This window comes from Corvus kubaryi, unplaced genomic scaffold, assembly GCF_017639235.1.
Source record: "Corvus kubaryi isolate FWS band 111438036 unplaced genomic scaffold, C.kubaryi_AGA036_p1.0 37396, whole genome shotgun sequence".
Classification (NCBI taxonomy): Eukaryota; Metazoa; Chordata; class Aves; order Passeriformes; family Corvidae; genus Corvus; species Corvus kubaryi.
In genome coordinates, this window is record NW_024581135.1 from 20,311,466 (window position 1) to 20,427,040 (window position 115,575).

Genomic DNA, 115,575 nt, shown 5'->3' on the forward strand with positions numbered 1-115,575 from the left:
ATTTTTTACATGGTATGCTAGTGATATTGCTTGATCTTCCTTGCTTACCCATTCTCTCAGTCTACACTAGAAGTAATTTTGTCTCTTATGGCTAACTAGTACTGATGTAGACAAGGCACTGCGGTTTTTCACGAAGCTTGCTATTCATGTTTAGGTCAACAAAGTGGAAAAATTCATGTAATTCTGAACATTAATTACTCTCATTATTGTTATGACTATTGAATCTGGTAGAAATACTAGTTTAAAATACCCTAGCAATTCAGCTTGAGTGCTTGATCTTTTTGTTAAAAACAGCAATTGCTGTTGCAGTTAAGGAATAGCTCGTACATCACTGCAGCAATGGGAGCACTAATACTGTCTGGCTCCTGTTTCTGATCAGATGTAGAGAGTGGGATTAAAAATACAAGAAAATTTACATGACTGTTCATTGCTGTGATTACTGTATCTGTAATGAGGAATTTGGAAAAAAGTTCAGTATGGTACAGCCTCTCTAATCATTTTAGTCTGTTCCAAATGCAAGACTGCCAATGGATAATAATGACCCTGAACACAGTAACAGATAGCCTTTAATGGCCCTGACCAGCCTCACCTGGGAGCTTCAAACCCCATACTCCTGCTCCTGAGTCCAAGGGCTCTAATCCAGATCCACCTGGCTGTTCTCAGTGCTTGCCTGCATCCTCTTGGACCTGACTTCCTAGCCTCATTTCTGCCTGACCCCATCACCCTGGACCTGCCTAGTGACCACAAGACTCTGGCCCTCAGTAGGTCAGGTTAAGACCTGTGGAATGACTTTCCAGCCTATCTGTCAACCTGCCTCAGCAGCTGAACCTGGTTGCCATTTCCTGCAATTTGTGCCTGCCCTGCTCCCGGCCATTCTTCATTGCACCCTGACAGCAATCTTCTTGCCTGTACTCTGAACTGGATAGATCAGTCTTCATGAAGTATTTGCTGTAGACAGACAGTGGCTTCTCCATTTATAACTATTTCTTCTGTTCATATTGTTTTATGGAAATACCTTGCTTAAAAAGCCTAAAAATTACATTTTAGTTATAATCTACAAATAACAGATGAGGTGCCTGGAGTGAACAATGATATTTGCCAGACAGTTACTCAACAACAATAAAGCACTTTTTTTTTCTGCATTTACAATTATACTGAATGATACCATCATTTCACAAGTCTCCATACCTAGTAAGACTAGCAGCAGGAAATAGCCATTTCCATGTAGAAAGGTATGCTTTTTTTAAAATCTGCAGCAATGTAAAATCAGAGATAAATTTTGTCCTCACTTTATTGCATACTGTAAGCAGAAGTTGCAAGGGCCTAGCAAACCAGAACTGCAGCAGATTTTAAAATGCTGCAGTAGAAGTTTTCCTAGCTCTTTGGTCTGTACTGACAATTATGCAGCTGGTGGCTGGCGTAAAAGACTGCAGCTCTGAAAAGAAGGCACTGTTATAGATGGATTTGGATGAACTCTTCCCTGCCACCAAGCAGCGGAACCCTGATGATGGCACTGCAAAAGCCTAGGACCAATTTGTCTATTCATGGGACTGTAACTGTATAACCACAAGTACTATTTGAGTGAAAAAGTTTGCATATGGACCTAAGCACTGCTCTCCTCAAATAAATGAAAGAAAATTCACAGGCAATACAGGTGGTCAGCAACTCCCACATTCAACAACTGTTCAAATCCCCTCCACAGTTACTTCACTTGGAAAAAAAAGTATCTTTAAGTAAGAATTGCTTCGAGAGCTTTTAGTTGACTTCAGGGACAGGAGAGTTCTCTGTTACTGCAGTTTCTGACTGTATCTGTACTCCATTTGCACCTGCTTTTAATATGAAGTCAAATATTCTGGCACAGAATCACACGGAGTGCTTCTTTTGATTTCTTCCTTTGTAAGCCTATGTCAGTCATCATGGAGTCTTGTGTACTATGTTTGATCCTCTTTTTTTATTTTCAATTGTTATTCAGGTACTAACTATAGGAAACTCTATCAAGGAACCTACACATGGTCTGAGCTTGCCACAGCACTGCCTTGGTCTTCTTCCTAAGTGAAGAAGTGACTACAATCCTATGACAAAGTGAAGCGGTGACTACAATCCTGTGACAGTTCAGACATTTCTCCACATTTTCCTACAAACTGTATTAATTTGCACTTACTAACATTATTCTTTCCAAGCCACTGAGTTACATGTGCTCCATTCACTAATTAACATTTCCTTCTTATCCCAAACTCCTTTCTCCAGTTCTTCTGAGGACATTTTACTCCTATCTTCATATTCCCTGAATCTCTGCTCTAGCAACAAAATCTTTATATTTCTGGGTATGTTTCCTCTGGTTTAAAACCTGGGTAATCAATGTCTCATCTTGGGGAGGGTAACTCAGTTTAGTCTGAGTAAGACAATTCCTCCTAATGCCTTAAAGGACTAATTCACTCTAAAGTAAACTCTTGTGGAATGTAATAACTGGATACAAAGACATCTTGTACATCAGTACAATATGTACAAATGCAATTTATATCACAAACCCTACTTTTAGCCTTATTATGTTGTCACCATGTTTATGATAGTTATTTGTATTTTAATTAGTCTTCCTTTGCCTATCTCTAAACACCTGAAACATCCCTAATCAAATAATAATAATAAAGAATACCTTGGGGTTTTGATCTAACATTTTGAATTTTCAATTAAATATATTTTATGGCTTTAGAGCCAGTCTGTATGTAAAATACATAAAATTAATTCCACCAGCTACATCCAACAATTTTTGGTTACTTTGTAATTTCAGGTCTGACTCATTTTGAGAGAAGACAGCTTGTGTAGTCTCTATGTAAAACACTAGGAAAAACTTCAATTTGTTCTCTTTATAGATTTGTTTATTCAGAAAGAAGCTTTGAAAGAAAAGGCATTGAAAGGCTGGCTGAATAATGAATTGTTATTCTTTGAAGGCATATTATCTTCAAAAATACAAGAAAACCTGAGGGTTTCTAATGAGTAGAACTCTTATTTTTGAAAGAAAATAAATGGAAGAGTTTGAAAAGATTTTTTTTCTTGTAGGTTTTTTTATTTTCTCCTGGAGCTGCCTGTTGCTCTCATGTGGAAGCTTCCTGCTGATTTGACTTTCTATTCTGCTGTGAGACTGATGCCAAGATTTACATGATTGCTGTGGATAGGAACTGGATTTAGCATAAGGAAGAAAACTGCTTTCCCCTAGGGAGAGACAGAAAAGGGAAAGACAGAGTGGGGCACATAGACAATAATATCGGAAGCTATATTCTTGGTCAATTATTTTATTCATCCTCTATTTTAGATTATGCTGCAACTAATAAAAGGCAAGAAAACTACTGGTCTCAAGCCAGGAACAAAGATAAGCAAGGAAACTATTTGTGGTTTAATGCAAATGTCCAACTATAATGGAAGCAATGTACTGTTTTTATGCAGAACTGACATAGTGCACCTTGTGACGTAAGTGTAATTATCAAAAACTCTTATCAGAATCTGTCAGGCAGAGATTTGCCTTCTACACAGGGTCCTTCAGCAGAGAGAAAAGGGTGACTGTAGAACTGTGCATCATTACAATTATTTTAGCAATTCATTGTCTGTATAGTCTTTTGCACATTCTTCAGTTTTTAATTACATTCTCTGAACATTTAAATAGGTAAAGATTTTTGCTTATAAGGCAGACTTGTGCAACTTGAAATAATTTACAGCCAGTTGGCCAACAACTGACTTCTGTTAACCTACAGTGCTGATGGAAAATGCAATTTTTTGAGATACTGCAAAAAGTTTGCATCAAAATGTAGGGAACTTCACAAGCCAGGCAAGACTCCACAGTAAGCACACAATAAATCCTGAAGGCAGAAGGCAATTAATGGGACTTTGGCACTGAGAGGGTGTAGGTTTTCAAATGTAATTATTAACAGGTGATTTAATTTATTTTAGTATTTTTTCTAATACTAGATACCTAATAAATAAAATTAAATACCATAATTGAACAAAATATAAATATTATCTACTTGGTATAAAAGTTTAAATTCAATAACTGGAAGATAGCAAAATATTATTGAGGTAAATATTCTGGAGTTCCTGAACTAGATGTATCTAACAGAAAAAAGGGTAAGACTTAATTTTATTCCCTTTTCATTTGATCAGTTACACAAGCAACATTTATTCTGACATTTAAATCAGATTTTCTAACTACAATGACAGATTTTATGGTTTTGCATTTTGTTGATTATACATTTATGATTATCTCATGAAATTCAATTATTAAGAATAACTGATCCTTTAAATTAAGTCATGCCTCTTGCAGTGCTGGTTTTGCTGCTAGAAAATATTTGAGATATTCAATTATCATCTGCAAATCCTCAAATGGCATTTCTTGAAAAAAAGTGTCATCTTAGGGCCACTGATAATAATTGCTCAGTATGTTCTCATTTGCTAAAGATTACCTCTAATATCAGTGTTACTTGAATAGGAGTTCTAGCAAAGCCTTAAATTTGGAGTATATGGACAAGCTTCCTGGAGTTTAGAAGTTTATTTGAGCACCCAAAGTCTCAGTGAATCCACCATTCTATTGCAACTCCCCTGAACACAGAATTAATTTGAAGATAAACCTAATAACCTGATTCATAACTCCAATATTACCATGAGGGCTATGGTGTACTCATTATCTACCTTCGAGAAGAATTTATTTCCTTTGCAAATCATGGCAAATTGAGACTTGGTTTAGGGTTTTACATTTTGCTCCCCTGCTTTTAGAGTGGAGTGTTGACATAGAGTTTCCTTGTTTCAAAACCTCTAATTTTTTTACTATCTCCTGCTATGTTGCATTTGACTTTAATTTCTCTTACATGGGGAGGAGAGCATGTGGGGAACAAGAAGTTATTGTTATTTCTCCCCTCTCTATTTCCTACAGTTGGCTAATGAGATTTCTAATGATGAAATTCAGGGCAAGAAGTCTTACCAGGAAGATCAGAGAGTGTAAAGTCCAGCCTCTGTGAACTATTCTGATCTCCTACAAATAAAAAGTTGTAGGTCTCAGTCAGTAACTCCCATAGCAGTTCAGAAATTGTGCATAAGCATACAGAAAATATGACAATTAAAGAATTTAGGTAGAATAGATAGAATATTCCTCTTACCCTAGATACACTGTTCCAAACTATAATTAATAAATTTTTTGAAGTACATAATTAATATATTAAATTTCTCTACCTTCGACTTTTGATCATTGGATTTTATGCTTTTATCTAGTAACTAAAGGATCCTCTACTACTAGATGTTTTCCTTCTGTATAGATATTCATAATTATGACTCGTTATCTTTTCTATGAAGCTAAATGTGGAGTCTGCATATCAAGCAGGTAGACTGTTCATCCTTCCACCCAAAATGAAAGAACCTACCCCACAAACTTGACTAGATAGAGCATCACTTTACACCCTTACACGGAGCTATAATCAACTTTAATAGCCCAACCTTGGGCTTGTCACTGCTAGCTCAAACTGTTACTATGTTCATTGTGTTCCAACAGGGTCAGCAGGCTCAATGCAGAGACAGAGCAAGTTCACATTTATTCCTACAGAATACAATATAAAACTCCCCAATACATGATAAAGGTGGCTTTAGGACTTCTTTGGAATATATGTGCTCAGATAAATTTCCATCATTTCATCTGAAGAATAAAGTATTTCTAGTTTTGTAAAGATTTGGAATAAAACTGACTATCCCAACAGAGTAACAGGTCACCTTCTTTCCAGAAGTTCTTTTGGTCATTTCATTCATTTGTACGGTTAAGCACAGGAGTGGGACAAAACTACCAGCAGCTAACAGCACTTCTTTACCTCAATTCTTTTCCACACTTGTACCACAAGTCAGGGAGGTGACATTATGAACATGGTTCATCAGATTGATTAGAAAGACAAAACATCATATCCTATTTTGACCCAACACAGAAACCTGTCCAATAAGATTTTTTAAAAGCAACCAACTGGCCATGATTAACAGCAATATAACCAGAAGAGACCTTCTGAGAGGAAAGGAGAAAGTGCCAAAGAAAAGGCAACAGTGTATGCAACTATACATACACCCTATCAGTGAAAACTAGCTACAAACATAGTGCTTTTCTATAAAATCTGGAAAAAAATATATGTGCAAACTGGATTTCATGCAGAAAAACAGAAGTCTTCTTAGCTGTCTAAGCTATTAGGATCCAGTCTTGCCAGCTCTCCAGAGCTGTTCCCTTAAAACTGTCTTGTTCTATGATGCATGCTTACCAAAACCTGACAGTGCTTCACTGATACACTGAATTCACTGTCTATCATACCAGCCAATACCATCTTGGATTTTTTAAATACTAAGCTTGAGACTAAGCTGTCTACCTCTGTCCAACCTATTTTATACTTGGATTATAGGATGTGCCAGCGAAGAACAATCTTTTTTTTCTTTTTTATTTGTATAGTTCATTGTACAGCAAATTCCTTGTTCCTTACTAGAGCCCCTATTTATGTCAGTAATACAAACATAATGAGAAGAGAGGACAGCAGAAAACATCCAAAGTATTGACTTCAGCTGAGCTCTATCACTGAAGGTCTAAGAGGAAAGCCTACATTTCTGCAGTAGAAGTATTTGTAAATCCACCAAAAGATAAAATTATGAATACTTCTTCTTTGCTTGAAATAATGAAAAATCTTACCTACAAAGTGTGCTTAACATTCCACAAGTCAATGCTGTTTATTAGTGTTATTACATACCTGCAGCCATTCATTACAGAATAAACAAAATTAAAAATCTCTTATGTTTCGCTGGGTCAAGAAGCACTGGCAGAGCTGTGCTTCAATTTGTTACAATGTCCCTTGAAATCTAGTTTTCATAAACATGAAGCTTCCTTTCCAGATATACAACCAAACCACACTGGATTTGATGTCAGAGAGCTCATCCAATTAGTTTTCATTGACTTCAATATATGCTTATGTTTCTTAGCTGTCGTTGTCAGTTTTACAACAGTATTTTTTATTCAAGGGTAGCAAAAGGTATTTAACCATTTCTTAACTGGACTTGGCTGCACAGTTCTGGTTGCTGGCATATTTTGCTAAAATCTCTTGATTCTTCAGAATAGTTTTGTGTATGATAAACCCTAATCCACTGTCTTTATGCAGCTGTACACAGGATCAAATCAAAATCGAGTTAAGAAAGCTTGCAGAATGAATCAGCGAACAGTGTTTCTTTAAGAGAGAACAGAGTCACTGTGTTTCTAAAATAAAAAAAAAAAATTGTATCACGGGTTTCCTTACGATATGAGAAGTCTAACACACTGTAGTAAGCCCTCCATCTGAATGCATGGCAGGAAAAATACAAAACACAAAGTTTAAAAAATCCAGTAAAATTGTGAAGTCTTTTGTAGTATTGATTCTACAGATCGCATTACCTCTCGAGGTCGGAGACAGAGTCTCATAATGTAATCCTTTTCCAAGCAAAACAGGCATCCAAGTAAAAGACAGTCGTGTGGTCTAGCACAGTGTTCTGGAAGTTGTTTGAGATATATGCAATATATGTAGGATGTTCCTGCATCAGTATATTCTAGCATCATCATTTTGGCAGATCCGTCAGTAGAAAACCAGTTCTAATTCATACCTAACATCTTTATTCAGCAGCCTCAGAAGTTTCATCCTGCACACTTCTCCAGTCTCCTGTCACCTAGTTCTGCACATCTGGTTGTCTTTGTGTTATTTGCTTGGCACAGTCTCTTTCCACTTCAAGCTAAATATGAATAAAATATTTCTCTTTAAATGCTTATCCTTTCTCTTTTTCTGTGGTTAGCCTGCACATCTGGTAGCATTCTATTTACCTTTCAAGCTATTTTAGAAGGTAACAACATTTTTGCTCCAATTTTAGAACCTTAATGAGAACTTTCTTGCATTCACATGCAAAACAACAGCAAACAGAACCTTGCTGTGCCTTTAAAAACTCAGAACACCAAGGTTTGATTTGTATTCTGAAAGAAGTCCCTTAAAAATGGAAATCTGGGGAACACTTACCTTTGTGCACTACAGTACAGTGCAGATCTTTGGCATACTGATGACAGAACCTGCAGAGTCCCTTTTAGCTCTCTAGGGAGTCCTACAAATTTCAGATGCAGCAGCCCATGGTTCAATTTCTTGCTGGAATGGATTCTCCACAAGTAGGGATAATCCTTCATTTGATGCTTACTCACTTGCATACATTTCTGTATTCCATACTGGCCATACCAGGCTTTGCAATGCTTATTCTTTCTTCCCAGAATGTGTTTCTGCATTAGCTGATATTATTACACTTATTTGGTTGAAATGGCAATTTTCTTTTATGACCTTCTTCTCATTAGGTTAAATGAAATTTTCAAAGCCATTATCTCTAGGCCAATGCTTATCATGCTTGTTGTCAGGCTAACAAGTCACATTTTTTCCATTTTTAGTTTGAAGAGAACCACTCAGCAGTTTGTGGGGATCAGACTTTCAAGTATATACAGATACAGTTGGTTTTACTAAATACTTACCAAACACAGTAACACCTTATTTTCATTCTTTTTTTTTTTTAATTTTTCCCTCCTAATTATAAGTACATAAGATATAATAGCACCTCAAACACCACTTTCAATTTTTTTTTTTGTTTTGAATATCTTCTCTCTGGTTTTATAACAGCTATAAGGTATTTGGAGCATCTTTTGACTTGACTCGCTACCTGGATTTATTAAATAAAATTAATAATAACCTCAATACCCTTACTATAAGAACTACGCATAAGTTAACACACATACTACATGCATGTATTGATATATTACCTACATTACATAGTTTTAGTTTATGTAATAATTATAATAATAAATATATTGTCTAATATCTCAAGTAAAATACAGCTAAGTTACAACTTACAAAACACAAAACAGATGTTAATGTTGTAATTTTGAATCTATAAAAGCAGTCTAACTAGCTAAGATTCAAAAGAATATGCTGTTCTCCAGGTAAATAGAGCACAGTGAAGCACACAACATTTTATGACCTCATGGTCATATAGATACATATACATATAACAATAATGCAGTTAAGGAAACAGGTTATTGCATCTGAAAGACAGCAGAGGAAGATGGTAGAAAAGTTAGCTTTATGCAAACCTTATGCTGTACCACCTGCCACCTTGTGTCATGCACTGTTCAGCCATCACTGGAGCTCCTGTGAACAATTAAAGATTCAAAATAAATGCAAATCAGAACAAGCCACAGTCTTCTTATACTAAATACTGCTTAATCTTCCTTAATAATTATATTTTTGGTATCTACTATTACTGAACTTTAGTTGGTTAAGAAAATTCTAAAAGCATTTCCAACATTTTCTTAGCAGATACTGAATCAGAATTTTCAATTGCTACAGTATCACACAAAAAGTCTGTTTAAAATGAATTTTAGTCAAAGCCCTGAGCAATTTCTCATTGCTCAACTTCCTAGTACCAGCACTGTTCTTCACAGTGCAGAAACAATTCAAAATACACAGAGTCACATTAGCATTCTGCTGAGTTCTACATGTTCTAGCAAATAAAACAAGGTGGTTTGACAATCAGAGATACTACTTAATCTTTCTGGATAAATAAAAAGCCAGTAAATTTAAGCATTTCCTTTCATTTTACAAAATATTGTGGGATTTATTTTAATAAAATGAACTCTAAGACCTAATTGATTGGTTTCCATCTGTAATTTAGAGAAAGATTTTCAAAGGCATGAAACGCATCTAATTGATTTTCAGAAAGAGCTGAGGTCTTGATGCAGCCTTTACTGCAGTCAGCAGTGACATTTCCATTGATTTAAATAAGAACAGGTTCATATCTGCAGAGACCTAGCTGCTATTTATGCATTTTACATTATTCCTTCCATAGCTAGAGATTTCTTCCCTTTGTTTTTGTACAAATAATCTACACACTTTTGTACCTACACTCAGTACCATTTCTTTTATATTAAAAAAGGTCACATTTCCAAAGGTAATGAAAGTTTTAACACTGAAGAGTGAACACAGTGCAACTGCCATTCAGTTTTATGGTGCCTCTCTTCACTGAAGTCAATGGCATTATTTATGAGTAAAACAACCACAATGTTGAATACGTAGTTCAGTTACTCGATACTAAGATTACTCAAACTTGAGTAATTATACATAGAACTATTGTTTTACTGCTGCAAAAGTGAGGAAAATGTTATGAAATAGTCAATTCTATCAATAAATGAAACACTGTGATTTTATTCTGGTTTATTTAGCAAAGAAACGCAACTGAATATTTTCAAAGTATTCCTGTCTAAGGAATAAGGCTTTTCAGAGAATTGTCTCACTGATACGTGCAAAGATCAAAAAGGGGTGGTAGTGTTAGCATCCCAAATTCATTTAGATGAAACAATAAGATAACTAGGTGTAAAAAATGCACAGTCTTATGTTCAATGAAGTAAAGGATCAATTTCATCTAAAGGCAAGCGGAGTGTACACTATATCATCTGATCCAAAGGAGTGACCTTCTTGATTCAAATGCAAAATGCCTGTGCCTAGTGCAGATGGAATTTACCAGGACAAAATGTTCAATAGAAAGATTACATTTCCACTGGGGCAGAAAGGTATTTGTCAGTGTCTCATTACAGCTTTGATACAAACATCTTGGATTTCAATTAGCTTTGAGATAGAACAGTAATCCAGCATTGTAACTACAGACAAATCTTTATTTCATTTTTGTGGATTTTTGTTTCATTTGCAGTAAGATATTGCAAGATTTCCAAAAGAAATAAATAGAAGTAAATAACATTCCAGCCATTTTAATGTCACTTAGTGATTGTCTGTCTGATAACTTTGCACTAGGAGGCGAGGGTGACATAATTTACATTTTTTCCAGCATAAATGAAAAGTGCTGAATTCTTTGAACCATAAGTGTCCCATCAGTTCTTCTACCCTCACTGTCCTACCTCCTATTATTAACATACCATATCCACTCTGATGCTTTTGATCCTTTTCTATGAAAAGTAATTTGCTTTCCCAATGGAAATAAATATGAAATTTGCTTTAGTACATATCAGGAGTTCAAACAATGGCCCATAAAAATTTCCACTCTATGGAGGTCATGTTTTAACTTCACAAATTTAGTTTGCAGTCGTTTAAAATGCTTACTTCTACATACTGTTTGATATTTAAGAAAACTTGTATATTCTTCTGAATCAATCAGAGATGGACTAAGAGATGGAAGGGCAATTTTTAACCAGCAATTGAATATCTGTGACTGATTTTGGGTTAACTCCTGTAAAACTCTGCATAGAATTTGCCACCTTTACTTTATACCTATGTCAGAAGGGTAACTCTGTCAGCTTCTGAAATGTGGCAGGAAGAAGAGCCCAGAAATCACAATTTGGTATGATTCAGATGTTGATTTCCTTTCTGGGAAGGAAGTTATGAACTATTTCACGCAGCTATGATTTTAATAACACTCCAAATTATATATGGTGCCTTCCATTCAAAAGGCTTCCTTTCAAATATCAAATCACATAGCTTTAGCAGTAAGGAATATTGCTGTTGAAATCAGGATGGTTAATTTGACACATTAAGCAACTGAGACTAAGAAAAAATAAAGATATGTTTGTAACCTAGTAACCAGAGACACAAACTACCCAGGGCAAAACACCACTTTTCCTCCGATGACAACAAGGTGAAAAAGATATGACTTAAGTCACTTGACCCCACAATTCAGAGCAAGGACAAGGGGTGAAGAAACAGTCCTTTTAAGATGAATTGTTTTATGTACTAGCCACAAGCTTTTTTCTCTCAGAGAAAAAAATGCTACAAAATGCAAGATTTATTACTAAATATAAAAATGAAAACCAGAAAACTATAAAATCGCATTGATCCGCATTTTTTACTTCCTCTTGGACTCTTAATTGTTGACATAAATATATCACAACAGCTGAGCAGTAATTGTCTGTGGACACATACAATGAATTAAGCATATAGAATGGATGTTTTACCTCATTCCTGAATTGCAACCATCTTTACTAGAATGAATAGCAAGAAAAGATACAATTCTATATAACTATATGAAATTAAAAATAATTTTCCTGATTAATGACAGTATTCCTTAAATATAACATACTTCCACTGACTTTAAAACCAACTGTAAATACATTTTGCTCCTACAAACAGATCTGTGAATGTGTTGGAGCTTGCAAGCATTAACAGCATACACAATACTAACAAAAATAATGCCGTTTATTTCTTGCAATATTGCTGTAAAAAAATTAAATTTAACAGATTAGACTGTGCTTTGTATATGTAATGCAGAGCAAAAACTACCAAATTGTATGTGTAGATTTGTTCCAGAAGAATATCTGAACATGTTCTATTTACTGTAAAATAAATGCAAGTCCCAACTATAAAACTATAGTTAATATTCTAATGAAATTAAATTTAAATTTTATGAGTTTTTCCTGGAAGAAGGATTGAATTTTTTTGAAATTATTTTTTGCAGAGTGTCAAACTTCAATTATAAAATACTAGAGCTGTCTAAGAGTCCAGATTGCTATTCAACAAGGTGTTCCATGAGAAGATTTACATCTGTTGGTCAAAGCACTCTAGGAACAGACTTGGGAAGGATATCAGAGATCTAGTCCAATCTGCTTTCTATCTAATCTCTGGCTAAAAATACCCAGATAGAAGAGATTCCAGTAGCAAATCTAACTAAACAAAACCACAAACTGTTGTCTCTAAGACAAGTAGGCTCATACCTCGTAAAACTTTTTTTGACAGAAATGACAGATTTGACTCAATGGAAAGGTGAACACTAACAGCCATCAAGACCTGTGGTGATGACACCTATGGTTAAAAGCATTTATTGAAGAAAAGTTTGGATTTCTTGATTCTCAAAACCATGCGTCATGGCAAACATGTACACTTACTTAGGTCTATACAAATTCACACACACACACATACATATATTCCATTTACAAGGCCTTTTGCAGTTTTGTCTCTTTTTCTGTTTCAACACATATGCACTAATGTAGTCGAGGGCATTGAATTATGTACCATGAATGTACCATTCAAACCTAAACAGATTACTTTTGTTCAAAATGTGTTATTTTTAAAAATAAACTACTTGCATAGGTCAAACTATTTCACAAGAAAACATAAACACTTGTCAAATGGGATATTAATGTGGCCAAATTTAGTTCAAGCAAAGCAGAAAGAAAAAAATTAATCCTGTTTTAAAAAACAATCAACAAACAGGTTAACACCATATAATGTGTTTGCCTAGAAAACCTATCCATAAATAAGTAAGAGGAGATATTGTTTGTTTGGAGTATAAAGCATTAAACTAGTCTTAAATTAACAAGTACATGAGTTTAGCTATTCAAATCATGTTTATTTACATGGTTTGAATTTAAAACTTTTTCTGTTATTTTTTTTCATAGCAATGCACAGTAATTTTGCAGGTTCTCATTGATTGATTTTAACATTTTTGAAATGGAACAAAAATCTGAATCAAATTCAAATACAGTTTAGTTGCAACAGTCTTCACTGACAGACAACCAGACTTTCAAAATATAAGTTTGCTTGCATAAAAGGTATTGCAAGATGCACCGAACTACCCCTTACAAACATTCCAAATTATGTAAAGTTTAAACATCACTGTTACTGTAACAGTTATTGCTACAGGTGATTCACTTTGCCATCTCCTTTCTGCTCAAGTGTTTCGTAAATATGGTGTAAATACAGAGCTTGGCTTCTGCTAGTAATAAATGCATTTTCAACTATCTACTGCCTTGCAACTCATGTTAAAAGTAAAGATTTAAGCTAAGAAGTAGGAGGTATACGGAGAAAATTTTTATATGAAAAATTGATGCTTATGTGTTTGCTTTATAGTTTAACTGCGCTCTGAATGCATGTAATTTTTCAGAGCTTCTTCCATCATATCAGCAAGTTTCTTATTAAGGAACCAGAAAAGAAACAAATTCTATCCATTTCTGTTTTCAGTAAAATGACTCCATGGCACCAGTCTTTATGAAATAGATCTGACTGATGCTGTGATTCAGTGACTCTACTAATCTCATAACAATGTGAAAACATTAAAATTTAACTGTTAGAGCTAACAGTTGCAGCAGGAAAAAAGTGCACACTTTCTGTCTCCTTATTTACCCTATGATATTTTTGGCTAGTAATGCTAACATAATCCATACAAAAGGAATCCATTATGATCTTAACCAATATTCAAATGTATTCTCCTCTTTTGATGAGTACACAGACTTCCATAAAGGTCAATGGGAAACAGGTGCACACACTGAGGGCAGAATATAGCCTAGTGTACAACACATCTGAAAATAGTTCCTTTGAGCTGATCTCTTTGGTAGTTCTCATACTCCGTCATAAAACCACTAGAACTAGTGCAGGTTTTTGTGCCCTACAGTATACCTTAAGAAGCTCTCATTACTTCCTGTCTTAACCACACAATAGAAAAAATTCGAGAGTACCGTATGCAGACTACACTGAGGAAGAACTTGGAAATTTTCAGCTGGTAAACCTATTTTCTATAGTTCTTGGCAGGGAATCACTCTCAAGTGCTGCACCATTCACTAGTGTATGTTTTGTGCCAAAGGTTACCAGACTGCAAAAGGGTTCTCATCTCAGAAAGGACCCGTCATTCACCATCACCTTATTTGGACACAACAGAAAAAAAATGTCCATGTCCATCTCGCAGGAAAGAGGGGAGAAACTCTTACAAAATGTATGGAGGTTATTAAATGGTCAGAAGTCATCTAGACAACAGACAGGTTTTTTTAAGGTATAGTACGAACCCTGACTCACATGGAAGACTACAGCAAAGTAAATAATCAACACTGATTCCTGGAGCAATTGAAGTTTTCCTAGCAGCTATCCCAACGAAGTACCAACCAACCTGCTCAGTTTATGATACCTAACAAAAGATTGCAACAAAGCCGGACTGCAAATACAGCCTTTTTCCACTGCTTGTCAGGACAAGTTTCAAAAATACACTCACCAGGCATAACTATTTGTAGATCCAGTCATTGCAAATAAATTATTCCAATTCTGTAATAGTAGAAAATTTAACCTGCTCTGGATTTGATAGTTACTACCTCCAAAAAGCTTCATTTCATAGGGTGTTGTGAACATATACTCCGCTTGAACTACAGCAATCTTCCACGTAATTCTGCTTTGGTAAGCACAGTTCTGGCAGACCACCAGGCTGGGGGACCTGAGATAGTAGTCAGTAGCACTAGCCCAGCAGTTACCAAAACAGGTAAAGGATTTTGATACAGGTTTCCACAGGATACAAGTGACAATGTACTTATTACTTTAGGACGAGTGGGGAACAGCAAAGTCACTTGCTACCGGTTTGGAACTGTATCAAAATGAGCTGTGTAACCACTCCTGGACAAATCTCATGATGGGAACGCCGTGTGGCCAGGGCAGTCCAACGCCACCGGCTGACACGCACAGAGCGCAATTTCCAGCGGCCACTTTGTCACTCGCCTGACGCTCACATCGAATCAGGCTTTTATACTCCTTATTCCCAGGTCACTGGAGGGATTATGGCTACGGGCCGCACGAGGGCCCCGCGGTTAAAACCATACAGTTCCTTCAGTGTCCGCACCGAAACGACTCGTTTTCACGCTCGGCTGCGGGAGGGGGCTAACGCGAATCCTCCCTCACCGCCCGGAAGCCAAAGCAGAGGCGAAAGCGCTGTCCCGCCCATGGATCCCGCCTCAGCCCGCTCTGCCCTGCCCGGGACCGCTGCCGAGGCCTCCGTGAGGCGAGGTCGCCCCGCGCCCCCACCACCACCGAAGCAGGGCACGGCGCGCATGCGCGCGCACACTCCACGGCAGGCGGTGGCGCTCGTTGCCCGGACCTCGCGGGCGCTGAGCCCGAACTGCCGGTGGGTTCCCACACCGGAAGACTACAGTTCCCATCATGCAACGCGCGGGCGCTCCGCACTCACGCCCGGGGAGCGCCTGCGACGAGACCGACACAGCGGCGCGCGCTGCATACTGGTCGTCGTTGTTCTGCAAGCGGCTTCCCCAGCCAGCGCCCCGCGGGAGGGGTGTGGCACCGGGCCTCGGGAAGCGCCCCATCCCCGCGTCGCTTTGCGCTCTTTCCCCGTGTTAATTCCTTTCCGATCTCCGGCCCTGACGGTGCGGACGAGTGGGGAATTGGGTGCTTTACTGCGCAGATCTCCGTGCCCTTCCGCAGTTCCCGTAAATATCTGCGCATCCCGCAACGCCTTGGGAGCTGGTTTGACCCTCGTTGTCTGCCGTAGGGAGCCGCCTGCCAGCTGTCGGCGCCTTTGTGCGGCGGCGGAAGGGGCGCGGGGCTGAGGGCGGCGGGCGCAGGGCAGGAACCGCGGGCAGGAGCCGCGTACAGGTGCGCAGGGAGCCGGGCCGTGCCTGGCGCTGCTGCGGCCCGGTGGGAACGCGCCTTCCTTCGGCCTCGCCCTATGCAGCGAGGCCGCGGCAGCAGGGTGGGGCCAGGGGTGGCCCGCGCCGGGGCGCACTTAGTGGGGAGTGCTGCTTTCTCCCGGGCCGCGGGGCGTGGTGCGACCCTGTCAGGGCTGCCGGGCGCTCTCCCCGGGACGGCCCTTGTAGGATTTGGGTGGGGACTTTGGTTCTGATGGCACCAGGTTGGTAGCGCGGTCAGCTCCAGGCGGGGCGGGACCCCGCTCTCCTCGAGTTCGCTCGGTTTGTGCTGCTTCGCTTCCCCGGGCCGGCTCTGGACGGGCGGCAATCCATGGTGTGACAACCCGTTTTCCTAGTGTTCTTCTAAAGGGACACGGGAATGCCATTTGAAAATACCGACCGTATTTATTTATATAAAAGGTTGTTTATTTATTAGCACTTTAATGTTTAAAGATGACATGAAGGAATACATACATTTACTCCTATATACGTATTACTAAGATATGGGATTAGACGTATGAGGCTTGCAACATTTTGCATCCCTTTCTGTGCTTAGCTGTGCTGTGCAAACACTTGAAAGTATTCTTAATTTTGCATTAGCACATAGTCATATTACTAACGCTTCATCTTGTATCCTCATTGTCAAGCTTAGTGTAAAAGCATTTATAGTTCCCTCATTTGTTGTAGGAGCACTTGTGCATTTTCTTTGCTGACTTGACTTTCCTTAAAAACGGTAAAAGTGAAATCTTCACCTAGCCCATTCACAGAGTTTTTCATACCTGTGTTCTAATTTTTTGTGAAGTTCTAAAGTTACAGGGTTTCCACCTTTTGTTGTTGACTGTCTTGTTTGTATTTGAGTTAGTTATATAAAAAAACTTTTTGTATCATTTTTGTCTCTAAACGATCCACCAGTTTATTAGCAGTGTAGTAGTTTTGCGGGAAAAAAATTATAATGCATGTATTTTACAGTTTTCTTTGACCACTACACTTGTACTTACATTGCCTTGTAATTTATAGTGATCCTACTAAATGTTTTAATAAATCTTTATTTTGAGTCCTATATGGGTTTGTAGAAGGATACATAGCTCACATACTGTTAAGTTGTAGCATGCCAATATTTAGCTGTTGAAGTGAAAAGTGAAAGAAATATTGCATTGCTGCTTTCCTTGCTGTTTTCAGTCTCACAGTCTTTGTAGCTGCAGAAATCCTGTGGCAAAATCAAATACTCACATCTTCAGTGCCGAAGGTTTCTTTCACAGTAGTTCCTTCAAAGAGCATCAGACCTACCTTGGAAGTGGATGCCATCACCATGTCATAGTTCTGTCTGTTTGTTTTAAATCAATTACTTAAGTATTGAAAATGTGTTAGGTGAAAGAAAAACAGAAATAGGAATGTGGTTTTTTTCAATTATTGTTGACTTCTCAGGCTTCTGGTAAGCTGTTTTTGGTAAGCTAGTGTAATTTCTTTGAGGATACCTTCTGGAAAGAAAAGCTGCTGTCTTTAAAAAAACCCAACAACAACAAAACAAAAAACCAAACAAAAGCCAAGCAGTGACATGATTGCTGTTGATCAGTGTTTCAGCCATGTCTGACAAAAGTGAACTGAAGGCGGAGTTGGAGCGCAAGAAGCAGCGATTAGCTCAAATCAGAGAGGAGAAGAAGAGAAAGGAGGAAGAAAGAAAGAAAAAAGAAGTAAGAAATAATTTTCACTTTGAAAATTGACTTTGCATATGTAACTTGCCCAAAATTTAAGGGTAGGTTCACATAATCATTTTCTGTGTCCTATTCAGGGAGTGTCTTTTTAGTGGTGGGTGCTAATACAAATGCAGCACTTTCATTTTCTGATAATATGAACACCTACTGTTTTCTTTACAACTGTCCGTATGATAAGTTGGGTTTTAAAAAAGCCCACAAAAATTAGTATCTTACACTAGCATAAAGTTCAGAACTACTTGTGTGCATGTGACGTCATTAATCAAATCACTCTGATCTATCGCATGAAAGCTCTGCTTAATGAGTTGTGATTGCTGTTATTTAAAGAACTCATTTCTGAAGTAGGGTTCTGAGCATACCCATAGGAATTGTCTGACTGTCAGTATTATCATTGTACAAACAATGTGCTATGTTATTCTGCTCTTTGACCTATCTATAGGCTGAACTTTAAAACCAGAGTAACACTCAGGATGTATACGGTACTTGTGTTTTGGATTTAGTATGTTAACAGTCTTGTGGCTTTCTTGCTGCTCAAGTATGTGACAATCAGTGACATATTGCTGTTTCTCCTGAATGCAAATTATACCTCATAAAAGAAACTTTTGCTGGAATGTTTTGGGGTACTTTTTCATTACTTCTCTGTGTTTTGGTTATGATGTAGTTGGTGTTCTAAATCAGCATATAACTGAAGACTGGGCAGTTGCCAACTACATGATTCAGACAAAAAGGAGAAGGAAATAGCTCAAATTATTTCCTAATGATCTTTTAACAATGTATTGCCAGAATTGCTTTTTAAAAAGCAGTTAACTAAGGGTAGAAAGATATGGAGTATTCAGCATCTTTTGCAATAGAGCTTGCATTATTTCTAAATGAAAGGGGGTGGGGGTTTACTTTTTTCTATGTAGCAGATAACACAACTTAAAACTACTTTCTTTTGATACAGTTATTGTAATTTTAAAATATTTATCATATGACTGTCTCTAAAATAATTTTATGCACAGGTACAGGATGTTTTTTTCACCGTTTGCATTTTACAGTGTTTAGGATTAGTGTAAAAAAGGTACTCTTAATTTTATGAAGTGTTAGTCATTTTGGCAAATAAGCAGACACTTTTTGCATGTTTATATATGTCCTTCAAAGACAGTACCAAAGCTTCAGGATGTTGTCATTCCTGTCTTTTTACTTTATCTACTAAAAAGAACCATCAGATTTATTGAAATTGAATATCTAACCTACTTGATGATAGGTTTCAGTATTACAAAAAACACTGTGGGGTCTCAAAATAAATGAAAGATTAAATGATGTTAAATGCTATAACTTAATTATTGAATCATTTTTAGACTGACCAAAAGAAAGAAGTTCTTCCAGTACAGGAAGAATCTGATCTTGAAAAGAAGAGAAGAGAAGCTGAAGCGTTGCTTCAGAGCATGGGGTTGACACCTGAGTCTCCTGTTGGTAGGAATGTTACTATTTGTTTGAAATAAATGTTTGGGAGTTTTTTGTTTAGTTTTTTGGGGGTGAAGTGTTTTTCAGGGCTTTGTGTTGGGGTTTTTTTTTTGTGGTGGTGGTTTGTTTGCTTTTGTTAGGATTTGAGGTATTTATATAACTAACATAAGAATTCTCTGGCCACTTTTTGTGGGGTATTACATGTCTGGGTTTTATACTGTTTGGTCCTGCATTATTTGTTACAAATATCAAATTATGTGCTTCAGTACACGTTACATAACATTATTTTATAAAATAACACCATTTACACTCAGTGGATTATTTGAAGTATATTAGTTAACATATGTAAGTATCATGTATGCATTTTCTTTTCCCCCCCTTTTTTTTCCTGCTCATTATTTTCCTCAATTTTTTTTTCCTTACTCTCTTCCATAATGCCAAATTTTAGTGCTGATATTCTTGTATGGAGTTGGCTTGTTTCTTTTCCACATCTTTTACACTCTAGTTTTTCTTACCTCAAATACCTGACTGATTTTGATGAAGCAGTAGCAACACTAAATACAAAAATTAGCTTCCCAAGGTGCAAATTTGTATCTGTGCAGCTCTTGGATGTGTTAGCATATTGGCTGTTGCTTTCTGCCTTTACATAGGCACATCTCTATGGAAGAGGAAAGCAAGGAGCACGATAATGCAACTCTACTTTTTCTCTCTAACTTTGAAATCAAAGGGGTTTAAAGCTTATCAGTTTGGCTTCTTGGTGAGGCTCTATTCAACTGGGTTTGTAAATAAAAAGTAATAATAATTTCTTACAGATATATCTGTGATTATATTTTCATAATTGCTTTTGTATAATCCTCAAGTGTTCGAAAGTGAACGTGGAATAAACACCCTTATAGCTGCTCACATTCCAACAGCCCCAGGAGTCATTTTTGGTAGTTGAAACTGTTCTTATAGTCAAGAGACTCCATTTGGCTGCATTCGCACTAGCGTGCAGCTGTTAAAGTAATCGATTCTGACCTACTACAGATTTTCTTTGCTAGACTAATAGTTGAACACTTCTCTTGCATGATACTGTGCTAAGGCAGTTGATGAAATTTTTGTGGAAATGTATGTGGTTGTTGGTTTTTTTCAAATCTGGAAGAGAATCTAAAAACCACAGAAGAGCCAGTCCTCAAAGCAAGTTAATGCATATGCTTAGAGTAGGTGTTCATGAAGAACTGGAGGTGCTGACATGCAAGACTGGGGCACGCCCCTGCGTGTTGTGTTTAATTCCACTGAGCTGCTACTTAATCACAGCCTTCAATGTACTCAGGGAATTCATTCTGTTTCCTTTCAAGATAACCAGATCTGATATGGATCCTTAATCAAGTTAAAATGTCCTACTTGCTACTGCAGTTAGCATGCCTAAGGCACAAGCTCCTTTTCTGCTGACTGGGTGCTGGCAAATAGAGTGATTGTATGCCTGAACTGATGCTAACTCATGGCTGAGCTGCTTGGTGTGCAGGTAGCTTGTGCTTGCACTGTCAGTGGAGGGGGATAGCTTGATATTAGATTCTTTCATGGAAAACTGTGTTAATTCCTAAGGCAATTCCTGTGCTATTAACTGCTAGAGAGAGATACGGTCCCTTCTCTCTTACAGGAGAAGGGACTGTATCAATGTCAGTATGTTTTTGAAGCCTTAAGTTAGTGAACCAGAATTATTTTCAAGAAGATTCTATAGTTCAATCCTTTGGGGTAGGTGAAATTCCATCTGGTCTTTTCGTAAGACTGTTGGTCTTTCAGTGGGACTCACCTCAGTTTTGGGAAGGGTCTCTCGAGAGTCGCTTTGCCCACAAGAGAGCGCTGCAGCACCAGCACTGGGCCCTGCGAGTGGCGCCGCGATGTCACACTGTCCCGAAAATGCGCACAAATGACAGTGCAAAGGCCTGCGGGAATCTCCTTCAGTGTACGTTAACCAGTACATGGTCAGGAGGAGTTGAAGAATTTATATATTCTTACAAGCCCGCAGTTACATAAGTATAACGTCTAAATGTGTGTATGTGTGAATTTATGAAATACAACTGAAGACCTATAAAAAAGGTCTCTCCCCTAGCGGGAATGAAATTTTAATAAATTGAAGAATTCGCTGTTATTTTGGTAAAATTAAGGGAGAATTTTTGTCAGTCAGAACCGTGTCTCTGTTTTGGGATGGGGTAGAAAAATTCCTTAGAATTCACAATATACTTGTGATTTCAAGAAATTCTGCAGAAATCCTGAAGACCTAAATTCAGAGTTCTCCTATGCTTAACTGCTGACAGAGTAGACAGCAGTTTATATACATAATTTGTGTTCAGTTGATTAAAGTGTTTTTTAAGGGTTGCTAAGCAGTGAATGCTTTACATATTGCTGAAAAACAAAGCATATAAGGACCTTCAAAACACCGCTTGATTCTTGTGTTTAAACCCTAAGTCTCATTCAAAAATTATTTCTAAAAAGAAAAGTTGAAAGGAATATCAAAGTAGCTTTGTATTTGTATCAGATTGTATGATATCATTCACTATGTATCACTTCCAAAAAGCATGTTACTTTTTAAATGGTAAATGCAGTCTTCATCTACATGCAGAAAATGAACTGACACTTAAGAAGTTTAAATACAGTGGTACTAGACTGTTTACTGTCAAGCAAAAAAAAAGTCATTTTCAAGACCTAACACTAGAAACTTTGTAATACACAAGATTTATGTTGATTTGATTCAAACTAGAACAAAAATAACAGGATGTTTTATGACAAAGCCATTTTTTTTTGGTCCACGCTTTGGTGATTCTATATTTTGAAATAACATTGCCAGTTACAGACATTCATTGTCTAATCTTTAAGAAAGACTAATGCCAGAGCTGTGTTAACAGCTATTTTTTCCATGTTTAAGTAACATGAATCAGTGGAAATTACCCTTTGAAAATCAGTGTCATCATTTGTCAAAAGTTCAGTTTAAAAATATTTTTTCAATTCATTTTCTCTTAAATGTCTCCCCCTCCATGTCTTTTTGTATGCTCCAGAAGCATAAATGCCAAACAACTGCATGAAAGTCCAGCATGAATTGTTAACATTGTCTTTTCCCCTCTCTTTCTACTGTTCATTTTCATCCATGTATTTTTTGTTTGCCATCACTTTTTTTTTTAATACTTCATTTTAAATTAATTTGAAAACATCCTAAGCTGTGCAACCTCTGCGAGTAGTAACAGCGGATACCTGTCTGTTTCACTATTTAGTCCCTCCTCCTACCTCTCCGTCTTCCAAATCTGTGAGTACGCCAAGCGAGGCTGGGAGCCAGGACTCCGGGGATGGTGCTGTTGGATCTAGGTATGTTACTTTCCTTGTCATGTTCCTTTGCTCAATACTTGTATTCTGAATAATTAAGCTTTAGAAGAAATCAAATTATCAAATAAAACATGAGGTTATAGTGTTGAATCTGTCAAGAGTGACTGTTTTGCAGAAATACTTTACTTCAAAATTTGAAATGCAACTACACTTCCTGATTTGAAGTTGCCAACAATAATGTTGAGTTGTTTAAACTTGCAAGTTTGAAGTAAAATGAATGTCTTTGGACAATAACAAACTCAAAAAGTCTAGCTTCTGCTCTTTTCCCAGGCTTTTTCTAAAGGAGGGTGGGTATGGATGATAGGCTATTTCCTTTTTGCCTTACCTAGTTAATGTAATAAAAGATACTGTCTATAAACTTTGCATTACTTCTGATTTTATTTTTCCCTTACCCAGAATCATATTTCTCATTATTTCACTTCATCTGTGTAACACAACTACAGCACTTGCAATCTCTTATTTTGTCAAAACATAACTCCATCTTAGAACAATTGCAGTTGTTTTGGTCTTTTTTCAGTGCCAGTACTTGTCACATCTGTTTGACCATTTCTTTGGGCATGGTGGTTTGAGACATGCTGCTCTAAAGAAGAATCAGATAAATATTTCTGTTAAATATTTCAAGTGGTGAAATATGGGTGATAAGGTGGGAAAACACTACTTCCAAAGGGTCTTTCTACTGTTTCTCATGCACAGTCTGCAAATAAGAGCAGTAGATGCCTGTTAATATTGGCAATATATTTTCAGCAAGTAAAGGTCGTGTACTTTAAATTTATAAATTTGAGTATACATTGTGGATGAAGTTTAGTTCAAACACAGTAACTGCAGCAATTATCAGTTACCATTGTTGTATGAGTAGTTGTTTTTGAAAAAGAGTCAATGGTTAGACCACTTTGAAACATCTTTTAAACTGACTGCAGTAACATCTTGTATGCGTGTGGATTATGCATGCATAACTATATGCAACTTAATCTGAAAATATCCAGGATACTAATGACCTGAAAAAAGGTTACATGGTGCCTATTTCTAAGTAGAAATCATTAAGTTAAAACAGAGAATAAATACATCAAGCAGGAGATGTGAACCCAGATGTCTTTTTAACAATGCTCAGGTATGATCTTGTTTGCCTGTCATGTTAATTAAGAACCAATATAATTGTTCCTTAATTGAGTAGCAAGCACATTTTAATTTGTTCAAATTGTTATTATTGCTTATTAAATTGTCAGTTTTTATATTTATATATGTATTTATGTTCACTAGAAGAAAAAAAACCCCAAGTTTTTGAAGTATGATGACTTTTTTAAAGAAAATATTATCTTTCCATTCATACCTAATTTAAATTCAGTATGAAACAGTATGGATAGGCCACTTACCTGTAATGGAATGCCATGTTGTGTACTAAATTTATTTCCACCTCATCAGTGCACTGCACTCTGATTGTGTGTTCTCAAACACAGTAATGCAATGTTGTATGCATGCATTTTCTTATGAAGCTTTGAGAAAACCCATATCCTAAGTCTTAATAGCTTCATGCATTTTCAAACTTTAAAACTAAATCTGTCCCAGGATTGTGATTTTTAAGGCACGAGGGTATGAATGTACAGCTAAACTGAAGGCTTTATGGAGTCCCTGTTAGAGTCCCCTTACTTGTTATCTAGCCCACCAGTGGATTCTTCCCTTTCCCCAGTAAATGGGTATCGAGATACTGGTTTATTAGTACAAGTTCATACATTTTGAACATGAAAGGTGGACTGTATATCCCTTGGTGTTATACATGGCATTTCACAGGTGACTCCTACCAATATGAGATGTATTATAAAGCCTCTGTGATGCTGAATCTTGTCAGTAACTCTTTTAGTAAGCAGTAGAGCAGTGTTCAGACTGTGCTCCTGCTGTTACTTCCATCTGTCTTGCTTTATTTTCATTAGTAAAGAGTTTTGTTTCCTGGTTTGATCCTGGTTCTTTCTCTTTTTTTCCTCAGTCAAGAGTGTAAGTTCTACAGTAGAAAAGCATACAGCTGGTTTACTTTTGGGCTAGGTGCATGCTTCATAGAATGAGTTTAAAACCACAAAATATTTTTAGAGATACAGGAAGTATTAGGGAAGTGCCTGGATACAGAAAAATCTGGACATATGTGGAAGAATGGGAACTTTGGTTCATTGAATCTTGTAGATAAATTCATTTAACTTAAGGCAAAACAAGCAACTGATAAACAAAAGAAACAGTATTTTGCATCATTTTGGTACATACACAATGGGTGAATTTTATCTTAGAATGTTACCTTTATTTTAAAAGAATCTCTGAGAAATATTTAACTGGATGTCCTGTACTACTGTGTTGGCTTCAACTATTTTAAAAGACAGACTGTCCCTGGTACCACTGAAGCAACTTTTGGAAGTGAAAATCATGCTTTGAAAGCAGGAAAGCTATCTCATTAACGGCTAGGTCTTAAACAGCTGCAGAAGTTGGAGCCTTTTATGTTTATAGCCTTTTCCCCAAGTTCCTCTCAAACGCGTTTGAAAAAGTTGAGAAAATATTTGACAGGTATTGTGGTAATGCAGCTTTTGTATCCGAAAATAAGGTGTCCCTTGCAACATGAAGGTTGGGGTGGTGGTTTGGTTTTGCTTATGATTGCACAACACATGAGCAATACCCAGCTTGAAGTCTCAGGCACCAAATTAAACTCTTAAGCTGAAATCTCTTCAGTCAAGAAAAGTAGCAGAGATCTAATGAATAAGTATGCTCAAAGTAGTTAACTTTAGGCTAAAATGATGTGTTCTCTGATACACAAAAGATATTAAAAGGTTTTGGAGATTTGAGTATTAAGCTGTTGCTGTGGATGCTGTTGATTGGCTATATATGAAGACAGTGGATTTGTAATTCCTAATTAAATTATTAATTAAATTAATCCTAATTAAATGATTAATAGTCGTAATGCATACTTTCCACTAGAACAAGGTAATGCATGACACAGCCATACTTATGAGCTTTTATGGCATTGCGTGTATATTTTTCAGATCAACTTTAGGAATTCTGCACCTGTTTTATAGAAAAGTTACCATGTATGGGATGAAAATGTAAAACTATCTTTCATTGACTTGCCGTAGTAAAATGTTGCATATTCTTTATTTTTTTATTCAAAAACGTTATTTTAAAAAATGCAGATAACATCTTGAGACTGTCTGAAAAAACATGCAAGTTAAGCTGCTAATCTCATACAAGTGTGTTTTTAAAATTCTGCCTAAGCCTGATAGCCAGTAGACTACATGAAAATTTGTGAAGAGGGGATGAAGGCTAAAAATGAAGGTAGAGGGAATACTGATTTCCCCCTTCCTACTTCTTCTGGTACAACTTGAAATGGATCCATTCTGTTTGTTATTCCACATGACTTTGAAACGTGTTATTAATATAAAGCCCACAATTTATAAGAGATTTTAAGTGTCTTAGATGCAGTTGGCTCTAACTCAGATGACACTTACAAGCCCAAGGCAGTGCTTAACCCATAATTACTGCAATGTCACATCTTGGAAACTCTAGCAGTTCTCTATCCCAGTGGAAATGCTTTTTTGCCCCACTACCAAAAGGCTTATGTGTTGACTCATTTCCTTCACCAACATGACAGTTTCCTCCACATATTTACTGCTCTGGGCAAGTTTGTGTTATGTTAACAAATCTGTCTTCATATACCTTGAACATATCTGAACATATTTTAAAAGGAATTTAAAGTTTTTAGTGGTTCTTTTCAGTATTTAAAATACTTTTATTTGCCTTTCATTAAGGCAACATTTGTTTGCAGACCTTTAATTTTCAATCTTTAAAATAATTCTTTGCTAATAGCTCTGAATTCTGTTTGCTTCTTAACTTTTGTATTTACTGCATGTGTTATTGCACTGAATGTTTGCTGAATTTCCCTTAACTGATGTTGCATTGCCTTGTTTCTTGTGAACAATGAAATAACTATAAGCTTGCTGTAACTCTAGAATTTCATAGTGTATATTTGCTTCACTAATCTCTGGCCTTTTTTGCTAATGCTGCATGATTGTTCAACCTGGGGTACCAGGACGCTGCATTGGGATACTGATCCATCAGTTCTTCAGCTCCACTCTGATTCCGATCTGGGGTATTGCATAGATTTCTTATATTCCCTCTTTCATGTGCTTATGGATAATAAGTATGAGCGTTTTTTCCTTTAAGACTTGTTGTTGTTAAGAAACTGTTTTGTAAGTAATAGAAATTCACTATCCCTAGACTAAGGATGGGAAATTTTTATATCATTTGATATATATTAGATGCTCATTTCTAACAAACACAAGTAAGTTTTGTTTTCTTTGAGTCTTTCTTTGACAAAATGTAAACTTTAAGAAGTCATTTATTTAAAATAAAAAGGTTAGCATGACTGCATTTAAAAAAAGAGCAACTCCCATCTCACAAATATTTTTATAAAAGCTGTAGCTCATTATAAGCACTAACTAAAACCTGTATTGTGTACTAAGAATTATGATTCCACCAAAACCTTTCGAAAAGAGTTATTCATTGCATTTGTCTTGGGAGAGGAGTGGATAATAAGAAACTAAGTCTGATAATAGGTAAATTGTTGCATCATTGCAGTATTACTACAGTACATAACTGCAGTTGGGTTTTAGAGGAGGCTACAATGAATTGATGTTGTGCAGGTTTTGGAATATATTATGTGTTGTATGATGCTAGCTATATCTACCTTTAATAAAGTCAGAAAGCTCAAAGGTTTTCAGTATTGTGCTCTGGAACAATGTATTATGGATAAATCATTTGTCCATGTGAGTTCCAGGTCAGCCTGGCAGTTTTGCATTCTAAATAGTATCTTAGAGGTGGACGAAAAAGGGCAGCAAAGTTAAAAGACTAGGAAATGATTTTTCCTTCAGCATAACTAGGTTGCTTTTCAAGCTTTAAAATCCTAGAACTGTTGCTGTACAAGCATGACTTGTGAGTAGATCTGTACCCCCGATAATACAGATGTATCATATATGTGGCAGTATTCTGGTCAAGCACAAAGAGCAAAAATTTTAAATTATATCCTAATGTCCAGATATTTATATGTGCACATCTTCCTTTTTGTCACAGATGTATAAATAGTTGCTGATTTTAAATAATAATGATAAAATAGTAGTCATAATCATGTGACTTCTTCAAAGTTTCCACTGGATTTAAGTTTGACTAAGCAGTGCTGTGACATATGACTTGGGTATTATTCTAGGCAAAATGTGAACTAATAAAATTAAATGGTTTTTTTCTGATTTTTAAATTAATTTTATTTAGACGTGGACCTGTTAAACTTGGAATGGCCAAAATTACACAAGTTGACTTTCCTCCTCGAGAAATTGTTACCTACACAAAGGAGACGCAAACACCTGTTATGACTCAGCCCAAGGAAGGTGAATGGTTAATTTATTACTATTGAGTTATTTTTTGTTTCTTTTAGTGTAATGATGACTGGCTGAATTAGAACTAGGACTTGTGATCTTGAAACTTAATAAGGTAAATGAAGGTTGATATGTGAGATAATTTATATGAATTGTATTACTAATTTTTTATAGGTTTTACTTAACTGTTACTGTTATTCTGCATCTCTTTTAACATCACTGTTGCTACTAATATGTGGTATTTTCACACTCCTAGTAAATGTTCAGATGAAACACCGAGTTGCTTAATTAGCTGACACCTGATAAATAAATGGGATATATTTTGCGTTTATGACATTTGAGAATCCACACACAAGTTGGCACATGGAGAACAGGGAGGTGATTTGAGGCAATTGGCATGGCTTCAACAAGGGCAACTCCTGCCTGACCAACCCAGTGGCCTTCTACAGTGGAGTCACTATACCAGTGGACAAGGGAAGTGTTACATGTCTGTTTGGATTTCTCTAAGGCCTTTGACATGATCACCCCCAACATCCTTCTCTCTCAATTGGACGGAGATGGATTTGCTGAGTAGACTCTTAGGTGGATAAGGAATTGGTTGAATGGTTGCATGCAGAGGTCAATGGCTCAGAGTCCTGGTATACATCAGTGACAAGTGATGTCCCTCAGGGGCTCATATTGGGACCAGTGTTATTTATTATCTTCATCACTGAAATACAGAGGGGTCGAGGGCACCCTCAGCATGCCTGCAGGTGACACCAAGCTGAGTGGGGCAGTTGACATGCCTGAGGGATGGGATGCCACCCAGAGGGACCTGGACAAGCTCAAGAAGTAGCCCAAAAGAAAGCCAAACATACCCTGGGCTGCATCCTCAGCAGCATGGCCAGCAGGTCAAGGGAGGTGATTCTGCCCCACTACTCTGCTCCTGGAGTGCTGCATCCAGCTCTGGAGAGGGACCTTGAGCAAGGGCATGTGGTGACTGGACAAGGGGTAATGGCTTTAAACTGGAAGAGATTAGATTAGAAATCAGGAGGAAATTCTTTACTTTGTGGGTGGTGAGGCACTGGAACAGGTTGCCCAGAAAAACTGTGGTTGCCCCATCCCTGCATGTGTTCGAGGCCAGGTTGGATGGGGCTTTGAGCAGTCTGACCTGGTGGAAGGCGTCCCTGCCCATAGCAGGGGGGTTGGAGCTAGATGGTCTTTAAGGTCCCTTCCAACCCCTAACATTCTGTGAGCTTACTTGAAGGCTGTGTATCCTTACAGCAAACTTAGCAATTAACCCCCCCCACTACTTCTTAAGAATTTTAATTTTTATACCTGAAGCTTACACTTTGAGTTTTAAAAGAAGGAACTAATTTATTTATAATTTACAGAGTTTCTGGTTTTGGCAGTTGAACATAGGCTTTCTTTCAGTCATTACTTTTTTGCTTTTCAAAAAATAAATTTTTCCAAAGAAAATACAGTTGGCTAACAGATTTGCTTTTCCATGTTGAAACACTTGAATTTATCTGCAAATGAAAGTATTATTCTTGACCTAGTTTGTGTGTAGTTCTACAACAAAATCTCTTGGTTGTTTAATATGACTGACTCTGAGTATGCCTCTATGTTAGTAATTTTAGGACATACTTCTACATCCATAAATTTACATTCTCCTGCTCTTTGATATGTGAACTTTTGGGTGTTTATGCAAGGATATATCTTTGAAACTTCATTATTCAGTGAGCCAGAGGATATGATTTTTCTCTAACTGTGTTTTCTTTTCTATTTTCTATTTTATCTGTATTCCTGCACAGGTAGGTGTTCGGGATTTTCCTGCTTTCGTTTCTCCCATGCCCTCAACATTTCCTTTCTCTAACCTGTCAGGTCTTTTTTCCTTTCCTCTGTCAGGTTCATAGAATCTGAAGACTTAGTTGATAGTTTATGTACTTGAAGAGTTTTACTTCTGCTGCCTGCTGACAGTGGAAATTGCTTGGGATTGTATGATCTGAGTTTCACAGTAGATAGGCTGTAGCTGAGGTTTACTGTAGTGGAGTGGAACAGTGGTCATCTCTATTTCTGCATTTACCAGAAAGCTGTCTCAATACATGTATTGTCTCCTGATCCATTCCACCTTACAAATACTGATTTCTTGAGGGCCATAAATTTTTTTAATATATTTATTTCGTGTTCTTCACAAAATTCACAGTCTTTTCATGATTTCAGTGTTGAGGATCTTTTTAAGGTTTGTCTTAAGACTACCTGAATACATTCATAATAAAGCTCTATGTTCCCATTTTACAATGATGTCTGAAATAGGATGTAGGTTTTAAAAAAAGAATAAATCATGCTGTATACAAAAAAAGAGTTACTAGGTAAGAGATTTTTGTTGGTGGAAGAAAATTTTAAACTCTTTAAAACAACTGACAAATGCAATATCCTGAATTTACAGGATGCAATTAGATAAATTTAAATTCTGTAAAATATATCTTACTGATTTTTATTTCTTCTCACAGTCTGAGTTGTTGTGCTTACTTATCTGAGTGCATATACTGTAAACAAAAACAACCTTGCGAAGTACTTGAAAGTGGAGCTTGCAACTGAGTTTACACCTGTAGTAGCTCCCTTATACAGTAGCAAGTTGCATCTGAGCTAGGTTAGCTCAGTGTTCACAGTTTCTTATAAAGTGAAGTGAACCGGACCCTTCTTAATATATCTTAAGATTTTAAAATACTGTTGGAGCTCTGCTTTTGAATAAGGAAAATAGAAGCAGTTTTATTAGATATGCTCTGCAGTCATTCTGCTTGATTAGGTCCACTTGTGCTAACACTTGGTTTGGTGGGGGAGGACAGCACATGAAATAAAACCAACAAACCCACAATGAATCACCAAACTAAATAGTTCTCTTTGTTCCAGTTCTGTGTGTTACAGTAGTTATGTAGTTACATTGTAAGCTGCATTAGGAAACATTCAAAGTACAACCAGTCTGTCTGGTGGGACAGATAGGAACTAGAAGTAAACTAGTTTTGGATTAAAACCATTTCTAGTAGTTATGGAAATATTTGTGGCAACACATACCAAGTGAGTTAAATATGAGAGATTTCATGTCCTCAAATAAAACTTGGCATTTGGAAATGCCTGTTTTGGATTCATGTAGCAGTTAAATTAATTTTGAAATGTGACAGCTTCCTTAGGAGATGAAGACATTTAGTGTTCTAACAGGTCTCACAACTTCCATTATTTTATTGCAATACTAAAATGTTGATTTATTATGACCTCAAAGTATTTGAGAAACTGCCTTAGGAAGATTGATTCTTCTATATTATAAAACAATAAAATCGGTCTCTCTCCTAGAAATCAGTTAATCCAAAGAAAGATGGGTGTATAGGGGAATATGATTTTGCTCAGCTGTCACAATTAAGGTTTTCCAGGGCTAACTGGATATTTGCTACTTAGTGTTGCTGTACAATACTGTGCATGTGCAATCACAGCTGAGTGCAGACAGTATTATTCCATTAACTCCACTCTTTGAGGAATAACTGTCTGCTAGCAACTCCGAGACACAGAGTTAAAATATTAAGCACAGTAATAAAAATATGATTTATAGGATTTGCTTCTTGGATGCTGGTATGACGAATGCAGGATTTATGAATTTTAGTATTTTTTAAAGAAATAACAGACCATTGTATATTCATGTATGATCCTTGTGAGTCCCTTCCAACTCAGAATATTCTGTGATTCTATATTATCTAGTACATGCCTTAAATGTACAGAAATACAGATAGGAAAACTTGATGTGAAGACATTCGGCTTAACCAAAGCCACCCATTTCACAGATGATTTAACTTTGATTAACCTACTCTGCAGCAACAGATTACTCAGACAACTGGAACTATACTCTGCAGTGTTATTGCTAGGTGCAGCCTAATTTACAGCACTGCTTTTCTTTCTGTCTTGCCAAAATACATCACAATTTTGATGTTAACTCAAAGTAAAAATTCAATGGTTCATTAAATCTGTTTTTAGCATTCATTGACAAGACATTTGTTGCTATTAAAGATTGCATAAAAATAGCAGCTACTTTACTGCTCAGTTTGTAACCTTAGATCCCCTGATTGCCTGTCAGAAACAACATGGAGTTAATCCCTTAGCATATTATAATGAATATTCATCGATATGTTGATGTGACATAGAGTCCCATTTCCTGTCTTCACGGCCCTGTGACTTTTCCAAGTCTTTGTGGCCTTTTTTGAATCTGAAATCATATTTGGTACACTGACAATTGAAGTGGCTTAAAATGCCAGTAGATACAGTCAATAATGAATAAAGGTGGATGCAGTTAGGGCATGCCCTTAAGGTTTCAAATTTAGGTAGCTGACTTGAAATAAATGCAGTGCCCCACTGTATCATGGGTTCTTGACTTATTAGATTGGAACTTTTTCAGAAATAGTATGTCCAGTGTTTCAGTGTTTGCTGGGTGCTATATTATTGTTATGGTAATTCCTTGCAAATTCTGGCATCTGGCCTGCTATTAAATAAATTCAAGATGAAGGAGAGACAGGAAAAGTAATTAAAACAAACATTTCTTATCTTGTTTTTAGTCCAGCAGCTTAATGGTGCCTTTTTTGTGAACTGTGAGAAAGCTTCCTGGGTTTGGAATAGAAAGCATTCTAGTTTTGGATAATGAGGTCAAGAACTTGTATTTGTGGAGATTTTTTTTTTTTGGTGGGGGGGCGGGGGGGGGTTTCTCCAGATCCCTTAATGAGAAAGTTTGGATGCAACTCTTCTTTAGAGAGAAGGTTTTAGATTTATGCAGTTACGGATAAATCAGTGAGATGACATGTTCAATTTCAAGTCTGATGCTTTGAGAATATTAAAATAAGTGTTGTATCCTGCATTTAAATGCAGTAATATCAGCTGGCTGTATGCAGTGAAAGTACTATGAAGGAATTTAGAGCTCTGTATAATATATGCCATTTATGTTTCAAACATTAAAAGGCAGGAGCAATCAACTATATGATCTTTTGAATAAAATATGTAGATTAGAAGGTCATATAGCACTAAGGGGTTGACCATCTACGTTTGACAAGAATTTGACTCCTGTCACTGAAAATGGTACTTAGAATCAGTGTAGTATGACTAATGGGGGGTTGGGCTGAAATTTCTAATTTGGGACTTTCAAAGCTAGAATAATGTATCCAGTGTGACCCAAAAGCAAATTTCTAAATTTGGAGGCATCATTCAATTCTGCAAGATTGATTGGCAGGGCAAAAAAGAGGGGGATTTTTATCCAAGTGGCCATAATTTGAATATGTGATCCTGTATGTGTTTTTCTCAAAGTCATGTGTGTTAACTCATATTACATTTTTTAATTAATCATTGTTCACACCTGTAGTTATTTGACATTAAGAATTCCCTTCTTTAAAATTGCCACAAGTTATACAGTTTTTGGGTTACAAGGCTGCTGTACATGTGAATCCATCGAAAAAGGAGCAGTGTCTTTCTGTTTCTTTGCGTGATTATTTTGCCCAAAAAAGCTTTCATTTTTTTTAAGTAGCACAAAAGCTGTAATTGGCATGCTTTGTAAGGAAGTGTCAATGTGCAAGAGAGTGGAGATCACTAAGAATTCTTTTACGGGTTCTTTCCCCTTTGCACCACCGCCTCCTCAGCAGGGTCACTGAGATCACTAGCTTTTCTTGAAATGGCCATTTTCACTGGCAGGTGCATTATACCCTGTATTTTCAGATTGTTTTTCCATTCTGAATGTTTGGCAGGTTGATTGCTCTGGCTGCATTGACGGAGAAAGGGCTGACAAATGCGGTTGGGCTGGCTGAAAAGACAGTGATTACTGTTTTCCTTTGTGGCTGATTGAGGCCCTTGAAAGGAAAGATTTTAACCTTCACCATTTGGTTCAAAAGTATGAGCATATATTGAAATCATTCATGCCATTTATCCTAGTTCTGTAAACTTGTCAGAACATAAAAATCGCTCAATTTCAAGTAATGTAGGATTGGCATACGTCATTATCATTTTGATTAAGTTGGAGTTTGTATTATTGTGTGCATTATACAGTGTCATTTAAAGCTTTCTTTCCTGCAGGTACAGTTATATTTTTATTGCCTATACTATGGAGTTAGAAAGATTTTCAGACCTCTTTAAACCTATCACTATGTGTGTGGTTTGGCAGCTGGTATGGCCTACAAGCTGTATTTTGTTTGCAGGGTAAAGGCTTGTCTGTAGACCTCCTGGAGTGCTGGTAATTGCACAGGCTTGCCATTGGGGAAAGACATGATTGGAAGCAGTCAGGCAGAAAAATGTTGTGCCATCCCATTGCCACCTCATAGCAGAGAGACAATCTTTGCAGTACCATCTGGTTGTTGCTATCTAGTCAGCTGGCCTGGCTGCTGGGACCATGGCTTGGCAGCTGGTTCCCATCCCTTGACCACCCCTTGTTTTTTTTTAACTCTTTTTGTGTGCATGCATGTGGATTTTGGTTTTTTTTTGCTTTTTGTGCTAGATAACTTTGAACATGGGTCAGGGAGATGGCTGCAACAAACAAGCTTAGTCCCTGTTGAATACTGTCTCATTACTTGTGATGAGGTATGCAGCAGTCTCCTGCTGCCATTCCCTTATAAGCAGATGACGTAGCTGTTTAACCAATAAAAACAAGCCTTTTCAGAAGCTTATTCTAGAAGGTGGATAAAAAAAAGCCAGCATATCCCACAGTTCTAAGTAATTTAAAGGTATTTTCTGGTTTACAGGATTCAAAGAATAAAATGTAGAAATGCAGAAAGTGCTGTAAGCCTTGTCAGTATTCCTGAACATTAACATTTTATTGCAGTTAGGGAAAACACATTTTCCTGTAAAGTTCTCATTGCCAAACATGATACAGATAATGAGACTTGCATCTAGAATGACAGAAAAAATGTAATCTCTCTGCTATTATCTTTAGCAAAATTTGCCTCTCAGAATAGCAACCTGAAAGCTAATGTAAGCCATCTTCATGCCATGTGCAGACCCATTAGACTGATGGTTTCAGATCACAAGTAAGCAGCTGCTCTGTAGACTATTTTAGACATTTGATTTTTCTTTATTCCACGGCATTAATGTGTCAGTGTGTTACACAGAACATGCCTCCACCGCATGGTTCTGTGTGGAATCATAAATGCCTGTAAGACAGATTTCCACTTTGGATTCTTTACAATTTTCTGTGTGTCTTATTTCAGTTTATGCAACTACATAACTCAGCCAGTAATACCCAGGTGTAGACAGTATTCCAGTGATATTTTGGTTTGTGATAATGTTATCCTTGGGACTGCATTTTACAAATGCAACCATTTTAAGCTACATGATACCATTTTTCATCAGCTTATATGGGATTCATATAGAATGTTACTGTTCCCCTTTAGAAACACTGCCTGTCTCACCATAATCTTTCTCCTTAGATGAGGAAGAGGAGGATGATGTGGTTGCACCAAAACCGTTAGTTGAACCTGAGGAAGAAAAAACATTAAAAAAAGAGGAGGAAGAAGAAGGTACAGTTCACCTCAAGACACTCTGTGTGTGCTGTAAAGAAAGTCATCAATACATTTTTAACTCTTTGTTCTATTAATTTAAAATTAATTTCATTGTTAAGTACCAATTAGCCAGCAAAGCACAAAATCCAAAAATTATTAAAAATCATGATAAACACTGTTTTTCTGTCTTGCAAGGAATTGGTGAAAGTGTGCAGTGCAGCAAATGTCTGTATAAATCTTTTTCAGCTGCCCCTCATGAACTCACAGAGGAGGAAAAGCAACAAATTTTGCATTCTGAAGAATTTTTAAGTTTCTTTGACCACTCCACAAGGATTGTTGAAAGAGCCCTTTCTGAGCAGATCAACATTTTCTTTGACTACAGTGGAAGAGACTTAGAGGACAAAGAAGGGTAATGTGAATATTGAATACTTTTCTGTGCATGTCCAATACTTTTAATTGAAAAAGTGATCTAAGATTAATATCTCCTAATTGTCTTTACAGAGAGATTCAAGCAGGAGCAAAACTGTCCTTAAATAGGCAGTTTTTTGATGAACGTTGGTCAAAGCATCGTGTTGTCAGTTGTCTGGACTGGTCATCTCAGGTAAAAAATAATGCTTAAATTAAACAGTTGACTTTGTAAATTGATGTAGTTCTGTGCATTTGACTCCCATAAAAGCACAGCTGATACAGGCTGTATTTCTAAATGTGTTCCTTATGTGTTCTATGGCTTGCAAAAAGTTGACAGAGCTGTTAATCTTCTGTGAAAGGTAGCAAAAGGTTCGTATTGTGAGGAAAGTTGGCTTATGGACTGCTTTGTAGAGGTAACTTGGCTTCACTTAAAAGTACTGGGTTTTACAGTTAAAAGCAAGTCGTGATGAAAGAACAAGACTAATGTGTATGTTAATGCTGTTTTAGGAGCTAAATTAGCAACAATTGCAGTTTCAACTGACAATTTTTCATGGCTTTATAATGCAAGGTGGTTTTTTAACCTTACTTTGGCAAAAGAAGACAAAGATTCCAGGATTATCTGGACCATTAGACAGTTATTTTGCTTACTTTGAGTCTTTTTCGTTTACCATGCAGTATCCAGAATTACTTGTAGCCTCTTACAACAATAATGAGGATGCGCCTCACGAGCCTGATGGAGTGGCCCTTGTATGGAATATGAAGTACAAGAAAACTACCCCAGAGTATGTCTTTCACTGCCAGGTATGATTCTGTCTTGGGAGGGATTTTATGTTGATGAATTTGGACAAGTACTTTCCTTATGTTTGTCAATAAAATTTCATTGGGCTGGCATTTGCTTTAACCACATTTATTTGCCAACAGATGTTGATAGCTAGAGACTTCAGCTGAGAAATATTATTCTGTTTCAGAATTTCTGACATCATTCAGAATTCAGTCTTGTTTGAGAACTCATTTTCTGTTTTTATTTAAAAACAAGAAGACTTTCTTGTGTAATGGTTGAACCACAAAGGTTTGTATGTAAGGGGCTTGAGTGGGATTGTATACTACAGCTTAGTTTACTGAATAAAATGAAGACAGCCTGAGGAAATGGAATGAGGATGAAAACTAGAAACATATGCATCAAGGAAAAGGGCAGATGGAGGTTTTCTAGTAGTTTTCTGAAAGATAAAAACATGCAAATCTCTAACATTATGCCAAGTCCAGGATATCCATGTTTTTTCCATAGTTTTGGAAAATTACACAGTTGAATCAAAATTTAACCTCATGTTGTCACATTACTCTCAAAGCCCAGATTGCAAAAGTAACTCTGTTATATCAAAATGTATTTCTACATTCTCAAAGAAGCAATGACTACAGAATGTGGCAAAACATTATTAAAATCTTGTGTGTTACTGGGCCTTCCTTTGCTAATAAACTACGCTAGGAGGAACACAGATGTATGCATGTGAAAGAAAAGAGGAGGAAAACTTCATTTTTAAATTGAAACAACAATAATGTTGAGGGGTTACAAAGGGTATGTGAATCCTTAAGTAATTGGGCAGTGAAATAATGTACTGAATAAATTTAGGCAAAGAAGTTCTGATACTTCCTTTAGCTTTAGACAGAGTATCATTGAATGATAGTTTGTGTATTTTGTTGTTTTTCTTCCTTTCAGTCAGCAGTGATGTCAGCTACATTTGCAAAATTTCATCCCAATCTGGTGGTTGGTGGCACATACTCGGGCCAGATAGTGCTGTGGGATAATCGCAGCAATAAGAGAACCCCAGTGCAGAGAACGCCACTTTCAGCTGCTGCTCACACGGTAGGAGGTGAAATATCTTCATGGACTGTGCCCTGTTGAGATGTGTTTCATGTCTAGGAAATTCTGTCCAGTGCACTAGATTGACAATGCTTAAATGTTTATGTCCGTATTTTGCCACTTAGGAACCAGGCTATTCACAAAAATCAGAGTGTCAGAAAAAACAAGTATCAGTTTTATAGGGGAGTATCATTTGTACTTTTGATTGTGATCAATCTTTTGTGCTTTGTTAAATGGTGAACTTGTGTATTTTACTGTACGTTAATTATATCAGAACTGGTTATTACCTCTAAATTCTTTTCTGATAATATTTTGTTTCTTAGCACCCAGTGTACTGTGTAAATGTTGTTGGGACCCAGAATGCTCATAATTTGATCAGTATCTCAACTGATGGGAAAATATGCTCTTGGAGTCTGGATATGCTTTCCCAACCACAGGTAAGATAAGTTTGGATATACATAGTATCTATTCCAGATTTATATTCTACAAAAAATTCAGTTGATCTAATAAACATTAATCAACATTTTCCCAACATGTAGAATTAGGGTAGTTTGATATTTGATAAAATATTTCCCCACCTGTGGAATCAAATATTTTCTGTTGATTCTTTCGTATATTTTTGGTGTACTTGTGTTAGTGGTGAACACAAATGTAGTAATAAGACTTCCTTATTCCTGCTCAAACTATCCAAGTAAAATAAAAAGAAAACCCTTCTATTGTGAAATCTAAAGGATTTTGTAGGTGTTAGTATTTCTTTTTATACATTAAGTTGCTGATATTTTCACTACAGGATAGCATGGAGCTGGTTCACAAACAGTCCAAGGCTGTGGCTGTTACCTGCATGTCTTTCCCTATTGGAGATGTCAACAACTTTGTTGTTGGCAGTGAAGAAGGCTCAGTGTACACTGCATGCCGTCATGGCAGGTGAATACAAACTTTAATTATTCAAAGGAATTAAAAATAGTGAAAGGATGAGTTCCTGCATGCTTTACAATCAAAACTTTTGTATATTTTCTCCTTTGCACTAAGGAGTATCTCTGTCTGAATTCCAGTTCACTTTTTCTTGAGGAAGAGCTTCATTGAAAACAGAAATAGTTGGAATATTGAATTGGTATTACGAGTTGTTTGTGTTGATGAGGATAGCATAGGTCACTGTGCTTTTATTCATTTGAATTGTAGCAGAACATTCCAAACTTTGTATCAGTTTTGTAGATAATTGTACAGTAACATCACGCACAAATGTTAAATTGGCTAGCTGTTCTCCTGCTGTTCAATCTATTTTGAAATTGTCTGACTGTATCTTATCAATTGCTTTCTTAAATACAATTGAGTGTCCAGGTTTCATCTCAAATACATATCACCTTGCTGCACAGCTTTTTTGGTTCCAAAATACCCCAAATCGTATCACTTTTGTGTAACATCCTTCCCATCTGCTTCCCTCCTTTTCATCACCCCTGATAGGAGGCTATTAGGGATATATTTTTACTGGTTTATGTCTGAACCTCGTGCCCATAAAGTGTATGCAACTTCTCTTAATTTAATGGGAGTTTTATGCTTATTCCTGAGACTGGATTTTGTTCTTTGTATGAATTGAAGTTGTAGCTATTGCTTGGAGGACAATGTAGTTAAGTGTGTAGACTGGTACTTGCTGAATGAGTCTCTTGTCCCTAGGATACATTTTGGCACATAAGGTTAGGAGAAAATACTTGTTGAACTTAAGGTCTGTTTTGAAGCCTGGTCTTCTGTGATCCTGCTGTGGTGAAGCCTTTTGCAGTGGGGTAACATCCATATAAGGCAGCAAAACCTTCTTGTGGCTGTATTTAAATTGCATTTCAGTGCTATCTCTGTCTGCAGATGTTTGGTTTCCAGATAATTAACCTTGGTTGTATATTCTGAAACAGCAAAGCTGGAATCAGTGAGATGTTTGAAGGACACCAGGGACCAATCACAGGTATCAACTGCCATGCAGCAGTTGGACCTGTAGACTTCTCACATCTTTTTGTCACCTCTTCTTTTGACTGGACAGTAAAGCTTTGGACAACGAAGGTAACTTAGATAGTTCAGTGGTTTTCTTCGTAGCCCTTGACACAAGGTGGTGCTATAATGTAAGCTACTTAAGGAGGTTCACTAACCTGAAGTCAAATTGTGTGAAGTTCTGAGGGTCTTAGCTGCAGTCCTGCAAAGAGGAGACAGCTGATGAGCAAAACTAAGATTAACAACATAAAACTTTGCTTTCAGCTTGTACATCATTTGTATATTTCTGATCCATTCTTTTCACCCTTTTGCCCTTTGTTATCAACAATTATTACAAAGTAATCAAATGTAAATCATGTTATAAAGTCAGTTACCTCATATATTCATAAGGCAAATGTTTTGCTACAATTTTTTGGAGGACTAAGGGACAGCACCAAAACTAATGTCAGTTAAATTTGGTGAGACTCACAATTGAAATACCTGTCATTTCCATTGCCAGAATTACTTCTTTCTCTGTTAGTCTGATGCCCTGAGAAATGCAAAGCAGAGGAAGCAGAGTTAAAATCTCTGAGTAATAGTCACTGAATTATCATTGGCTTGAGTTACAAGATTCTTAAAACATTAAATTTACAATTTACAGTTGGTTTGCTATTGATTGTTTTATAGTAGCAGCCAGCAAAATGGCTGCATGCTTTGGAAAGCATATCTTTAATAATAAAAAGCATTCGTTTTTGGCTGATTTTTGTAGTGGCATTTTTTTAAAGCAAGTCAAAATGCAAATCACTTTTTACTTACTGCTGGTAATGCTGTTGAAGTTCTGTATTTTGCTTTACCTGTTAGTTTTATAATTTTGAAATGTAGGGTTTGGGTATTGCATTATTATCTTTGCTTCTTTTCAGAATAACAAACCTCTCTACTCCTTTGAAGACAACTCGGATTATGTTTATGATGTGATGTGGTCTCCAACTCACCCTGCCTTGTTTGCCTGTGTTGATGGGATGGGCAGACTTGACCTGTGGAATCTCAACAATGATACTGAGGTGAGAAGTCAGGTTAAGAGTCGAATGCAGCTGGAAAATTGTTTGTACTCTTAAAAAAAAAAAGTCAGGAGTTTACTGTAGTTTGGGGTTTGGTTTTTTTTGCCATAGATTGTTTTTTTGTTGTTCTTCTTAAATATGCTGTAGTTACAGTAGTTTCTGTGTAGTAAATAGCATTCTTTGATTACAGGGTTACAAATGACTCCTCATAATGAATAACAGCAATAATTAAATTGTTTTGCATATAACAAAAGAGCAAAACATCTGTTGGTGTAACACTGATCCATGTTGGGAAAGTGATTATAGACCTCTCACCCTTGTCAGTCTTGTCAGCCGACAGCTTAACAGTGTGAATAAACCTGTTACCATACACCACTGTTGTTCCCATTGCCACAGTAATACTGCAGGGAAATACTGCAGACATTTGTTTCTAAACTTAGAGAATTGAATGTTTGGTTTTCTGGTGTGGATTATACTTCATTATAATATAAATCTTTCCCAAGATTTGCTGGAGGTAGATCAGAGGAGAGACCTGACAGATATTTAGTACTTAAATTTCACTGTCTGAAAACTACTTATAGAAGAAAGTTGTAGGACCATATGCCAGCCTGTGGCTTTAAATTGGAATTACCTGTTCAAGCCTTTTGGACAGGGTTTGACCTGCCAAAACAGCTGATTTCTTCCCTGTCCTGTGTCATAATCTTCTGACATCCCAGGGTGCCTCGTCACTGCCTGAAAGTGGGCCTGTGCCTCCTGTCTCATGAGAAGAGTGCAGATGTGCCTTTTGATAGCAGATGTTTGTACTTTGGCCAAGGGACAGATGTGTTGTTTTGGTCATGTCACTGGCAATAGCTTAAGGTCACTGAGGGTCTTTGTATTGTGAACAGAGTCCTTGATCTGCATACCATGCACCAGTTGAAGTGTTGGGTGCTTCTTTTGATGCAGCACAGATGGCTTAGCTGTGTTCTGTAATCTCTAGTTTATGGAAACCTGATGCATTTTTAGCAATGTGTTTTGAATTGGTACAGGTGCCCACTGCAAGCATCACTGTGGAGGGCAATCCTGCTCTGAACCGTGTGAGATGGACACATTCGGGGAGAGAGATTGCTGTAGGTGATTCAGAGGGACAAATAGTTATATATGATGTGGGAGAGGTATGTATGCCATGTATTGTGCAAAGTATATTGCAAAACACTTGAGTTTCTTTATTTAGCAGCTTGCCTTTCACTTTTTTCTCCTGTCATTAGAGGAATAATAATTAGGTTTAGTTTGTATTTTTGAATTAATATTTCCTAGTGGTGTTTTATTTAAGGTATTCTAGCATAACTTTTTAGCATGTTGTCATCCAGTCAAAAAGAAGAAGCTTTACTGTAAGGCTGGTGAAATAAGAATCAATGGGTTTTTTTCATAGAAATTGTATCTTTTTTGTAACTGTGGCACATGTGAATTCTGCCCCTAGCTTGAGAAGTACTGAACAAAACAAAATTGTTGCAGTGAAGCAGACTTGATTTTGTTCTTACAGGGAAGCTGTTGCTACTGTGCAAGTATGTGTACTGCAGTAGTACATGACTAATTGAGGGGATGAGATATAGCATTAGTATTGCCCTTTGGAGGCAGGCTCTCAGAGGGAGATACATAGCACAAGCTTGTAATAATACCATTCTGTACTTCAATGCCGGAATCTCAAATTCTGCTTCTTTTATTAGTTGGAGCTTGTGTTGCTTACACTAAAATAAAGGTAAGCTTATCTAGTGGAACCTCTTCTGAACGTTGTTGAAGTGCTCTGCTGTTCAAAGTGAGCTCAGCTTTATTTCTCAGTAGGTTTCAGTAACACTCTCTGTGTCACAGCAAATCGCCGTTCCTCGCGGGGATGAGTGGACTCGGTTTGGCCGAACGCTGGCAGAAATCAACGCCAACAGAGCTGATGCGGAAGAGGAGGCTGCGACCCGCATCCCAGCATAGAGCCTTCCAAACAGGCTGCTGGGCTACACCTGGGAGTGGCTGGATGCAGATCCTAGTGTCAGTTCATGTGTCAGTTCTAATCATAGCTTAAGGGAGGAATATATGGATTCAACAATGGACTTTGAAACGTATTAAGATCAGTGAAAATCAGATCCTGCATTATGTTTTATATATAAATTACAAGCACATTCTTGGATTTGTGTAACTTTTAATACAGTTAACGTTGACTTTGCAAGGATCTTCTTTTACTGAACACTAACCTGGTATAAATTTGCTACTTGGCTTCTGTAAAGTCCAATTTGAAACAATATCTTTCTGAAAAGTTCTGCTCCTACAACTTTCTGTATTACAGACTAACCTTCATTAGGTAGTAAATCTCTGAAGCATTCTTTAATTTGAACTCTTCAAATTACCCATGATATGCATGCGTATGTTCCAAGTTTCATTGTTTATATACAGATAAGCCTCAGACTCTGGTAGTGGGTAATATATGTGAATAAAAATTTGTCTGTAGTTACAAACTTACTTGATAATCAGACCTGAATTAATGAAATACATATTTAATACCAATTTCCTTTTGTTGAATTGGTGCATTAAAAGGTGAGACTGATTCATAAATAAATATTATACGAGCACTTGTCAGCTGCCCTGACCTCTGATCTGTGTCCCTGCAGTAGTTTAAAGTTTCTGGGAGCTGATTTTACTACACACATCACAGGGTTGTTTTCTACTCCCAACCACCCCTTACTGCCATGGCAATTTGGTCGATAGCAAAAAGGCTCCTGTTATCAATTGGTTTTTTTCCAAAGGATAAGGAACTAGATTTTGACTTAATTTCTATAGCATGATGATTTGCATTCTGTTAACCACGGACGTGCTACTAATTTTCTGTACTAAGGTAAAGATTTTTATGATGATTATTATTGGTTTTTAACATTTTTATTGAAACAAAACTTCTAATGGCTTGAAACAGAACAGTTGGAATTTCTGTTAAAGGTTACTTGTTTTTCTTTCTTAGCATATTATAAATTTTTCTATCAAGACTGGTTGCAGGGGGGCTGTTGCTTTTGGTTTTTTTAAAATAAATACTGTGAGTTGCACTAGTTAGGCACTAAATGAGTTTTGTAGCCTTTAACTTAGGACTCTACGTTTGTTCTTAGTCTTTTACAAGCTTATCATTTTCCCAGCAGATCTGGTTTTATATGCTTAAAAATAGGAAATAGGTTTGTATTCCTTAATCAGTTTTGTGTCCAGTATTGTCATTGTTTCTTCATTGTTTAACTTTTCTGGTTTGGGTTTTTTCCTGTTTCTCCTTGTCTCAGTTCTGTTATGAGCAGCTTACAGAGACACAGCAATAACAGCAGTTCTCTCTTTAGAAAGTTTTCTTTTTTGGTGGGTGTGGAAGTGAAATGTGTTTAGGCTTCCCATTGGTGTTGGCATTCCAAGGGTGTGTCCCCCTCCTTTTTCAGTGCAGTCATGCTGCTTGGTTTGCAACATTTACCCTGTGTGTGATCTCAACCATACAACAGCAGCTCTGTTCAGTTGAGACGCATGTGAACTGTGTCAGAAGAGGCACATCATGAGATGGTTTGTACCTTTAGGCACAGGAAATCTTAACAAGCAGAAGGTCTCTTGGTTTGATGGTTTTGGAGGGAGGGGGCACTTGGGTTTTTGGTTGGTTGTTCTTGTGGGGTTTTTTACTGAGATTACTTCTCATTGAATAATACATTTCCCTCACACTTTTATTTTCAGAAGTCTAGTAGCTAAGGCTTTCTTCCAATGCCTGTTGCATACACGCAGGTCATATGGCATTAGTTTTGTGTCATTTCAACCTTTTAATAATTTTCAATTATTAAATTTAGTACTACTGTGTGTTTATTCCTGCTTGTGGTCCTCCCTCACAAATAGTTGAGTACAGATTAAAAATGTTGTAAAAGCCATACCTGCAACGATGAGACCAAAAGCGACGCTAGATGCTGTAAATGATCCTTCTGGGAGCCAAACTGTCCAGTTTTGGAGCTGTAAGAAATACAAATGCTGTTGTGCATTGTGAAGTCTCCTAAGGTCTTGATCAAGTCAGTCAACAAGCTGTGACTAAGATTAAATGCCAGTGGGTACCCACCATTTTTGTCTTTGTTTAGAAAAACACAGGACAAAATACATAGATACAGGAGAGGGTTCCTGTGAAGCCTGTCTCTATCCAGAAAACAGTACAGAACAAGAAATTCCTTCAACACAATACAACAAATAAAGAAGGAAGCCTTCGAATGGGATTATCTATAGTCATATTGGAGAATAGTGATCAGACTCCCAAGGTCAATGTATTGTAACCTGTGGCTCACTAAATATTATTCAGCACCAAAGTCATTTTTATCTTTCTTAGAGGCTAGAGCTGAAGGAGGGCTGGTCTGTGTAGTGTTCAGTTCTTAAGAAGCCATTTCTTCATAAACTGATTTATCCCTGATGGGCCTGCTGTCACCTAAGTAAGAAAACAGAACCTGAAATCAGTTTATACCACTTGGGTATTATCTAGTCCAGGATGTTTAACCCTGTAAGAAACATGTAAAACTTCAGTAAGCAAGGCTGGAAACCCACCCATCTCATCTCTGGCTGGCTGGACAGTGTAACTAATTTTGTTCCACAACAGGAGAAATCTAGACTCCCCTATTTCCTCTGACATTTTTGCATTTAAATATTATACCAGGGAAACTTTTGGCAGATATTAAGCCAGAAATAGTTCAAGCTTTCACTTTCTCTTTTACTTCCACTCACCTGTAAATGTAAACAATCAGTTTGGTGTATTAAAATAATACAAATATAAGTAGGTTTTTTCCTCCACAGAGTAACCGAATCTCATGGTAAAACAATCTAGAAATAAAGAGAATGCTTTCAGTTTTTTATAACAAGTTTTCCATTCGGGGAAAAAAAGACACGCTGAGTAATAAACCCTGTAAAAATTCTTGAGTCTTGATTTGCCAGTAACTGGCAAATCTCTCACTGTGTTTTAAATATGCTACTGTAGACGTAATATCTATTACACATTTAGTATTGCCTGTATTTTGAGAGAATTCCTTGTCATAAAGTAGTGCTGGAAAATAAAATACTGCATGTGCTCATCTAATTACTGTGCTCTCTAACACTTATGAGCCAGCACAGAGCATTTTAATTCCTTTGCTGTTACCAGAGGGAAGGGCATTCCTGCAGAGTCCTGTCCATTCATTAAATGGTGCATCTGACCTTTACATTTACTCTGTGGAGGGAAAAACAATCATGCTGGACAACTTCCCAAAAATTCAAAGAAACGAACTGACACAAGTGTTTTTAAACATTTTATTGTCACGATTGTTAACAAAACACCTTCAAAACATCTGTACATTTCAAACTATTTTGAACTGCAATACCCATTATATAAATGTATGTGTATAGATGCCCTGATGTCTCTGTACAAAGATGTACAATATGTACAGTAACATTAAATGCAAGCTGTGCAAGGTAAAGTCTAGGCTACAGCTTCATGCCACTGGTTAAAACAAGGCAGAGAACCACAGCTTCAATCAGTTCCTTGTGTGTAAATAAATAAATGCAGGTATGTATGAATATTTGAAAGGAGCAATTAGATTTGCAAGCTCAGTTCAGCTAGAACACATGCAGCTGACTGGAAAAAATACAGCAGTACTCTTGTGAACTCTTTCCACTGCATCACTTTGTTCACTTGAAACATCTTTTCAGGATTCAGCTGTGTGCTTGAGCTGAGGTGGTGGCAGGAGCTCGAAACTTTGGAAGATACAAACCAAATTTATTTTCTATACCAGCAAACGTAGCTGTAGCAAGTCTGTATCCACCTATATGTGCAGGATTCACAGGAGGAAGATCTGAAATTCGAGTTTTTGGGGTAGATTCTGATCCAGTGGGTTTGCTGTTCGAATGAAGAAAAAAGGTCTTTTTGTTAGTCTAGATTACATAAGGAAGGACTTTAAATAGACTTATTCAGGCTTAAATACTTAATTCTTTTGTCTGAATATGGAAGACTGTTAAAGCTGACCTTAAATAATTAATGCCTATGGTGAAGTGAATGAGGTCAGACCACTACTTAATTTTAAATCAAACCCAAAACTGAAGTTACATTTTTTTGATACTTTCGTAAATTCTTTTAACTTCCAGTGTCACGAGGAAAATGGACAAAACTGTGTTGCTACAATGGAAATACAAATTAGTGTATTGAAATAAATAGGAAATGGCTCTTTATCTCCTCATCTGTTTACAAGTGGCATGCAAGTTTCCCTCAATTATGTAAGGATATATAATTGAGGGGATTTTTTTTTACATGCTGCAATTTTAAGTACAGGTGCTCAAAGTCAACAAGCTTTAATGGGTCCTATGCATGAAAAAGTCAGGGTTTTTTCTTTGAACTTGGCAGTTGTTTCGTGCAAGCTAAATAGCAAATACTTGACTTACAGGCCTCCAAAATCAACATAAAACCATCTCTGCAGAAGTTCGTAAGTAACCAAAGTAACACCAAACTGGGGTGAAGATCTGAACACACGAGCTGTTAAACATTACAAATCATAATGTTAAACAAATAAAACAATTCCTCAGGAGAGAAGCTAAACATTTTTAACAAGGTGTTATGTTTTTCACAATCACACCTTGTAAATACTGCTCTGAGTCCTTAACAAAGCAAGTGCTGATTTGCAGATTTGGGGTCAGCCTTCATAATTTTTTTCTCACCTCCAGCTCCCTTCCACAAAGCCGAAGGGCCTTCTTCCATTAGAATCTTTCTGAAGCAGTCAATAACTCCACTGTATGTTGTCTGACCAGCGCGAGCTGCCACTTGCAGTCTTGTCTTGATGACATCAGCAGGGGTTACCAAAGAAGCAGCAGGCACACCTTTTAGAAGAAAACCACATTTAATTTGCACAAAGGATCTTGTAAAAGATGAAACACAACTGAAAAATACAAGTGCAAACTTTCATATTTTTTACAAAGGCTAGACATTACAAAAAAAGCAGGTTTTTACTCTTATGGTCATATAAACTGTCATGCCTGATATAATCGTTTTGACTTCCCTCTAAATTTAAAGGCTGTAACTGATAGTAAAGGAAATAAACTATCAAAAACCATTCTCAGCATCTTCTAGTGGTCTGGCAATAGCAGTAGTTTGAAACAAGATAAAATTGGCTATATATGTAATATATAAAAATTAGTTGTGCAAATTTACTGTATTTTTTTATACTCTACGACATATTTTGCAAATTACATAGATGACTGATTTGGGAATTTAATCCTGTGCATCCATTTGTTAAAGGTGTTGATGAGAAAAACTACTCCTTAAAACCCCTATTCTACAGAAATAACGTCTATACTGCTGTTTGGACTGTTCTGTAGAATAGATGCTGCTTACTTCAGTAGGCAAGCCATATAAAGACTGAGGACAATGACGGTGTTTTACAAGTCTGCTTAGTACCAACAGTGTGATATTAGCCAGCAGTGATGGAAGAACAAATCTCCACTTCTAAGGCACCACTCTCGGCTTTCTAGTCAAAGGAAAGGAGAAAGTTTTCAGAAATTTACTCCACAGTATATAACTGTGTTATCTATTTCTGAATACTTCTGCATACTGTAAAAACTTCATCCCCTTAAAAAGAGGAACCATCATCTGACTTAAAATTATCAAATTAATTTTGACTTCTGTTAAACTTTTACAATTGGTTAATACTGAATTAAAAATTTTTACAAGTCACTGGCTTGCACAGGTGATGATAAACTCTGAAGTCTCACTGACCGATTCAGGAGGTTTTAAAGGAAAACAGAAGCACTGTGATTAAGCCAGCAAGCATACACAAATAGCAATCATATGCAGATTTTCCTTCCAGGCAGATCCCTTCAGACTGTATTCTTGCCTGCTGCACACGCATAACAGGAATTCAGTGAGCAACTGAGAATTTGAAATTTGCAATTCAGAGAGGCAGATTCCTGTACATACTAGGAAACTAGGCCTATGAGATTTACACACATTTTTAACTGGGTTCATCACTTAGTATGAGCAACACAAACACTAATGAAACAAAGAGAAGGTGTGAAGTTTGCAGTCTAAAAAGTCTTCTAGGAGATAAAGTTAATAATATTTTTTAAATTATATAGGAGTTTTGTATGAGTATAATAAGCTAAATAATTTTCCATTTCTGGCAGTTCTGCAATACTAAAGAATAAACAGGGCCACAAATCTATTGGATTTTTCCTAGGTGGTCTCCCTTCACTCTGGCATAAGGAACACACCAACTGGCACAGAGCAGGTGCGGCCAAGCTCTGTATCAAGTCCGATATAGGGAACTACTATTCACACACAGGCACTCATGACTGATGTATATCTATAGTTACGTCTTACAATTGTAACAAGTGGCAAAGTGTCTTGCTCAGCCCAGTGGTGGTTTTGAACTGCAGATTCTGACACTGAATCATTCACGGCTGAGAAGCTGCATGCGGATACTTGGTTTTCATCTGCTAAGCTCGTCCTTGGCAGTGCAGAATCTGACCCTCTCTATCTGCATGCTTAAATATCCACCACTATAGTTCCTACATCTAGTATTTCTATACCCCTTGCCATTTATCAAAAAAAACTTTTTATCACAGCTGCATATTGTCTTTGTACTAAACTTGTTTGAGAAGCTGTAAAATATTTTAAATTTCAGAGTATGGTACTCCAGCTTCTTTACAAACTAATGCCCTATTTTCAGCAATTACATTTGAGCAAAGTTTCCTTTCAGTTATTCCGGAATCCAAACCTGGGTAAGTCATTTTCTTCTTAGCTCTTATGATCTCTCATTTTATGTTCATCAAAGATTCAAATTAGCCTTCAACTCTGAGAGCTCAGTAACAAGTAAAACCCCATTGAGACAGACAGATCAAATTTGACTACAAGTTGCTGAGCTGCATTATGCTGTTTATCCACATTATGCAAATGTAATTAGCTCTCATCAAAATTACATCGCCTCCCACTAAGGATAACAGTGATCAAATTTAGATTAAATCAGATACAATGGTACAGTACCTTCCTTTATATGGGGCTACTAAATGAATATTAAATATTATTCACTAAAAGAAGAAAAAAACTACTTTTAGGAAACATTCTGCAGAATTACCTGCAATGGCTCCAGCTGCAAGTAGATTAAGCCCTCCCACATGGCCACTTTCATCAGCAAGCATCATTTTACTATGAGCATAAACCGGAAAGTAGATTGCAGAAAAGGGAATGTCTCTGAGGAAACATGCTTTGGCACCCTGACACAGAGAAAAGAGACAAAATGCAAATAAATTCTGTAAATAAGGCTAAAATTGGTATCCAGCAAGCAGCCTGAGCCCTGAAAGTACAAACTCATTTGATATATCATGTAAATAACACAGAAGATAAAATGTCTCAGGAAACAGACAATACAGGGAACTTGCAAATAAGAATAAAGCACATCTAAACTGTCTGGAATAAGCAAGATTCAAGGTACATGTCTAATTTTGGTAAATTATACACATCAATCCTGACATCGGTACTTAGGATAAATACTTCTTACACACTGTGTGTCCAAAGGCAATGAAGGAAGTGGCAAAGATGAGTCCTTATGTCATTCTGAAAACCAGGGAAGCAGCAAGACAAGTCCCTGCAGGCCATTTTTTCCACCAAACACAAAGGCACTACTAAAATACCAGTGAGCACTGTAAGACCTCACACTGATCATCATCTGGTTGACCAAAGAAGCTGCACTGAAGGCTAGCAAAAAAAAAAAAAAGCGCTGCAGATTCAGTGCAGTTTAATAAGAAAATACAGTGGTCACAAATCTCATCTACCAAATTCAAAACAAAAGCTTCAGCTCTAAAAGTAAATGTGCACATGTCTATACTATTATTGCAGGTCTATGGGCAAATCACATAAAGCAATGTTTTGTAAGTGCACAGCTCATACAACTGCTGAATTTACGTATTACCCTTGCACTGGCAGAAGATAGAGGAAGAAACACTCTTCTTGTTTAAGGAAACTAATAGCTTCTGCTCCATTACACCTGATCTGTAATGATCGCAGTAAGTATACCTGCAGGGAAGGAATCTGTTGACTGGCATTCTGCTGAAGTACCATACAGAACAGGCTTTTTTCAGTGGAATTTATTGACAAATCCCACCACTTAACTTCTTAAAAATCTGAATCCTACAAAACTTTACTACTGTTTCACTGCCATCAAATTATTAAGACAAAGAGAATATCCTGCTGCAAAGATAACAATAGAGATACAGAGATCCAAAATAAATATAAGAACGCACAGGGAAAGCAAAAGAAACTTTTCACAAAACCCCACCAAATGAAATGAGCAGTGCCAGAAGCCAGGAGGTCTGCAATACAGGGCTCCCTGTAGCTTGGCATATAAGCCCAAAGGATAGAATGGGGGAGTATTTGTTTGTATCCCACTGCCATTAATATAGAAGTGAGTTTTCCTCAGTTTTCCATTGTGGGGCTGCCCTGCAGGAAGAGATTGGTTTTAAATTCAGAAGACATCTTTGTTTTTAACAGTTTTTGTTTGAACAATATAGAAGTTTAGCATAAAATGATGAAGGCACTCAAAGCAGAAGTACGTACCTTATAAAGACCAAGAAAGCCTAAATCTTTTATAACAGAGAGGGCACTGACTCTGGGTCCTGTAGTAATTTCTCCTGCTACCTGCAACCGAATCTTTACAATTTCCAGAGGATTGGTGAAGATGACCTGGGAAGCTCCTGCCTGCAAACCCAAGGAAAAAGAAAGTAAATTGCATTACCTAGAGCATGTGGTGATATATTGACTTTACAAGTTGATGAGTGCCTTTACTTCTCACTGCATTAGCTGATATTCTCATGTAAAAATACATGAGAGAGCTTTAATAAAGCACCTGTCTGGAAGTTAAAAGCCCCAGATGAGAAATCATAGGTTTGCAAATATAGATTTTTACATTTATATTTTTATAGTCCCCTGAGGTGAATTAATTCAGTTTGTCTCTACTTTTCTCCTTGACATTGCTTTCTGGAAGTCATGGCTGTGTTTAAAAGTCTATCAGATATTACAGGAAATACTAAACTATAATAAACATTAGACTTGTGCTACGAGAGCATCAAATACACATAAAGACCTTATGTTTATTCAATAATAATCCATCACCAATGTGTAGACATGTTATTTGCATTTGGAAGTGATACTGTTTAAAAGGTAAATTTGCATTTTACAGTGTAATTTTAAATTATTAGAAAAGGTGTTTGGAGTTTTGTTTAGCAGTCAGTAATAGTCCTAAGTGGAAACAAAATATAAAATTCAAATAGGAAGACTAACATTTCAAAATATGATACTAGACAGAAACAGGAGTCATATCTTTGCACTGAGCGTGACAGATTTTGCTTGCAGGAAATACTCTCTTGGCAGTGTTGAAGGACTACCTTGCAAACTTTCCAGCAGCAGTGTTGTAAAGCAGCTTTTGATTCTGCACTTTAACCAAAGACTTTCAAAGAACTGCATCTCAGGTTTGAGAGAGATTCAACCCGATAGTTCAGTTTCAGAGTTTTTAAACCCATTTAAAATGACATGTTTAGGTTTCTCCCCGGTTTGCTGCAGGTACTACCATTCACTTCTGAAGAAGTGTGTGGTTCATCACAAACCAGCTATATTTTACTAAGCTTGTTATCCTCCCCTCTTCCTAAGCCACCTTTTTTCATTTAAGAATTAAACCCACTTCCTTAAAATTTGTGGCATATAACCACTTGAATACAGCCAACTTTAAAAATGATTTCTTGCACAATATAAAAGCTCCTCTTAATTCTGATCCATTCCTCCAACCCATCAAATTTTAGTGAAGTAAATAAATGCAGAACATCTGCAATTAAAACATTTTACCACTTCTACATTGCCCAGGCAATAAACCCTTTTTGTGATGCTGGGGGTTTGGGAGGGGGGTGTGCATACAGGGGTGTGGTGAAGTAAACCCAATAGTCTGATATTGCACCTCCTGGACAGCCTGCATGGTGTTCTCTGCTAACTGATTCACAACTAACGAACACCAACCCTTTCTGCCTATAGCACCATCTTTTCTCTCCAGCAGCAGGCAGAATAAATTTGAGATTAGCCCTGATGCACAGTTTAGAAGTTGCCAATCTGCATTATTCTAGCCTAGAGACAACAGAGCATTGCAAACCTCATCAGCTCTTACTGAGAATGGCCCAGCACTTCAGGAGTACCTATGGGCTGGGGGCAAGAAGCATCAATGCCTCCGCTGACCAAGCATCCCATACTTCACTGAGCCTTTACTGAGCACTGACAGCCTTTTATTGCAAGCCCCATTTATAACTTCACTCAATATTGACACTTAAAATCATCACTGCACCAGCTTTACTTAAGCACCTTGACCCAAACAGTGGGAGATCCACCACTGCTTCTGATTAACTATCTCCACTGTAGTAAGTACTGTCTTTAACACTTCCTACTCAAATAATCAGTCCATACAGTCATTCTTAATTTTATTCCCTCACTTCTTCACCTCTCCGAAAGCAAATCAAAACCTACATTTTTGTGGACATTTGTTGCAAGCATTGGGAAGATCACCAGAACTCCCAGACCAGCCAAAGTGATTCCCATCTTCTCTGTTCCTTGGACTTATGGCATTATTTACTCAGTTATCTGACACCACTCATGTCCAAAGGCATTCTTCAGACTCCCTTTACTTCTCATCTCATCTTTTCTTTTCCAGTTCACACACACCTATGCATGCAAGATGAAATGGCTGTCTTGCTAGGCAAAGTTCCAATCTAAATAAAATTTATAAAAGTTGCATCTGGCAAGTTCTGTTAAACAACTAATTTTTTTTGTTCACATTGCATTAAGCATAAAACCAATTTCAAATGTTTAGCATTTCCTTATATCATTTAAAAAAATAATTTTGGTAGATAAAATGTTAAGCAGTGTGTTCTGGCTACATAATACAATGGACCACACAAAAAAATTCAAGTAACTTTAAATTGCAACACTAAGCTAGAAATTCACTCCTTCTAGACAATTACCAGCTACTTGCCTATTAAATATGTATTATTTGTTTACATGTATATGTGAAATTCCATTTTTTATTTTAATGTTAAAAATTAGCACATCCTACAGAGCAGCCAAAATAACTCTTCCTATTTGCTTAACACCTACCACAGAAACACAAATAGGCCAATTTGTAAACATTTCTATTTTCTGCCCTGAATTCAATCTTCCTGCAATTAACATTTTCCTCTCCTAGGTGCACAGCTGCCTACCTTTCTGTTAAAATCAGCCATAGCCCTCTTCTGATACAGAAAGTAAAAGACTCTGAACACAAAACATTTTAATAATTTAGCAGCAACACTAATCAGACATACAGTGTTACAAATTCTATATAGTTAACACAGAACTATGTATTCCAACAGTATTAGAGTATGATTTGGTGATCAGGTTATTGAGAAAAATAAAATACGGAAAACTCTATGCTTATATTATCAGTAGAAAACCCACTGAAAAGCTCTTTAATTACATCAACACTTTTGAGTATTTACAGTGTTGACAGACTTCTCAACAGGCAGCTTTCTCAAAAAGAGCTGTAACTACCTAGATACCCAGTTAAATACTCCCTGTTAGCAATATGTCCTTCTATCCAAGTCTTGACTTACGCTGTTTTACTTGGAGCTTGGCAAACTTTTCTGCCCAGCAGTGATTTGATTCACACGAAGAGGAGCGCTGCATTCAGTGGAGTGGCACAAATGAGTTAGGTCCCTCAACAGATCACAAGTACAGACAGGACAAGCATTGACTTTAATACAGAACATGTAACACAAGAAAACTCACTTTTTCACTGTGTATATTTTAAAGAATGAATGCAAGCATTGTTTTTAGTTTGTCAGTGTTTTCTATTTAAGTAAAAGATAGCCTGTCTATCTGACAAAGAATGTGTGAGGCAGAGGAGAGTGCTGCCTTGGGGAGCAGAAGAGCACTCCACAGAAAGGATGCAGAGGAGAATGACACAAAGGATCGCCAAATAAAAATGAACTGGAAGCATGTAGGTTTGCAGTACAAATCTCCACGCTCCTGTGCAAATCATTAGCAATCAGCATCATTCTTTTTCAAAGTCTCTTACTTCAGCTGTCAGCTATGTATGTTAAATACACGTGCACACGTATATGCACACAGAGGTATACATTGCAGTCCCTGAATTGCTTTTGGAGATGGTGCAGTAAATCTAGATTTCTCTCCCATAAAAACCTCTCTTCACACATAAATTGCAACAGACACTTTAAAAAAGGTTGACAAATTTGTTCCTGAATGGAGGTTATTCATACACATCAATACCAGTAATAAAAGCTTCTACTTAACCTTAATGTCATGTAAACTAACTCTACAAGGAGCAAATAAAGGAACTAAATCTGACAGCAAAGGTTATGAGAGAAAAGATGTAGTTTGAGATCCCACAGCAAACGCCCCATGACATGCCAAAGGCTGAAGGAAATACACAAATGACCCTGCAACATGAGACCTCTTGCCCTTTCCAATTCCACCCGAGAGGCATATGCTCCAAAGGGGAGAGGCCTATTTCAAGACCTTCCTTCCTTCCTTTTTGAAACCACCACATCCTGGACCACAACTATGTCCCATAGAAACAACTAAAATAAGATGTTACTTAAAACAGTCTTGTTTAAAAACATCAAAGAACTTGCACTTCTTTCTCTAGGCAAAGCTGACATTGTTCATGAACCTACAGTGTGCTTACTGTCTCTTTTATTAAACAATCATTTTCTCCCTGATTTGAAATGTCCACAATAGAAATCAAGATAAAGCAGTAAAGTTTAATTCTGCTTCTGTATTTATCTTTTCAAAGTATAATAAAAGAAGCAGAGTATCTTCAGGGTTTTGAAGGAAAAAGCAGTCTGACATCTATAATTCTATATTTTTGTGTTTGTTAAAAAAAACCATTAACATTTCACATTATTTTTTCAAAAATAAGTATTTGACACAGTCCTATTTGCCTGATAAACCTATATACATGTTTGTGTGTATGTATGTATATATGCATAAACATGTATGAAAATTATTTTTCACAAGTATATGAAAAATATTTAGACTAAATGTTAGATTTAATGTTTATGAAAGCTTCAAGATCTATGGTAAGTTTGGACCCCTCTGTGAATGTATGTGCAAACACAAACACACATACACACATCCCAACCTCTAATTATCAACAGATGCATTGCCTACACCTCCAAAGGTTCTCTGACCCTTTCTGCCTGGCACCCCGCACTGTCCTCCTCCCTACAGCATAAAGCAAAACCATCTTTCTGTTGAAACACAATTCATCCATTCAAAATGCTAAGCACCATGCACAGGACGGGAATAATCCATTTCTTCCTGTGAAACTCATAGGAATTACAGCCTAAAAATCACAGTATCTTTGTCTACTGTAACAGTAATCATGAATCATTTACATAGCATTAGATGTCTACTTCAACACTGCTTCCCATCTGAGAATGAGCAGTTGCCCTACAGCACCTTGCCCTTCACGATGTACTCACATGTGTCATGCGTGTAAGCTCCTCTGGGAAGCACTGTCCATATCAGGCATGCGCTCTCTGCTTCCCAGGCCTCTGTCGGGATAGAGGAAAGCATTGCCAAAGCCTCACTCAGTCTCCCTGCAACTCAAAGCTAACGGTAGCTGAAAACTTCAAAGGCAGGAATGCAGGTTAATCACTGAATTACAATGAAATGTAATTCAATTAATTACAGTAACAGTAGGGAAAGAAATTGTTTGCTCTGAACATGTGTAAATGTGGATAGTGCTGTTAATGATTAACAAACCAGCATACTTCAGGCAGGTAGGAAGACAGGCTATCAGTTTCATCTATCAGGGACAAGAGCCCTTTCATTGACAGGTATGACCTGACTGCTGTAACTGAGCTGCCCCACATAGCTGCTCTGCAGTTTTCAAATACAGCTACAGCTTGAGAGCAGCTGGGAGTATTTGGGCTCTGAGAGACCAGACCCTACACTTCCCAGTGACATTTGCATTGCCCAGCAGCCAGCAGGTAGGTTTAAAGGAGCACAGGGCACGGGCTGCCTGCGGGAGGTCCCTGCCCTGCAGTAAGGAAGGAAAGACAACAGACAGGCAGCTAACCATATAAACAGGCACTGCCTGGGCGGAAGTCTTTGTTAACTGCTGTGAGAATGAAGATGTTTCCTCTTACTGGGAACGTGAGTTTACTCCATATTCTTACAGAAGCTGAGAATAACTGGAGCCTGAGAAGTAAGATTTTGGCCAAAGCGATTCAGTCTCCTGGCATTAGCATTTCTGGAGGAGGGACACACCTGTGAGTGGCCCCCTTGCTGGACAGTACAGCACTGCTTGCAGGTACTCCAGAGCTGAGGATACTGACCATCCTACACAAGGTCTCCTGAATTACTGCTGTCTTAATGTCAGAGGTTTCACCTGTTCTTATGTGTGGGTCTTAGAAGACTGTAACACCATACATAAGCTTTGATACAGCACTGCCATCCAGAGAGGAGAATTTGCCATGTCTGCTGGAACCTTTCCCAAGCTGCCTTCACTTCCTCACAAGAATTCTTTTGATTGAGGACTGTGGCATGCACAATGTGCTTTTGTATACCTTGCAAGAGGGAAGGCTTTCAAAAGCATGGAAGGTCTCTACTGTAAACTCTGTAAAATGGATGAAAATACAGCTCCATACCAGAAATTACCAAAAACTGCTTTATTCCTGTTAATGAGGAGATAGTTCAGCACTAAACACAGGTAAGTGAGGGTCAGAGACAGTAATATGTAGATCTCTGAGAACTACATGCAGGCATAATGTTATTTCTTCTGATATTGTGACAAGGTGAAAATATATGTTTTAATTTTAGCCTAGATTTATACTGTACTATTAGCAAAATATTTAAGTGTTGAACAGTAAGAAAAAGCCACAAAAAACCAAGGTACCCAAATCCTGATGCTGAAAATAATTTTGGCATATATAAAATCCAAACATTCGCACATTAACCCATCATTTTGTACTAACAGAGAGTGAAGGAAGAGAAAAAAGGAAAACTGAAAGGCAGCATCACCCAAACAGAAAGCCTTGTGTGCCCCTGCAAGGAAAAGGACTAAGCTTACTAGTGGCACTTCCTTGGATGTAACTGCTGGTTGCACCCCACAGTATTTTGTAGAAAAACAGAACACAGTAACAGCGAAAGCATGAAGACCAACACTATTTCCAAGCAAGTCAACATAGAGAAGAGCAGTCACAACAAGAATGAAAAGGTCTGAGGATGAAAAAAAGAAAGACTAGTATCAAATTGTTCCTGCTTTAGCCAACTGATACTTTCAGACTCTTAACCCTACTGGCTTGCTAACAAAGATTCTGCTATTTAGGAAGAAGTGGAATTCCTAAAATTGAACTAAGCAGCAGTACAGACAGAAAAATCTTCAACCAGTAAGATATCAGATGATCCAGATGAAGCTACCGAGAAACATCCCTCAGGTTGCTAAACTGTGACCAACACTTCTATAATTTTTTTAAAATTCTCCCAGATTGAGTGTGATTAATATTATCTTGAAAAAGGAGATGAAAGTATCAGCTAAGACAGTCAGCTTGAAGGTGTTGTGTTTGGACAGACTACAAATCTGCTCATCTTCAAAAAAACATCCAAATCTCTGAAAGCTTATCCGAAGCTCAATTTATCTCCAATTTTTCCATGTTCACTACAGTAAGACAATTAAGTTCTTTTGAAAAAAGGAGTACCTAGCAGGACATGAAAAAGCCTCTAATGTAGACTGAATTTAGTATTATATATTTCAGTACAAAATAATGTAAAATAATAAAATTCATTAGCAGATGTTTGATTTTAGTTATGAATTTAAGCACAACACAAATACTAATGAATTATATTCTCTTCCATTATAAATGACCTGCATTTGCTTTCTGTGTTACTGAGCTTTCTAGAAAAAGGTTAGTCTTCTGCTAGCTACACATTAGAGCTCTTTCTCACATTTCTCAGAAAATAAACTTTGTACACTGACAGGTGAAGACTCAAGCATGTACCAGGCTGCCAAATTCAATCAGGCAGAACTATAAGCAGCCTCCCTTCAGGGCTGTTTCTTTGAATTAAAAGTTTGCAGAGGTCAACAACCTTTCTGCCCCAGGTTTTGTTGTAAGCTGAGGAGGTTTTATACCAGCCTGTCAGCCTACTCAACTGGAAGTTATTAGTGCTCTCTGCTACAAAAGAAACCCAACTCAAGCCTTAAGCATATTATAGGGTTAACAACTGTTGGGGAATCCCACAAATGAAATTAGCCAACGTGCAAAACCAAAAGAAATCTATCATCAGTATCAATTCAAACCACTTACAGATTGCTAAAACATCAATTGAATTACAGCCCTCAGTTTCAACAAAAACACAGTTGGTTTTTTAACTATATTTAGATGAGGGCTGTAATTATCATCTGGACTAACATAGCTACATTTTATACAAAGTCATTTAAACAGACAATTCACTCATACCTGTTACCTGAAAGGTAAGGCTATATTGTTCATGTTTTTCATATTTTCGTAACAGTAAAAATTTCACATACAGCAAGTTGAAGAGTTTCTTTCTTTTCCTTCTTAAAATCATCAGCAAGAAATAGATTTTCTTAAACCATTCTAGACATCTCCATCCCACCCCTGAAGGAAACTTAATCATGCCTATAACCCATTCTCAAGGAGTACCTGTATCTTCCCACACTAATGATGAATAGCAACCCAGCAGAACTTACAGAAAGGGAGAATAGGCACCCTCTTCTTTGGACTTTGTGAATAAAACCACTGCTGAAACTGAAAGTTGCAAACTGAGCCAAAACAAGTTGTTTAAGCCCATCCTTCAAGGGAACTTAACTCAGAAGTATGCTAAGCTTTCCAAACAGACGAAGTACTTTTTTTAGTTCTTGCAACTGGGGGAAAAAAGAGTACTCCTGTTCAAATCGACAAAGCACACCCATTAACTGTCATTCCAACTATTCTGGACATCACTGAGAATCAATTTTTCCTAGGAATACAGGACAGATACTTACACAGCTTCCAGCAAGGATCTCTGCAGGGAGTGGAATGGAACCATCTTTCTTAGTAAATTTGTCTCTGACAAAGTCATTAACCTAATAAAGATACAATATATTACACACTATTTTAAGGTATTTTTCCTCCTTACTAATACATATCAAGTACATTTGTAGCCATATATATTAGAATGCTTGTAAGTGGTCATCTTTCACACATTTTAGGAAATAAATCCTGTGCATGTTAACAAACAAAAGGATGCCAGGGAGGAGAAAAAAAAAAAAAAAAGATACGTACAGTTAGCTTAATAGCCTTTTCTGGAGCAACACCTATCAGCTGTGGTAACAAGCCTATAGAAACAAAGACATCATAAGGCAACATTATCTTCCTAATAGAAAAACTAGTATTTTATAAGTGCTGTTCAGAAATGCCTTTCTGCACAAGGGACATCCTTTGAGGTGGGAGGCATTTAAGTATGGGATGCTGCTAGATCACTGCATATTCCTACAAGTACGATTTTATATTACAATTATCTGTTGAAAATTATAATGAAATGTGTGACCAGATCTGCCTTCCTCAACCAAGTCAAGCCTGATGCTGCTGCTGTACAGAAGGAAAAAAGTTTAATGACCAAACATATACCTTGGATATGTCTACTACATAAGTGTTTGTTTGACTTTTTTAGCCCCTTAGCATCATTTCCCATAAACCTTGCAATCACTTTTTAAAATAGGATAGTAATTGTGAGATATACACATGACTATGATAAATTATCAACTCACTTCTACTTGACTCATTAACCTGAGTTTTCTGAAGACTCGAGTGAACTAAGGGTATGAAGGATTTTCTCTTGTTCAGTTCAACATGGTAGCATGAACTTCTTTAAATCCTATTAGTAGTAAGCATTTTTTATCTCACTAAAAAGAGGTATTAGTGGACAGAAACCAATTTTGGCAAGGTCCTTGCTATGGGAAAATAGCTACTATCAACATGAACTGTCATTTGAAAATCGCACATACACTTTTCTAGGAACTAATAGGTTTAAGAAAAAAATCAGTAGATGGCAGTCTTAACTTCCCACAACACATTATAACAGCATCTATTATTTTTAAATCTGTTTTCTCCACAGTCATTCTGGCACATGTATAGATCATAAAACTTAAAAAGAAAGGTTTTTTTACTAGATATGGTCAAATCCCAATGTTATTCCATGGTTATGGAATATCATTTTGTCAAAAGTGTTTGCCAGTTAACTAACTAAAAACCTCACAGCAACAAAACTGCATCAATGCTGCTTTCCACTATTCGTTAAGTATAAAGAAATCACAGCTAAAAATGTTAAATGTTCAGAATTCCCAAAAGTACTCAGTCTGCAGAATTTTTACACTACTTCCTTAAAAGGAAGCTCAAAACAAAGGTACCTTAATAGAAAGTGCAGCAGTTAATATATGCAGTGTAGGGTTTTCTTCCAACATAGTACTTTCTGTGCGATTTACAGACTTACTATGCTGAGGAAAGGTAGTTATTAAATACAAAGAAAGGTTGACAGGAACAAAAAGAAATGGTGCCCTCCCAGCCTGAATTTCTGATCTACCATGAAAAGACAATCTGGTTCTGCAATGCCTACACTTAAAAAAACCAAAACCACCAGACAAAACACCACAAGACAATCCCCCCACTCCCTTTACGTAGCTGAACTCACTGGGCACCCACATTTGGTGTGCCAGAGAACCTGGGACTCTGCATGGTCTAGTGAGGGACCTGAGAAGAAACTTCATTAGCTCTGAAGGTGGATGTCAAGACTCAAAAGAGTCTTTATTTTCTTGACCAAAAATTCTAAGTTTTTATTTAGAATTATAACATTTCCAGTTTGTGTTCAGTTCTATTTTTTAAAGTGCGGTAAACAACTATATTGTACCATTATATTATGGTATAGATGCAGTTATATTACAATACAATTAGCATAATCCAGCTCAGGAATATAAGAAGCCAGTAACAGACCCACAGCCAACTCCGTAAGTGTTTCTGCTGTTTAGTTTAACATACTTCCAACAGACCATCCAAATCTCTGAGTCCAAATCTTAGTAACATGCTGACCATTAACTGTAACATTTTCAAAACAACTACATGAACTTCTTATCCTAAGCAATCTTGAAGACAATTATTAAACAGGCTATTAAAAAGTTTAGCAAACTGACATTCTTTCAAACAAGAACTTTTTTTTCAAGTGTAAACCACTGCTTTTAACTCATCAATGGAATCATCCTTGATTTCAAAGTGTTTGTGAAAGGTCAGAAAACAAAAATAAAATAACAAATTATTTTAGATGCTGCTGTGCAAAAATGGGGCAGGGAGGGCAAGAGAAAGAAAACAGTACTGTAGAACAGCACTGAAGAATCAGTCTCACAGATGTAACTCAAGGAGTATTTGCCTTTGTGAAAGATATAGCATCCAAAAAAGAAAACAATTTACCAGTAAGACGTAATTTACACAGACTACAGCTATTTCATCAACTTTGCACCAACATATTCCTTCCCTTACTTACTTTCATAGCAAAATCCTGCAAGACTACAAAACACTCTTTAGCCAGAACCCACAGACTTTCACAGGCAAAAACTTCTTAGATACTGTCCATAAAGGACACTGTCCAGTGTCTTCACTGACAGAAAACATCACAAAGCAGAACAAAATGCTGTAGCCATCACATAAGTGAGTGACTTTGCTGCAGCTAAAGAAACAGGTGTGCCAATTAATAAATACTTTGTTCATCCTTATGATAATTGTGAACTTCATAAAGTTATGTGAAATTACAATTAAAAATAGAGAATTCAACTAAGTATTTATTTCAGAGGGCTGGTAAGCATTTACCCTGCACGTAAATCACCAATGTGATTAAAACTCTTTCAGAATCTTCCAAGATAAAACAAGATATGATAGCTTTCAGCCTAACTGATAAAAAGCTGAATTCTTAATCTGTATCTTAGAGTTTTGTTCTTTAAATTACAGTTTTCTGAGTTCCACTGGTGATATTTTCAAGTAAAATAGAGCAACATAATTCAACAGCAGAATGCAACTTCTGTTCACCAGACAAAATTATAAAACAAGTCCCACTACCTGCAAAAGTATGAGGCATATGATCTGGCATCCAGCTTACAGATACATTTCAAAATTACTGTCTTTTGTCTCTTAACAAAAAATATTTGCTGTAAAATGAATCTTTATTCCTCAGATGCTAATCTGCTCCTGATGTCTGACCCCAGCCAAAAGTTGCAATGCTTACTTTGTGAGGTTACAATTATGTCCTCAACACTTACAGCCCAAAAATTAGGTCTTTAAACAACTTAAGCAGCAAGGAGCAAATCAGCAATAGCAATAAAAAAAGCCCAGTTTTTCCCAGCAATTGTTTATGATGAAGGGTGCACAATGGAAGATAAATACTGAGCTCAGAAATGAACGCAAAATTAGACATGCTATCAAGTATCCTGGTTTTCCCATAGGAAACTAGCTGTTGGGGTATTAAAATAAAAAAAGGGGGCAGAAAATTACTGACTTTTTTTTTAATTCACTTACCTCTGTAAAGACCAAAAAAGCCTTCAAAACGCAAAACCTTTTTGAAGCAGTCAAAGCTGTTTTTATACATCAACTCCCCTACGACTGAACCTGTGGAGCGCTGATTCTGCATACGAGTTTTCACCAGGTCTATGGGATAGACTGCAGTAGCACCAACAGCTGTAAGAAAGCATTTGGAGTATTACTTCTGCAACATCATTGCTGGTGTAATATATAATTATCAGGATGATTTTCTACAGCATTTATTTAAACACAAAGAATATATAAGCTGGTAAGACCTCTGATATGTTGGAAGTAAGAAAGAACGTTAATGAAGGTTTAGAAAAAAAAGTCTCAAGGAGAACGAACTACATTGTTACATAAAACAAGGTGTGTAGAATGAACACCTATCTGAATTACCACTAAGGAAATTTGTTACTGGTGCAGTTTCAAAGAACTGTAGAGAGATTCTAGAAGCCAAGTGATAAGGAATGAAAGGGAATAGCAGAACCAAAATGGTTCCAGCATCCAATTTTACACATGTATAACCAAAACATCCACCTTAGATGAGATCAATTAGTCTGGTAAAACAGTGTTAAATTAACCCAAGCTTGAAAACAGGAAGCAGAAATATTACTCACCTCCAGCAACTGAGCCTAAAGTGAACCTGTAAGCTGACTCAGCTATTTGGAGCCAAATAGGTCTGCTTAATTCTCCAAAAGATTGCTGTGTGAGAGGAAAAAAAAAAGAAAAAAGGCTTGAAAATCTGCACAGGAAAACAAAGGCATCTGTGAATTGCTTTTATAATGTTACAGAAAGAATCTGGTAAAAGCTGGTAGCTTTATGTTGAGGAGGAAGAAATAAAAATAATTACTAGATAATGTCTATTGTGCCTAATGAATGAGGCATATTTTTCAAATACTCCTTTCAGAAAATATTCCTTACATATTCCTAGTTGTGCCAAAACCAGCACACTGGTATAACTGAAACAATGATGTTCAAGAAAAAGGAGACAGAAACTCTAAACAACTTTGCTATTTTCTATTCTGTTGCCTTTGTATTTGTAAGGCATGGAACTCCCTTTCGAGTCAAATAAAACTCAGTATCTCTAAAGGAGTTCACAGAATATCTCACAGACAGGCTCTATCAGCACAGGACATATTTTAAGATTACACACCCATTAATGCATAGCATAAACATGAGATTTCATGTCTTCAAAACAAGCAAAATGTTAACTATTCCTAAAAGTATTCTCCACAAGACTTTTTCAGGCAGTTGCTAATTTAGAGAGTAACACTGACCTCACTCCTTTCAATTACATACACTATTATAAATCTGTTAAATGTTCTAAATAATATAGTCTGCACAGAAAATATCTGCAGAGACTCATATTATTAAATGGCTATTAGAAACAAGGTAACTGATTCACAAGATGTATTCACAAACTTGCACTATAAAGTATGCAAGACAGGCTGAATTTTCTTCCAAGCATAAGACCAGTAGAGAAGAATTGATATTATGCAGTATAACTTGCCTGCGCTATCTAAGGGGCCAAGATATTAACTGGTAAATTCCACAGCAAAGCAGATACTAAAGTCCATTTTCCAAACACAAACATGTTTTTCCTAAAAGTACCCTGTATTGTTAGCAGATGTGCTGCTGACAGCACAGCTGGAATGTCTACAGACTCCAGACTGATGCAGATTAGGAATTTTCACTAAGACTACCACACACACACTTCTCAGCTCCCTCACCAAGGCTACCCAGCCAAGGCACGTTCAGCTCACTGAAGCACCACAGGAAGACAGCGCCTACCTCAGCACAAGCTACTCTGTTTGGATGGGTGTTACACGGGATGTGCAAAAACCTGCCTGTATTGCATAAGGCTACACAGCATATACACAATATAGGAGAAAAGCCTATGAGGTCAAGATGAGATCATTACCTTTAAAAAACCATGGATTATATTTTATACCATTTTTCCACAGAATAAAAAGGTACAGCTAAACCCACTTCCCTCCACAAGACATTCTCCTCTCCCACAATACAGCTTAACAGACAAGAATAGAGAAATTCTAGGTAGCACCAAAATTACACACTGCACATGCGGACCAGCATAAAAAAAGCATAAATCAAATGTACTGTACTCCCTTTACAAGCAATAGAAGCAATAAATCCAAAGAATATCCTCACTATTGTAGAACCACTATGATTTTCTATTAAAAAAAAAAACACACACAAAACCCCCCAAAGGGTAATAAAAACAAAATAACCACAAAAATAAATTCTAAAATTCAGATATATTTCTTTTGATTCATGTAAATAAAAGACACACGCAATAATATACCCCAAAAAGCTTTAGAAGCAGAACTAGCTCTTCATTCCACTGATATTTTCTCCTAGTTTAGCACACCTGCTGCCTTTCAGCTGGTTTAAGATTATTCTTTTTTTTCAAAGCTTCACACGATTCTCATCAAAATCCGATCATTGCATTTAGACATCAATCTTAGCAAATGCATGACTGAATGTTAAAAATCAAATTCTTTCTGAAGGAAATGTCACTTTTATATTATTAAATAAGTGTTCACAAAGTTTTCAGTTTACTTGTGTGTTCAGATGGATATATAAATGAATGTAATTAATGCTATAGCTTTCAAATCATGAATATTTATAAAGAGAAAATTACTGTAGCTGTCATCCCCATAGGATATTCAGCTGCTAAGCTTTAAAAAAATCTTACACAATGAAAAAAAATTGACAATAAAGTAAATATGGTTGAAAGCAGACTAATTTTCATTTCTACCAAATCTATATGGAGTGATTTTATGCAAAAATTTATATTTTTCTTTACAAAGGGATTTTAAAATCATATAAAACTGATTACAGAATTAGTTTCATTTCCCAGGAACAGCTGGACTGCACTGGGATGATATTTCTCTTCATGAACAGATATCTTTCATTTCGTCAATACACTTAACTTACTGTTAATATAGCATTCACTTAGGATAAGGTCTGTCATAGGTTAGCAAGCATAGTCCCGGAAGGGACGTCCTTGCTAAGGGGTGCTTACAGTTTCCTCTGGGAACTGATAGAACCTATCAGCTGGCCAGTTTGAATATGGACAATTCTCTTAGCCACTTAAAGTTGTGATCACCTCTGTGATCCACATTTAAGAATAGGCAAACTCCCCCTCCAAGCTCTCTCTCGTTTCCGGCGCTGGGACAGGTGGCTGCAGGGCCCGAGCAGGGCCCAGTGGGCCCGGCCAGGCCCTGCTTGGGCCAGGCCGGGCCGGGCCACGGCCATCCTGAAGCCATGGACCTGTTCCAGCCGTGGAACCCCCCCCCACTGCCTTGCCGTGGGCAGCCGGAGCGGCTCGGCTCTCCCCCCTCTCCACTTCGATAAGAAAAATTCAACATTCCAGCTGCAAAGCTGCAAGGCCGAGGTGAGATTAACCCTTTTACTGCTGTGAAGAGCTGAAAACCTGAGGGAAGAGAGAGAGGAGATGCTTAAAGCTGAAATTCTGTTGTGAAGCTATGATATATCAGAGTATCCTGTTGTAATTTCATGAAGATATGGGGGGTGGAGTGTTCAACTCGTGAGCAAAAGCACCTGCGCTGAGATAGGCAGATGCTGACGCAGCTGTAATTTCATGAGAAGTTTGGACAGGGAGAGATGAACCAGATGAGGACTTTTGCTCCAAACGGGAAAGGAGAAAACCTCAGTCCCTAGAGATGCTCCCAGAGATAGTCCTAACGATGAAGATGAGGAAGACCCTTTGCTCCCAGGGAAGGAGAAGGGCCTCTGTTTTTGTTTCTGAACGGCTCAACCTTAAAATTATACCCCAAAAAACTTCAAGAGTGGACCCTCGAAAGCAGTTGCGGGAAAAGCTGCAAGTCGGGGGAAAGGACTCACACGCAGGCAGAGAGACTCCTCTTCCTAAATGGACTGAACGATATTTGGAAGTGGGCGGCTGTCTCGTTGTGATAATGTTTTCATAGCATGAGCAAGAAGAGACTTCTCTCTCTAAATGGACTGAACAAGGTTATTATGGAAGTGGTAAACAGACTGAACATCTTAAGGGTTGTCTTTTCACATTGTCAGTGGGAGAAGGGAGGAAGGTGGGGGGAGGAGGAGAGTTCTGAAGGTGGTATAATTTTTTTTCTTCTTTTAGGTCTGTTAATAAACTTCTTTATATTCTTTCAAGTTTGGTGCCTGTTTTGCATTTCTCCTAATTCTTATCTCACAGCAGATAAACAGTAATGAGTATTTTGGACCAAACCACTACAGGTCTAATAAAAGACTGTTCCTTATAAACTAAATAAAATAAAATTATTTTGTTTTCTGGTGTCTGGTTTTAACACAGAATGTAGAATAAGATGAAAATATAATGTATTACTTCAAGAGTGTGAAAAGAGTATATTCTGTTGTAGTGATGAGTGAAACTTTTATCAGTGAGCTTGTTTTAAAAGAGTGCCAAGCTACAAAGGTAGCTCTCAAAAGTAAAATATGTCAGTATTTTTTTCTACTCAGACAGGTGAGTACTAAGACACTGATTAAAACCAAAACTGGCAGTGGAATGTCATTACCAAACTTCATCAAAAATACTTAATAGCCTGGATAAACGTTGTATCCACATTTCTGGGTCATTCCCTTCCATCATTCTTGTCATCAGGAATCCATAGGAAGACCATTAGCACTAAGTAGGTTTTGGACATGTATTGGCTCAGATATGCTTAATTGCCTAAGGACAACCAAGCACAAAAGAGCAGTGACATAAAGAACAGAGCAGACACTGTGTTTCAGACTAATTTGTTTGAAAGAGAACCAAATTATCAAATTCAGCTCTAGTAACAATAACTAAAACAATGTAAGTTAAACACCTGCATAACATTTGGTCCTAAATCTTTAGTTCTTACAGCTAAACTGTAATGAGCCACTGAGGTAAGAAACAATTTATATTCAACATCCAACTGCACGGCCTGGAACTCCTATGCTGTACTATACATGTGTAATGTTTATTAAGGATGCTACGATAAAAGCAAAGCTAGCAAACATAAATGTAAAGTTCTGGTGAAATAAAGAGTTAACATTCTATCGCAATATTTTTCATCTTCTAATTCTACCTTTTTTACTACCTGTATTGAGTTTGTGAGGCAAAGTCAGGGGCGGGGGATACAGAGGTAGCTTCTGTGAGAAGCTGCTAGAAGCTTCCCTCATGTTGACAAAGCCAATGCCAACTGGCTCCAGGACAGACCCGCCGCTGGCCAAGGCCGTGTCCATCAGTGTCAGTGGTAACACCTCTGGGATAACGTATTTAAGAAGGCGGAAAAAACCCGGTGCAATGGCAGCTGGAGAGAGCAGTGAGAACGTGTGAGAGAAACAACTCTGCAGGTACAAAGGTCACTGAAGGAGCAGGAGGACGTGCTGCAGGCACTGGAGTAGAGATTCCCCTGCAGCCTATGGTGCAGACCACGATGCAACAGCTGTGCCCCTGTGGCCCATGAATGTCCACAGTGGAGCAGAGATCCACCTGCAGACCCTGTAGGACCCCACACAGGAATGTGTGGATGTGCTCCAAGGAGGCTGTGACCACATGGAGGACCCACGCAAATCTATTCCTGAAAGACTGCACCACGTGGAAGGGACCCACACTGGAGGAGTTTTTGACGAACTGGGGTCCATGGGAAGGACTCATTTTGGAGAAGTTCATGGAGAGCTATGTCCTGTGAAAAGCCTTCTCAGGAGTGAACAAATGCATTCACGCTAAGGAATCCAAGTATCCATACATGCTCATATCTGAACAGGCCATTCGGACATCTCATACCCTGTTTAGACACATACAGTGTCTAACAGCCTGCCCCATTTCTATCCTTACAGCAATACACCCAGCATGTTTCACTTGTCAGGAATCTGTTTAAAGTGCATTATTCCTACTTTTCATTTGCAAGTACATGTAAACATTCACTCAGTTTCAATTATTTTTTTCTTCTACCCACCTGCCTCTGGAGTTCTGCCAGGTTGTAAGGTAATGCACCTTCAGCCAGTGGTGCTATTCTCTCAATATCTGCCAAAGTTAAGCGCCTTTACACAAGGCAGAGAAAAGCAAATTACGATTAGATAAAGCATCAAACATATTCAGTACAGTATTCCTGGCCACACCCCACAAGCTACATCTGAGTTTCAAAAAAGACACTTGTCACTTGAATGCACACCTAAGAAGTCTGCTACACTGCATTAAAGTGTGCTTGGAGATGAAGGGAGCACAGATTATTCAGAAGTTAAGTTCTTCATTACTAGTAATAAGAAATATAATACACAAATTAAACTATTTCTAGCTATTTCTACCTAAGATTTTGCATGCATTAAAGATCTACACAAAACATCAACCAGTGCATTGTAGCCTTTTAGGAGTACTGTATTTTGCTACTTCATATGTGTACCTATAATACAACAATTAATAATTGTGCTTGACATACACAACTCGCTTACAAAACCCATGCACACAACAAAATCAGTTTACATTGAATAAATTACTGTAACAAAATATAATGGAACACAAAACCTTTTAAAATTAAGACAAATATAAGAGGCCACACAGGAAACACAAAAATGATGATTGCAAAATGATAAAATTCATGATTATGTTACCCAGTAACACTGTATAAATCCGTAAGTTGGTAGAGAATATCTATTTCCAGTGGTGTAATTTGTCCAAAGTGGATTGCAGAGTGTGTAAATTCCTCTGGATTTAAAAAGGAAAGAGAAATACAATAATTGTGTTATTTATCGAATTGCCTCTTTGAATCCTTTCAAATAACTTTAATATCATAAAAATGAAGTCTATCACCAAGAAGCAAGATCCAAAATGCAAAGGGAAAAGGATCTTTAGGAGAACATCTATCCTAAAACAGGCCTTCCCAACACAGATCAAGTCTGACTCCACAACTCTGATTTATGGTAAGTATTCACCAAAGACAACAAGAATCCTCAAATTAGCAAGCTTAATAAAATGACACCCACAATTTGTGATTCTTGCTTCTGAAGTTCTGCAGAACAGAACAGGACAGAATAATGGTCCATTATTCACAACTTTTAAGGACAACTGACTCATCTATTCCCATCACGTCCAGACTTCTTCCTCTGCTAGCTCTGAATGAACCCAAGCTTAGGTATTCATCTGGTGAAATTACACAACATGTTCATGACATAATTGGCAACTTGCAGCTAACAAGTCTGAGCAGTGAAAACACAGCAGCCCTTTTTCTCAATACAAATCCAAGCAAGATGTATTTATGCCTCTGTACCCAAAAACATTGCTAGGCAGTTTGTTAGCACAATTTGGAGGATGAGGAAAGATATTTTATGCTTTCCTCTAGGGAAAAATATGCAGAGCATATAAGCTAAACAAAGAAGAAGAAAAAAAATAAAAAGAACTTGGCATGCTTTTTGCCATACAATGGTTTGGCGGATCTCATCCATACAAGTAGTAAAATTGGTGGTAAAATCTGTCATAAAATGGCTACGAAAGCAATCTGCTTATGTATGTGTCAAGACTGAAATATGGCAACCTTTCACATGCACAGCCATTTGTTATATACTAACTAGCATAATCTATATATAAAACTACTCAGATTTTCAAACTTAACCCATTCCACTACATTCCCTAGGAACTTCCTACCTCTAAGCAACAATGCATCTCTTTCAAGGAGTTGTAAAATCCTCAGTATTATACTGACTTGCAGTTACTCATTCAAACTAGTAAGGCCAACACAACTCCTGCCAGAACCTTCTCCTTACTGAGCTAATTGAAAGTACTTACTACTCTGTGAGGATGAAAATCACCCACAGCTAAAAAAACACTTTCCCAGTGGCAATAACCTCACTTCTGACTCACCTTAAACCATCTGCATCACCAATTACAAAATGGACAGAATTAAAAAATTAATAAAATGTAGGAAATATACCTTACCTTTTGTGACTTCAACATCTCTTCTTGTACCTGCTATATTACTGTATATCTTCCTAACAAGATCCATGTTATTCAAAAGGGCATTAAATGCATTGAAAAAGGAGAAGCTGACCTGATGTGAAACAGTCCCACCAGCTACCTTTAAAAATTAAATGAAAACAGTTAAGTGCCTTAAGCACTTTTACATCATCTTATTACAATTACAGAAACATTCATTTCAGCAAATTATGAAAGAATTAAAGATATCTTTCTATTCCTGTAACTTTTAAGATATTTTTAATAGAAACATGAGGGGAGAATTATTAGACAGGATACTATTTTTGTGGTAAGGATTAAACACTAGGAAACGATTAGGAAATAATCATATAAGTAGATTATTATTCAAGTTATCTGATAGACACATTAAAAGTGTCACTGAGTAATTTTATAAAACAGAAATGCATGCAAATGCAAATTCCTTTAGATAAAGGGACTGACTTCTTGCATCACATACACCAATGACCATTTACTTCAAAGTCCAAAGTTAGTAGCTACTATAAATTTTATGGAAGATAGTATGCCTTATGAGTAAGACAAGGCAAGATTTATAGGTAAGATAGTAAGATAAAAATTATTACTTGATCTTTTATATAAATTTCATTCTTATGTAATTTTCATACTACATATTTTCAGATTATAACTTGTATGTCATTACTTTACCTACAGATCTTGCCAAACTATCAGAGCTGTAACCATTCTACCTCTAGAATCTACACACTGATTTTCCAAATTCTGATCTGAAAAAGAAAAGAATGCAAGAGTACATAAAAGGACAAAACTGTAAGTAGTCTCCAGCTCCTGAGATGTCATATACAGAAATATAAAAACTGGATGCTTTTGCCCTAGATGACTTCCATTGGATTTGGTGATTTTAAGGGTCTTTTCCTTCATGGTTCTACAATTCTATGATTCCTCCTGTACCAAGTCATTTGCCCTGCTCTAGTGAAAAGTAAAGCAGACTAACTCAAACTGCTTCCAATGGCACTTTAGACATGTAAACCAGATTGCCAACCTTTTCACTACTGCAGCCAAGGAATGCTGCTATGTTTCCCCTGTCCACTCTATTACAAAGCTGATACTCCAGCACCAAGGCAGTGAGTGATAAACAAGTAGAAGACAAAGTCAGAGAGAAGCAGTACTATCTTCAAACATCACAGCTACTAAACACTGAATTCAAGGCACTTTTGGTTAACACTTACTGAAACTAAATTTTCTTCTACAAATGGAGTTAGCATATGGGAGCGAATGGTAACCATGATTTCATTGAAGTCCAGCCCAGTTATCAGACCACTTTTATTTTTGTCCTTCAATGCAAAGGCTTGTCTTGCATGTTCTGACTGCAGCTCCTAGAATGAATATTCAGAGATAGCAGATTAGAAGCAAATTCTGCAACTCATTGTTCACAAAACTTTCACTAATTTCATATTCTTATGCTCCATTAGGTCTGGGCACATAGACAATAGCACAACTACAGTTTAAAACTTCAAGGCCAGCTCAACTAAAATAAGAAGTCTGCATACTGATTCTATCCACAGATTCATTCCTCTGTCAAAGAAAAGCCTCAATTTAACTGTAAGGAAATATGCACTTTCACTAAATCATTTGAGAAATGAACTTCACATACCCATGTCCTGCCTGCTATCTATTCCTAATTAAATATTTAACTGCTAGAAAAACTTCTAATACTGATCTTGAAGATGCAAAGTGAGCTGATCTCTCACACATCCAAGATGAAGTATGACTGGGCTATTATATACTAACTCATTGGAAAGTACTTGAAAATAAACAGGAGGACAGTGAAAATGATATAATATGGATTTAGATTGCCCCAAACAGCTATCTCCCATAATGTCACAAATCGTCACTCATTTCAGACAATTTAAAACTCCTATACAGACTGTAAAAACCTTCATACAAAGATCACTGTGGTAACCTAACCTCAAGATAATAATGATAGTTGTAAATTCTATGTCCAGAAAAAGTTGTTTCCTTTTATTCAAGCAAACAATAAAGCACATTCAGCTGTCATTCAGACCTCTAGAAGCTGCGAAAAAAATAACCACATTCTGACAGACAATAAGAAGAGGGCAAACCATCTAGCTTCTATCACCTTTACAGTAATTTCTCAGCTCTCATAACCTCATGATCAAGGTTTTCTAGATCAGGGTACAACAAACTTGCTCTGATCCAAGTCTCCAACCCTAAAAGATGGCGTTAGACCAAATGAGAAAAACAATTGTATCTAAAAGGAAGCATAAAAATATCCAGTTTGTGTACATACTGAAATTACTGCAACCCATACCAGTCTGCCCTACTAAGGGTTTTTATCATATGATGACAATAAGAAGCTACTGTATCTTACATGGCAGTATCTTGGGGAAAAAAATCATAAACCCAGAATAGATATTTATCACTCTGCTCTGAGTTCCCAACAAACCATTTTGGAAGCAGGTGCAGAGGAGGGCCATAAAAATGACAGCGGACTGCAGCACCTCCACTATGAGAAAAGGCTCGGAGCTGGGGCTGTTTGGCCTGGAGAGGAAAAGAAAACAGAAGGCTCCTGGGAGACCTTATTGCAGCCTTTCAATACTTACAGGCGGCTTGTAAGAAAGATGGCAACAAGGGTTTTTAGTAGGGCCTGCTGTGACAGGACAAGGGGTAATGATTTTAAACCAAATGAGGATGGTAAAGCAATGCAACAGGTTGCCCAGAGAGGTGGTAAATGCTTCATTCCTAGAAACACTCAAGGTCAGGTTGAACAGAGCTCTGAGCAACCTGATCTAGTTGAAGACATCCCTGCGGATTTCAGGGGGGTTGGACTAGATGACCTTTAAAGGTCCCTTACAACCCAAAATATTCTGTGATCCTATGAGGTATTTTTATCTTGGACAATAATTACAGATTACGTCAAAGCACATCTATCACTCCTTACTTTTAAGACACTACATACAAAACTTTTATTGCATGAAGGGAGCTCTAGAAGTGCATAATCTATTTTTCTTCACGTCTACTAGACAGGCAATTGTAAGTTACATCACAAGGTGGTCACTGTATGGTAATTGATGGAATTCAGTGCCATTACCAACAACTCTGTGAACTTCTTTTCCATGAATTACAGTGTAAATTTCTGCTACTTTGCTCTTTCTCTATCCTTTCTAGATGACATTTTCCTTTTCTTCCTTCTAGTATAATGTTCAATTCATAACATGTTTTAACTGTAACTTTTTGTCTTAGCATAAAGCGCAGTTCAACAAGTGAAATTCTTTAAAGCCCAATTCCTAAAGGGTAGTTCAGCAACATCTCAGGAAATCAGATTTATCTCCTGCAAGCTGGCTGCATTTAAGACTGAACTCCCAGTATATGTGTGGTAGCATGCATGCCAGTGAGAGAAAAAAAGTGGTAAGTATTAGAATGTTTATAAAACTAAAAGAAATGTTACATAACCTAAAACCTCTATAGGGGAGTTTTTATCGTCAGTAACAACTGGCTATATTAAGGACGCTAACTTTCTCTCGTAGAGTTTAGTTTTGCTATTAAATGCCTATGACAGAAAAAGTAGACCCTCAACCCAGTTTAACAACGATCAGTAAAATGGTTAACTTCATAAACAGTGTGTTTTGTCCCATTCTTTTAAAGGATGGTATTCAAGTTAAAGCACATTGAGTACACACTGCTTACAAAACTGGTAGAGAGAAATAACAGTTCATCATTAACTGTCAGGATTAGTATCAGATAAGGATTATCACTACCAGAACAAACTCAAAATTTTAAATGGTATTAGTGTATTATTAAAAGTTAAATGAATCTCAGTTCCAACTTTGGAACAAGGTTAACAACTGACCTGAAGAAACTGAGTGAACTCTGAATAGTTAAGATGCTTCTTCCTGTTATGTCCAAAATGCAGTCGAATAAACTCACAGTCCCAGTTGAACGGGATTTGAAGATGAGTAACAGTTTGTTCAAATATTTCTTTGACATTTGCTTTGGGGAGGGAAAAACAAGAGGTGAGCCCTGGGGTACAGTAAATCTACAAACATTCCAGGAAGGATACAAAAGTTAAGATTTTCAGCAGCTGTTTAAGAAGTGTTTTAGCTTGTTAAGAATAATTGCTAACCGAACCTTTACAGACCTGTAAAAGAACACATTTGAGACACGACATGATACTTTTTGTATTATTGCATAAAACCTTGGAGTGAGTGTTTTATTTAGTTTTAATTAAGAAGCAATTTCCCTCATACATGACAAATAAAAGCTATTTTGCATTCTGATATAAAAATCAATAGTGGTTCTCTGTCTCTGCCAGGAGTCAAATTAAGCCCTTTATCAAGAGCTCGAATACCTGCACTACAATCTCAGGCAATATTTGTCATACTAGGTATGGTTTGATTGAAACTTGATTATTACAATCACACTGTCTGAATATGGCTATTGAAGATAGGTATAAGAAATGACATCTAAAACATATCATTAACTCAGCAGAAAGCACGTTATTAGATGCTTTTGATAAGGCCTTAGCACAAAAATCAAATCCTATAAAACATAATTGGTAGTCTCAGTTATTAAAATATTTTAAGATAAGTGAAGATAGAGATGTTCTCTTTTAAATAAAGAAAAAACCTGCCATTTCAGATTATGGAATTCTCCACATGTATACTGTACAATTGAAATCTCAATGCTAAACATATCATCTGAATTCAGTCAAAAACCTCATCTGAAAAACAGCATGCATTATTCATACACAGCATTGCCATGGTGCAAAACAAGCCTGTTTTTTGTGCAGATTATCAAACACATGAACTGTATAACAGGACATCTACCCATACCACAGGAACACTTTTGAAAATTGCCCTCACAGTACCTGAAGTGGTTTATCAACCTAGAATCTGCTAACAACCAAAATAAAATGTGGCACAGAGCTTAAATTTAAGACTAAATACAAAATGTTTTAGCTGATAACACGCCTCTTCTTCTCTATGTTTAAACAGTTTTGCTGAAAGACAAAACGCAATGAGAAGAACCTTAATTATCATTTGATAACTCTACCAAGACCTATTTACTTGAAGTAAATGTATGCTTTTTCTATCCTAAAGGACTACTTGATTCATTCATTGTTTCAATTCTATAGTCTTTCTACTAGTTCTAGATCAAATCTAGGAAATCCACTGTATGGTTTTATCTTTTCAGTGAGGAAAGAAAGGGAAATGTCCAGAATGTATGTGTCAAAACAGGGGTGCACAAAGCAGGATTCTTTGGTTAGATTACTTCCTTCACAGTTAGACTGAGATTACATATTCAAATGGCAGATTATGGCCAGTGATTTAACCCTTACATAAAGGTCAAACACAAGAGTCAAAACCCTACAGTTTAAACCAGTTTCCACTGCAAGGTAGGCTAAAGGATTTGTTAGGGTCAATAAGAAACCTAAAAACTACTCTGACTGTTTGTAACTGTCTACTCATACCTACTCATCAGTATCAATATCCAAGGTGAGGGTTAAGAAAAAAAGAGAGAAAGCGCCAAATACATAGTGCTCAACTATTTTATTTTGCCATACTTCCTTTGGAAATTCCCTCTGCAATAGAGTTTTACATCACTGTTGCAGATCAAGGAATCAAGGTATGCACGTTTCAATTCCCTACTCACCACTAATTCACTGCAGCTTTTGGCCAAGCTAGAGTCTCCATGTACTACAAACACAAACAGGTCAGTGCAGGTCATTATGGAGCCTGAAAAATGGCAATGAACTGTGAACAGAGCAGAAGACAGGCCTGCTTCACTGGATCTATTGGCTTGGCTACTAATGTACAAACAAGGGTGCCAACTGGCTACTACCTACATATATGTAAAACTGACATCTAATGCACACTGAGCTCCCCTAATGAAAACTTAGAAAAGAATGTGTTGAAGCAGCCAGAAAATTTAAATCATATTTTCACTTGTTTCCAGTAGTTACTTCTCTTAACCTTAGAGAAAGGTAAAAACAGTACCTTTTTTCTTTAGAAATTTTATTTTCTTATCCATCCATGTTCACAGAGACATATTTTTCTCTTGTTTTTCGTGAGACTTAAGCCCCTGATGTTCTCATAACTCTCAAGCATTTAACTGTATATACTTCAAAAACAATCAATTTCCTACCCTCAATCTTTTTCTTCATAAAAACATTTACAACTACTCATCAACATATCTCAAGATTCTTCAGCACATAAAAATAATAGTTAAATTAATTAATAAATTTATATTCAATAGTTGAGTGTATTGGTACTTGATGAATTCCAGAAATGCCTAACTAGCTTTAATAAATGGTATCCAAACTAGCTTGTTGCTTCTCTGAAAACTGAGGTGCCTTATCCATTTCTCTTTCCCAGGCAATCCCTCTCACATGCAGTAACGTATTCTGCATATATTACAATAGTCTCAGCTTGAACATATGCTCTTGTACGTAACAATTAATTCCATGTTGGCTTGGTTTATGAAACGCTTGGGGTACAGAGGCAAAACTGTGCACTAGTTCTGAAAAATCACCAAACCACAGAATGGTTTGAGTCAGAAGGAACCTTAAAGATCCCCTAGTTCCAGTCCCCCCGACATGGGCAGGGACACCTTCCACTAGACCAGGCTGCCTAGAGCTCCATCCAACCTGACCTCGAGCACTTCCAGGGATGGGGCATCCACAGCTTCTCTGGGAAACCTATGCCAGTGCCTCACCACCCTCACAGTAAAGTAACTGCCCCAGTCAAACCCATGGAAACATTAAATACAATTTTCCAAAGCCACCTGAGATTCTCACGCGCCTCTTGGTAGGTGCTAAAACTTACTACATCTACCCAAGAGCAGGGGTGCTTTCTTCACAATATATCAACAATACCTTTATAATCCAACTCTGTTGGCTCTTCTATTATATTAACGGAAACAGCCATCACCACAGCCAGTAACTTATGATGAGAAGCAGCAAACAGCCAATGCAAACATTGCAGAAATTATACACAACGTGATCATCAGCTACACTTTCACCACTGAATTATCATCAAATGTTTAATTTTTAATTTTTTTTTTCACAGTAGAAGCAAAGCACTGACAACAAAGAAAACAGGCAACATTAAGGTACAGATGCTGGCTTTGCCTTTTTTTTTTTCCCTCTTCCTCAGTCAAAACCTAGTAATGCTTCTAAATTAAGATAAACTACACATGTTTCAAATTTCCAACAGAGCTATTCTGCAGGGGGCAAACAGCAAATTATTTTTCAAGCCTTTCATTTTAGTTTGACATTTTACAGAATGCATTCAATGTCCCTGTCAATACATGTTGCTCATTTACTAATGTCTTCTACTCTTTGCTCACCTTTCTGCGGTGGAATTCTTTCCTACTGAGCCGATAACTTTCTTTCCAGGCTTATAGTAATGCATTTTCTTTTCAGATAGGCATACAAGTCAGCAGCCTGATGACATACTCAACTTACCATGAGCCCCAGGAACAATAAACCTACTACTCTAGTGTACTAGTACATTACCTCCAAGGCGACACACATTCTCTCAAGATTGCTTCAGCATTTCCCCACCCAATCATTTTAAACAAATTATAGATGCCTGGAGCAGCTATCTGCAGGCAGCACACACATGACTGGCTCAACTTCCATCAAGCACTGTTACCTATCAGGCTCAGAAAAACGATACAAAACCCCAGAGATTCTAGGCAATAATCAATGTCATATACGGAGGAAGAATACTTTAAATTATAAACACTATGATGTCTCGTTGGTGGCCCATTGTGGGGGTGAGCTCAATACTCCAAGTAAACCTTGAGGCAGTACCTATTATTTATTTTGACTTATCAGCTCCCCAAGAAGCAGAGTGGAAAGCTCATACAGTTCTAGTGCCATCAACCTGTTAACAGTTTGCCATTCCCATGCACCAGTGATAAAAAAGCAATCACACTTGTTAGGGGCACAAAAATACAAAAGTGGTAAGTTTTAAGCAGCAGCATAAGTATGGTAAAGATCTGTTGTTTAACAAGGTTGTTTTGGGTTTTTTAAAATCTGTCTACTCAGTAATCCACTGTCCAATTTGTGCATAATTCAGGCCTAAGGTACATAATTAATTTTAACATTTACATGTTGCTATTTTTCACTACTTCTGCTAACAGTATGTTTTCACTTTGAAGCACAAAATAAGGAACCACAGTTAAAGGCAGAAAGATATTTTTGTAGCACCTGATGCCACAGAAGTATATTGGGTAATCCAAACGTAATACAATAATTACTTTTATGTGAGAAATTTTAACTAGATATAGTTACATTTTATTTCTACTCTTATTTTAAAAAGATTAGTGATTCTATTGAAAGATGAATGACAGCCACATTAAATTGTCAATACATATAATTTTAACATGAAGTTCTCCTTTTCTGTTCCCACTTGTTGAAGCATGGTTTGAAAAAAAATTATCATTATCAAGAGGAGGGGGTCCCATCCCATTCTGCATTGCTCACAAGTATTTAGAACTATAGTTTAAGCCTGAAAAGAATTATACAACACAAAACAAAAAAAAAGGAAAAAAGGAAGTCCTAACAGTGATGTTTCCTATGTTACTTGCATGTGTTAAGCAAAAGACACTTTGAAAACAGGCAACTAATGTACAGCTCACAGGAGGCCAAAAAAAATAGCAGTTCTGGTTTACAGCACAGTTGATGAAAACATGGATTTTTCCCTCATATCCTCACATCTGTAGTCATGTGATTATGAGTACTTTTCTGTTTACATTTTAAAAGGTTTCCAGTCTTTATGGTTGCCAATACCATTTTAGAAAGCAGAACTTTTCAGATTGAATCCAAATCCTAGCATTTTCAATCCAGCTGCCCTTTTATAAATGGTGAAGTACTAAGTGAGTACTAGACGTGCTCTCTGTTTTCTGAAAAGTAATACTCATAAGCAAAGCACTAGCTTGTATAATACAACTCCTTTCTTTTGTTCTTGCTCATCTTCTTCCAGTGTTCTCAAACTCTATGTCCTGATTAAGGGAAACCTGAACTTTCTCTATCAGATTAAAATTTGTCTAAGAAAACAGACTGGTCAAAACTTCAGTATCCTTGTATACTCAAATTCTGAAACTATTAAATCGTTATTTATTATTTCAATTCACCAATATTGTACAATTTTCACATAGTTGCATTAGGAGGCATCTGATCACCTTCCTTCCCTCAATGCCTTTGAAGAAGATGCTGTTATACTCTGCAAAATAGTTGTAATTAGATTTTGAGCACAGGATGTTTTTAAAAGCCTTAAGTTCAGTTCCATAAATATTTTCCAATTATCTCCAAAATAATTCTGAATACAGAAGAATCGCAAACATATTTAGCTCTATCTTTCTATCCATATCAGCAAGTGTATTTAACTGAAAAAGCATCTCTGAAACTCTCCAATTTATCAGAGAATGGCTTTCTTTGTGGTGACTCTACCAGGAAGAACAGCTGGAAAATGCCTTGAAACTGTATATTCCAATTAAAAGTGATGCAATCCAGATCGTTGTGTGGTGTGCCAGAGAGATAAATTACAAAGAATCCTTTTACTCCCAGTTAGACAACCTGTTTTTCAGAAAAGTTTCGCAGATAATCACAGACTTCACCTTTCAAAACACAGTAAGGATTATCTGCTTTGACACCGGAAAAAAACTAATAGCTTGAGCAGATTTAATATTCAGGTTTGCTTTAACCCGAATTCAGGTCAAAAGATCTGCACAGAACAGAAATAAAAATAATATTCCTAAGTAGAATAGTATTAATTTTATGGAGTGTTTTTGAATATTTCACTCATGTTAAGTAGCACAGTCAATACATCCCACAATCAAAAGAGCACAGCGCTTGTCAGTCTTCTCTGGCTACAGACAACAACCTGAAAAAAGATCACTTGTCTTCATCAGCTTTAGCTGCTAGCATTTAAATATTTTATGGATAATGCGGTATTGTATGGGCCCAGCAGCAACACATTTTGCATAAAATATTCACCTAGGAAGCATTTATGAAGATGTAGGAGCACTTGATTAGGAATATATACTTTTTCTCTATTTCTCCATGATTAAAAACTTATTTAAACTACAACCATATCAATGGGTTACGAAAATAGTCATTTTACTGCTTTTTATTCACCAAGCTGACAGCAAGTCCAGTGCAGCTGAAACACGTAGTGAGTACTGAGCATGCTGTGTAGTTTGCTCAAACAAAGTAGGTCCAGTTTCATGTTCTTACATGGGCCTACTTTACAAACGTTGCTGAATACCAACTACACATTTATGGCAGTCATTCATACAGGATTTCTGCATGTCCAAAGCTCCTGGATAAGTGTCCCAAAGCAGTAAGAAAGTAGTAGATGACATTAAAGTGATAGAAGGTTTCATGTTTCAACATCTGATATTGCAGACAAAGACACTGATTAGCTTAGCATACAAGTACTTCTACAAAATAGTTCCTGAAGTCGTCTTCTAAGACAGTTCTTCTGTGACACAATTAATAGTTTCATCACTGGAGAGCTGGAAGCTAAGTATTTTAAGAGACTCGTAGCAGACTGAGGCTCAAGAGGACTGCAAAATGCTGAAGTGCTTGAGAATGGTTCAAAATCATGTCAGTAAATAAATCCTAAACAGAAGTGAACCCAACTAGAGCAGCTTGCTTCCAAAAACACCGACAGCTCTGAAATTCAACAAGCATACTTAACTTCCCCCAGATAATTGAAAACTTGAGTAGATGAGAATATTTTTTGAGAACACGTTATCTCACAACCAGTGTTGGTTCAAGTTACTGGTCTAACAGACCCAAGTTGATTCTGTCCCTTGCTTTGGATGCACAGTGCAGAAAACCTCAGTAAATCCATGTTGCTTCTGGCAAGACTTACTGGTTTGAGATAGCTTTGGCATCAATGCAATCACATCCACAGAGCGTTTCATCTGAGCTAGAGAATCTTGACTCATGTTTGCTCCCATAACCAACACGGTTTACCTCAGACTGGATACATTACAGAGTCTATAAAAAACCTAACTTGTCTGATAGTGATTCTCACACCAACTGGCTAAACTTAGCACCATTTCAGCATATTTCTAATAATTTACTAAAACTTTTAACTCTAAAACTTGTGTTTCTATTTTGTCCTGTTTTTACATGAAACTAAACTCTGTGCCTTTCTGCTTCTGTGGCATGAAAATGAAGAGTGCAGGTCTCATTTACAGAACAGCCGTAAGACTGACTTGGAAACTGACTGCAGGGTTACCAAATTCTGAAGATGTCATGTATCATCATTAACATTTTTCACAGTTGTATTAATATGTATTATATGCGTATTAAGTAAAAATAAGTAGCCCGTGTTACAAACAAACAAACAAGCCAAGATAAAAAAACAGCACTAAATGTGGGAACAGTAGCACAAAAAATATGTACCATGTTATGTTAATAACAATGTTAAATTGCAATATAATTAATTTTGCAAAAACACCCCAAGAAACCAATAGTAAATTTAAAATTCCCTCAAGAATTTCCTTTTCAAGATTTATCAGCCTTACAAAAAAATTCAGCAAGAAAGATACAGAGAAAACCACCAATTTTCTACTTTACAATTTCTCATTTGTGTTTTCTTTTAGACTTTAATTATATAAAAATAACAATCCTCAGTCTGATTGAGGAATTTGTATATAATCTGAAATGGCTTTTTGTTCAATTACGGAACCAGCTGTTTCACGTGTGCTCATGAGAGCTACCAAGTTCAAACCTCCATTTTGTAAGATTATTAAATAAACCATCGTTAACACGGTCACGCTGATTGTAGTGGTTTGTCCAATTCCTAATGACTGCATTTACTGACTTCACTTTTATTTAAATTCTAAAATATTTTCTTTTCAAGATGTTGTGCATCCAAATTGCTTAGTACCTGACTCTTCAGTTAATGATGTAAATTGACAGGCATCCTAAGTCAAACAGTTCATTTCCATAAAAAGACATTTGCTTTTTTTTCCCCAACAAGTTACAGTAATTGTCATAAGAATGAAAGAGTACAAACAGCAATTGGTTACAAATGCAAGCATAGTTTGTATTTTCTTTATTGAGTGCTTTATTCTTTTGGATAGAAATAACATTTAATTCTCATTTCATATTATTAAAATTCTTACCATTGATTTATCTAATTTTCATAAACATGAAGCTTTAAAAATAAAGCCTAGTCCTCCTTGAACTGCAATGTTAGCAACAGTTATTTAGCAATATCATAAAGCAGTATAGTTAGCCTAGAGAATTTAGTCTGATTACTAACTCACGTGATTAGGTAACAAAACCAAAGGCCAGACTTTCTTCCTAATTTTGCAAATATATGATCTAGTTGTAAGTTACACTCATAACATTAAAGTAAGATTTGCTCCTCAAGAAAAGGAACACTACCACAGGAAATCAAATTATTAGACCTCCTTAATTTCTATATTGAGCTCTTACTGTATGAAATGACAATTATTCAAAGATATGTGGAGATCCAGAACATATCTTAAAACTCCCTCACTGTTGAAGGAGTTTGAAATCCAGGGTATTGAATTTTACTTAGGATGACACTGAACATCATGGTATTTACTACTTCAGGAAAATGAAAAATCTTGATTCAAGAAGACAGAGAAAAATGTATTTTGTCTCTGTATACTTCTTAAGCTTGAATTGAGAGAGAAAAAAAAAGTTCTACTCATGCAGAGTCTTAGGAAAAAAGTACAGTACTGCACAAAATGCATTTCTATGCACCTGTCATCATGAACCATTATTATGACAGATATTATAATAATCACTTTCTTAAACTGTTTTTCTTTAGGTATTCTTACCAAATGTTACTTCTCCACTGCCATTCTTGTCAAATAACTGAAAAGCAACAACGAATATTGCATCTGGAGTACACAAAACAGATTCAAATGCCAAAAATTCTTGGAAGGAAATTAACCTAGAAAGGAAAACGGAAAAGTTATAAAGATTTTTTTAAATTGTTCATAATACCAATGATAATTTGCATTTGATACTCTAGAAAAAAGTTTGATCCAAATATTAAATAAAATTCTAACTTAAAATAATTAACACTCTAGAGACTGAAAAGTATGTTACATTCAAGTAGTTAACATTTATGCAACTCAGTTTATTCCTCTATGAAGCAACGGAATTCTTCCTATCCATCAACACCAAAATACAATCAATTCTAACTGAACACCTACAAGTTATTACTTGTAATTATAAGTGTAATCAGACAGCATTTAAAAATTAAGACATAAAAACACCACAAAAATTATAACACCATGAAATTTACAGGTCTGTCATTGTATTACATATGTATTTCTACTAAGGTACTGTAATGCAAGTACAGGAATACACTATAAAACATACATTTCTTTAAAACAATACATAACATTCATAAAAAACAAACAGGTTCAGAAAAAGTTATACTTTACTATGCATATGGAAAGGATATTACACTTCAAATGTGATATGAACCGCCAAGTCATGTACTCGGGGCCAATAAAGAAGGAACATAAATATATTTGGACTCAAGGACAGACATGACAAGGCAGGGAAGGATTTGAGTGTAACAGCAGATCACAAGATTCTGAGCTGTGTATGCAAGACAGTCATTATGCACAACTCAGGATGCACTAGTAAATCCAAGTCCTTGTCACCAATGTATAAACTCAAACTTGAATGTATGCATAGATAACTTACTAGGATAATAATAAGTAGCTTTTCTAGAGGAATTCTGCTTATTCTGACCAACACAAAAAAAAAAAACCTTTAGAAGGGATCCTAATGTTCATGTATGAACAGCTGCAGAAAGATAAACCTGAAGCTAAGAGCAGATAAAGGATAATGCTGGCACAAGAAAATAACAGGACAGATGACAGGATATATATTTTAGCATTAAATAATCAATGGGAATAAGAATTTCAATTACATTTTTTATATTCAACAAAAAATTTACCATATATCAGTAAATGCTGTTAAAGCAGAGAATATCGCTGTTTCCTAGAACTTTACCTAGAAAATGTACATAATTGATCTGAACTTGGTACTCATCATACGAAATCATTAGCTCATAGTGATTACTTCAAACATTACTGCTTACTGCTAAAGAGTCAAGTATAAATTTTGTTCCCTGCAAGAAAAAAAAAGAAAAATCACAGTATTCACACTATTATTACTTTATCTAGTTTTTCCCTGTCAAAGTACACACGAAGCAGAATTGAGATACTTTAAAGAGGTTAAATATGTTAACATTCTTGTATATACGCACTGCGCAGGAAATACAGAAAAACCTAATGACTTTGAAAATAATTAAGATATGGAAAATACAAAATTATCATATTTAAGCCACAAAAATCAGAGATATGAGAATGGTTCTTCACATGCAAAGTCAATTCCATCCAAAGGATGATCTTGATAAATAAAAGGTTCGTATCAAAGAAATAAATGTTCCTTTAAAATAATTGTAAATACTATCATTTCAAAATATACCTTACACACAAGCATAAAGCTGAAACAAATTGATTCCTAACCAGGAAGCTTCATAACTGACAAGATCAAGTGCTGATCTCTGGAGAATGCATTCATAGATGCCTGAACCTGAAAGATGTCTTCAGAGGTCTCACTATAACAGTGCCTACAGCAAAAGGAGATAGACACATTCAACTTCCTTTCCACATATTCAACTCCCAATGCCTAAGAGCAGGGATATCCTCTGTGATCCTCCATTAGCCATTAGGGCGGACATAACAGGAGCTGGATTAAACAGAATGATGGAGCTTCCCACCCAATCACTCAGTACTCAAGTATCATCCTGTGAACCCACTGCATTACAGAGTACATTACAGTATCAAATCACTCACTTTTCATTTTCTCTGTAACATTTAAAAAAATTTCTTTTCCTCTGATTTCTTCTGTACTGCTACCTTTCAAAAGCATACAAAGTAACCCACGTGTTTGCAATTCTTCTCTTTCCTTTTTTCTACTACTTTTCTCATTTTTTCCCACACAACATAGCTTTTTAGACATTATGTATAGCTCTGTTGTGACTCTCCATTATATGAAATATCAATTCTTTCTTGGGGACTTCACTTAAGAACACATTTCCAGATTTAAGAACGATGTGATGATAAAAAGAATACCCAGAAACAATCAGTTAAAATGAAGAATTTTGAATTACTACTGTGAAATTTTGATGTTCAAAGGGGGAAGAAAATCTTTTACCTAGTTTTGGCATATATATATATATATACACACACACACACACACACACACATATAAATATATAAGTAAGTATATTCTTCAGAGAGGGTATTTATCCTAATTTCAAAATCAGTGCCTGCACCTGAAGACACAGGAATGCTTTCAGCATCAGTGAAATCCTATTGTACTAAATAGGTACCAGGCAAGTTTAAACCAAATTCTAATTTAGAGGTCATCACATAAATTTCTTTATGCACAAGAATATGCACTTGTAACAATGAGGAATAAACATTTTGGAAGTGAACAGTCATCTGTTTTAAGAACTACTTTACCGAGTTCCACTAAAGCAAACCACTCGTGTACAGCAGTAATGGGAGAGGCAATAGTTCTCTGGAACAGTTAAGTAAGGATCAAGTTAACATTAGAAAAAAAGTAAAAACATGGTTTTTTTAAACACATGCCTATACAGAGCCAGTTCCAAAATGTGCTGTTTCTGTAAAGTGCCAAACTTAAACCTAAAAGAAATAAAAAAATATTAACAATGGAAGCAGTCACCAACCCTCTGAGTATTTATTTCAAGGGCAAGCAAGGCTAAGAGAATATGATAGCAGATACAGGAATGAAATTTTCTAACAGAACCCAAAGCTTCTCAATGACTTGCTGCATGACACTGGGCTGTCGTTTAATGTACAGGTATACGCATGGAACAGGACTACTGATACTTCCTTGGACTTCATAAAGTAACCTTAAGTCCTTGGAAAGATGCAATGCATCCTGGAATTCAGTTGAAGACTACAATAATTATTCATGCTATTAGAGTCTGGATTTTGATATATTACAGATCACTACAAATAAAAGAATGTGAATATAAAAAAAATGATGATGATAATGGAGCTATAATAAATTCTTCAGATTAAATATAGATTAAATATAAATATAGATTAAAACATTTAGAAAAAAGTTTCAGAAAGTATTCAAACAATTAAGCATTATACACTTCAAACTATATGGTTGTGCAAAATAAAAATCCCACTCATCCCATAAAGAAGGTGATAAAGCACACTTACCCATACTTGATTATCTCGCTTCAAATATTACCCAGATTTTTAAAAAAGCAATAAACAAAAATAACAAAAATCTTATTCACAGGGAAGGTAACAAAAAGCAATGCCTGAAAGTTCTGTTGTAGCAGTAAAACAAATGATTTCCTACTGTAAGAAAGACCCTTTTGTAAGACTTTTTCTGAAGAAATGCATACCATAAAAGATAACCAACAGCTTTCAGAGAAACAAGATGCTAAGCATGTTGGTTTACTTTATCAATTAAACTATTATTTGAACAGATGCATACAAAATTACCTTTTCAATCCATAATAAAGCAACAAACTGCAGCCATGCATTGGAAACAGAGACAGGTTACTTAAATTTATCAAATGTATGTATAATCAAATATATTATCAAAGTGCTGCAGCCTGATGAAAAGAAAAATCATGTAGCATTACATCAAACAGGAGATCCTATATTTGTCATTTAGAGTAAGAAGTATACAGCACATACAATTTCATTTCTACAGCACAGATACTGTGCAAGCTGCTCAAGATACTAAGCAAACTAATAAAATGTTCTAGAGCAGAATGCAGGAGAACAAAACCAAAATTTAAGTAACCAAGGAAGTTAAGGAGCTGCCAATTTAAAATAAGTTACATTTTTATATTTACAAATGTATTGTATTTTAACAGCATTTTCTTCTCTACAAAGTAACTACTCACTTCTGCATTCTTGACCTCTTCTCTGATCCATCTTAACCTTCTCACTTTACTTTAACAATGTCCATGCCTCCTACTACAATCCAAGGCCAAAACTAGAATCTTACATACAGCAGAAGAAAGGGTTCCTTGGAAGACAAATGAGTTAGAGGGCACTACCTCAGCGGAGCAGACATTTTGTAAATTAGTTTCAGAGAACTGTCTAAAAGCAAGCAGGAGCTGGAAAAGCTTTATGCAGTGTGACCTGATCTTGATTAGGCAAACAACTTCTTCCTCCACAGAGTCACTACTGTCTCTAAGTCAGCACTTTAAAAAAGACCTCAGTGGTTTGATTTGAATTGCACACTACAGAAATAAAAAAGCTCTTCCATATTTTCATGTTTAATTACAGGTACTGAAGACTCTAAACAGTACCTAAAGATGGATGCGGACACACAGAAAAGAACTTCTCCAAGGCAACCCTACTACACTAAACTTACCTGCCATTCAACTTCCTCAGCTTTTGTAGAATTTAACAAAATATCATCAAAATAAATCTTAACTTAAAAAAAACCCCATGTCAAACACTGCCATTTTTTCTGTTTTCAAAAATGTATAGTCTATTGTACTTGTGAAAAAAACTTCTCATTTAAATAAACCTAAAGTGTAATAAAATCAATAATGTATTTCAGAAGATGAAGTTATCAAACTCATGCACTCACACATTTACCTATGCACTACAAGTTTCAAATGGAAAGCAAAATTCTCACCCATCCTTAGTTTGATCTGCCACTCCAGCCAACAGCTGCACTGTTTTAGGATTGTGATGCAGATCTGTATGAAGTCCTAGGTATTTTTGCACAAAATCCTCTGGGGTCATGTAATGTTCACCATCTTTCTCAACACTTGCATACTAGAGTAAAAATAAAAAACCAAAGGAACACAAACAAAAATTAATCCATTTAGATGCTGATTATTGGCAATTACCAAATTAGTATCTTTACTGAATATAACTTAAAATGGTGCACAACTGTCTGCACGTAACTGCTCTGAAATTAAAGGGCTAGATTAAACTAAGAGTGTTACTGTACTAGTTTTATACTAACAACAGTTAGATTCCCCTGTACAATAGATATGTTCACATAATGACCAGTATCTTCTAATTAAAAGACAATTACATATTTCAGAAACTGTCAGGTAATTGCAAAAATTTATAAAACTTACAACCATGCTGTAGCGTTCCATTTGTAGCTACACTGAAACCACAGCTCATAAATTTTCTTACAATTTCTAGTAGCAGATATCTTCTGAATAATTGTTCCTGATCTTTATTATGACTATTTTGGAAAATATGTATTACTTCTTTTCTCTTTTTGTGAGAAATAAATGTTCAGAGTAATTTTTATCCTTAAACTAATGTTTTTAAGGAAAAATTCACACACACAGACAGTGCTTGCTTCACCATCTCGTGTATCTCTTCCACAGTATCAGCCCCTCACATCACCTCATCAGCTCTCCCTCTTCCACCCTATAGCTGTGATGACAGCTGTTTGCAAGACTGCACTGTAAACAAGATTACTGAATTTATGGAGAACTAAAATAAGAGTATTTTCACTAAAACAGGAACACAAAGCAATGGACAGGAATCCCTTAATTCAGCATTCCTGCCAGTATGACAGCACAATGAAATTGTGGCTTCCTTGAATCAGCTCTGAAAGGTTTTCTTCTCAGCTGTACACACAAGTGACTGAAAAATGCCTTCCAAAGCACAGTTCTGCTGCAAGACATGAAATCCAAAGAAAATTATGTATGAAGGACCACCAAACATGCAGAGTATGGAGCATATCTTCAAGAATCACTGAAGTCAACTGTATGACAGTAGAGTGCATATCGAAGACAGTCAAAATCTAAACACCATTTTTTTTTTCTCCAGACACCAGTTTATTGGAGTTTATCATAAATAATAATTCATAATAATACCTTTCACAATAAAAACTGTTTGGGCAAAGTTTTGTTAAAAAAATTTTGAGATAAAAATAATCATTGAGCTCCATATGAGAAGGTCACGGCATTTTGGAAGAGTTTGGCAGCAAGTCAATAAATTAAAGCCTAACAAAGTAGCTCTGCATGTAAATACATTAGTCCTATGTTTTCACCATATAAATTAAGTCAAGAATCTCTTTGATCAAAATAAGCAATTTCAAATTATAACTTGAATGTAAAACATACCACATCAATTAAATCTATGTTCCTCTCAGTGTTGAACTCTGTTACTTTATAACACAAAATTCTTAGTATACATTTACAGATTGTCTCAGGTAAGCACTTGATGAATTTCCATGAGACTTTTTTTTTTAAAGCATCCTCACATAAGACAAACACACAAACCCCCTACTCTAGTTTACAATCTGGTGCTAGGTATCACCACACTTTCAGAAACAATGCTTTGGGAATTTCTTTTTGTTTCTTTCTCCACCTTGCTTGAACAGGTTACATTTTAATTCAACAGGCAGGGAATAATTCAACTATATTTTCCAAAAGCTGACTGTGTCTTGTCTAAGAAAAAGAACGAAGGTTCACTAAGAAATCTGGTAACTGTTTTTCCATCTAACTCTTTTATCCTTCTGTGATAATGTTACGGAATTTGTTCTTTTATGAATGTTACTGAAGTCTGTGGTTAGCAAACGTCTAAGAGGTAACTTATTTGATGGTGCACAGACAAGAAATTTCAATGCCTGCATTTCATAGTTCCAGGATTAAGAGAAATAGCACATCTTTTTAATGCAAATCGAACTTTGTATTTTTAACAGTTTAAAACAGTTAGAAGAAGAAGATAGCACACTTCAGAAATACTGAAGAGGAAGGTATATATCGTTTATCCTTTAAGATACAACTTAAACTGCATGGCCAGAGGGCACCTATCACATTAGGAGACATGCATGAACAGAAGGAAATTTAAGTACACTCTCTGTGATTAAGGTGGATGGTGACAAGGCCTACAGTTCAAATCTTCCCTTCTAACCGTTTCCAAGGGAAGCCAAATTTAGGAAGGAATGCACGACCTTTAGCTGAAGCTCACAGAAGAGGCCAGCACTCTCAGCAAAGAGCACAACACATCTGACCCCTAGATGTTTGCAGTATTTCATAATAAGACTTTCTACAACTTAGTTCTGAAAGGAGTGATTCTCTTTTGTTTTAAAGCCTGCAACTAAGTTTGATTTCTAACCATCAAACAAAAATACAATTTCAAATTCAACTGTGATCAAATAGAATGCAGAAGAAATACAAACTCTTTTTCTATGCTTTTTTCTTTGCTGCAGAATCTCAGATAGTCAAAGGAAGAGAGGACAGCTCTCATATTTTTCATTCCTCACAGCACAAAACAATCCACAACTTCATTTGCATGTTTCTTTGAAGAAAACAAGACAGACATGGAGAAGACCAAAAAGCCGTTTTTCAAAGACAGACTGTTTTTTAGGTCAATAAAACACGTACTGTCAGAAAGAAAATTTCAACATCCAGCTGTACAATATTCTTCCTCTCCACTGTTCTCTGTATGACCACTATCAAGGACTTTAACTGCTTATTTCCAGAAGCAAGAACTTCTACTGATTGGATGTCAAGAATCATAAAGAGTTCACATTTACAATTGAATAGAGTATTTTGACATCTCATTTCACTTATTTTCATCCAAATGTGCAGAAGCACCTTGCAAAAAGTTGGAAAAAGGTGTCCTAGAATCATGTTTTTATACTGTATTAATATATATTATTTAAAATAATATTTTCATGTTGCTAATTTTATTAACATACTCTACTGTAATCTTTATCTACAAAAGCTGAATGCCATGTCAATCAAAATAAACATGTGTTGGAATATTTTTTACTAGAAACTAAATGTTGACCTTCCACAGTTTGATGCCAGCATTCTAAATTTCTGCACTCCAGCAATGCTACAGTGTAATCCAGCACAAAAAAGAAAAGGCCACCAAAATTATAGCTGGGATATAACTCCTCTCTGTCAGGCAAAAAGGTGTCTCTGACTACTTATCATATATGGAAATTGTCAGATGGTATAGTAGAACCAGAAGATACATATAAAAAGTTAAATAATGGACTTTATTATTTACAGTATTAGCTCTAATTTTATACTCTTTATTTTTTAAATAGAGAAAAGCTTCTTGAATATACTGTGTAACATTCAACATTAGGGGAAAAAAGATATTTCAGTCATTTTGAAATATCAGTGGCCCAACTATGGACCTAAAACATAGTTCTTGCTCTTCTTATTCCATATGCCTGATTCAAACTTTATTATCAAAGTTTTAGGATTGACTGGATTTTCCTTTCTGATCATGCTTTACTGGAACTAAGGAGTGGAAAAACCTTCATACCGTTATTTATATATGTTAATTCTAAGGCCCTGCAAAGGTTAATATTACAAAATACATAAATCTTGAGAAATTAATTTTAAGTTCTAAAAACATTGCCAGCGGTTCCATTCATAAGAACACATATAAATCCTAAGGACAAAACATACAGTCATGGAAGAAGAATTTTTTTGGATTCTGCAAAGGTGCATTAAAAACAAAAAAAAAAAAACAACAGTACTTGGTCATAAATATTTGTTTTATAGAAAACTAGAAAATAGTTCAGAAAATTATTTAATATTATAATTTGGGAATGGTTATCACGATTTGTGCCAGCAGCAGTTTTCTCCTCAACGCCTGACAGTCCCTTCAATACACTGTGCCCGCAAAGTGAACTTTTAAGTGTCCCACCAGCACACCACGCGTTTGATGCCATGGCAAACTGCTGGAAGGGCAAAAACCAGAAGTCTGTCACTCAAATGACATTAGATCTTTTTACCTGCAAAAAAATATTTCGGAGTTCAGCAGGATCCGCTCTTTTGCTTAAATGCACCTGTAAACACAAGCAAATTAATGGTTCGCTTAGTCGGGCTACTGTCAAGACCGCAGACAAAACCCACCGCGCCAGCCAAAGGTTGCATTAGGGGGTCTCCTGTCAGACCGGCAGGCCCAACCTCAACCATGACCGCGCCGTGCTGCCGCGGGACGGCACCGGGTTCCGCGCCGGTGACAGCTGTCAGCACCGGGCTGCCTGCGACAGGCGCGGCGCCCCGGCCCCACGCGACAACCGCGACAACCACCACCGCCACCACCGCCCCGGGGACCCCGGCCCGCGCCCCCCGGGGCCGCCCCGCCATCACCGCCCCCGTCGGCGCCATTCCCCGGCCCCGCGGGAATCCCGCAGCGGCGGCGGCCGCCTCCCCCCGCCTGCCCGCGGCCCCGCGCAGGATCCCCCCGGCTCCTCCTGCCACCAGAGACGGAGCCAGAGAGTCACCTTGACCGCCATACTGCGCCCGCCGAGGAAGAGGAGGAGGAGGAGGAGCCGCCCGCCCGCCGCGCCGCCGCAGCAGCAGCCACCACTTCAGCGCAGCGCTGTGGGGTGAGCGCCCTGCCCTGCCCCGCCCCGCCCCGCCCCGCCCCGCCCCAGCCCGGTAGCGCCGGGTGGGGGCCGCGTCCGCCCCCCTCCAGAACACCGGCGGCGCGGGTGTGGGTTCTTGTTGGGGGGTTGCTGGTAGCACCTCCACAGTGCAAAACTGAGCCTTTTAAAATGCTGCTGAATCTCATTTCTGGCGTAACAGATGCAGCCCCTGATGGTCAGCAAAGCTGTACCTGTTGGTTTCAAGTGCCGAAACTGTTCATAGACTGATGTTCTGGCAGCTTGGCTGCAAATTGGTTGTAGCTCCGTATTTCAAACGTACAACCATAGGGCCAAAATCTGGCTGGAATTCAGTAACTTCTGACAGGGTCTTATATGCACACACATACTTTATACTTCAAAATTAACAGCATGCAGGTCACAGACTTAAGAAAGGGTAAGTTTATACTTTGTTTCAACAGTTCAGTCACAGTAAGTGCTTATAAAATCTGACTTAAATAATACTGCATGTTTTGTCTTGCTGTGCTATTTCAAGGGCCCAAAGAAGTGTCTTTTATTACATGCCACTGGAAAACATAGAAAGGGCAGATTCTGGTACTCCTCAAATAACACAGTGAAATATTAAACTACAATACAGTAGCTGGTAGTTTATAACGATAGTCATGAAACAAGTTTAAAAGTTTAAAAGACTCAAGTTTAAAACAACTCTTCTCTGGAGTACAACTTTCTTCAGTCACATGTCAACAAGAACCTTCTGCATATAAATTAGAGTTCGCATACTACGTATATGCCTATGTCCCAGCTGACAGCTGGAAAAGTTTTGCTAGAAATCTTATTTGGTAACCATCTGACCACTCAAGCATCTTGTTCAGCAAATCCATACATATATATGCTAGCTGCAGTGTCGTGGTTTAACCCCAGCCAGCAGCCAAGCCCCACGCAGTCACTCCAGTCACTCATTCCCCCACCAGCAGGATTGGCAAGAGAATTGGAAGGGTAAAAAGTAGAAAACTCGTGGGTTGAGATACAGTTTAATAGGGAAAGCAAAAGCCACGCATACAAAGCAAAACAAGGAATTAATTCACTGTTTCCCATGGGCAGGAAAGCGATCAGCCATCTGCAAGAGGGCAGGGCTTCACCTGTAGGCAAAGTGGAAGACAAATGCAATCACCCCGAACATCCTCTCCCTTCTTCCTTCTTCTTCCCACGTTATATACAGAGCATGATGCCTAAAGGTCTAGAATATCCCTTTGTCACTTGGGGACACCTGTCCCGGCTGCATCTCTTCCCAACCTCCCATGCAGCCCCAACATCCTTACCAGCACGGCACTACAAAAAGCAGAAAATGCCTTGGCTCTATGTAAGCCCTGCTCAGCAGTAACAAAAACGTCTCTGCATTATCCACCCTGTGTTCAGCACAAATCACAGAATCACAGGATAAGCTGAGTTGGAAGGAACCCTCAAAGATCGAATCCAACACCCCCATAAAAGGCACTGTGAAGAGTAATTCTACCCCAGCCCAAACCAGCACACAGAGTAACAGTGTGCATCAAAAGCCAGCCCTTTGAAAGAAAATTGCAGAAATCCCCATGGTCCTTCCCACAGCGGCTGTAGCAAGTGGTTCAGCATATAGCTTTTTTTTCCTCTTTACTAAAGACAAAGCTCCAGTTGTTTGCTCGGCTAAAGCATAACTGCAGCAATGAGCAACGAGGTCTATGCGTGAAGAAGGAGCGGAGCCACTCTGAAGGACTCAGCCACTCTGAAGGCCGCTGCCGAGCCAGGGGAAGGCTCAGTCAGTCCGGCGCTCGGGGCCGGACAAGGCCAGCGGCACCGCGGACGCGACGCGCTCCGTCAGCGCGGAGCTTCCCCACGTGGCAGCTCCACTGCGCATGCGCGCCAGCCGGCCCGCGTTCCCGGAGGAGCGGGGCGGAGCCGGCCGCGCGAGCGAGCGCGAGGCTCGAGGCAGCGTTGGGCATGCGCGCGGGCTGCGCGCGCCGCACGGGACAGCCATTGGCTCCCCGCCGGGTTTCGGCGGGCGGAAGCGGAAGCGCTCGGGCGCGGGCGCGCATTTCCGCCGGGCGGGCGCGCGGGTTGATTCGCTGTGCGCGGGGGCTCGGACATGGCGGGTGAGTCCCGGCCGGGCCCGGCCGCTCGGGGAGCGGGCGCTGCCGGCGCCTCGCTGTGAGGGACAGTAGGACCTCGGGGGGAGCGCTGTGACCGGGGGGCAGGGCAGGGCAGGAGAGTACGAGTTCGGGGCCGACGGACGGCGGTGAGCGCGGGTGGAGAGGGAATGGGGCGTGAGGGTGGGGAGCGCGGCTGACTCTCTGCCCCCCGGCTCTGATGGTCTTGCTGCTGCTGCTGTCCTCGGCCTCACGGCCCCCACGGTCTGGTAGTGTTAAACCAGAGTGTATCTCCGTGTCTACATCCACGAGTTTGCTGGGGGTGGACAGGGACTAGAAAACACGAAAATGTTTTTACTTAAAGTTTCCTACCTGAAGTAAGATACAGAAGAACTTTCTTAGGATACTTTTAGAATGAAGGGGAGCTATGCTTGTAAAGCATTTGGAACATACCTGAAGTGAAACATGTCTTCTCTCCTGGATTATGCTGTGGAAAACAGACTAATTGTAGTTTATGTGCATTTTTCTTCCACTTCCGCTCTGGAAGAGGAGTGCTGGCTAAATAATTGCTAGTGGTATACGTGCCACTGTAGTTGATGTACACCTGTTTATGAAAATGACTTAATGCAAACACTTGAAATGTCCTGGCACATTACTTAAATAACATGTTAGACTGAATTCGTATTTTGTTACTTATATCTTTAAATATATGTCTAATTCGTAATAACTGAATACTTAATATTTTTATGGTAATGACTTTAATTCTCAGAAACTAAAAAGAGATACTTGTATGCTTTCCAGTTCTTGTTTCTAGTTCAAGAAAACTGCATGAGATAGATCTCTATTCTCTGTATTGATGTGTTGTGACATATTGTAGCTTTTTAAAATTTTGTTCAGCAGTTTTGTGTTGTGTATTTTTTCTTGGTTTATGACCCTTTTTCTAAGATAGAGTCTGAGTAATAGTGACAGACTGAACACCTCAACTGTCAAAAAAACCCCTTTTTTTTCAGGACTTACTGCTATGGAGAAGAAGTTGGCTGAATACAAGTGTAATACAAATGAAGCAATTCAGCTGAAGCTAGGTAATACCGCTTTTTAAATATTATACAAATGATACTGAAGTATTTTAGTACCTTCCTATAAAATATATACATGTATACATCTGTGTCAATTTCTCAGTTCTAGTCTGATTAATGATATGATATTCTCAGCTCAAATAACATGCATCTAAGTTGTACAGGATGCCTTGATTTCATTTTTATGCCACCCTAACATAGTTTCTTAGTTGAAGTTGTCTGACTAGTGGAAACGTCCATGAACAGCTAGCAGGGCATAAAACAATGTGGATAAACAAATGGAAGATGGCGATTTGGTCATGCTCTTTTTTTTTTTTTCTCAGTTCGCTTTCCTGAGGATTTGGAGGATGACAACACAACATTTAATCCTGAGTATAGCCATCAAGTGTTTGGAGATGAGTAAGTTAAAGTTTCCAGATTCAAATTAATAGGTCCTGAAGAAGAAAGTCGCTTTTAAATCATTAAAAACCAAGAAATCTTGCTAATACCAAGTGCCAGGGAAGAAGTGCTGCCCTGATGCTGCTGCTACACTTGCTGATGCAGGCCAGGATGCCACTGGCCTTCGTGGCCACCTGGGCACACACTGGCTCATGTTCAGTCAATTGTCGACCAGCACCCCCAGCTCCTTTTCCACTGGGCTGCTTTCCAGCTGCTCTTCCCCAAGTCTGTTACTTGTCATTGTGACCCAAGTCCAGCAGATAACACTCCTGTCCAGCCTAGTGTTGTCTGCCGTCTGGCTTAGTGAGCATTCAGGTCACTGATAAAGACATTAAACAGGGCTGACCCCAACACTGAGCCCTGGGGAACACCACAGGGGATCAGCTGCCTGCTGGATTTGACTCCATTCCCCACCGCTCTTTGGGCGTGGCCATCCAGACAGTGAAGAGTACACCTGTCCAGGCCATGAGCAGCCAGTTTCTCCAGGAGAATGCTGGTATCAAAGTCTCTCCTGAAGTGTAGGTAGAAAAGTATTTTTTCTTTTATTTTGAGTATACTGAATTAATTAGTGCTGGTGTCATTTATTATTTTCAGTAGAGTGATATTCAACAATCTGGGCATAGTTTAAAAAAACCCAACAATAACAACAAAAAAATATCGAGGAAAATTCAGCTGCATGTTTCTGTGGACTTCTTTAAGTAGTTATGTGTCTTAATTTCAATTTTCTTTTGAAAGCATTCTAAGTACTCCAATTAGGATGAACTACCTATATTAAATGTCATAAATTAGTTACACTATTGCATATCAACTGCACCTATCATTGACAATAATTATAATTTTAGTAAGCAGAGGACTCTCCTATCTGTTAGTTTAGCTAACAAGCAAATTCTTGTTCAGGCACTTATATTTCAAATTTTAAATTATGAATGTATTACCATAGAAGAAAAATCCCAGTAAAAAAAAGTTTTAGCTATGCTTTAAAATAGCAAAAAAATTGGCCTGTTTCTTTGTGAACATTACTGTTTTATGCAGATTTTTTTTTCAGAAAAGAAATTGTCTATTCTTCATAAGAGTATAGGGTTTGTGTTCAGGCAGCTCATATTTTCAAAGTATAAAAAAGGTTTTTTTATTCTATACTTTTTTTGCATATACTAATTTCTGGTTAGATTGGATAACTAAATAGAAACTGCCAACTAAAAGCTGTCTACATATTGCTACACCTGGTTATCTGTGCTTCGTATACTATAAATTGAAGTAGTTTATTCCAAAATATTATACTACACTGCAAAGTAATTTTTAATAAATGCTAGGGATCAATTAACGTAAATAACTGTTAATGAGTTAAAGCTGTTGAAAAAGTATAAACACAGTATTAGCTGTTTCAGGTATTCTCTCCTGAGCTATCACAGTAAGGACACAGTCACTGCCTTGCTGAGTTTAGAATATTTCCATTAAAGGAGCGAAACAGTACAAGCAGTGTAAGGCATGATCTCTGTCTAGACAGTGCACATCCAGTTTGTCTCCCTTTTCCTACTAGGAAGCTTACTTTACCTTACTGGGAAGGATTATGTGAATGTCACATGAAATAAAACCACTGTCTTGTGAATGTTTTATTATGTATAGAGTTCCTGGTTGTTATTTTCTCCTTTCTCAGTGAAGTTGCTTTTGGCTACAAGGGACTGAAGATCCTCTTGTATTATATTGCTGGAAACCTGTCAACGCTCTTCCGCGTTGAATACACCTCGAAAGTAAATGAGAAGTTTGACTGTGTGGAGGTAAGTGCAGGTCTGCTTCTGTCTTTAACGTAACATTGATAAGGTTTACTTTGGTATGGACAGGAGTTCTAGGTTTAGATTTAGCTCACCTAAATGTGATTTACATTAAAAGCAAACAAACAAAGCTTCCTTTTGCTAAGCTAACAAAAAGCTTTGAACTTCATCTACAGATTTCCCATTCTCTCACTACAGTACAATCAAAATTGTGTCAAACAGAACAGTCAGATGTCAGGAGCTGATACCAAAACCAGTTCCACAAAATAAACCTCAACTTGGCATGTCTATATTTTCATATTAACTGTGACCAGGAGGAGGACTAGCATTGGTGGAGTTTATGATTGAGAGAATTCAGTGAGAAGGAAGAGGAGGTTTCTGTAAGCACTTCATGGGATAGTAGGCTTGACTGTGTCTCTCTACATGTGGAGATAAAGTAAGGCAGAAAACAGATTGTGAAGTTCTGCATGGGTGTCATGTATGCTTTACATCTTACTTAAAGGAATGTGATAATACAATTACCTGCAGGGGGTTTTTGTTTGGTTGGTTTTTCTTTTTCCTGCAGGTTTTCTAAGCTTACAGAATACTTGTAGAAGAGCTTTTTTTTTTTTTTTTTTTCCTCTCCTACTGTCTATGTGCTCTCTGAATATGACTTCAGGCTGTATTTAATTTAGTAATTTCACATTCATTGGAGTTTATTTAAATAATTGCAAGGAAAGGCCTATTTTCAAAGGAGAAATACATTGGAATTAATTCATTAAATTAATTTTAAAGATTTGTCCTTCCTCATTCTGATTATATTCAGTTCAACAGGCTAAGATTCTGGATATGTCTTAAATACTTTGGAGGCTGGAGCAACATGTCTCAGGAGTGAAAGGTCATGCTCTTCAATCTTACGAAGGTTTTTTTTGGGAAATAAGGGAAAAAAAAGGAAAGACTGTTGGTAATGTAGTAAACATATTAAAATCAAATGGTCCAACCTTTCACCGGTATAATTTCAAAACAGTCAGAACAGGAATCTGCACCATAGCAGCTTTTTACTTTGTCTATTTTCCGTACAAATGGCAAACCCAATTTACTTACCTGGAGGTCTAAACAAGGTCAGTCTTGCCCTATGCACACTGCAACTTTTTTGATTTCTCAGAATGGTTGCTTTTTTCAAGCCCTGTTTCCTATACTGAATTTTTCCTCCAATTCCTTAAGGAATTAAGATGGGGACAAAAAAGATCTTTTTTGAGCAACACTTCTGTATGCTTTCCAGAGCATTTACGTGCTTTGACTGAAGGGGAAGGATGTGGTTGCTTTCCCTGTGCTTCCCTTAGTGTTACTAGCGCTGTACATTCAAATAAGCTGCTTGTATTGCTATATCTAAACATACGTAGGAAAAAAGATACAGCTGTAGTCAATCTTTCTGCATTTGTATTTGCCATCAGTTTAACCACCCAAAGATAGGCATTTGCAGAGGTTGAAACATAAGCTGTCGTTACAGCAGGATGTTGATTTGAATGCATATTAACATTTATTTTTCTAAATTAACTATTTGCTCCTTGATGATAATTATACTAGGATGCAGACTATCCGCCACACATGACAGATAATCTTGTGCTGTGAATAGATGGGGTTTAGGAAAGGACAGCAGTTTCTGCCTTTACTATAACTGGTTACAAGTAAGTTGGTATTAGTGCTCCATGAAGTTATTCACATCTTAGGATTTTTTATCCAAATACCCATACAAGCCCATTCAACAGCAGGTGATTTTATTCTGTAATATTGAGTTTGGTTTCATTATCTCTAAAGCAGCTGCTACTATCTCTGCTAGGGACTGACAGAAGTATTCATCCCAATGCCACTATTTTTTTTTCCTCCAAGATCTTTTTGAACATGAGGAAGTGATACTATCCTGAAATGTCAAAAGGCAGAACTCCAGTCATATTTATGCATCTTAACATGGTTTAGGTCCATCTTTAAGAAGATATTATTGGGGAAGGCTCAGCGAAGTATGATCATGTTTTGAACAGAAGTTCGCACTTCATTTAGTGAAAGTAGACAGAGTTTATCCCTTGAATTGAGTTGATTCTTTCAAATAACTGAAGAGAAACTGCTTTCTTCCAGTGTAAATATTAATAGCAATGACCTCTGAGTTGCTTGCTGCTTTGAGATTTGCAGCTGTTTCAGTATCTTCCTTTTCATCTGTGTTTTATGATGGGGTAGGGGTAAAGTTTTATTTCACTAAACTTTGCATCTTGCTTTGCAGCTAGTCTATACATTTGCTTTCTACAAAAGTTAATTGAAAAGTATTCTTTCAATGTTTGGTGCTTTTTTAGTGTAATACCGCTGATCACTCCATTGCTCCCCACTGAAATATGTGCATACAATTTTTAGAGAAATCCAACTTTCAAATATGCTTCTATAGTTATTTTAAATTAAATCACTTTGAAACAGCATCTACATGCTGTGCAAATGTCATAGCTGCCTATTAGTACAAAAATAATTTCTGTATTAAAACTACCCAGAGTTAAATGTTATGTACAAAGAGACATTACACACTTAAGCAGTCCTACTACAAATCAAGTGTAGTTAGAAGCCTATACCAGACTCTTTGTCATCACCTCACATGATTCTGATTGTGAAGGTCATACATTACAGGCAGCACTTACATGAACCATAAGCTCAACAACTCATGGCTGGCTTACTTCAGGTTTTTGCATGCTTTATTGTAAATGGCTTTGCCTATGTTAAACATTGCTGCAGTAGTCAACAGGATTGTTTTTTTGAAGAGAAACTTGTGTGCATCCATACGAGTATCTTGCTCTGATAAAAGAAATTAACCTTTCACCAATATCAAAGAAAAGAACAAGGAAAGGCAGTAAACACATTTAGGTAGCTCCTTGGATTATGGGCACCTGAGAGAGAAACGTTTGGAAAGGATCTGTTAAGTAATGAATGTGTCCATTAAAAAGTCCTGGTATTAATGAAATAAATTCTTTTCTAGGTGGTTGATATATCAAGATTACAGTATTCCAGGTCTTACTAGCTGAAAATTGCATGGCTTAAACTTCTGCCACTGCTCAAACTGGGGATTCTGGGATTTGGTCTCTAAGGAGGAGAGATGCTGTTAACTGTAAAAGTCATTAAAGGCTATGGTTTCTTGTGTCAGACGCCATTCCAAGGGGAGAGAATTTTTAGGAGACAATAGGTGAAAATATGTTGTGGTCATACAGAACTGAGATGTATTAGCCAGTGCTTTATTTGCTAAGCCGCTGTCATGTTTTAATTCCTTCTATTGTATTGAAAACAAGACTTTTCTGTGGTGGCAGCCAGTGATGGATGGAAACCTTACAGGCTTTGAGCAGGTCACAGTTTGGCTTCCTTCTCACCACTAGTGAAGAAACTTACAAATGTGAGGAGAAGCAAAATTACTTAAACATTATGTATAAGTACTTCATACTGTATATTCACCCTTTTTAGATGTCATCCACATAGTCTGAGTTATTGTACTGTTGCTTGGAAATACTGCTTTAATTCTAGATTATTTTTATGTGCTTATTCAGCTATATAAAATGCAAGTCACTCTGGATTCTTAGTTGTGGTTTCCTACAGCTCTGTCAGTAATGCAGACTTAAGATCTGTGTAAACAATGCATTTGCACAATTTAAAAAAAAAGGCATTTCCAATTTGTGTTTCATAAAAACACCTTTTTTAATGTAGTTCATTGATTCCGAATAAGTGGCTGGGTTTGTGTAATGCCCTTAAATAAGTGTAAAGAAAATGTGTTTTAGCTAATACTGGTTTATGAAGAATAGCAAAGGCTCCAACAAATTATCTTTGTTTTGAGAATGAAATGATTGTAAAGATTGTACATGTTTTAACTGAGTTCTTACACCAGGTATTGCAGAGCTGTATTTTAACTGCTTAATAGCTCTCTCTCTAAATATAAATATAGATGTTGGTAGTACCAAACCATTAAGAATAAAACTTGTTTGTGCTGAACTAAATCTATCTTTTTCTGCACTAAAAATGTAACTGAATGCTAAAGTGCTATTCATTTGCAGGTGCATTGCTTCTGCTTAAGGACCCATGGTTGAAAGGACAGGAATTAGTAGCATGTTGTATTAGCCTTTTGTAGTGTATTTTGTTCTAAGCATCTTAATTTCCCTGTTTTGAATGCTAAGTAGCAAGGGTCTTGGTTTTGAACTAATACCCATCATGCATGTAAACGGTGTGAAAGAGCTGCTTAGTAAGTTAACACAAAGTGTTCTTGTGTCCGTCCTTGTGGAAATAGATACAATACAAACATTACAGCTGAACTCACGGCAAACTCCATTAAGTAAAAACCTGGATTCATTGTCCAGAAGAAAGTTTGAATTGAATGTAAGCTCATTTTGTTGAATGTAATGTCAGGCTTTTAGGGGTTGTATTGAGGAGTATGGTTTTGTTAAGTTGAGACCAATTCATTAAGTTTTATTGCCTGGTGAGAAGCAGTAATACGTTATTGTGAAGCTTCATCAAATATTCATGGTTAAAAAGAAGTAGTAAATGTATTCAATCAAGTGGTCTTTTGGGGGTCTGAAAAGGATTATGAAGTCTGCTCAGCTGATGGTCTCTAACTTTGGTTATCTGAAAAGAGTAATCTCTGAATTAAATTTTGGTGTCAGAATATTTTGTCTTCCACAGTATGTTAGACTACAGGTCAGATTTGCTGACAGTATTCATAAGTTGTACTATTTTATGTCAAAATTTGTTTTCAAAACTTTCTTTTATTAGAATGCAGGATGTGGTTGTCAGGGTTTGTACTGTGTTTTGCAGCTGATTCTATAGACAGGCATTTCAAGCAGGGGGCCATAAGAATGCAAGAGTGTGCTAGCTGTCACTTTCCTATTTGGGAGCTACTGTTTTTGATCTTTGTCCCTTTTTCTCTACTTAGTTCTGCATCACCTAATACCTCTTGTAAGCTGCTTGTTTGGGAACCTGAGTTCTACAAGGCTGTGTAGCATAGCATAGTCTTCATGAGTTGGTGTCTGGAAAGTCTTGGTTTCTGAACATGCTGCACTTAGAGAGTAGCTATCAATGCTCTTAGTCAAACTTGGACAAATATAACAATCTCTAAACATAAAAATGTTCATGAACTTAGGCTGTAACCAAGAGCCTTCTGATGCTTACAATGGCTGGATTGTGGCATGAATGAACAACAAGAATGCTTGCTTTTTCTTTTTTCTTTTTCTTCCCTTTTTTTTTCTTTAAATTGCTGGTAGATACAGTATGTCTCATATATTCATTTCTTAAGCACAACCGTGACATCAACGCTGTCTTTTTCTAATCTTCCACTGATCCTTCCCCTTTTTGTAATCTCCAGGCAGATGATGTTGAAAGTAAAATTAGAGAAATCATTCCGCCTGGTTTTTGCACAAACACTGATGACTTTGTGTCTCTGCTGGAGAAGGAGGTCAACTTCAAGCCCTTTGGAGTGCTGCTACACACATATTCTATCCATAATGAGGAAGCTGGTGAAGATATAACATACCAGATTTACAAGGTATGAAAACTTAAGTTAAACTTCTGGTTTTGAGTGACCAAATTAAATTTTATTTTGCAGAAATGCACCTTCTGTAGTGATACAACTATAATATGTAAATACTATAATTTTACCCATTTATTAATCATCAACATGCTTTTTTATGTCAGAGAATTTAATTAAGTTTTGCATATTTTTTTCCTCTTGCATCTGTAATAGGTTTCACCTGACTTCTCCTGGCTTTTTCCCTAGGCTGACATGACATGTCCAGGCTTTCGAGAATATCATGAAAGGCTTCAGACGTTCTTGATGTGGTTTATTGAAACTGCTAGCTTTATTGATGTAGATGATGAAAGATGGAACTACTTTCTAGTGTAAGTACAGTTCTAAAGCAACAGTGGACCTTATTACCTCCACAAAGCCTGCATTTTAATTGTGGCTGGCCAATTATTGGAGCAGTATAATGATATTTTTCCCAGGAAAGAAAAACTATTGTTTGTGAGGCTTGAGTTTTCCTCCATTATGCTTTGGGAAAGCTTGAGAATAGAGCTGAATTAAATGCTGTTGTCCGTTAGAGCCCTGAATGTAGGCTTAAACAGTAAAATGAGCTTTGCCTGTGTTTTCTTTTACTTGCCACCTATTCATCTTTATAATAGGCAAGTGCACTGAAGTGCTGTAAAGAGGTCTGATTTATCCAAGTTGCTGCACACCAATTAAGTGAATTGTACATTCAGAACATAGCAGGTGTACCCATTGGGCCCTCACAGAGTAGCTTGCTGACACTGAAAATTCAGTTGGAGAATGGAAAAGAAAATGGACACTGCATGGGAGCGCGACTGTAATTGACCTGCTTGGCTTTCTGTTTTATCTGCAGATTTGAGAAGTATAATAAGGATGGAGCTACGCTCTTTGCGACCGTAGGCTACATGACAGTCTATAATTACTATGTGTACCCAGACAAAACCCGGCCACGTGTAAGGTAATTGGCGGTGTAACTCGTGCCTTGCCTTTTATTTCAGAAGAGGGAACTGCTGAAGTTCCCAATACTTGTTTATAATAGTGTTGATTTGTTTAAAAAAATCCCCATTATTAGCTGTCTATGCACTGATTTATTTCTTTGTTCCCTTCTTGAAGGAGAGGGAATCTCAAGTTTTGAATATTTAACAATTTTAAGATTCTGTTAAAAATTACATTTTAACATGAAGATGGCACGCACCTTAATCTAAAATGAAATATCATTTTATTTTTAAGACTTTGCATTATGTTTGCAAATGCTTGCATTTGAACTGAAAAGGCATTCCTTTGTCTGTAGCCAGATGCTGATCTTGCCACCATTCCAAGGAGAAGGCCATGGTGCTCAGATGCTTGAAACAGTTCATAGATACTATATGTCTTCTCCTACAGTACTTGATATAACAGGTTTGTGTTAAATTTTTAATAAGCAGCTTTCACAGGTTGTTAGCCCACAAGCTAACTTTATGTCCATTTGTCTGAATTTAAAGCCTTTTGAAGATTTAGCTTCTGCTCAGTTCAGGATTAATGGTACCCTGGTTTACAGAAGTGTATATAATGTAGCTTCTTAAATACTTTACTCAGAGAACAGCACACCAGGAAAATTCAATCCCTAGCATGAATGGATTACCAGCTAATTAACTATTTTATTGTGAGAGACACAGCTGAGTTTGCCAAGAGATCAAGCTCTGTCAAATTCCTTGTTCAACTTACCCCATTAGCCAAAACTCAAACTTGAGGGGGGGACACAACACACCTAACTAAAATAGCATATTAAGATTAGTGTGCAAACTGAAATTTTGCAGACAGTAAAAGTCTGTAGAGAACTTGTGCTCTAGGAGCATGTATTGCTGGCTGAAGGTATCCATGATATTAGGTGTGTGTGCGCAAATATCTAAAAATAAAAGATTGTGGAAATGGCAGGTAAAGGGTCCATGTGCATAAGAAAAATAACATTAAAAATTGCCATAAGCGTGACATCAGTCCTGTGGTTTCAAGTCTAGTGTAGGAAGAAATGCAGTTCAAACACATTGACCATTCAATTCTGTGTGTAGTCTCATCTTGGTTAGAAATAACTCTCCATTCTAATTGAAATCCAATAGACCACTTGCTTTCATAATGCGTTGTTGCAAGATCATCCTAAAGTAATCCACCTTGTCATTTCAATCCAGTTCGTGGGAACCTAAGAAAGTATAACTTAGTTTATGCAACAAGAACTCATGTGCATCATGTATTTATTTACTTTTTCCTTTTAATAGTACAAGCCTTTACGTAGCTTTTATAATTGAGGATGAACAAAGTCTTAGCATGGTACTGCATAAATCCTATGACGTTCATGGCTCAGTGCCTTAAGTGCAGGGTTGTAGCAAACAGTAAATCTGCACTAAAATAGGGTTCAATTTTTATGGAATGAAGCAGGAGAAAGCTTGCAATATTCTACATAGCACTCAAGTTATGAAAGTTAAGGCTCTTACAGAATTATTTATTGTCCTTTTTGAGGGGGACATTTGGCTTGGACAATTTTAATATAGCCAGGATATTTAGTTACATGCCATCTAAAATTGTGAAATAAAGCATTTAACCTTTCTGGAAAGAGGAAATGACAATCTAGTTAATCTCTTTGAAAAAGCTAATTATTTACAAATTAAAATTACTTCTGAATTTCACATTTGCAACAAATATTTTGTTCGGCTTAAACCTTGTCATCCTGACACAAGCAAAAAATATGCTGATGGTGCTTACTGGACAGAAACTGCCTCATTCTTCTTTTAACTAATCTGAGTGCAAAAGAATGAATCAATTTAGTTTAGGGCACTTCTCCAATCTCTTTTGCAGAATATATGCTATAAGGCTTGCCATGCAAGATTATGCACAATACATTTTAACCCAACCCAAAAAATAAATTGTTAGTTGTGCGGTGCCACATACATGCAGCAAAAGCTTCTATCCTAGTCCTTCTTGGTAACTTTGTTTTGCTTTTGATCATCCTAAAACTGCAAATTTTAACTATTTACAGTGTACCTCAAAACTAAAGGAAAATACAGTTGGGATATAACCTGGTTAGCAATAAACTCCACAGTGCTAGCTCCCATAAAAATGAGTGTTGAAAGGGAAGCATGGCCCTGCTACTTCTTTGTAGTGAGCTTGTCTAAAGCAAGGAAAAGAAAATACATTCACAATGTTGTACATATTTTCCTTCTGCATTAAATAGTTGCATATGGGCTCATGTTAATGTTAACTGAGGCTAGTTCTCAATTTCAGGGGTTTTTTTCTAAAGCAACAGTTTTGATAGCTATGCTGTCTTTAAGTAACTTGAAATCTAAGCTTTTGCTTAGGTCATTTCAGCCTTTTTATTTTGGATAATCTTGTCTGTTGGGTCCTCATACCTTTTTCTTCCTTCCTTCCTTCCTAACAAAGACTAACTCCTGGTCAATACATGACTTCAGCTAGTTTATTTGTATACAGTAGGATATTTTCACCAATCTTTTCCCATGTTTTCCCTTTCGTTTGTGTTTAGTAGTTCTACCACTGTCAAATATAGAATAGACTAAAGATAAAAGAAAAAGGGTTTATAGACTAGTCTTCTTTTCCCAATGAATTAAATGGGTTTAAACAAGTCAGTTTCATAATACTGTACAGCACTGCATACACAAAATATTAGAAGTTTCTGTGACCTGTTTGAGTCTACTGTGAAACATCTAAACCTGTGATAACAGTGCTTACAATTAAGCACAGCTGTTTATATACTGATGAATACTGTCTGCTGTTGTTTTCCATAGTTCTTTGTAATTACATACCAGAGATGAGAAAACAAATAATTCTGATAAGCTTTTTTAATTCTTTCTAGCTGAAGATCCATCTGAGAACTATGTGAAGCTTAGAGACTTTGTTCTTGTAAAGCTCTGTCAAGATTTGCTTTGCTTTTCCCCAGTAAAGTTAATGCAAGGTTTCAGTCAAGAAATGGTGACGGAAGCTCAACAAAAATTGAAAATAAATAAGGTATTAAATCAGTTGTAGTTGGACATATTCTTATCAAACTAGTACAATACAATTTAAACTTAGAGATGGAGACATGGAATTTACACACTGTGGCTTATTTTGACAGTTCTTAAGGATATAATCTGGAGATACGTGGCTCATGGTTTTAGATAAATGCCTTTTTTACCTACAAATTCTGTTGTAAATAGAATTTGACATGGTTTTGATTTCTTTCAAGAGTATTTGTGCAAATAAGTGTTGCTTTGGGAATGCAGAATGCTTAAGTGGCAAACACCTTACTAATGCAACTCTAAATACTTAAAGAGTTAAATTGAACAATTAAATTTTCTGGTAATCTTAAGTTATTCATTTTTGTGTATGATAGTGAAATAGCAGAGTTGCTTAATAAAAAATTATTTGAATGTGGTTTAGTGAAGACTTTAAACCTTGAGGGATGGGGACTGTGAAGCTATATTCAGATGTGTTTGTGAAAATGGTATAGCTTATATAGGGAAGCTGCATCTGCAGCCTTCTATATTTTAAACCTGAAAGGATAAATAAGTTTCATTTGGTTTTTTAACACTATATAAACATGTGCTAGTGTAGCAAACAAATCACTTTATTTTTGTTCTGTTGTTCAGCAAAAAAATACCTCGTATTAAATTCTGTTTTCATACAGATACAGCTTATACTAATATAGTATCAACATAATTTTTTTTTTCTCCCTAGACGATGTACTTTCTGGTTCTGATACCAAAAGCACTTCAGTTTTTCCATTTACTGTTGAATTTTCTTCCCTAGTAAACAGAAAACTTTAAATATTGTTGTTTCATTTTCATATTTAGAACTTTCAGGGGGGCTTGTGAAGGGCAGTAGATACATGTGGATTACTAAAATTAGCCAAGTGGATACTGATTGGTATTGCTTAATGTCACTCTAGTTCCAGTTCTTGTTCTTAGAAGTGTTTTTGGACTCTGGCTTCTGGACTTTCTGCTGTTCACTTAGAGCAAGTCCTTGAAGTACCTCTACAGCTGGTGCAGCACTTGAAAGATCAGACACTGGCTGCATGGAAGAAAATGATTTTGAAGTGAAAATAAAAATATTTATTCATTGAACCCACCAGATAGGAGGACAGATTTGTCCATACCCCTGTCTTCTGATAAGATGAAGAATTACTCTAATATTTCAGTATTTCTTCACTTGGAGTTCTGTTGAGTGACCTCTTTATTCAGATGTGGTTTTTATTCTCCTTTCTGTTCATTAGCAACACACAAGACGAGTTTATGAAATTCTCCGATTGCGTGCAACAAATATGGGTGATGCAGAACAGTCCAGAAGCTATCGGTTGGATGTTAAAAGAAGACTGATTGGGCCCTATAAGGTGTATATGACTTAAGTATCATTTAAAATTTATTTCAAGGCTAATTATACTTGATTTTACTTTCATTTCCATGAATGTAGTTGATGCCAATTATGTTGCCAATCAACTACCATTAGTTATGCAGTGTTCAACTGACATATATACAGATGCAGAGGACATTTGTACATAGCAGCACTGAAGATCATGTGTTTGGCTCCTGACTGTTTTCTGCCCAGTTTCAGCAGGTTACTATTAAGCTTACTCTATCTAGCTACAAGTGGCATTATGCCCAGGTAGGTTTAAGGGGGGGAAAATGGTCAGTTAACTGAAGAGGTTAAAAACAACAAGCCAGAAATTTGAGGAGAGGTAAAGTTTGCACTGCAGACTAGGTATAGTTTAGGTTGCTGTTCTAATTCTTTGCTAGGTCTTAAGAAAACAGCTTGCTAGAAGTAATCAAGTCATGTCAACATAGAACTCCATGCAGATAGAATATAAAATAATACTGGCAGTAAAATTCAAGCAAGTACTAAACTTACGACCAAGTAATTTTCTTAGTTCCTATTAATTATGCATCCTAGGATTTTCAGTGTGGTTGGTCTGTGTTGCATAAACTGACCCTTTGAGATACAGATTTTAAAAATAATATCCTAGTGGCTAAAGGCATCAGTCCTTGTGTCAAGAGTCAGAAAGGCCACAAATAAATCTAGGTTTGTTGTTGTAACTAGCATGTTAGCTACTGTTGTCAGTTAAGTACTTGCCAAGCAACCCAAAATCCTCTATATAAAGCTACACAGGGTACGATGAGTACCTCGATTAGCTTGAAAGCCTTCCTAAAGCAGCATTTACCCTGTTACACCAAAATAACAAAAATGTGCTTGTAATCATGTTGGGCTTACAGGGGCTGTTAGTAGAAATGAGAGGCCAGCATTGTATTAAGTACCTATCTGATCTGGTGATAACTCTATGTCATGCTGAGTGGCAGGACCTTAATCAAAACACGCTCTCTTTCACGAGTGTCTTGTCTCATTCGCTAGATTTCACCCAGTGTCCACTACAAATAAGGTGATTTTTCAGCAACTGTTTTTCATGACTAATGCATGATTTCAATTCACTCACTCAGAACTGAGGTCCTGTAGGCAAAATCCAAAATTCCATAAGCAGCTTCAATTCTAGTGCTTCTAGCAGCTGTTTCCACTTCAGCCTTTGCACACAATAAGTGCATGGATAATGAATGGATTTTGTATTGCTAAGTATGCAATATTGCTACTTTAGAACATTGCTTTTTTAGTTTTTTTGTTATCTCAGTGTGGATTCAAAAGAATCCTTAAAGCAGCTAACACCTTTTTTCCCTGATCTTAAATTTCGTGTTCTGAAATAGTCATCTTGTTTATGGTAGCTCTACTTAGTAAATAGCTTACTCATACACTCATTTAAACAATTAAATTTTAGTCCCAGTGCTGTTTTCAAAAACTTTTCAGAAATGTAATGAAACTCTCTTTTAATATAGAGAGGGTAATTTTGTGGGGGGAACCAAACTTCATAAACATATAATCAGGAATATTACTGCATACTCTAATACTGGCATCATTATTGTATAAACCGTTGGATAGCTTCATTTGAACAGTGCTGTACAGATGTAGAATAATTCTAAGTTGACACTACCTTAGTTTAATAAAAATGGTATTCCATCTTAGAATTATTTCCTGGCTAACATTAGCAGTGAAAAAAACTATATGCAGAAACCTCAGGGGGGAAAACATGTAATACCTCTGCTGCCCTTGAAGTTGTTACATTAGCAAGGAGGCGGTTGCTAAAGATACTGAGACCTTTATATATGTGGCATCACTAGACTGGAATGACTGGTGCAAAAGGATGTGTTGCTCTCTGTATAAGTAGTACTTATATAGGAAATAAAAGAATTGGTATATTAGTGACCAGGGCGTCATGCTAAGGTAATTTAAAGGATGAGCAGCTTGTGAAATTTCAGTTTCACTGTGGCTTCTCCATTTCTGATGAACTCTGCTATTTATTAGTGAACTGTGCTGGTAGATATGTCTCCTTGATCAGGTCTTTGTTCTTCTTGTCATCCCTGTTGGAAGTAAATACCACTGCTGCGCTGCTTTTCTTAATTGTAATACTTTGTTTGCTACTTGAAGAAAATATGCTTTTCTGCCCAGCCCAACAACTTGCTCCCAAAGCATCCTCTTGAAATTGCCCAGGTAAAATGTTACTGATGGCAGTTTTCAGAATCTTGTGTACTTGGATATGCTTGTAGTATATTTGGCGGGGAAGCGGATATTGAAATGACTGGTTATCTGAAACATGCAAAGAGAGTTTGCTTTTTAGCAGTAATCTGGAACTTAAAGATGGCCTAATGCTACAGTATCAGATGTATTGAGCATTTAAAAGCTGGCACCCTTTTTTCAGAACTAATGTTTATAACCTAAACAGATACCTCCTGTTAATTAGGCAGACTTTGAATTAATTCTAGAATAAAGCTTTAATTGTTCTAGTGACAGAAGCTTGGCTAGACGGTACTCATTTCTATTTTCATTTGGGCAGCTCATCATATGTTTCGAGTACCTTACTCATTTTGACTACATAGAGCTAATGTGAATCTAAAATTTAAACATCTGTGCTGCTTTTCACATCCTTTCAACAAGGAAAGGTTTCTTGATTATTGGCCAGAAATGTTCCTGAAGGCCTCATCAGGACTTAAGTACAGAACCTCCTTTTCTGAACTGAACTTTGCCTATCTGTGGAATCTTTGGGAGATTATAAAAGTTTTTCTGGTCTTACTCATTTACAGTTTACTGTAGTTTCCACTCCTCCCTCCTGACCCTCTGCATCAATCACAGAAAGAAGACAAATAGTTCATAAGTGTAAAATTAGAGCACAGAAGGGCTTTGATTTTGAGACAGTTAGAAATAGAATAATTTGGTGAAATTTTGTTGTTTTAATACATCTGATTCCCTAGGTATTGCTAAGATTTATTGGTAAGATACCAGGCATACATAATGCTTTTTTTATTTTTTTAAATGAAATGTTGAATGATATTCTGCTTTTACAAAGCAAGAGAAGACTGAAGAATGGAAAGTACCTGAAGAACTGAGTAGTTCAGAAATAAGTATCAGCTGTATAAAAGTATATCTGGGTAAAGAAAATACAAAAGTATTTTGAGGTGTTTTTAAGAAACAGGTAAAAATCACATGTCACAGAGCAAGGACAATTCATCATCTTCTGTACAAATATGTTTATGCTTATAAATAATCTTACTGCATTTCAGTGCTGCTACTGCTAGTCCCTGGTGACTTGAATAATTTGTAAGAATTTGTGAAACTTTTCTGTGTACTGGAGACTTAAAATTAATTTTTTATAGTCAGTTATAGGGAAATTAGTTGGCTGAACAGTCATGTGATGGGACACCAATGTAATTAATGTCAATGTAGGACTAAATATCCTGGTCAGATTTCTACAGTCAAGTTTCTCATGCCACACATCTTCAGTAGTGGGTGTACTGTTAGACTTACCTGGAACAAAATTTGAAACCATTCTTCCGTTCACTACCTCATTGGCAATAGAGAAACTATGAGCCTTTAATAGAACAAATTTACTAATCAAACATTGTTACTGCTTCTCTTGGGATTAGGGACATCTTAAAGAACTAGATACTGAAATGGAATAAATTTTAATGAAATACCATATTCTTTATAATTACTGGTTGTGTTCAAACTACTATTTGTTTGATTGCTTAGAAAAAACAGAGAGAACTTGCCAAGATGAGAAGGTGTCTAAGACCAGAGGAGATGACTAATCAGTTGAACCAAATAGACCTAAGCTTGCAACGTGAACAGTTAGAAGAGAGCTTCCAACAGCTTGTTTCAGATTACCGAAGAGTCCTAGAACGACTTGCACAAGCATGAGGATCCTACCTGTACAGGAAACTTGCAGATATCTATACAGTGTTGTAAAGCACATCCTTAATTGCTACTTAACTGCAAAAAATATCATGTGACGTTTTAATCACATTAAAGGTGACTTGTGTTTCTGTGCATTTTGAATATTTTCTATTTTTGTGTTGTAGATTTTAAAATGTTGTACTTTAGGTTTGGGGGCACTTCTTGATGAAATAAACAATGTAGATTCTCAGATACAGTGTTACTTCAATTGTATGAATTTTCTTCTACCCTTTTGTTTTGATCAAGACTGAATATATATTTGAATAGCAAGTTAATATATCAATCTAAGCAATCTCTTAAATTTCTCCTAACTTGATTCTCCTCGGGCTGTTCTCCTTGGATCCTGTTGTATGGTGTATGGCCTGTGCAGGTTTAATGTCACAGGAGCAGGTTACAAGATTGGTTCTGTGGTGTCTCAGGTGTTTCCTGTGTACAGACTCTTTACCCTTTGCTAAAAGTGGATCCTGCTGCTGGAAGCTAACAGACCCATTCTGTTTAAGCCTCTAAAGTGCCTGAAGCACATTCTTTTTTAAACCCTCAAGTTTTCAGGTTTATGATTTTCAGGAAGATACCTCACAGTTGGGGAGCCATCCAAGACTTTGTGAGGACTCCAAAAGCACTCCTACTGGTGAAAGAAACAAATCTGTAGGAAGCAAGTGCCTTTATATAGTTCCTTGATTCTATTCTGCTATCCCTTACTTCTCAGACCTGAGGTTAGTTCTTAAAGATCCTGTCAGTCCTCCCTCAAAGGAAAAAATTTTCATCTTTTCTGGTAGTTCAGACTTTAGAGAACTTAGTCTGAATAAGGATCATTGAAATTTATTAACCATGTTTGATGGTGCTAATGGGATTCAGGTCCAAGCTTTCAAAACTGGAGTTTGTAGGTTGACAGTTCTCCACTATCTGATGTGATGTGGAGGAAGTGAAATAATTTTTAAGTGTTTAGAATCTATGGCATTTTTTGTATTTTCTATTAAATTATTTTTAGAAATTTTACTTCTGGATTAGGATATCTTTTCTGTATGATATATCTTTCATCTACTATAGTATCCAAATCTATTAATCAGTAGTAACAATTGTTAAAAGACCTTTCCTGATAGTAGTAAGTCTAAGTTGGGGAACTTGGGCTTTGTTTTTTTTCTTTGGTTGGTTTTGGTTTTTTATTGAACATGTTCAGATCTTGGTGATAAGTCAGA

The 115,575-nt window shown here is 37.0% G+C and overlaps 3 protein-coding genes and 1 long non-coding RNA gene across 12 annotated transcripts; 2 read left to right on the forward strand and 2 right to left on the reverse strand.

Moving 5' to 3' along the window:
• Window positions 1-3,363: 3,363 nt before the first annotated feature.
• Window positions 3,364-15,951, reverse strand: LOC121670441. The gene is made up of 3 exons (XR_006018143.1): window positions 15,034-15,951; window positions 9,143-9,200; window positions 3,364-5,017 (listed from the first exon to the last, which is right to left on the reverse strand). It is a non-coding gene; the product is annotated as an uncharacterized LOC121670441 (long non-coding RNA).
• An 86-nt stretch (window positions 15,952-16,037) lies between these two features.
• DYNC1I2 (dynein cytoplasmic 1 intermediate chain 2) lies at window positions 16,038-44,968 on the forward strand. Of its 6 annotated transcripts, none has more exons than XM_042040636.1 (17): window positions 16,038-16,249; window positions 18,021-18,138; window positions 19,500-19,614; window positions 22,800-22,944; window positions 27,020-27,079; window positions 28,255-28,370; window positions 35,780-35,869; window positions 36,098-36,260; window positions 36,353-36,452; window positions 36,935-37,060; window positions 37,974-38,120; window positions 38,441-38,554; window positions 38,908-39,041; window positions 40,019-40,163; window positions 40,991-41,131; window positions 42,157-42,282; window positions 42,977-44,968. In XM_042040636.1, exons 2-17 carry the CDS (start codon window positions 18,031-18,033, stop codon window positions 43,088-43,090), a joined length of 1,944 nt encoding a protein of 647 aa, XP_041896570.1. In that variant the 5' UTR covers window positions 16,038-16,249; window positions 18,021-18,030; the 3' UTR covers window positions 43,091-44,968. The 6 variants fall into 6 exon arrangements, with proteins under 6 accessions (XP_041896570.1, XP_041896571.1, XP_041896575.1 ...); XM_042040637.1 differs by lacking the exon at window positions 16,038-16,249 and adding an exon at window positions 16,314-16,415; XM_042040638.1 differs by lacking the exon at window positions 16,038-16,249 and adding an exon at window positions 16,470-16,671.
• A 1,438-nt stretch (window positions 44,969-46,406) lies between these two features.
• Window positions 46,407-94,135, reverse strand: SLC25A12 (solute carrier family 25 member 12). 3 transcript variants are annotated; one of them, XM_042040634.1, is made up of 18 exons: window positions 94,054-94,134; window positions 93,559-93,612; window positions 89,461-89,603; window positions 84,564-84,679; window positions 75,577-75,716; window positions 72,935-73,081; window positions 71,697-71,835; window positions 70,376-70,469; window positions 69,724-69,808; window positions 64,369-64,453; window positions 63,749-63,907; window positions 60,476-60,528; window positions 60,196-60,276; window positions 51,708-51,848; window positions 50,230-50,368; window positions 47,819-47,977; window positions 47,546-47,636; window positions 46,407-47,006 (listed from the first exon to the last, which is right to left on the reverse strand). In XM_042040634.1, the coding sequence occupies exons 1-18, from the start codon at window positions 94,063-94,065 to the stop codon at window positions 46,823-46,825; spliced, it is 2,022 nt and encodes a 673-aa protein (XP_041896568.1). In that variant the 5' UTR covers window positions 94,066-94,134; the 3' UTR covers window positions 46,407-46,822. The 3 variants fall into 3 exon arrangements, 2 of the variants coding, with proteins under 2 accessions (XP_041896568.1, XP_041896569.1); XM_042040635.1 differs by lacking the exons at window positions 93,559-93,612; window positions 94,054-94,134 and adding an exon at window positions 88,715-88,839 and having other exon boundaries at window positions 89,461-89,526; XR_006018142.1 differs by lacking the exons at window positions 46,407-47,006; window positions 47,546-47,636 and adding an exon at window positions 48,492-48,624 and having other exon boundaries at window positions 47,836-47,977; window positions 94,054-94,135.
• A 2,062-nt stretch (window positions 94,136-96,197) lies between these two features.
• Window positions 96,198-114,571, forward strand: HAT1 (histone acetyltransferase 1). Of its 2 annotated transcripts, XM_042040865.1 has the most exons (11): window positions 96,199-96,281; window positions 97,286-97,357; window positions 97,675-97,750; window positions 99,444-99,564; window positions 104,912-105,091; window positions 105,323-105,444; window positions 105,945-106,049; window positions 106,383-106,489; window positions 108,930-109,081; window positions 110,325-110,441; window positions 114,176-114,571. In XM_042040865.1, exons 1-11 carry the CDS (start codon window positions 96,275-96,277, stop codon window positions 114,341-114,343), a joined length of 1,227 nt encoding a protein of 408 aa, XP_041896799.1. In that variant the 5' UTR covers window positions 96,199-96,274; the 3' UTR covers window positions 114,344-114,571. The 2 variants fall into 2 exon arrangements, with proteins under 2 accessions (XP_041896800.1, XP_041896799.1); XM_042040866.1 differs by lacking the exon at window positions 110,325-110,441 and having other exon boundaries at window positions 96,198-96,281.
• Window positions 114,572-115,575: the final 1,004 nt, after the last annotated feature.

Bases quoted from the DNA above. Each gene is read 5' to 3' on its own strand.
- DYNC1I2 (XM_042040636.1), top strand. From the start codon at position 18,031: ATGTCTGACAAAAGTGAACTGAAGGCGGAGTTGGAGCGCAAGAAGCAG. The intron at 38,121-38,440 runs GTAGGAGGTGAA...TTTGTTTCTTAG, and splicing joins TTTCAGCTGCTGCTCACACG to CACCCAGTGTACTGTGTAAA. The intron at 42,283-42,976 runs GTATGTATGCCA...TCTGTGTCACAG, and splicing joins TTATATATGATGTGGGAGAG to CAAATCGCCGTTCCTCGCGG.
- SLC25A12 (XM_042040634.1), bottom strand. The intron at 84,680-89,460 runs GTGAGAATTTTG...TTTCCTTTCTAG, and splicing joins GCAGATCAAACTAAGGATGG to GTTAATTTCCTTCCAAGAAT. The intron at 75,717-84,563 runs GTAAGAATACCT...CCCTCCCCAAAG, and splicing joins CAGTGGAGAAGTAACATTTG to CAAATGTCAAAGAAATATTT.
- HAT1 (XM_042040865.1), top strand. The intron at 106,050-106,382 runs GTAATTGGCGGT...CTTTGTCTGTAG, and splicing joins AAAACCCGGCCACGTGTAAG to CCAGATGCTGATCTTGCCAC. The intron at 110,442-114,175 runs GTGTATATGACT...TTGATTGCTTAG, and splicing joins GACTGATTGGGCCCTATAAG to AAAAAACAGAGAGAACTTGC.